The sequence below is a fragment of the Pogona vitticeps genome, chromosome 5, assembly GCF_051106095.1.
Source record: "Pogona vitticeps strain Pit_001003342236 chromosome 5, PviZW2.1, whole genome shotgun sequence".
NCBI lineage: Eukaryota > Metazoa > Chordata > Lepidosauria > Squamata > Agamidae > Pogona > Pogona vitticeps.
Genome location: NC_135787.1, coordinates 3,397,998 through 3,498,964, shown reverse-complemented (window position 1 = coordinate 3,498,964; position 100,967 = coordinate 3,397,998). Strand labels below are relative to the sequence as shown.

Genomic DNA, 100,967 nt, shown 5'->3' with positions numbered 1-100,967 from the left:
GTTGGTTCAACCAAGCAGCTGCACAGTTTCACAGAAAATAAGGGGCAGCCTGGTTAAGAGTTCTCTACCCCCTAGGAAGGCTGGGTAAAAAAAAAAGATTTTAAATAAATAATAAAATACTGGGATGGAATCACACTGCCTTTGAGTTATCGCAGTTCTCTCTCCATGTCTATGTCATTTCTAAACGGCAGGGTGCTGGTTCTTTTGGGCAAAAAGATAAATGTGTAAATACATTGAAAATGTCCAAGAGTTTTGAATTTTATGTGGGGGGGTATTTAAAAACGTAGCTCTGATTGGGGGGGAGGGGGAAAGCCCTGCAGGTCACAGTGGAAGTTGTACAGTTAATAATTTGATTTTCCCTGAAAGATTCAAAGCAACAGGCATGAGAAGGTGGAATCCGGCCGCAGACGGACAGCACTGGCACCTTTGCATCCGAAAAGTTGCCGGCAGGCATGGCAAACCTCTGATCCCCCAAACTGAGGGCCAGATTAAAATTGCTGGATGGAAAATCGGGTCTCCTGCTTCTTTCGGGCAGCAGTTCCTACTCTTTGGTACTTCCTCGGTACCCACCCTTCGGAGAGGAGTATGTTTCGTGAAAATCAGCAGTGAAAGACAGGTTGAGAGGCAGAGGAAGGGCAGGGGGAAGAGATGATGGTTGATTGAATCAAGAAATATTGCTGATGCATTTCCAGAACAGAGTGAGTCAACGGCTCGTCACCAGGAAGGGCAGAGGCTTGTTACTCCAGAGAAAGAGTTCCAAAATAGCAGCCGTGGCCGTTTATGACTTCACCATCTCGCCGTCTGGCTTCCCCAGGCCCCATGCCAACATGGACGAAGGGCTGATCACCACAGCAAGCCTCGCGAAGCCATCTGGTTGGGGTGGAAATCTGCTTTTTTACAAAGGGCTCCCACTCTTGGGGGAGATTCAAGTCTATCGGAGCCGGAGAACCTGGTCTTGGCACCACCCAGGGCTCTGCATGACCAGGACCCCCAACCTCTCTCCTTGCCTTGCCTTGCCACCTGCAAATGACAGCAGGCTGTAATACCACCTGTGCCTTCGCCACCCCAGCTCCTGTTCAGCCCCATCAGTCAGCAATAATGTGCACATCCCAGGCTTCAAGGGGGCCCCCAAGGGAGAGGCCAGCGCTCTCCAAAAATGACACCCACGGGATTCCAGGGAAGCGAGAATAACCCTAAGAGACGGTGGGAAGCCACATCACAGAACACATTTATGTCTCCTTTCCTTTTGCAAAGTAGGGTGCAAATAGCACGCTCCTGCAGTTGCAGTTGGAGCTGCTTTACCTAGCACGCGCTGTATAATTGGAGCCATTTTGCTGGTTCTCTTTAAAATGTACAGGGTGATCAAAGTGCATTGAAGCAACACGTTGGCCCTCCTGCCAGGATCCAGCCCTGGGCGGCCGCTGCCTTTCCTTTCACACAGCTGGCATTTAACAGCAGCATTTTCAGCCAAGGGAGGTGTCTTGTCACTAAGGCAAACCAAGGTCATTTTAGCTGTGGAGACAGTTCAGGGGCAACCACCACTTTGTGGTTTCCCCATTCCCACCACGGGGCAGCTGTCTTCCACCTCCCCACCTCCCTTTCTGCGTGGCAATTCCAACCGCTGCTGCTCGTTTCTCTTCCTCTGCCCTCTCTTAGGAGAACACATCAGAGATGGGCGTGAACCGGTTCATAAAGGTGGCAGCAGAGATGGGCGTGAACCAGTTCATCCTGGTTTGTAAAGGCAGCAACACAAGTACTGCTGCTTCCTTTCCCCTGCCTCCTCTGGGCTGTCAGCCCCTCTCCAAGCCCAGCTTGCCAGCTTCCTGCCCCTCCTCAACAGATCTGCTGGTCCCGGCAAGAGCTCAGGCTTCTCTGGCCCCGCCCCTCTTGGCTGATCTCCCAATCAGAGGAAAGGGCGGGGCACAGAAGGCTGTGCTCTTGCTCCTGACCGGGAGATTGGCTTCCCTCTACGAAGGAACAGTAGCTTATCCAAACAGTAGCTTCTTGTCCACAGTACAGATTACGCTTCAAGACAATGAAGTGCCGAGGCCCAACCATTTCTTTCAGAGAAATGCAGTTCCTCATGATCTGCACCATCACCCCCAGACTCAAGCACATCTGTTCAGAAAGGGAGCCACGGCCCTGTCTTCCCCTTGACTGCCAATCAATTCAACCTCAATGTTCTCTCCGGAGCGTCCCGCGGCCTTCTGCTCTCCCCACTTCCTGGAAATCCAAGCAACAAACCACGCGGGTACTTTTCTTCTCCATCCACCCCCACCTTCCTCTTTTACACCTGCTCCCCTTAAGGTTCAACAGGGGCTCTGGCCAGCATGTAACCAGGTTATACACACCTTAGCTGCAGCAGCTGGTCACGGACATTTCCTCATGAGGACTTTGGGCCTCATTCCGTAGCCTTCCAAGATTGATCAATCGATTGATCGATCTATCTGATTTCTGGGTCAGTCACATCTATGAACCTATCAATGCTGGAAGGTCCTGCATGGGGAACCTCAGGGTTAGAAAAATCCAGTGAAGCAGACTCTAATCAAACAACCAGGCCACTTCTGATCCATCACAAAAATTTAATGCTCCTCAGCCTGGTTTTTCTCATGTCTGTTTTTGGGAGGAAAACACCCAAGGGCAGTGGATGGGAGAGGAGAGAGGAAAAACATTTAGACCACCAGCTGGTTTTCTAGACTAGGACTCGAAATACTCCATCACACCACCGCCTTCCAGATTACTGTAAAAAGCAAACACCAAAGATTGGGCTTCTGACCCATCTGAAAACTCTTTTGAGCTGCTTGTTTTCTGCATCACTACATTTGAACATAGGTACAAATGGTTAGGGATTTCAGTCTGGAAGCTCAACTGCTCTCTAAAGGATAACTTTATAACTCCAACAGTTTGGATCATAAGTATCAGGCGGACTAGAGATCACAGATATACATTCTAATTTAACTGTCAAGCTGTCAGTCAGGTTTCCTGTTTATACAATTCATGCTGTATTCTCCAACATTCTCGTTTGTTCTCTCTTCCTCCCTCTCCAGATTTAAGATCAACAGAAATGGCTCCCCCCCCCCGCCTGTTTTTTAACCACCTTGCTTTTCTCATGTGAGGGTGTGTTTTTGCATGCATAACCTATCAGCAATCTCCTAAAGGGAAGGAGTCATTACAAGTCCCATTATATCATTTACTCTATGCAGGCTAAACAGAAATGTATTAGGAAATGGAAGATTCCAATCAAACAGCATGTTCTCAACGCATGTAATTGAGTATACAGGATACCCAGTGTGGTGTCGTGGAGAGAGTGATGAACTAAGGGCCAAGAGGCTTGGGTTCAAATCCCTGCCCTGCCATGAAAACTCATCGGGGGTGTGGGACCACTCCCTAAATATCTCACTTTATCTTGAAAGCCTTATCAGGATCACTGCACATTGTTTCGAACTTGGCAGCATGTAACAACAATAAAGTATCTCTATTCAATCAGTACTTGTACAAATATAATTCTGGCATGGAAGATAGCACCTCATTAAACATGCATTACATTTTCTATGATCCATCTGATGCCTATTAGTTCATGCATCCTGGGGCAGCCCTTCTTTCTTTGCCATGGAAATGTCGAAGCCCTTCTTCAAACTAACGGGCACACATGCCCCATCCATCCAGCCCTCGCTGGAACAGAGAAATATCTTTTTGTTGACACTCTACCAGCTGGGCTATTTTTGATGCCCTCTGAAGCTGAACTCCACTTAACTATGTTTAGCTCTCTTCTCCTGCGCACTTAGGCATCTGTGCATAAGTGAAAGGGAGTGCTGTGGTCTATCGCCTCGGTTCACAGCTATGAAAAGAAGACTCACTCGATCTTATTGTTCTGTCTGAGAGCTTTCTAGGCAGCACGGCCAATGATAAGGGAAAGCTGGGGTTCAGAAACCGATTGAAGGCCCACCCTGACTGTTGTGCGCCTTTTCAGTAGGACTTCCATCACGAAAAAGAACACCTTTAATGAAGCATGCATCTTAGAGCAGAGACGGGTATGTCCCTCCCTCTCACATTCAATATCACCAAAAGAAAATTATTAGTAATGGCATTCAGAAAAAAAAGAGGCATAAGGTATTTAATTTTTCAGCACTAGAAAAACAAAAATGCAGGGTAACAAATTTTGACTATTTAGAAGTACAAAAACCTTAGAATTTAAGTATAAAAATAAATAAACAAGCTACTCACACACAAAAATCCATTGATTTAATTGTTCTTATAAATTAATTCTAAACTACTTTGATCTGGAGAAGTACCAGCACATTATTTTCTTTTCTTTTTTTTTCAAATCTTCATGAGATCACTAATTTTCAAATATATAAAAAGTTACATTAGCTGGAAAGGTTGCGCATTAAAAATGATTAAAATTCATGAAGTTGCTTGGTTTGTATAACTGGAGAAGTGTCTTTAGTGGTCCATTGAGACAAACGTCAGCCTACATAGGGAAGGTGCTGGAAATGCTATGGCACACAAACCATTTTATTGAAATGGAAGGTTGCTTTTTTCCTTTCATCGGTTTCATCCTCACTCCCAAGGCACTTTTCTTCCCAAAATGTGGTTGGTGATTTTCTGCAGGGAAAGAAAATGAGAAATCTATTAGCTCTACTGTGATGGTGTACCCTGATCCCCCTTCGCCTAGGGAGGACTCAAAAAATGAGCTGTAAAAAGGAAGTAACTGTTCTCTGTTCACTGTCCTCATGGGGGAAAGCCGCCTAAGTAGAATGCAAGGTTAAGTGAAGAGTCACAAATTGTGGGTAGCAAAGTCTAGAGCAGTCCTCGGAAGATGGGAGAAAAAGTGACATTAAGTCTAGGGGGAAATAATTCTGGGCTGAATCTGTTCATTTTAACATTTGCATGGCACTTTCAGTAAAAAGAAATGATCATGGGAGTTAGAAGTAAAGTAAAAGCACCGGCCAAGAACTGTATTGTTCAAATAGTCCTTGAAAAGGACAATAATATTCTGAAACGTGTAACATGGTAGGAAAAGAAGATGACCGAAATAGACTGAAATGGACTGGGGTTGTAAAGGTATCTAGAGCCCTGAGTTTGCTGGACTTAAGCAAGGAGGGCTGTTAATCAGAGGACATTTTAGGAGGTTATTAATTTTTAGGATCAGCAGCACAGGCCAGAAGCAACTTTGCCAGCACACAATAAGAGCAGAGGGATTTGCTTCCCACCTGCCCCTTTACGTAACTGCCACTCTGCTTTTCAAATCTCTTCTAATCTGGAAGCTGTTTTCTACATCATAGTAGTAATAGTAGAAGAGGAACAAGAAGAAGAAGAACATCTGAAGAAAAAAAATCCACTGTTAGGCTTACGGAACTAGTTTCCTCGATTTTGGATCATGGCCCTAATTAGTCACACAAGGCACGTGAACACACTCGAACCACCAACAGCAGCAACATCCAAAGGAGCTTCTCTGGAAAGTGTCCTCCAGAGCTATGGTGCCCAACAAGGAGAAGGCCTTGTTGCATCACCAACCAGACGCCGTCTTCTGCTTCCTTTCCTACCTTTATCTTAAGCAGAGCTCCCAAAGGGCACAGAATCCTGCAATGGCCTTGTTTTGAAGGAGGCAAACAGAAAAGAGCACAGGAGCTCCTGAAGCAGTGGCCATTTTCAGGATGCCAAGAGGGTCAAAGGATAAGAGTCCTTCTTGGTGAAAGACCTGCAAATTCCATGTTTTCACAATAGGTTGTGGTTGTTTTGACTTCTACTCTGCCCCACAGCGCAAGAGCACTCTATGGGCATAATATTGCCAATAACACTTTGTCCCCCTGCAAGCCAGATACTCATTTTATGCACCTCAGAAGGATGTGCATGCAGGATCAGGGCAGAAAACGAGGGCCATCCTGGGATCAAGAGAGACTGAGCATGAAGAATAAAGCAAGAAGAAAAGAAAGAGACAGGGGCAAAACCGCTCCAGGAGAATCTGAAAATCCTCCTTTCCCGGGGACCACTCTGACCTTAAACTTCTCTCCCAGCAGCTGGTGGACAATTTCCTCTTCCTCATTTGTGGTTTTACTGCAGAACTGAGCAAAGATTTGACCTATCAGTCCTCGTCTTTAGCAATACGCAGGAGGAGAATACATATCGTCTCTGTATATGTGAGTTCAAGATAGTTCAACTCTGTATAGGTGAGTCCATCGGCAGTCAACGCTGTTAGATAAGCAGCTCTGCAAAGCTGCATCAGGAACAGACACCGGGAGGCTGAGACCACCACCTTGGGGGGGGAGGCGGGCGGGCTTTGCAAAAGCAGCCGCCACTTCATTCTCTTCACTGCAGGGCCACCTCGTGGACAAAGTCTAGTTCACCACCCCATTTCCCCGTGGCTTCCTTTTACCAGGCAGAAGCAATAGAAGAGAGACACCCTCTCCATCCTGTCTCCCCTTCTACTCCCTCCAGCCCCCATCTTCTGCACTAGAGAGACAGACTGTTTTGTTTCCTGTTTCCAGGAAGGCAGACTTACTGTGGGAAAAGTCTCTAAATGCAGAAAAGCTGCAGTTGTGTCACATACACACACACACAGACACACACACACTCAAACCTGAAGGCAAGCAGATGCTGCGTTGACGGCTACTCTCTTGCTCCCAGAACACAGCCTGGTCATCTTGGTGAGAAACTATTATAGGAGCCTTATTTGTTCAGCATCCTGCAGCCATCATCCTTCACTATACCCAACAGCTGGAAATGCTTTCTCCTCTGAATTTCTATTACGCAGGGCTCAGGGAAGGAGAGAAAAAGAAAAAAAAATCCAGGGTGCTGCACTGACACACATTACTAATGCCACACCTACACACAAGACAGAATTCAAATGAACCACAATACGCGTTAAAACTGATGCACCTTTGTTTTTCTGACCCAACAACCTGAGAAGCCAAGGTACACAGGCTCTGCTTCTGGGACAAAGCTGGCTGATTTTGGTGCACTGCAAGGCCCTGCAACTACTCGTTTTCCCGAAAATAAGACCTAACCTGAAAATAAGCCTTAGTAGGATTTGTCATAGAAGCCCTACCCCAAAAATAAGACCCGGTTAAGTGAAACCCCGCTCGCCACCCTTGTGCAGCAACCAGAAGAAGAGGACTTGACTGTATTTGAATAAATGCAGATTGTTGTACATGAAAATAAAATAAAACACCCTCTGAAAATAAGTCCTAATGCGTTTTTGGAGCAAAAATGAATATAAGACCCTGTCTTATTTTCCGGTAAACACAGTAGATGTCCAGATTTTGAGGTTAATGCAGGGAGCACCTTTTACCTGCTCTCCGCATGCAACATCAAGACTTCAATCTTTTTCAAAGAAAAAAAAAATCTTCTTGAGCCAAGTGAAAGGAAGACTGACGCTGTCGCGTAAAAACAAGCGTGTGACTGAATGTGCCCTGTCTCCAATACAGTGCAACCATACAATACAAGAATGGTGTCTGAATCTCATACGGAGATTTTGGGTCGGGTCTAACTGGGAGAAGAGCCACTCACAAGCAGCAAGAGAGACCAGCTGGAATGCATGACTGGGAAGCCAATAATAAGCTATGAACACATTAATTTTTTTAATTTACCTCTCGAGACATGAAACACAGACTGAATGTTTGCTTTCCTAGGAGAATAAGCCATAGAGCCATTAACTATGAAATGTTTCAATCTAAAAAAACAAAAAAGATTGATCCCATAATATTCTGCCGCTATCAGCAGTGTATTAACACTCTCCTGGCACATCATGTACTGTGCAACTAGTCAACACGAAGAAGAATCCAAAAGAGAAGTGATAATTAACAGCAAACAGACAGGGTGGGGAGGGGAGAGAATCATCCTTATATTTACCACACGCTACTTAATCCAACTTCCAGAGGCAGTTGCGTTTCTGGCCTGATTCACACCATCTCAGAAACTTGATTTGGCTACAGCTAATTCTTGCACCTTTAATGATAGGTCGCTGGAGGGGCAAACTGCTCCTGGTGTCTGCAGCAGGCACCAAAATGTCCCACCGGTAGCAGCAAGCGCCCCCAGCAGCCCATTTACACACAAGCCTCTAGTGTTGGGCTCCTCCTGTAATGATCACCCCTACGTGACTCAGTCCTGCAATTTTCTGCATGCCAAGGTTGCACACACAGAACACCCATTAGGAATGGAAAGCTGTCCCAAGAAGAAGAGGAAGTGAGCTGCAGCAGCAACAGGACAGGAACAGGAAGAAGAAAAGGAAGAGGAGTTGTTTTCAAGCAACAGCCTGAGATGCTCCACACACACAGTTTTGCTGTTCCCAGCTAAAAGTCAAACGGGAAGGCTTCGAAAGTAGCATTTCCAAGCTGTTATTTATGCCAGAGTGGGTAACAGGTTGCCATGGTAAACCTGTTCACCTTCTTCCTGGTTCTGATGCAACGGACCAACCTGGTTTGCTCTGTGCAAACAGTTCCTGATTGGCGCCTTTTGCTAGACACCAGAGTGAATCTTGCCCAAGCCGCAGGTTAGGAGGGGATGTTCAGCTGGGATATCTGGGGCCCCATCAAGAAAAGAGATTTGCAGCATCGCTAAGAGAGAACGGGAGACAGAAACAGGGGCAGGGTGCACAATCAAAAGGGATTGCCTTTCATTACGGTAGCTTGTATAAGAACACTTCCCTGTAGATTTGGTGCTCCCAGTTAATTCGCAGACGGGAGACTATCTGTTAAGGGCGTTTCTGTCTCCAGTACCCAGGCGGCTTGGCCGAGCCCTGCTGGAACCTGAACTGCACGTGCCGATGTGATTTTTCTGCATTTGAAAAAAGTGCCCTCCAGCAAGCAAGCGCCCTGCCTAACCTGCCTCTTCTTGTAAGATCAGTGCCAGTGGGTTCTTCCACTGGCCATTTCCAGCATCCAACAGACAGGGAACAAAGAACATTCAGTTTTAATTGGCATTTTAAAAGGTTGCTCATTACACCTTCCTCAAACACAATACACCCTCTTCCCTGCCCCAAGGAAAACGGATTCAGCTCCATGCCTCGGCCGCAGCAAGGGGGGTGAAGAGATCAACAATGCCTTTTTATGTTGTTTAGCCAATCGCCAGGCAAAAGATGCATTTATGGGGGCCTATAACTGTATGTTCATAAAGCAAGCAGGGTGATGGTCAACTCCCGAGCTGTGGATCAAGGGAATTTATGGGCCCTTTGCGGGATGTGATGGTGATGTTATGCACAAACTCAAGGCACAATTATGACAGTGCCAGCTGGCTGTGTGATGCACAATTAAATCCCAGGTCATGGGGAAAGCTTCCTCTGGAAAGATCGTTCCTCTGAGACAAGAGATGGCAAGCTTGTTATCTTTCAAGCCACTTTTGGAATATTAACGGCAACAGACGGGAACACTTAACCTCTTTGTGTAAAGCTTCCCTTTAAAGAACAAAAAGGCTGGTGGCTTTAAAGCAGGCCCTGGCCTGCTTTAGGGTCTCCCTTTCAAACCACCATGCCTCAAGTTAAAGGAACCTCAGGCGGTAACAGTGGCGGGGGAGTGGAAATGACTGGGTGGAAAAGCTGCTGAAAGCAGGCCATGGCCGACTAAACTGTCCAGTTGTCTTGTTGAGAATGCTGCAGTTCCAGACAATTGATGGGGAAAAGTGCAGATAAACTGTGAAGTGCATCCTTTGCACTGAGGAAGAATGCGGCACCACGCTCCATCCCAGCAGCTCTTCTCTAGGCACAATTCAAAGGGCTGGTTCTAACCTGTAACGCCCTAAATGGCTTAGGGTCCGAGCTATCTCAGGGACCACCTCTCCCTTGACGAGCCTGCCTGGGTTTTCAGAACATGAAGGGAGCCCTTCCTCTTAGTCCCAGCACCTTCACAGGTGCATCTGGTGGGAAAGGGCCTTCTCTGTGGCTGCTCCTTTAGGCTCTGGAACTCCCTGCCACCAGAGGCCTGACTGGCCCCCATCTTGGCTGTTCTTCTGAAAGCAGCCGAAGACCTTTCTCTTCAGGCCGGCTTTCCCTCAGTGACCAGCTGTCTGGATGTATGTGTCTTAGAACAGGACTGTCAGGTTTCTATTTTTTAAAAATGTATTTTTAGTACTGTTGTTTATCTACTAAATTTTATATTTGTTTAATTGTTTTTAAATGTTGTGATTTTTAAATTGTTCTTAGCTTTTAATGTTGCTTAATTTTTTTAAGGCTCCAAGTTACCTTGGATCCTTTTTAGGGGGAAAAAAAGCAAGGTACAAATATTTTAAATAAATAAAATACATAATTTAAGGCAAGAGAGCCAGGAAACCCCTTGGCTTGGGATAAGAAAACACTGTGGCCGCTCAGAGTAGGCAGAACGGAATTAAACAGACTGCAGGGATACCCATCAGAGAGAAGCTTCATATTCCAGTTGAGGAGCCAGACATTCCTTCTGCCCCACAGGAAGCAAACGGTAACCCTCGGGGCCAGCCTCCTCCGCTCTATTCTTCCTGGACACTTAGTTTAATGTGTTCCTATGGCTCTTAAACTCACTGTTCTGCGAAGTTTCTCCATAGCGCCGCCATTTTCGCGCCCTCCGTAAGCGAGGGCAGGGCGCGAAAATGGTGCGGGATGCCATTTTCTGCACCCGGCGGCCATTTTGGAACCGCCGATCAGCTGTTCCCAAAATGGACGCGGGGTGCAGAAATGATCGCAATGCGATGTTTAGCTTATCTAAACATCGCAATGCGATCGCATTAGCGACCCCAAAAATGGGTTGCTATGTGGATTCGTCGTTAAACGGTGCGCTCGTTAAGCGAGGCACCACTGTGCTCATAACAAAAACATGCTGATCAACATAATCACCTAATCTCCTGAAAAGGACAAAAGTTGTTCCCACAGCTATAAATACTCAACTATCCAACAAACTGCAACACAGCACAGAGTTCTGATTCCTATCCTCTGAAGATGCCGACCACACTGGTGGAACGTTAGGAAGCAAAACTTAAGAACACGGCCAAACAGCCTGGAAAACCCACAACAACCATCAAAATAGTTGGTATTTACATCTGACCCTGTTTCCAACAACTCTGTTCTGGCAAACTTGGGCAGTTCAACCAAGGTTATTGTTGAGGGATAAGGATGGGAGGAGATGGGGGAACAGATAGGGTCAGATGGTACCGGTGGCCAATGTGGGCAGCCCTTCATGTTCTTTATGTTGGAAATGACAGGACACAGATAAAAAAGGGAAGATGGATTGGCTGGTTGTGGGAGCAACAGAGAAGAAGCACCTACCGTTTTATAAAGCTGGGCCTTCAAGCGATTTGTAGAGTAGTCCGATTTTCTCTTCTCTTCCTCTCTTCTCTTACGAACCTCAGGCAGCTGCTCATAGATGCTAATAAAACAGGCATAAAAATGGAAAGGTAATCTTGAACACACTGCTCACCACGGTATTCCTTGCCATTAGGCCTAGCATTACCAAGCTTGGAGGTGAGGATGATAACGGGTGGAGATGCCCAAGCAAAAGAGGCAGAAATGCAATTTCTTTGACGCAGAGGGCCCAAAAGTGGACCTGATCAGGAGGCTCCAATAAGGGGGAAGAGTACTGAGATACGGTTCAGCAAGCAGCCTACGGACAATCCCCAAACCAGCTACTACTCTTTCAGCTTCTCCATTTGGCCATGGCCGGAACGCTCTCCATTCCAAGAAGAAAACTCTGTTGTGGTCTAATCTAGATTGCAGCTTCATGAAACAAAACCTCCAGAGTGGCCGTAAACAGAGCAGCAGGGTCATGCCACCTCCGGAGAGCCGTTTCAGACCATCTACACATCCTACGTGTGGACTGCTTTAAAGAAGTTGCGAGGATCAGGGCTGAAGCTGGGCTCCAGCTAGGACGGATAAACACGCTGATCTAAGGCTGGACCTCATCTGCTGCTCCCTCTGGTGTATAGACCATGGATTCTATCTTCTCCAGGCAGGTGGCGTTCCTTATTTTATATGTATATGTATATGTATATGTATATGTATATGTATATGTATATGTGTGTGTGTGTGTGTGTGTGTGTGTGTGTGTGTTAACTTATATACTGCCCACACTACCCAAAGGTCTCTGGCCAGCTTACAACAATTAAAATACAATAAAAAAGAACCCACAGTTGCTATTATTTCAATGAAAAGCCTTCTGGAACAGGAAGGTTTTGACCTAGCGCCGAAATGTCATCAGCGTTGGCACCAGACGAATCTCAGTCAGGAGGGCATTCCATAGTCTGGGGGCAGCTGCAGAAAAGGCCCTTTTGTCTACAAGCCATCCCTCTTACCTCCTTGCGGGAGGGCTCTTTCAAAAGGGCCCCCTGGCTAGATCTTAACTGCCAGGTAGGTTCATATGGAAGGAGATGGTCCTTCATGTATCTGGGGCCCAAGCCATTTAGGGTTGTGAGCCAGTTGTGAACAGCCAAGAGCCACCCACAGACCATCTCAAGGATGCCAGCCAACTAACCACACCTTGCTGATGGAGGCAAGCATTAGGGAACTGCAGGTGGGAGGAGTGAAGTTTTAGGGTTTTATCAATGGGGGATGAGGGAACCAAAGAAGGACACTGAAACAGGAGGGAAGAGCCAGGGAAGACCACAATGGGCCACTGAAATCTCCATGCCAAATAGGAAACATTTGTGGCAGGTGCTGGAGAGGAGAGCCCATGGCCTACTTGGATGGACCATGTTGATCCAGGAATGGCTACTATTGTTGTCGAGTGAGGGGGAAGCCACACACAGCAGCTGCGTAGACAGCCATGCCTCTTCACTCTGGCACTCCCAATATTCTCCTCTCTGCCCCCAGGGAGGAGGGAAAGAATAATTTGAGGCACATTGGGAGAAAAGAAATGACTTCTGAACGGCTGCAGGAGTAGAATGGAAAGCAATCGTTCTTACGCAGAAGACTAGCTGTGAATCACTCCCTGGTCCTTCCTTAAAATACACCCCAGATCCAGAACAGAAATAACTACCAAATCTGCTTTATAACTCTAGCAAAATGATGACACTGATTCTTGTGTTTAGAAAATGACGATGTGCTTGTACGTTTCCACAGAGGATCTCAAAAGTACAGCATAAAAAACCCCAAACAAACAGCTTATTTACAACAGAGACAAGGCGCATCTCTCAGCCCCTGCATTACCACCACACCATCTGCTACTGCTCATCATTCTACAAGACCCTGATTACGCATCAGTTTTCTTTCTTTCCTTCCTTCCTTCCCTCCTTCCCTCCATCTATCTATCCACCTAATCTATCCATCTATGACGGCAGGACAAGGAGTATAAAACTGAAATCAAATAAGGGTTGATGTGGAAAAGCCTCCCTGAAAAGCAACATTTTAAGTTGTCCTTCTAAACGCTAGCAAGGACGGGGCCAGGAGCAGCTCTGCCAGGAGCTGGCTCCACAACATTGGAGCCACCATGAAAAAGGCTCAATATCTCATAGAGGACTTCTGGGTCTCCCTCGGGGGGGGGCAGGGGGGCATCCAGAGGAGATTGGCCTGGGAAGCTCTGGTGGGTTGGGCAGATGAGCCTGGGGGGAGACATTTCAACAACTCCCATGGCATTTCTTCTCCATTAAAGGGCTTATTTTGGAAAAGTGCTAGGAACAAGGTCAAAGTCCATCAACTGCTGAACAACCAACAGGTCTTGATAATGCCCTGTACATAAAGCTTTATTCTTACAGTATTTAAAACCCTAAAACCCGTGTGTGCGTCGTACTCGAAGCTTAAAGAATAGCATGCTTACTCCAACAGCGGAGGTGCCCAGACTGAATTTACAGGAGTGGCATGTTCTCAGAACGGGGGAGCAGGGAGGGGGAGAGAAGGTCTGATTGATCTGCTTTCATCCCACAGGCTAGTTGCTCCTTATACGGAGCAGTCATGCTGTGAAAGAAAACAAGATGACTGAGCCCAGACAATCCTGGAGGCTGCCAGAAGGCAGCAGAGCTTCAATGGCAATCCAGGAGCGCAAGCCAGTAGAAATCCTAATTTCCAATTTCAAGAAATCTCGCACAGAGTAAATAGCCTCTCGCTGGATTGTGCCCCCATTTTAATTAGATGTCTTTGCATTTTGTGGGCATCAGAATTTCTGGGGTCTGATTTCCTCCCTGACTCACACCGGTTAATGAGAGCCTGGAGGAAATATGTCTTTCTTTAATTTCTTTATTGCACTTTAATCAACTTCAGCATAATTTCTGAGGTGTGCTCCCTATGTTGCCCTGTGCAAATATTCCACAGAGTCATGCTCAGAGAAAGCCGGTCTTACCGTTTGGATCTCTGAACCATTTCGCTCTTGGAAATTGCTGTTTTCCGCCGTATAGTCCGGTAGCCTAAGCGAGGGAGAGAGAGAGAGAGAGAGGAAACAATGAGTACCTCGACAGCTAAAGCCCTAAATCCTCCCAACAATAACCAAGGGACCCGTCCCATATATCACAGTTACTCCTCAGATCTGCTGGTGCTGGGAGGGAGGGCTTGATAAAACTGCACCACTGGCACCTTGGGCTACCTGTTCTTCCTCGAAAAGGAGGGGTGATCATCATCATCTGGGAACTGCCCAGCTGGAAGGGACCCTCTGGATCATTGTGTCCAGCCGCTGCCAGGGGAGGCATAGCAGGGCATCAAACTCCCAACCTCCAGCTCTGCAGCCAGAGACCTAAACCCCTGAGCTATGTGGCAGTTCCACTCAAGAGAGTGAAGCAGGATGAGCTCCCCTCTCCTCTGGACCCTTTTTTGGGCAGTAGGACCCAAAGAAACCCACACCCTGTTCAGCAGGCCAGAACAGAAAAAGCAAGGGAAGGAATAAAGCCAAAAAAAAAAAAAAAAAAAAAAAAAAAAAAAAAGCTTTTTGAAAGCAGAAGCCACACTTTCACTACACAGCACCAGCTGGCAAGGCAAAGATAACCAGAGACAGCTGCTTGGTTCCACAAGATTCTTTGAATGAAAGGGGGATTTAAAGGTTTAGGAGACCTTGCTAATCCTAACTGCCACCTTGTGGCCTGTATTATTATTGCCAGAGCGCTTAAACGACGAGACAGCACCTCGTTCAAGGGTGCTTGAACAGCCCAGGTTAAGAGCTAAACAGAGGGCATCTTCACTCACTCCCTGAGCCCTTACAAGAGGTCATGCTATGGCTCCCAGCTAGGCTCGCTCCTGGTCCCACTTTGCATACGGACATCATGATGGAGACAGCACAAACCCAGTACAGTATGTTCTAGTCGGGGGTGTTGGTGGTGGTGGTGAAAGAGACACAGAAACTGTGGACATTAATGGGCTTTGAGTTTGGGCACACTTTGCCTTCTAACTCCTTCTTTTCTGCCTTTGCTTCTACACAGCCGTCAGTCCCTCTTTAAGCGATGGCCGGAGGACAAGGCATTCTACAACAGAGCTGAGGGTGGGTCTCGGGGAGCCCAGCCAAACCCTCCCCTTGAGCAGGGAGAGGTACAAAAAGCATCCGAGAGGAGCCCAATAAAAATATAATTTTAAAAAAGAGGTAAGTTGGGGAGGCAGCAGTCCACTGCCAAAGGCACTTCCTTGACTGAATTTTCCCATGGATGCAGTATAAAAACAGTGTAGGCTTTAGCTCTGGTGCTTTTCCAGGCATCCAAATTACTGATGGCGTGTGTTACTATTTAATGTATTTTTCCCCATAAATAAAAAGGGTGTCAACCTCTGGTGTGCAGGGTAACAGCAACTACTCTCGGTGGGAGACAGGTCAGGCTCTCACTTCTCTACACCTTAGCCAAGGAAATCCGGTTACTGTCACACGCCAGAGGATTCTGGGCTACATCTTGCCAAACATCCTTCATTCACACGCAGCATGTTCAGCTACCATGTTGGGGGCAAGCTGTTGGTAATCCACTGGTCTTATCGCCAGTGAGCTCCCTCAAAACGGGTTTAAATAAATAAATAAAGCTACTCTAATGCAAGACTGGGGGCCCATAACACATTGCCTCCAGTCAGGTAAAATTAAAATGTTTTGAGCAGGTGGTCCAAGAACCCCCTGCGTTTTTTTTGTTCTGATCTTTTCCTGGGCAACTAGCATTCCCGCCAGCATATGGCCTTGGGCAAGCTGCAGAGCCCCAGGATGCCCCCCCCAGAAAGAGAGGATGATAAACCGCTTCTCTCTACCAAGAAAACAGGGTCTCCATAGGTCAGAACTGACTTGACATCACATTATTGTTTTTATACTACTACGATCGCCTTGTTTAAGAAGAACCTATCCACAGGAGAAATGTCCGTGATCAGCTCCAGTGCAGAAGACTGGTCGTGGAAGGGCTCAGTCACGAGCGGAGGCTACTGTAAGGCTGCTAGCTTGCTCTGAAATAAGACAGCTCCCCTTGTCTACGACACACCTGCATTGTTTTGAATGCAAACTGGACCCCACACCATGTCCTACAGACAGGAGGTCCAACAGGTATCTGTTAGACAGTAATAAGGAACTACATCATGGCCATGTTCCAAACAAGTGGAATATAAATGCGCTGCCAGGCTCCTGGCACGAGGTTCCTTCTAAGGCAGTTTCCACTTCTTTGGAGCCTGGCCCATGTTTTACAACAACAACAAGGAATGAGGCACCTCTGCTTGGAGAAAGATCGCTCCCCTTCCTGTCCTTTCTCCTCCCTTCCAGAGGGTTAAATAATTCTTCTCTTTCGCCCTGGAGCAAGCGCTGTAGTTTCCTCTCTTCTATGATGAGCTTGAGGCGTTTCACACGTTCCCCAGAGCTGGAAATGAAATCCGGGCGGTGTAATGCAAGAGCTTCCTACGTTGGGCAGGAGAAAGAAGAAAGGGGGAAAACCGCAGAGGGAAAAAACAATTTGCTTCAGAACTCTGCTTGAACAGCTTGGGGGGGGGGTTGGGTGGGATGACAAAAATAGCTAACCCCATTAACAAAAACACCAAAAAACATGCCTCAGAAGAATAGAATTAATCTTGCTGTGAACTGAGTGTTGCATCTTGAAAGCTGAAGAGATCTCTCTATGGGTCTTGTTAACAAATGCTTTGATGCTGGACAACCAGACGGAAATTATACCAGTCTGGGAATAAGCATAGCTCTGTGTTTGTAAAAGAGATAAGTACTTCAGCTTAAACAAGCAGGGTGGAGAGCAAGCTTCACACACTTGGAGAGGGGGGAACCCGCCTCCGAACAAGGGAGGAAGCTTTTTTTAAAAAAAACTGCAAATGAAACGGGCACACCGGGAAATCAACAGGGTTCAAAACCGGATGAGAAGGAAGCTCTCTGGAGCCTGTCGTTGGCAAGATCTATCAGGTCGTGGGGAGTCGGGGTGGGGGTGCAAGAATGAAGATGCTTCCCCAAACTTACTCCTCCCCCCCTTGCCTGATTTCAGCACACTCCCCCCCCCTCCCGAGCTCTCAACCAATTCTCCATGATGGGATGGGATCGGGAACAGAAGCAGCAGTGATGTCCCTCTCTTATATCAAGCAGCAAGACCATGATCCACAGTATGGGAAAATGTCAGACCCACCAGAATCCTTCACATGGTCGGTGGGGAGGGGGTTGGCTCTGGCCTCTAATGCACTGCTCTGCTGCTTTGCACACCCAGTGCCTCGTACAAACACACATGGTACCGCCAGCGAGAGAGGGAATGCCCCATTCCTGCAGGGACACCGTACACTTAGGCTTGGCACAAAGATTCTGGGGTCTCCTCCTCAATGCTGAGTGTTAACGGAGGAGACCTGATAGTGTTGGGACACTGTCAGCCCACCCACCCATTTTCTTTCTGGTCCACTCTACGGTTGTGCTAGCTATTAATGAAGCATTAAAAAGGGCCCTTGTGGCCATCTGAAGTATTTACTCTGGAGTAAATACAAAAATGCAAGCCCAAGGAGATTCTCCTGTACTCACCCTGTTCCAACCTGGTGGCCTTCAGACGTGTACGACTACAATATTCATAAGCTGCTGGCTAGCCAGAAGAGATAACACACATAGGCACACAGACACAGAAACGATTTTTGTTCCATTAACCTAAAATGGCATTTGACATCCAGAAGCAGGAGAGCGAAAGCCAGGGGAGGAGCTCAAACGCAGGCCCTGGCATTTACCTGCAGCGTCATTTTCACGAAAGGCCGAGGTGGTTTGTTCTCTCCCTCTCTCCTTGGAGTCGCTAGACGCACCTGGAGGCCCTCGCAGCGATCCTCCTGCCAGTTCTTCTCTCGGAGGGGCTCCCGCCATGGTTTTGTGCTCAGCAGAGGTTCAAACCACGAGGACCCGGGTTCGGGAGGAGGGCTGGGTCCATCTCCTCCCCTAGGCTCAGCTTTTAAATCCTCTGTGGGGACAAACCAGGAAACTCCTGGGAGAACAGGGAGTGAAGGCAGAAAAATGTTTCTAAAACGAAGACAGCCTGGAACAACCAATACTCTGCTTATTTGCAGACACTGCCCGTGTAAGGGTAGAGAGACAGCTTTCTTTCCTCAGAATTCTCCTCTGCAACAGCAAAAGAACTGTGTCCACGCTGAGAAGAGATGCAAGCATGAACGGCAATTGCAAACACACATTTGTTTGCCTGCATAGAGGAGGATGCTTCCCAAATTCAGGGATTCAGGTGATCTAGCAACATGCAGATGGCACAGAGGAAAGGAAGTGTGGGAAGACTACAGAAAGGCAGCCAATGTTTTAAAACCACTCAGTTAAGTCGCAAATGCCTCTTGGCTTTGCAAAGATTGAGCGATTACTCCTAATAAGAGATCTAGCATGTCAGATAAGTGTTTGTTTATGATGCATTTCCCAAAATCCTGATGCAAAACACAGTACCTAAAAAAGGTGAAGCGTACAAGGTGGTTTGCCTTTTTCTGCTCATCTGTCACATATTCAGGTGCATCTCCTCGGTATGTCCCAAAGCATGGCACAAACCAGGTACTCAGTTTCTAATTTGTTCTACACAATTGCAATAGGATTGTGATACATATTGCAATGTGTGCTGATTTTGTTTTGCTTCCAATTTCAGTGGGTAGTTTCTTTTTTCAAAGAAAAAGGCCAAACCTTGAATCATGTGCATGAGAGATGTTTGAATTAAAATACGGTGGGCTCCCCTTCTTAATGCTGAGACACTTCCTCCCCTTTTTTGCACTTACGACGAGACTTTGCTGTGATAAGTAATAATATTTTCAGACAAATAGATGAAGTTTTGTGCTCTAAGTCTTTGAAATTTAGGACAGTTGTTAAAGGGAATTTATTTCCTCTGTGGTTTTACACACAAGGTGCATGCAAGCTCCTTGAAAAATTTCAAAAGGGGAAGAAAAGGGGAAGGGAAAATATTAAGGTGTTCTTATAAATAAAAAAACTGTTCCAAGTTTTTGTGTTTTCTACACGGTTTATCACAGAACAGGCAAAACTGATTAGGACCATGGTGGATATACGCCTGTGGGAGATGCAGGATTCATAACTGTACAGATCTGGAAAGACCAATGAGAAAAAATTTCAGGAGCTTATCTGTTTTTTTTTTTAAAAAAAAACAGCAAGAGAAAGTTCTAAAAAAATTTAGAGAGCAGAGTTTTAGGAAAGGATTTTATGAAAGTTGATGTGTCTACATTAGAAAGGCCACATAAGTAGAACACACAACCATTGATTCCACAAACTCTTCCAGCATTGTATTCTCGAAGGCTTTCACGGCCGGGATCTTATTTATTTATTTATTTATTTATTTGATATATATCCCGCCCATCTGGTATATTCTACCATGACGTTTCGCCAGTCTCTGTGGCCGGCACAGTCCAGTCCTCTGAAGATGCTGGCCATAAAGACTGGCAAAACGTCAGGAAGAACAACCTTCAGAACACAGCCAAAGAGCGCAAAAAACCCACGACAACCATCTTCCAGCACTGCAACCCTAAGAAAGTATACACGGAAGAGCTTCTGATGCTGCTGAATGAATCCACCCTCAAAAGCAACGTGGTTCCCTAAAAAATTAGAGCCATCAGCCAAAAATCTACACTTACTCCCAGCAATCGTCTTTCTGGCCTTTTAAGTGAAGACGTTGACAGAGATTTAAAAACATCAAAACAGGGCTGACAAACTGAACTGAATAAAAGTTCTTCCCGAAGTGAGGACAAAGCTGTAGGACGAGCCTCTGCTCCAACAGTTGGGAGGCAGCCCAGATCTTTCCAAGGGAGACACCGGTCCCTTTGCCCCATAGCATTGGGAAGAAAGCTGGAAACAGGTTTGTTTGCTGAGCTTTTTTCTCTCTGGCCTTCTTTATTTTTGCACTTAAATTGTCTTAATTTATTATCTGCTATGCCACTGCCCAATTAATTGATTTATTCTTCATTCAACATTTTAACATTTACTTTGATGAGCGCCCTCTCTCCAGGTGATGATATAAACAAGTTTAAATAAACAGAATACATTATGCAACCTGTGTCATTTTGAACTCTTCTTCCTGTTTCTCAGTAGTTTATACAGTAGGATAAGCAGTAGATAAGTTTAAAATAATGGTACTGGCAGGGGCAATATTCACATAGCCAGCAAGCCGAATACTGAAGATGAGGGTGAGGGGGGCCACGGTAAAACGAGAGACCGATCAAAGTTAGGTAAGCTTTGTTGGTACCTATCTTTATGCCTTACGCCGCAACCCTAAGCAAGAAGAGTCTGCTCCGTTTTCAGTGGAATCAAAGACAAACTCACCAGATAGTCAAGAACAGGCTTACCAACAGCGACCAGGCAAGATAACATCTTACATGTGAAGTTACAACACACATGCAACACACCGATGGACAGTTCTTTAGCCACATTTGCATTGCCCTGGGGGAGAGAAGCGTGCTTCTGAGGATTTTTCTACAAGGGGCCTACTTTTCCCGCACTGTTCCTCACCATCAGCACAAACACAAAACACTGAGCCATGTGCTATGCAAGCCCCCCCCCCAAGTACACAATGTGCAGCCCTTTTCAGAGACCTTGCAGCTCCGGCGGCTTGTTCCTTCTTGGCCGTTTTTCTGCAAGAAAACCGTTTGGCTGCCACGTCTGTTTGCCTTCTGAAACGGGTCCATCCAACCATCCGTAAACCTCATCTTCTGTTCCACTCTTGCGGCTTCCCTGTAGCCTTGCTTGGCTGGATGCCGGAGTAGGAAACGTCAGACCAACGTCTCGTGTGTGCCTCTTTGTCCCACTGTTCACGATCTCAAAATCTCCTGGTTGTAAAGAAAAGAAAAGAATTATATAAATAGAAGTTTGATGTAGCAAAAAAAGAGACTTGACTAAGATTCCTCTGAAAGGCCTTTCCAGGATATGGGAGAAGAGGTAGCTTCAAACCCTGGGGAACACTTATCCAAAGAAAAGATTTAGGGAGCTGGAGATGACCAACTTGGATTGGGCAGTTGCATCACAGAAGCAGCTTCCAGGTCACTCCAGGGAGTTGCTTACCGCTGTAATACCAGAGTTCCATGCTAAGCCCACCACCTTCAAGAGTCTTGGATGATCAAGAAGAAGTAAGGCCACCTATATGACAGGGTAACAGAGAGCTGACTTGACACACTGATTAATGTGGATGCAGAGGAATAATGAATTGGGAGAAAGCCCACAAAAGTATATGAGTTACCAGGACCTCCTCAAAGCAGTGAATGTGCTCTGGAGCAGAGGAAAATGACAAGCTTCTTTTGCAGTCTTTTGCTATCTCTCTGCATCTATATTCAGCCTCTGTTATAGGTAAACTCTTACTTCTTCCCACAAAGTGCTCTTACCTCTTCTGCATCACCCAAGAAATCCAGAAGCATGGGGCTCCAAGAAGATCAACCTTCCAATTTTACAACATTCCCAAAGGAAAGTCTTTCCTGAGCTTCTAAATCTGCACGCCTGAGTAACTTCCATAAGTTCTTGCAATAAAGCCATTTTGCTTTATTTTCCTTTTGCCCACACAGATTTCTAAAAATGGAGGAAATTATTATATGGGATGGGAAATGGGGAAACCAAGAGAGTGCACATCAAGATCTGAGCCCCGTACATATTCTCTCCTGTTCTGAGGGGAAAAGCCTGCAGCTAGTCTAAATTGGCAGGAGGTGGAGAATACTTTTGAACAGCAAAAGGAAGACCTTCAGGAGAACAGACCTGTTAATTTGAAGTAGTATGTCCACAGCTGGTGGACATACTGCATTTAACTCCGTGGCACTTTAAAAAATTCTGGAATAGTCAGGTTCATATGTCATCACTCCCCACCGACCCCTGCCCAAATGTATTAAAACTGCCTCAGAAACAAGAGGGGAAAAGAAAAGAGGTTGGCTTCTTTTTCAAATTCTCCTTTTGATTTCTAAGTTTTCAAAAACAGAGGCTGACAAACTCTGACTAGCACGTGTAAACATCAACAATCTATTTTGTTATTGAAAGGGCAACGTTCAAAACTTGCTGAAAATAATGTAGTACAGTAAAGACAAGATTGCTAATTTTGTAGAATAGGTAGCCATGTGAGTCTGTGTAGTATTATAGGTAAAAGCATCACAGAAAGAAGTTAAAAACGACAATGTGGTGGTACCTTAAAGACTAACTTTTATATTTTTTAATGTGTAAGGTTAGCTCACATTAAAAAAATTTAAAAGTTAGTCTTTAAGGTGCTATCACGTATTTCTTTTCCTACTTTTTACGGTATTTCTATGTTGCTCTTACCTATGACATTTGCTAATTTTGTGTGCTTCAAACTGCTGAATATGAAGACCTTCAGCATTCTGACATCCTGGCCTTGACTATTTAACACCTTGATAAAACTCCACTATCGGCTCTTAAGATTTCCATAGAAATTCACAGCTATAAGGTAGATATTTACTTAAAACAACAACTGATACTCCAAGGATGCTAGATTCCATCTGAAATGTCAAATTCCATGCCTGCAGCATGCAGTCAAAAACATGAAAATTTGTAGCACTCTGCCTTAAGCATGTATTTGTCCGTCTACCTGTCCGTCTTATTCATAGGCCACCTTTCTCCTGAGAAGGAGACTCAAAGCAGCTCACAATATTTAAAATAAAAATACTGTGTTTTTAACAGAACTGAAAACACAATAAATTATACATTAAAAAACAATTAAACAATTTGTTGTTGTTTAGCCGTTTAGTCGTGTCCGACTCTTTGTGACGCCATGGACCAGAGCACGCCAGGCCCTCCTGTCTTCCACGGCCTCCCAGAGTTGGGTCAAAGTCATGTTGGTCGCTTTGATGACACTGTCCAATAGACTGAATAATTAAAAACATGTAAAATGTGAAAAACTATCTTAATTATTTAAAAAACAGCATTCAGGGACTCACGTCATGATTGTTAAATGCCTACCTGAAAAGGTGGGTCTTCAGTTGTCAGCAGAAGGATAAAAGGGAGGGAGCCAACCTGATCTCCCAAGGGAGAGAATTCCATAGCCTGGAAGCTACCACAGAGAAGACCCTGTCTCATGTCCTCATCAACCATGCCTATGCTGGCAATGGGATCAAGAAGAGGGCCTTTTCTGGTGATCTTAAACATTGAGAAGGTTCATACAGGGAGAAACGGTCCTTCAGGTAGCCTGGATTCAAGCCATATATGGCTTTATAGGTAATAATCACTTTGAATGAGGCCCAGAGACTGGTATCCATTGGAGTTGTTATAGCAGGGGCATTATATGCTCCCTATAAGTAGTTAGTGGTCTCCTAGATTCCTTCACCTCTACCTCTGTTCCTCCTCCTACAATAGGGTCTCGTTCTGTAACAGACTGGCAATTGCGCCAGGCCACAGTTGGCAAGGCCATTAGGGAACCACATAACTTCCCTCTGGATATGTTTGGACTGGCTCCAGGATGTGCATCACAGGAAAAACAAGAGAGAGAGAGAGAAAAAAAATCACTTCAAATATAAAGCAAGACTCCAAGGAGAATCAGCTTCAAACCAGCACTCCCCTGAAGCCATGCCAAAGTTTTTGGCTGCCCTTGCCAGTGAGAAATGTTATTTCCATGGAGCAAATCCTTTATCTCACCAAAATTTATTAGGAGACACCGTCTGAGAAACTCATAGTAAGAACAAAAGAACTGCCTGCTGATGTCGAAGAAGGAGCCGCTCCCTTTGAGTTCACCTTGCACGCCCTTTTGTGAATACATCTCAGCTGTGGAGATGTACAGACCAGAAAGCCATGTGTGCCAACCTGGCCGACTAGCAGCAAACTCTGGGCTCAGGAGATTTCAACAAGACGGTAAGTGCGACAGCCACCTACGTGGCAGTAGATCCCGTTCTCAGCTCCTCACCTGCCTGGATGGCCTTGTTTAACATCCGGGGGTTACGCTTGTGACTGAGAGCAGAGCTGGGTCCACGGGAAACACTGGCGGTGGAAACGGAATCCGATGAAATGACAGAGTCGGTTGTCTAAAGAAAAGGAAGCAGAGAGATGCATACAAGCCTCAGAGGTCTGCACACTAATTTGTCACTCTTGCAGAACTCAGGCAAGCCAGCCTTCCTTCTCTCCAACACAGGATGCATCTATCTATATCTCTATCTATCTATATCTCTATCTAACGATGGTCCCTATGGGCGATTTTCGCTTAGCGATGGTTGGGACCATGCTTCACACAGCGATTAAATTTTGAGTCCCCTGTTTCGCTTAACAATGGTTTAAACAGCCTCATGTTTACTGTTTTTTAAATGTTTTTTCTGATATTTATAAAGTTAGAGTTTACTGTTTAAAATGTTTGAAATCATAAAGTGCACTTAATAAACCCTTTGTTAACCAAATTTGACTTTGTTCTGACTCTTTTTAAATTTATTGTTGTATATAGGTTTCAATGCATTTCAATTGGGGAATCGCGTTTTGCTTAGCGATGTTTCCTATGGCAATTTTTGCTTAAGGATGGCAATTCGTTCCTATTGGAACGGATTATCCGGTTTTCAATGCATTACAATGGGAAACCGTGTTTCACTTAGCGATGAAATCGCTTAGCAGCGATTTTTTTTGGCCCCGTTGTGGTGGTGGTGGAGGGAGCGTCGCAAGGGTCCGAGTGAGCCTTCCAGGACCCTTGTGACGCTCCCCCCCACCTGGAAGCTGGCAATTTCACTCGCGCTGGCCCCGTGGGGGGTGGGGGGAGTGTCGCAAGGGTCCTGGAAGGCTCACTCAGACCCTTGCGACGCTCCCCCCCCAGGGCCAGCGGGGGCGAAATCGCCGCCTTCGCTCCATAAGACGCACAGACTTCCACACACACACATTTTTTGGGGGGGAAGTGGGTCTTATGGAGCAAAAAATACGGTATTTTGAGGGGTTCTGTGCTGTTGTTGATTGTCTGCAGCTGTTTCTTATTATACAAAAGAACCTGTGTAAAGGTAAAGGTTCCCTTTGACCAGTCGTGTCCGATTCTACGGCACAGTGCTCATCCCTGTTTCTAAGCCGTAGAGCCAGCGTTTGTCCAAAAACAGTTTCCATGATCACGTGGACAGCACAACTAGACATGGAACGCTGTGACCTTCCCACCATATTGGTACCTATTTATCTACTTGCATTTGCATGGTTTCAAACTGCTAGGTTAGCAGGAGCTGGAACAAGCGACGGGAGCTCACTCCGTCACATGGATTCGATCTTACGACTGCTGGTCTTCTGACTTTTCAGCATAGAAGCCTCTGTGGTTTAACCCGCAGTGTCACCACGTCCCTAAAAGACCTTACAGGTAAGCAATTTGTGGCCTGAAATGGTTTCTCCCCCAAAAAGAGCATGTTGAGAGAGAATATGGTTGCCCAGGAAAAAAAGAAAAAAGAATACTGTTATGCAGCCCTTAGCAGTTATGTAAATAGGGGTGACACTTGTTTAAATACCATGGCAATTAATGAGAACATTTCTTTTTTCATAATGTAGCAAGCAACTATTACAACGAAGTCTGCCACATTAATTTTTTTAATTAGGAAAATGTGGTGGATTTTTACTCCTAGTGCAGTAATTAGCATTCTATTAATAATTTCTAAAGCTAAACCTGAGTTGTGCGACAGAGGGGAAAAACACTGATGAACACTTATTAGTCTCAGCAAATCAACTGAACGCTGACATTTCCATCTCCACATTTCTAGCGCTTTAATTCAATCTGGAGGCAAAGAGGCACACAGCTTGAGGTAGGGCGAAAAGGATCAATTATTGCTCTCACAGGTTCTACAAGATATTAAAGGTATGATACAATACAGTATACCTTCACAGAGACAGAGAGATGCAATTTCGGTCTACAATCCAGCAAAAGAGTGAACATATTCAATGAGAGTGAGAAAACACAAACGGTGACCAGAAGAACTGGACTCAGCTTGTGTGACGTGAGAACATACTGGTTTGGATATGGCAGATTTGCAGGACTAGTGGAGCAGTGGTTAAACTGCAATACTGCAGTCAAGACTCCGCTCATTACCCAGGTTTAATCTCAGGTAGTCGGCTCAAGTTTGACTCAGCCTTTTATTCTTCTGACATCAGGAAATTGAGTACGGGAGATTGGGGGGGGGGGGGAATGCAGCCTGCATAATTAAATTGTTAACAGCCAGAGAGTGCTTTAAGTGCTATGGGGCAGTATATAACCACCATGTTTTGCTTTTTTTTTTGCTCCAGAAAAATCAATAACACCCAATGAGCTTTTAAACTGTTGAGGAACCTTCACTTCTCTTATACCTCCTCCAGCTTGCTACTTAGTGTTCTGGCCTTGTAATGACTACCTACAGGTGGAGTAATAATCACTTAATTGCCATCCAGTCTGTGGGGGTTGGTTACAGCTCTGATATTTTCCCTTAATAGGGTTCATTTCAGTGTGAGGTGGGATACCCGTATCAATGTTCATCTGGGTATCAAGGTACAAGTAGTCTCATTGCTTCAATGTTCCATCTCTTAATAAAAGATGAGAATAAGCCATTGTTTCACCCACACTGAAGTACGTTTTCTCTAGACATCCGCATCCACAACATCAGCTTGCTCAATTCCACAAGTTTTATTCACCTAATTGCTTCTGCATTTCACAAGACACAACGATTCGCTTTTCTCCAGGGACGCTCAAACTCCCAACTCCTGGCTCCACAGCCAGACAATCCAACTCACTGAGCTATCCAGCCAGTTACAGTGGAGTACGGGTAGCCTAGTGTGTAAGCCAAAGAGTCGGTCCAAATCTCACCTGAGCCAACATTTGTTCTACCACATTCTCAGGAAAGTGCCTAACCACTGAAGCCCACTGTCCCAACTCACCCACCTTGTTTACTGGTCCTACCGGGCTGAGGTAGGGGAAATTATCAGAAACTAACAATCTAAGGAAAGTGGATGTGCATTTCAAAAAAGTAAACAGATCTCTCCAAACCCACCTGTCGAAACAAAGGGTGTAAAGAACAGAAAACAGGAGAGGAAATCAGCTGGTAAAGATTGCATACTCTCCCAAGGCTAGTTTTCCCTCTTTGCTTTCCCTTTCTCTCTGCATAGGACATATGAGTGCCAAGAGCACTACATGGTGAGTGGCCCGCCAGAGTTAGCCAATTACGTACCAGAGAATCCTGCCTTTTTTGCTCTGAATGGGCCATTTTTTGGTAGTCTGTTCCTCTGGCTCTCCTGCTTCTCTTCCCGTGCTTCTCCGAGCATGTCTTCTGAAGGTTGATGACGCTGTACAGCTGGGAGAGTTTTGTAGATACCTTCACTCGGTCACGCCCAAAAGCTCGAATCAATCTCGCTGTGTCAATGGTGGAAACAGAACCACTTGCCTCTGTCCGAGACACGCTTTCTGTCTCCAATCGGGTTGCCTCCGATTCACTGGTGATGTCAGTTAACACGCTGGAGTCTTTCGCCGGCCTCACCTCTGAAGAGGTGTCACTCAGAGCCTCGGAGTTCTGGAGCTGCTCTGAGCTTCCATCCATGTGGTCAACAGCTGTGGCTGCGTTCTGATGCCTGGGTTTTGAAAGCCCTACACCAGTGGTGGCATCTTGGCTTTCTTCTATTTTGCTACAGGTGGCCAGCTTACTTATAGATGCCATTTTCCCTTGGAAGCTGATTTGCTTTGGCTCCTTTCCCTTCGACTGCTCCTCCTTGGCAGGCAGTGAGTGCCTAACAGGGTTTTGCAGGAGTCTGGCTAACCGATCGAGTCGCTCTACCAGAGACAACTCTTTCCTGTTGCTACTGGGATTTCGTTGAGGATGATCCTTTTGGCGTTCTAAGTATTTTGTCCAGAGTTCATCTAAACTCCCAGTCAAGGGAATACCTTGCTTCAACGGGTGATCAGCCCTCTGCTTCTCTTCCAAGCTAGTTTTTGGGCTGCTTGGAACAAGCCGTTCTTTAGCCACCTCGTGGCCAGGTTTCCTCACATCAGGAAGGGACCTTTCCTGTTTTGGAGATTCTCTCCCTGAAGTCCTGTTGAAAGTAAATTCCTCAACAAAGCTGTAGTCTAACTCAGGAGTCAGTGGGGAAAAATGATCATCTCTTCTTGCTTGATATGGGGAGACAGGGGCCTGGCTTCTCTCCAAAATGCCCTTGTTGTGGAGGAAGTCTTTTGCTGCAACAGCCAGGTGCCCTTGCTGTATATTCTGCCGCAAGGCGTCCTTCCCATGAAGGTGGTCAGTTTCATGCCGCAGAGACACTGGGTGGTGCAGGTAAAATTGAGCAGGCCTGAAGATGGAATTGGTGGTTTTAACAGGTTCCAAGCCATTTCTACTTTTGGAACTTTCTAAGCAGCAGAGAAGAAAAGGAAAGAAAGCAAGATATTTAAGTCACCATGTTCAGCCAGTAAGCAAAGACTACTTATGCTACCTGACCATTTCTTTGCAAATTCACCATGCTTGTGCTTCACTAACTTGAGGCATATGTTATAAAAGCATACTTCAACCACCATCCCAACGATGCATTACAACTCCATTTACAAAACGCTCGGTGATTTTAGCAGCAGCTAAAAATAGCCCTGTGCAATCTGGGATGGTTACTGATGGCTCTTCTGCTGATAACCTAAGAGCGAGCAGTGCTTTTTTCTTTTAAGGGAACACAATATAACCTCTGACTAAAATGCCCTGAAGGATGGAACATCTTTGGTACAATGGAAGATGCATACAAAGTTGAGACTTTCAGTGAAATGTAAGAACACTAAGGTAGGGCAAGATAAAGTTTATAAAATTGTAGCACAAAGAGCAAAGACGTTTGTCACACACAGGAAGAATTTGAAAATAACTAAAGACATGATTAGTGGTGGGCTCAGGGCACACCACAAGGAAGAATTTTGCACTGTACATGAAATTATGTTGTCCATGGTGTACTGATGTTCTGCAACACAGACAGCTTATAAAATGAAAATGGGTTCAGAATAGATTTAATTATGGCTATTACTCATGACAGTTAAAATGGAGTTTCCAAGATTCATTCCTTGATCTCTGCAAGCTTTCTACAACAGAGGGATCTAGATGGCGTTTTGGTCTCTCCCAAAAAAGCCCTTAAAGAGCCAATCACCTCCCTGCAAGAAAAAAAGCCACAGAAGTCAACTGAGAGTCGCGTAATCATCTGCCTGCTCTTCTGGTGAAGGAGGTTTTATTGAAGGAGGGCCCTTAAAATGGCTCCTTGTTTAGTTGGGCGAAGCCTTTGGAAAAGCCTCTGGAATCTTCTCTTCCCCTTGAAAAGAAGATCTTGCAAAGAGAAAATCCATATGATTTGACTTGGGATGTCAAATCAGAATTATCTATTTATAAGCTAGAGGATTGTTTTCTTTGCAGAACAGACAGCTCTCCCTCATCACAACAGAAACTCACTTCTTACTATCCATGTTTTTTTGCATGCTTCCTTCTAATACTAACATTTGGGTTACTGTGTAAGTCATTCTACAAGAGCTGATCAAAGCCACAGACAGGAGAACTATCTCATATTTTGTGCATGCTACTGTTAACAAAGATATTGTGGTTATGATTCCATAATCTTGTGTGAAATGCTTATATCTGTCCAGGCTCCCCCTGTATCTCCAAAATGTCTTTCAGTTCTGCTCTAATTCTTTTGCCGTTTGGAGATTCTATTTAGCTCCTTTCCTTGCTTCAGCAGCAAGAAGAGACTATCTGGATGGCTCATTCTGCTTTGCCAGAGGACAGAGAGAGAAAAAAATATCATGGAGATCGAACAAGACACAAGTTTCCTGTGTTGGTGCAAAGAAAAGGAAAGGAAAAAGGAAAAGGAAAACCTGTTCTTGGGCTCCCTCTTCCTCAGGGAGGGAGGGAGGAGTTGATGACAGAAGAAAGGAAGGAGAGATGAGCCAGAGATGAGAGCATTATCCATCCATCCATCCATTCACCCACCTATCTCTTTACCCTACATTTCTCCTTAAATGACCCAAGATGGCTTACATAATTAAAAGACAATGTTTAAATCTAAAAACAGTAAGTATACAAATACTAAAAAGGAACAAACAAATACTACACTGTATTCGCGAAGGCTTTCACGGCCGGGATCTAATGGTTGTTGTGGGTTTTTCGGGCTTCTTGGCCATGTTCTGAAAGTGGTTCTTCCTAACGTTTCGCCAGTCTCTGTGGCCGGCATCTTCAGAGGACAGCAAACAGTTTCAGAACACGGCCAAGAAGCCCGAAAAACCCACAACAACCATTAAATACTACACTAAAAGATGGTATACAGAAGAAATACCAAAAACACATACAAAGCAGTAAGGTTCCACCCTGCATTTAAAACCCCATTCAAAGCACCCAGTCAATTAAGGGAAAGCCTGCCTGAAGAGAAAGGTCTTCACCTGCTTGTGGAAGGACAGCAAAGATGGGGCCAGCCTGGTCTCCAGTGGGAGGGAGTTCCAATGTCTGGGAGTAGCCACAGAGAGGGCCCTCTCCCTTGTCCACATCAAATACACCTGTGAAAATGGCAGGACCAAGAGAAAGGCCTCACCCGATATTTTAACAGCCAGGCAGCTTCATAAATGGAGATAGCTTGGACTCAAGCTGAAGTTTCCTGACACTTTTTAGAGGCAGCCCCATGTAGAGCATGTTACAGTAATCCAGCCACTAGAAGGTCTTCTCCCAGCCAATGAAATCCAAGGGACTGTTTGCTGCTATCTAGGTTTGGTGCTCAGATTGCCTAAAATCCTACTATTCTAGATTCTGCTCGCTAGAGGTGGGGGGCTATATGTAGCCTGTATAATTAAAATGTAAACCACCCAGAAAGTGCTTTAAGCACTATGGGGTAGTATATAAGCAGAACACTTTGCTTCCCTGCCCCCAACAGGAAAAGCTTAAAAGGCATGGGGAATACAGTGGTGCCTTGCTTAACGATTTTAATTGGTTCCAAAAAAAACATTGCTATGTGAAAACATTGTTAAGCGAAACACCGTTTCCCATAGAGATGCATTGAAAACCGGATAATCTATTCCAAATGGAACGGATTACCATCCTTAAGCGAAAATCCCCATAGGAAAAAACATTAAGCGAAACCCATTGAAATGCATTGAAGCCTATTTCAATGGGGGAAAAAATTCACAAAAAATTCAAAAAGACTCAGAACAAAGCCAAATTAAGTTAACGAAGGTTTTATTAGGTGCACTAACGATTCCAAGCATTTTAAACATTTTTTAAACATTTTAGAATATTTTAAAAATAGCAAAAACGGGGCTGTAAAAAAAACGTTAAGCGAAACAAGGGGACCTAAAACTCATCGTTAAGTGAAGCATGGTCCCGAAATCGTTAAGCGAAAATCGCCCATAGGGAAAATCGTTAAGTGAAGCACAAGATCACTCCAAAAAAGCCATCGTTAAGTGAATTTTTCGTTGTAAGAAGCAATCGTTAAGCAAGGCACCACTGTAGTTGCAAACTTGTAGCCTCCATCATTTATTATTTGCCATAATTATATTACTGTGCATATTCAGAATACTGCCTAGTACAATTATTTTTTCTCTCTGCTGGGAAGCGGATCTGCCTGCAGCTAAGAAAACAGGCTCTTGGCATTTCTTCTTCAACAAAATGAATGCATGTACTGTATTCACTCAAGAGAAATATTCCACCTTAGGTGTTGTAAAGTTATCATCATCCCCGTTTTTAAGCAGCCTGAATGCTAATTTTATATTATCTAGTATCAGTCAATTACAAAGATAATGGACAAGTGAGGGCTTGCCTGATTTTAATCCTGATTTCACTAGGAGTTAATTTCTGAGAAATCAAATGAGAAATTTGCTTTACTATTACCGACCTAGAACCAGAAACAAAGTCTGGTAAAATTCCCAGAATCCCCAGCCAGCATGGAAACTGGTCACACTGGTTTGGGGTTTCTGGGAGCTGCTCTCTGAACAAATTTTTGAATCTTTGGGAAAGAACATTTACTCCTGGCAGGCAGTTCTTGGGGCCACGAGACCAAGAGCCTCTGGTCTGAATGAAAGAACTGGGCATGAATGAAAGAACTTTAGCCTTGAGAAAAGAAGACTGGGGGGGAGATAAGACAGCACTCTTCAAATACTTAAAAGGCTGTCCTCCAGAGGAGGGGCAGGATCTGTTCTCAATCATTCCATAGTGCAAGACACACAACAATGGGCTCAAGCTAAAGGAAGCCAGATTTAGGCTGAACATCAGAAAAAAAAACTTTTTAACTGTTAGAGCAGTGTGAAAATAGAAGCAAGGACCTCAGGAGATTGGTGAGAGCTCCAGTTCTCAAGGCATTCAACAGAAAATTGGGCAACCATGTGTCAGATATGCTTTGACTCGGATTCCTGCATTAAGCAGGCGGTCTGACTCGCTGGCCTTATAGGCCCCTTCCAACCCATTCATTCTACGGTTCTATGATTTTACCACCATTCTTTCCTTAAAAAGTACCCCTAACTAGTAGAGCAGGGGTCTCCAAAGTACGGTCCATGGGCCACATCTGGCCTGCCTGGCCTTTTCATCTGGCCCGTGCATACATGTGTGAGGGCAGGAGGGTGGAGTGTGTGGCACGTTCCTTCAGCCCCTTGAAAATATGGGAAATATATTATGTGGCCCTCACTGTGGAAAGTTTGGAGACCCATGTACTAGAAGGAAATGTTACATGCCCATCCTTTCGTTAATATTTTGAATACAGTTTAAAATTACATAAAAGAGCACAGCCTAAGTAAAAAATCCATCAAGAGGGTGCCCAGTTCGCTCTTATTACACATCTAGATGGATGCACATAGAAAGCCAAGTGGTGTGACAGAAACTTGTACATTGCCTTCCGTCTCATCATCATTTAAAAAAATTGTTGTAAGTATGTCTTTGAACAAGCCATCAGCAGCAGCCCCAGGGCCCTGAGCTTCAACACCCTTTCCTTCCGAAAGAGGTCACATTATACCCTTCTTTTCAGACATTTTCTTCTTGCAGTAGTCTTAGGGTATGTGAAAACCAACTAGCCTCCTTTTCATGTCAACTGTCTTATTATCACTCTCCCCCATAAAGGCACCCCCACCTTGGACTGTTCTGGAAATATCCAAAGCAAAAGAAATGTCCACATTTTGCTAACTCAAGACTTAGAAAAGAAAAAGTGTCCATTCATCTGAAGTAAAGAAAAGCCATTACCTTCCATACCATGCTGTGCTGACATTTTTTCTTCTGCCCAAGCATTCCTGGGTGTGGGCCTTTTACTATAGATGCCCTCTCTGTGTCGAATCGCTACAGAGCTGGGAGGATTCTCATTCCAGGAGCCAAGCATTTGTGGTGGGAATTCTGGAGGCACAGCATCATTGGAACCTACCAATAAAGGCACGGAACAAATTATAGAAGAGAGGCAGGGGGGAGGATAAAAGCACAAGATGGGTCAGGCAGAGAAACAAAACTTACATACCAAAACGAATGGTTGAAAAGCATCTTACACTAAGCGTATGTTCTCCCTCATCTAAATGACTGCAATCTTCTCCTCTGTGATCTCCCACATTCTCACTTTGTTTCTACCCAGTATTTTTCTACCAAAATCATTCAAATCTACCAGCTTGTTTTTAAGATTCCATTTGCCATCAAAGGTGAGGTCCAGAACCCAGGAGTGGAAAAAGTCAATTACTTGGCTCTCTCTCCCCTGTTCTAGCCAGAGACCTGAGCTGTAGACTGTTTTGGAATTAGACCAAGGGCCACAGGTTGTCCACTCCCAACCCAACTTAGGCAAAACACAGCCCTAAGTCACCTTGTGGTTCCTGAAGAATGCTGAGCAGGAGGACACTAGCATAGAGGGAGGTGTAATATTTGATTATTTATGAAACAAGGCAACAGCAAAAGAAGACTGAGGGAAGCAGCATTTGCAAATGCTTGAAAGACTGTCATTCAGAGGGACAGGATCCGTTCTCAATCATCCCAGAGTGAAGGACACATATTGAGGAGAGGGGTTGGGCTCAACAGCTTTATAAGCCCCTTCCAACTCTATGATTATACCACCAAAATAATAATTTAAAAAATCATCCCAGCAAAAGATGAAGGGAGCAGCCTTGAGACCAGCCCATGTGGTATTGGAGATTAGAAGGTTTGTTTGTTTGCTTGCTTATTGATTTGATTTGTATACCACCCAGCTTAGAGAAACTCACTATTCTGGATGATATACAAGGAAAATCAACCCATAATAACATTACGCCCCTGAACAATACAAGACAACAAAATAATATATAAAGGACATAAAGGAAGTGACAAGCTGCAACAGAAAAAGCAGAGTCAAATGGTGACATACAGAAAGCTCAGGAAAAAAAACAACATCCTATTTTAGAGGAAAGATGTTCTGAAAAGCCTCGTTATAGGGTTCTGCTCTACCGAGTGTTTTGAAGATAAGGAAGGGTGAAGCCCTGGCCTACGTCCAGTGACAAGGGAATTCCAAAGTGACGGGGCGACCACCAAGAAGGCCCAACTCCTGGTCGACAGTCTTCTGGCCTCTCTCAGTGTGGTCACTCTAAGGAGCCAGATCTACACAGGTAATAGTTCTTTGGAAGAGACAGTCCAACAGTTCCCAAAGTCCCAAATTGTTTAGGAGTGTAGGTAAGCACTAACACTTTGAATCTGGCATGGAAGCTGAGAGAGAGAGACAGCCAGTGCAGATGGCACAAAGTTTGGACTAGGAACCTAGGGACCTAAAGATTCCAAGCCCTGCTCAGCTATGGAAGGATCACAGAATAATGCTGGTCCAGCTAAGATCTCCTCCCAGCTAATCAGCTGAAAATACCAGCAACATCAAACACTTCTGGTCTTTTTCTAAAGTGAATGTGCATTTCCGATGACAGTCTTTCCTCACAGGCACCCTGCAGAAGGGTCAGGCAGCAAGCAGCTCCTACCCTCTCCCTGCCGGCAGTGCAAGAGAGGGTGATGAAAGAAAATGCCTGTGGGTTTGGCTCAACTCAGCAACTCACTTTTGGCAAATGTTCTCTGCATTAAAACTCGTGGTATGGAGCAGTGTGGACACGTTTTTTTTTTAAAAAGTCAGAATAACCTGAAATACCTGAATGGGAGCTCTCCACGGTTGTTTCCGACTTGACACGAAACAGCCTGAGTGTTTCTTTTCGACAAGGAACATAGTACATTTCTGAGCTCCCCGGTGGTTTATATGGGAGCAACACTGGCATACCTGCAGCAGGGAAAGCAAAGTAAGCAACTTAATAATCATCACGAGCCGTCAAGTCAAGTCAATTCTGACTGATGGAGATCCCTTTTCAGGGTCTTCCAGGTAAAGAATATCCAGGAGAGGCTCCCCAATCCCTTCTTCTGGGGGTGCCCTCAGACAGTGGAGCTCACCCAATGCCATACAGGCTGGCTTTACTCACAGGAGGCCTTTGACATTAGCTGTGCTGGCTAGGATTTCTGGGAGTCATAGCCCAAGAACTTCTGAGGACTCAAGATTAAGAACCACTGGTCTAGAGCAGAGGTCCCCAACACCCGGTGTGTGGCCCAGTGCCGGTCTGTGGCCTGAGCCAGACCGGGCTGCGGAGACAGACCTCCTGCCCCACTCCCTGCATACACTCACCCCTGCACAGCTGATTTGCACATGTGCGCGTGCTCCAACATGCTCGTGCGAGCATTGCGCTGCCGTTTGTCCATATGCATATGCTCGTTCGCACAGGCGCACAAGCGTGGGGGATGCCCCATCTTCCCCAGCCGGTCCGCAGGGTGAAAAGGGTTAGGGACCCCTGATCTAGAGGGTTCAAGGTTCATCTTGAAGAGATGTCAGGTGTGTCTCAAGGAATTAACAAGAGACTGGAACAATTTGGTGCCTTCGGCAGAGTATGCAAGAGCCAAAAAGAAACCTTAAAGGTGGCTGCACAAATATTAGCTTTGATACACAGAGGGCGGTGAGGTCCTTTGAACAAGCCTCCCAAGATTTGTGGAGAGGAAAGCCAGAAATGTTAACAATTTCCTTCACTGCAGAAGCAGACTTTCAACAGAGAGAGGCTTCTAGAGTGAAAGGGAATGGGTGTGAGCCAATCTCAACGTTCTCTAAATGCTCAGCTCTTGGAGTTCACTCCCTTTCATAAAACACTTTGCAAGACTCTATCTCATTAACTGCTACGTTTAAAAAAAGGATGTAGGCATAACTCCCTGGCGCTGGCTGACTTTTGTGTACCTAAGCCCAAGGCAAAATAGAGACAGAATCTCTGGGGATAGAAAGAATGGGTTTTATTCTTTTATGCAGCCCAATGCATTTCATCAGGCATTCTGTAGAGTAGAACTCTTGTTTTAAGCAGTTGTATTTCTGAGCCAGCTTTCCCCCATAATGGCAATATCCTGGAGAGAAAGGAGATAAATTGGATGTTCAAGGTTGGGACTCTGGTTCCCTATAGTGCTCAGTGAGCAGCTTGAGTTCATTCAGCTGCTTTAAAGACTATTTCTAGGCAGTCTCTATTTTTCTTTCTGCTGTGAAGATGCTGTGATTAAGCTGGCCTTGAAACTGTCTTCCACCCTCCAAAAAAAAAATAATAATAATGAAAGAGACCACTTTGCCTCCTCCACAGCATTCAACCACTTGCCGTTGGTGAAATCTGGAAACACACTTTATTGAAATCCCCACAGGCAGCCAGACGTCTGTATTGTTCTGTAAACGTACAATGACTTATTTCTTATGTACACATAATAAAAACAAAAACATAAGACTTCTGGCATCTTAAAAGACCTAAAAGACTTGTTTCCTTTTAATCATTCAAAGATTAAGACACCTCCTTGTACGCTTGTATTTTTCGACAGAAGGGGCCGTTGTCAGTCTGTGCAAGCAGATCAGACCGAAAAACAAGGGACAAAAATGCTGTTTGCTATATTTTAATGTGAGCTTTTGTGAATCAAGTCTGCTTCTTCAGACATGTCCACAAAAGCTCACATTAAAACAGTCAGTCTTTAAGGTGTCACAATGTTTTTGTCTCTTGCTTTGTTTATTTGTTTGTTCTTGTTGTCTTCTCTGATTTCCTTGGGCACGTGAGCTGTTAAGAGTTAGTCCGCAGGTTTATATTTATTTTATTTATTTATTATTAGATTTTTATCCCGTCCTTCTAGACAGGAGTCTACTCAGGGCGGCTCACAATATATTGTGCACAATATGGATTTAAAAACAATTAATATCTATAATAATAATATAATCAAGATGGGAAGATAAACAAAAAAACCAAGAAAAGTAAAAATCAAGTAATGATTATAGATCAGTTTCATATATTCAACACACTTCCTGAAGACCATGCATAGGATATCTAAGTCACCATTACTGTGCCTGTTCATTATCAGCTTTAGCTGGGGATGAATGGTCATTTTCAACACTCAATACAAATGTTGTCCTTGTTATCCTTTTTCCTCTTACAAAAGCCATTGGCTTAAAAAAAAAAATAGCAAAGTGTGCTGCTTATATTGCCTGATAGCACTCAAAGTCCACACTGAAATAAATCTGTTAGCCATTAAGATGCCAACAAAACTGTTTTTTTAATTGTTATATATGTAGAAACAGACTAATATGGGAATAACTTTATCTTGTATGTATGTAATATTAACCGCTTACTGCATTGCCCTCTGCAGATTTTAATGTTAAGTGCAAGATATATTTACATACAAATATTCTATTCATTTTAATTTTACGTTCAGCTTATGGATATTCACGTCCACACATTGCCCTTTTAAATTAATTCCTAGAGAAGGATATACAAATACCTCCTGGCCAAAACAAGCTTAGATATTTAGAATAAAACTTAAAAAAAAAAAAACAAATCCAAGACTCTGCCTTGCTCCTAGATTGGGTTCTGTTAAGATGTTCTCCATTTTCTTCCCAATTCCCACATATAAACTAACATTATCAACAACAACAACAACAAAAAGGCATGGATGAAAACTGACACAACTGAGAATCGGACTAAAATGTGAACACCCAAGAGAGACTCTCAAGGGGGTATGTGGATAACAAATAATATGTTACTGAATGTCCCAGCAGCCAAAGGGCTGAATTTCACTTTTGGAAAGATGGTGACAGTGTTAACCTCCTGTTTTCAAAAGGAACCGTGATCCAGATAGCTGTTGGGACACCCCCCCCCCGATGCACCAGGGTTTCAATCACAGCATGGCTTTCAATGGTTTCTCAAGAGGCTCTCTTTCAGTTGTCCACCCTCCACAAAGACATATTACTGGTGGGAAAAATGTTCCTCACAGGCTGTGCACAGACCAGTAAATGAAGAACCAGTAACTAAGCTTTTATGTCTGATGAAACAGACGTATCTACAAAAGCTCACATTAAAAATCTATATATAAAAATTAGTCTTTAAGGCGCCACCATGTTGTTGTGTCTTTTTGAAAACTTTTTTGTGTGTTTTCACCTGTAAGTCAAAGAAGCTATTCACACCTGCCTGTTGTCGAAAACTACAACAACAGCCTCCTAGCTACATTAATTTATTTATTTGATTTGTATACCACCCATCTGGCTACCAAGGCCATTCATTCTCAAATAATGAATGGCCAAGCTTAGTTCCTCCTTGACTCAAAAAAAGCCAATTTCTGTTCACAAGCCTAGGTAGGCAGGTATCATCATTTACAACTTTATTTCAGGGGACCCTGGGTTTTGCAGGCTGTTGTAATCACTACCCTGCCTTAGGAGGGCTCTTTAGATCAAACAACAACAAATTAAGTTTCTCACCTGTCTGTCCCTCTAAAAGGGAGAGCTGGTTCACAGCAGGCGTTGCGTTGCTTGGAAACTGGTCTCTCTTCGGAGGAAGAAGGTTCAAAGCCGACGCCTCTTTACTGTCAGTGCTAACAAATATCTCTGCGGAATAGGTTGTCTTTTCAGGGCTTTCCGTTGTTATCTGAGTGATGGCATCCGATGACATCCTTTGTGTCTGAGAAGCAACTGCGGTCTCTGCATTTTCTTCTAGTCCACCTGAACTTAAGACTCTAGCATTTCCTTGCTCTGTGCCTGGAAAACTTTGCCTGTCTTCCTCAACTCCATGTGAGACACGTTTTGTTATACACGAAACTGGTGAATGCCTTAAGTGAGAATCTGGTGGTGATAATGGTCTTGGAAAGTGTGATGAATCTTGAGTCTTTGGGGGTTTTAACCTAGACGGAGCTTCACGCGGTGGATCCTTTAAAGTTGCTGGCTTAGAGCTCATCTTACACCCACTTGCTCGTTTCATATCAGGGCCGGCGTCCAAAGGTAGAGAGCAATCCAAATCAAGACGCTTTGGGGAGAGAGTAATGTGGACTGCAGACAGGGCTTTCTTAGTTGGCGAGGAAGGAGATACAGGTACGACAGATGAAAAGCAATCTAGGGAAGCAGGTGGCAATGGGCTGACACCTCCTATGCCCATGTCTCCAGTGTTGCATGAATTCAAATCAAAAGTAAGTTTATTCTCTGTTGTTGTACTCTCTTTCCCTTTAAGAAAAAATGGCTCATGGGCAAAGCCTCCTGTGCCATTCAGTGACCGATTCTGGAGGCAAGCTTGATCCGTCTTCTGCTGAGATGAGTTTACAGAGAACAAATCGGTTCTCATTCTTTCTTCCTCAGACTGGTTATCAGAAGCAACACATAAAGGCTTCTTGTGTCTTCTCAGATCAGACAGGGCTTGAGAAGACTGAATTTCTTCATGGGCCTCCATAATAAAGTGGACCTTCTGCTCAACACAACTGGTTTGAGGTTTCCCCTGTGATGTGATGCCATCTTCTGCGTGCAATTCCTCCTTGTGGTCATTCTGACGGTAGTATTTATCTGATGAAAATCCCACATTCATATCTGACACATGTTTGGCTGTTGGGTTTCCTGAAGGATGGGATTTGAACGCTTCTGGATGCTGCCTACTAGATTTTGGCTGTTCACTGGTAACAGACTGGGCTTTGGAAGTTACCAGATTACAAGGAGTGGCCTCGGTAAGACCAGGGCAGGGTGCACAGGAAGCAGAAGGAGAATATGACCTTTTCCGAGATGCAAAAGTGATAGAAGTAATTTGTTTGGCAGGTTCTGTAGAAGAGCTGGTGACAGTCAATTTTGCCTGGGCCAACACATTCCTCTCCTCTCCTACCATCTCCCTGGGAGCACCTGTCTGCCCCACCAGATGCACATCTGTAATATTGCATACAGGAGGTTGGAAATGTTGTCTGGAAGACAAAACGTTATCTGAGGGGGTCTGGAGCTGCTTGTAGGCACGGCTTTCGACACCGGTCAAGGACATCATCTCTGGATCAATTGGAAAGGTACTGCCAGCTCCACCCACTGGTCGGGCCTGAACTTCAAGTAACTCTGGAAATGCAACTACTTGGGAATTTTGAGTGTAAATGGCCTTTTGCGGATCATTTTGACCGAGAAGATTTGAAAGTCCTGCGTTGGGCTCTGGGATAGGGCTGTGGCTCAAAATTCTCTGAGATCCATCTTCCCAAAGCTTATTCTGTTGAGAATCCAAGAAAAACAGAAGTTTTACAACATATGAATTTTAATACCTAATGAGGTTCTATGCATTAAATTGAGTAATTTTGATCTGTTTATCTCCCACAATGAATGGTAGAGAAAATGAATACTAAGACTCAAGAAGTCTGTCTCCCCAGACTAGTAAGATAAGAGGCAATTGCGCTATGGAAGGTTTCTCAATAAATCTGAAGTATCTAGCTATGAGCAACAGAAGAGAAGCAAACAGAGAAATACTTCCTCAAAATCTGTCTGTCTGTATCATGGATAGAGACAGGGAAGGAAAAGCCAGATGCCTTGAGTTACAATGTAGAACCAGAACCAATTCATGTCAAGAGAGTGATTGGTGCAAAGTACAGTACTTGCAAAGACACCAGTATTCGCTTATCATTCCTCAAACCACTTGGAATGAGTAAGACTGGGTATTTATCTTTATCTTAATGATAGAGTAAAAGTGATTAACATAACATAAAAAGAACCTTTCAAAGACTGTTTGTAAAATTCAAAAGTAGCAACAAAACATTAAAATCAAACAGAAATAAAGAGGTTAACACACATTAGCACGTTAATCTAAAGAGGCAGCGGAAAAACTAGTAGGACACCTATTGGGTAGAGCTGTTTTCAGAGACTATCTTAAAAAGAGAAAAGAGACAAGAACTTGGTGTTTTCCAACGTGCTTTCCAGCATCAAATTAGGTACAGTTTTCTTATAGTTCTTTGCATATTCCAGCAGAATGGCATTCTTGAAGAGGTGGATCTATTTCATTAAAGTTTGTTTTTGTGTGTTTTACTTTTCTACTCTCTTTGTAGTTATTGTTTTCATTAAATATTGATTTAAGGCAAGACTTAATATTGCATTCCTATAAGGAAAGTGAAGAGGAAGTAAAGAACCTGAGGGTGAAAGAGGAGAGTGCAAAAAATGGTCTGAAGCTCAACATCATAAAAAATTTAAATCGTGGCCACTGGTCCCATCACCTCCTGGCAAATAGAAGGGGAAGATATGGAGGCAGTGACAGACTGCACTTTCTTGGGCTCTATGATCACTGCAGATGATGACAGAAGCCACACAATTAAAAGCTGCCTGCTTCTTGAGAGGAAAGCAATGACAAATCTAGACAGTATCTTAAAAAGCAGAGACACCGCCTTGCCGACAAAGGTCTGGATAGTCAAAGCTATGGTTTTTCCAGTAGCGATGTATGGAAGTGAGAGCTGCACCATAAAGAAGGCTGACCACCGAAGAATTGATGCTTTTGAATTGTGGTGCTGGAGGAGACTCTTGACAGTCCCTGGACTGCAAAGAGAACAAATCTATCCATTTTGAAGGAAATCAACCCTGAGTGCTCACTGGCAGGACAGATCCTGAAGCTGAGGCTGCAATACTTTGGCCATCTCATGAGAAGAGAAGATTCCCTGGAAAAGACCCTGGTTCTGTGAAAGTGTGAAGGCAAGAGGAGAAGGGGACGACCAAGGACGAGATGGTTGGAAAGTGTCATCGAAGCGACCAACATGAATTTGACCCAACTCGGGGAGGCAGTGGAAGACGGGTGTGCTCTGGTCCATGGGGTCATGAAGAGTCAGACACGACTTAACGACTAAACAACAACATGAGAAAAGATTGAAAGAACTGGGCATGTTTAACTTTGAGAAATGAAGACTGAGGGGAGATAGGATAGCACTTTTCAAATACAGTACTTAAAAGGTAGCCTTACAGAGGAGGAGCAGGATCTGTTCTCGATCATCCCAGAGTGCAGGACACGTCATAATGGGCTCAAGCTACAGGAATCCAGATTTAGGCTGAATATCAGGAAACACTTAACGGTTCAAGTAGTACTACAACGGAACCAATGACCTCAGAAGGTGGTGAATGCTCCAACATTGGAGGCACTCAGGATAAAACTGGAAGGCCATCTGTTGGATCTGCTTCGATTTGGATTCCTGCCTTGAGCAGAGGATTGGACCTGATGGACTTAGAGGCCTCTTCCAACTCCATTATTCTATGATTTCCTCAGTAATAGTCAAATCTACTTGCATGCACTCCGATGCCTTTGGCTCCCCCATAAAGACATCTTTTAAATGGTGTTCCTTTAGTCTTAACAGGGAGTGGGGTAACAGCACTTGCCAGTACAGAATGGCACAGTGGTTACCTACCATGAAGAATTCTTGGTTGGAATACCTAGCAGTTTTCAGGAGGACACAAATCACATGTCAAGTACCTTTCATGACAAAGCCAGAGGCAGGCTGGTAAAACAGAGAAGATCCGACAAGGTAGCAGAAACCCATAAGTAAAGGCAAGCTTACCATTTCCCTGCTCTCCTGGTTAGGGCATAAGGCAGAAAAGGGGTTGGGGTTGGGGGAAAAGGGATTGCAGAAGTGAAGGTAAACAGAAAAGCTGTTAACAACAAGCTCTTTAAGAGGGAAACAAATAACAGAAAGAGTGAAGCGTATAACATAAATACGTTGTGGGCCGAAGGCAGGGAAAAGGATGGATGAGCAGTCTCAGGCTATACTGGAAAATGATCAACATGGGGCTGTTATCTCCCTGGGCAGTTCTAGGGCTTAACCAGCGCATGGGGGGGGGGGCCTCCTCCATGCCAAACAGAGAATTCTCTCTACAAAGTGCAAAAATACTGGAGGTAACTTTCCGTGTGTATTTTTGCCTCCAAAACAGTGCTTATTAAAAGCATTTTTCACAGAGCTACATGAAGAAAGGAGTGTTTCCCAAAAGTTTTTTAAAGACATGTCCATAAGCAGAAGCTGGCCAAAAATCTAACATCTTGTTTATGCATAACATGGGATGACTGACAGCACAGAGTGCTGACAACAGATATAACCAACATCCCTACTGAGCTGTTATGTGCTGGCTGGCTCTCTGCTGTGGGAAAGAAGAAAACCTCTTCAATATAACCTGTTCTAAACTCTTACAAGTACCCAAAAGAGTGAAATGGTAAAGAACCAAAAAAAATTAAATCAAATTAAAAATAATAATGAAAAATAAAAACAGCAAATGGATGTGAGGTTTCTCTGCAAAAGTGTCTAGGATAGCTTCAAAGAATCAGGTAAATTTCAATCAAGTTCCGAGAGGCATTTCAAACTGTTAATAAAAATCTTGCATGCTTTCTTGCGCTGGGTGTCAGTCGGAGGAGGGCTTTTAGGACCTAAAGGGATTCTCTTTTCCTACTAACCTATTGATAAAGTTCTTTTTTCCTCACTTCTAGTTTGCTCCTCCCCTTTTGTTAGTCTTTCTCTCTCCTTTCCTGCCCTCTAAACATGCAGGTAGCATAGAGGGGTCTCCTCCATTTGTGGAGGCTTCATTTCCCTATTCTTCTACTGACTGTAACTACAGACAGCAACTGTAAGTAGAGATAATTCTTTTTTTTTCATTTAAAATGCTTCCAGAGAGATTTTTAGCATATACAGTGCTAGTCACTGTGAAAAGAGATGGGCTACTAAGACTTAAGCCACAACTGCACACTTTATACAGTTGTTGTTTGTAGCTGATATTCTGCTAATTATAAAAGGGACTTACCAAATATATCCAATATCACCGTGTTTTAAGTGAAAAGACCATCTACATAGTGAAGAGACTACTATGTTTTTAAATCCACTCAGCTTTCTGTCAATAAATGCAAACTATTAAATTCATAACTAAACTGAAGAAAAGATACTTCAGTTTAGAATGAGGAAAATCAATTTAAAAAGCAAATCTTCATCTTTCTGTTGTTAGCATCGACTACACATGAGCTAAGGGGGACCAACACAAAAAGTTGTCAATTTTACTTTAGAGGAAACAAGACTGTAAGTAAAGAAAAAAGTATAAAAGAATTATACTTTTGTTTATTTGACAAAGGAAATGCAGTTTGTATGATACAAAGAAAAAAGCTGTCGGTTTCACAATGAAAGGCTAACATAAAACACATCTCCACAGAACAAAGATCACCCAGCAAACAGATAGTCAAATAAACAAGGAGTCTCTCCTTCAAATACGTGCAGGAAATTCAGCACCAGCAGCTTCAGCCTCCCACAGTAGGAACTGCTGGCTACCAATTAAGAGGAAAAGAAACAGTACACAGGTGCATAATTCAAAGTTTCAAGACTCCATGCTAGAAATTCACACTCCAGTTTTCTCACCCCTATGTAAGTACGAGGCAGAGGCATTATTACCATGTGATGGAAAGGAGAAAAAAAGACACATGGGGGAAAAGAATCAACAGGTGTTTGTATCCATCTGTTATTCAGGAACAGTGACACCATTGGAACTAAGGAGTGGTTCAACATACAAAGGCTTCTCCACTTTCACTCAAAAAGCAAGAGTAGCACCCCATGTTATATTTGTATGCAATCAAGGCTGAATTCCCCCCCCACCTCAGGCTGTGAGTACAGGAAGGTCCACAAGAATCATTCCAACCCCTTTCACTAGTTCCCGGAAGCTGGATTTAATCTACCCATAAGATATGGATCCTTTATGCCCTTGGACTGTTTATTACTCCAACCTTCAACGGATTACCTGTTTGAATTCAGAGGCCCCGGAAATCCTTGTCTCTATAAGGCATCTCCTTTATTTTCTTCCCCTTTCCCAGAATTAAATACTGGATTTCTCAGCTGAACCGTAACATGCATGCACACAAAAACACAGGGAGCTGACCTTGCAGCCTGAAGTAGATGTACACAGACCCTCCTTGACCTCACAACTCACTGCACATTTACCCCACCCAGAACACAAGCACCAGTCCAGGCTAAAAAAAAATGGTGCCTTGTTAAAAAGAAGGCAAATACATTTGGTGCAAGACTGCAGGGTGATTATAAGCAACCGTGATATGTAAACAATGCCAGTGAAGACTGTGGCCTCCCATCTGACTTGCTGATACCCTCTTCCTAAATCCACAGATTGTTTTGTCTTTATGCACAAATGCATTTCGTCACTTATATTTGCGTACAAAAGGCAAGGACAGGTTTTCATTTCCATGGCAATTTCTGAGTTTGAGATGTGACAATGCAATAATACTCCAGAACTGACTGCCTGAACTGCCTGCTAAGTCACAATGGCACTATTCGGATTGCACAGGAAAAAAAAACCCAAACCCATCATTGGTTGTGAGGTTGGCTTACATACATAAAACGACTGACACTTTGTCCAAGAAAAGCAGCAGTTACTCACAGATGGAAATATGGCCAAGCTGCAAGAAAGGGAAGGAAAGGGAGGAGTTGAAGAGTTGCACGTGTCCTCATATTCCCAGCAAAATATGGTTTATAGTGAATTCTGCATGCAGTATTAAAACGTGGCAGTTTCCATCAAGAACTGAAAAGTGTGAATGTGAGAGGCTCCTGGTGTAACAGTCATCAAGAATCCGCCTTCCCTAACACCGCACGGCAATATCAAAAATGGGAGCTGGAAAAACAAATTAAAACTGGAAGTCATGTAAAGTAGAAACCCTGAAGCAGAACTGCTCCGAGTGTATAATAAAAACAGCTGTGTGATGCGAGTCCTTGTAACATCCGGGACTTTGCTTTCCAAATCTGCATTGTGACAAAAGGCATTTAGGAAGGTAGATTTTCACAGATCCTCAGAATGGCCAACTCCTAGCAAAACTAGACTTATTCTTCCACAGCCCCAGGCAACTACAATCAATGCCCACCTTCCTCAGTAGGCTGCGTAGGCAGAAAGAGCCGAGCTGTGGCGTTCGAAATGCAAACTGTAGCAGCCCTCATACAGGGAACAATTTGCCTTCAAGCTATTTCAGATATAGCCCATTCTCTAACCCATTCCCCACTATACACATTCTAAGCAATATGGACATTTTATTAAAACACCATTAGTGTCTTTCTGTTGTGTCTGTTCACTGGAAGGACAGTGGAGGCTCCAATCCTTTGGCCATCTCATGAGAAGAAAAGACTCCCTGGAAGACACTGATGTTGGGAAAGTGTGAGGGCAAGAGGAGAAGGGGACGACCGAGGACCAGACGGTTGGACAGGGTCACCGAAGGGACCAACATGACTTTGACCCAACTCCGGGAGGCAGTGGAAGACAGGAGGGCCTGGCGTGCTCTGGTCCATGGGGTCACGAAGAGTCGGACACGATTTAATGACTAAACAACAAAGTGTCTTTCTATGAAATCTTCCTCTGCTGCATCACCATGGCATATTAGGTGACGGCAAGCGCTGGAAACAATGGCATCCAAAAGTAACCTCCAGGAGGAGGTTCTCTCTGGCTGGCATGGTTACAGGTGTGCCTCTGGCTGCTCTGCCATCTGAAAACTGGCCCATCTACATACAAGAGAGGCTTATGACCAGATGGCTGGCCACTAGAGGACGACCTGGCCACAGCAATGTGGTTGTAAGAAGGTTGCCTACAGAGTTTCCTTTCATTTCCTTTTTCTGTTTCTTTATTCTCAGCAATATAACAACAAAAAAATACTGTAAATAAAACATCAAAAAGAAAATGCAACGAACACATCAACTTAAAAAGAAAAAAAGAAACACAAGTATTTACATACATTTTTAAATCCATGCTCCCAACTACCCTCAGACCTAATTTACGTACTATTAGTTTTACTTTATGTCTGCAGCTGCACCATTTCTCTCCAGAAATATAACGATTCTTGTCTGGGGTGTAACCTTTTCCTTTCTCAAACACATGTACTAAAAATAAATTCCATATTTCTTTGAAATCATTTGTATTCAGAATTCTTTTTCTAATCTCTGTTTCACAGGTTAGTTGATCATTAATGGCGGTATTTCACATTTCTTTACACCACTCCTCCGTACTGAATTGATTATTATTCTTCCGATTCCTTACCAATATCAATCTTGCCGGTTTCCATAAGAACAATTACGTAATTCCGATTTAGTTGATTATTATTAACCATATTCAACAAAGCTATCATCAGAAACATTTGTACATCACTATCCATAATTTCCATAATCTCTTTAAAAGTCATTGATCATTCCTTCTTCCTTATTTCACAAGTCCACCACATATGTAAATATGTCCCGTCCTCTTTTTTTACATATCTAACGTAAAGATTCTACAGTTGTGTTCAATAAACCTAGAGTGTTTCCTCAGTCTGCATGCCAGTTCCATCTTACCTTAAGAGCCTCAGCTTTCCCGGCACTAAGACGCTGCTGTCTCTTGATTTCTTCTATCATCTGCCGATCTTCTTTATTCAGGTCAGGCACAGAGCCTAGAGGACGAGTGGCCAGCTTCATTTTCACCCAGGCTATTAGGAAGTAGAGACAGACAATTCTATCAGTTTCTCTCATTTCTGCCAACAATTAATTCCTTCCTTCCTGTTTCTGTATCTGTTAAAAACTTTCTAAAACAGTCTGCACAAAGTTCCGCAGGACACATTGTGTATAATTTTCCTCATATAGGTATATTTTTCTATGTTTTTACCTAACATTCTGGCAAGTCGTTTTTATTTATATAGCATGGTTTTTTGCAGTTTTCACAAATGTATGCATTTTGCTGGCTTGAACAGCTACACCACACAATTCTGGCATACGCTGGCAGATAACAATTGCCTGCACACTGATTATGGAAGCATTGTTTCAGTAATTTTTTATTAAAAAGCTGGTGAATGATTCCCATCACCACCCCAATCCCTGTAAGTGAGAGACCTGGATACTGAAAACATGTTATTGGGGGAAGAATTCAAGAACCAGACAACACAACCAAAATTAAATGTGGTGTGCATCAGAGGAGTGATACTGCTATATTTCATGTTCAGCTGGAATTACTTCAGTCCAGATTGGTCAGGTCAGATTGCTTGTTTTTATAATATGAAAATTATTTTATTTCCTGAGTAGATTCAAATACAGAATAACTTTAAATGTCACTTAGCTTTCCCGGTGTATTAAAGTTCCATTAACTTTCCCATATAGCAACTATACCTGTATTTTAATAAATTTTTCATAAATAATTTCTTTCCTTTTTTCCCCGTCCTTCCTCCAGAACCTGAGAACTTGGGAACATTTTCTATATGCACAATTAATTGGAGAGCTTCATAGAATAACTGAGTTGAAAGGGGCCTGTAGGTTCATCCAGTCCAACCCCCTGCTCAAGGCAAGAATACAAATCAAAGCATATCTGACAGATGACTGCCCAATTTTCTCTTGAATACTTCCAGATTCAACTAGACTGCCTGTCATTTGACAGACCAAGCCCATGACAAAATCTAGCCAATGGAAATTTGGCACAGACTGCCAGCTACATGGCCATGTGCGGTTTGGCTGATGCAACAACTAGGATAGTAGCCTGAATTATCTAACAATAGTCAGAATAATTTGCTGTTGACTCAGATGGGTTCTTACTTCACGTAAGTCATGACTAGAGGGACATTCGGAGGTACAGCCAGTATAATGTGCACTTGGAAGTCACTGGATAAGCCCTTTTTTTACAAGGTTTTCCCATAACTATAACTCTTCAATGCCAACGCTTAAGGACCTCATTCTGTAAGTGCATATTATTTCTTTTTACATGCTTTCTAGAGATCACTCCTGTAGCATTTTCTCAGACTTCCTCCACTTGCCTGGCTCCTGTTGCCCAGGTCTCACCTAACTCTTTCTTTCCCATATCTACCAGTGCCAGCAGCATGAATGGAGGGTCTCATTCTAAGTCTCAACTCGGGACTGCCTTTTGAGGACAACCAGCAAATGTAATCTGTCGGGAGCCTGAGGGTGCAATTACACAGTGAGGGAAATGCAAATTCATTTGCTATGATGTTGCACCAGGAGGTTTGGGGTCCCCCCCCCCGAGTCTGCTCAAATTAACTGGTCACAGAGGGAGGGAGAAGGGAGGCCCTGTTTGCAGCTTGTCAACATAGCTCTCTTGTGGCCCACTAGGAGGCGCAGCTACAGAAGAGCTACTTAATAAGCTGTAAACAAAGGCAAAGTGCCAATTCCTCTTCTCCCTTTCCCTTGTTTCACCTTGTTTTGTTTGCTGCTGTCTAGGTACCTTGGGGAATAATGCTGGCACAGACAAACAGACAGACAGACAGACAGACAGACAGACAGACAGACAGAGAGAGAGAGAGAGAGAGAGAGAGAGAGAGAGAGAGAGAGAGAGAGAGAGAGATTTCTTACCAAGATTTCTTACCATGGTGATTGCAGCCTGAATCCACAATCTGGATGCAGGTCCCTTAAACTCTCGTAAACTCAGCCAAGCCTGAGACACAGCATTCCCAGTTCAAACGAGGAAGCTGTGTCCCAGGCTTGGCTTTTTCCATTTACTTCAGTCTGAAGGAAGATTCTTTGCTCTTAAACTAAAAACCCAGCAATTACGTTTCATGGAGTTGCCTACCATGTGCCCTTTTTTCTTCTTCCTCTGCTCTTTGTAGTATCTGAGCCGCATGCATCACAGGACGCTCATCCTCCAGAAGGGTTTTGACACGGACAGCCAAAGAATCTAAACTGCTGCTGTGATCACTCTGGTGGACACCAACATCCCCTCTGCTGAAAGCCGAGCTACCTCCAGAGGAACTTGGCTTCTGACCACTCATAGGACCACAGTGCTCCTGCTCACCCACCCAAAGCACTGACTGTGTCATGGGACGTTCAGATTGCAGAAGAGTTCTCACTTTGATTCCTAGCGAGTCCACACTGCTGCTATTTCCACTTTCATGACTACTGCCCATCTCTTTCTTGCCAGCTTCCTTGGTTTTCTCCAAAACATGCTGAACGCTTCCCACAGGATGAGAGACGTTATTCAAAGGCTTTATGCTAGAAGTAGCCTGGAATTCTTTGAGATCTTCAGAAGTGCATAAACTGTTGTCTGCTCCACTATTTACAAGAACAGGCAGGTTTTTATTGACTGTGGCACTGTTACACCCTTCTGGTTCCGATCGCCTTACAGGGTCCACTACCTCGTGCCATTCACCCGCAGCCACAGGAAGCAGTTCTCCCCATTTTAAATTGCCAGATAAGCTAAGGGTTTTGCTGAGCCCCTTGTCTCCTTGAAAATCTTGCTTGGCCAGGGATTCATCCCATGACCGTATTCTCTGAATCCCTGGGGTGTTCCCTTTGAGGAAGTGAGAATCTTGACAGCCACCCAGTTTTTCCCTTTGTTTTGAGGAGCTGTCCAGGTCCATGGAGGAGGAGATACAAGAGGTAGATTTAAAGTTCTTGGCTGGAGTTCTACTTTCTGCCTCTCCTAGAAGTTTCCCGATCTCCTTCAGTGTTTTTGATCCTATGAAGGAATCATCTTTTTCTCTTTCAGTAATCGTACTCAAAGAACTAGCTTTTCCACTCAGATCCTTTCCATGTTTTTCTTCGGGTGGAGAGCTAAAAGACCGTTTCTCTTGACTTGATCCAACTTCATCGGAATGCACTGGGTCGATCTGCGTCTGCCCCCATTTCGTTGACTTCTCATCAGAACGGAGGTCAGGAGGAACTGCTGTTAATACCTGACTGTGTTCTCGGGATGCGGGAGCAGCCAGAGTCTCGGAAGTGCCCTCTGCAGGATGTGGCACAGGAGCAGGCAGCTGCAACTGACGGCGAATGGGGCTGAACTCACTGACTCTGGAAGTGTGTGGGGAGGGCTCTGCTGGCAGAGGAATGCTGGGAACAGGATCCGAGCCCCCAGGAACAGTAGAAGAGTTTGAGCTTGACTGCAAAGCATCTACTAGAGAGTGAGAGTCTCCTGGAAGAATAAGAAAAATGGCTAGCATTTACATCATTATTTACTAATGGAAATAACTGTAGTCCACTATCACGAATTCAAAATCGCTTTATGCAGATATATGCAATTAAGACATGGTAGCTTTCTATTCATATTCCAGGGGATACGAATACGAAGCTCGACCCCCAGAATCAGCCCAACCCACTCACTGGGCTCCTTATAGCGTGCACGTCCATTGGCTTCAACATCGCGCCAATCACAGAAGCCATCTTGCTACATCTCCCCCCACAGCTGACCACTCCAGTGAAGAGGCAGAAAGACGAGTGTCCCCACTCAGCTGCTGAGTGGTCAGCTGAGGGAAGAGACAGGGCAGTGTCAGCGGGACTACTCCCGTGATGTCACTGACGACCAACATGCATGCTGTGAGGAGCCTGATGAGCGGACCAGGTTGGCGTGAATAGGTTCCCATCACACCTGTGGTGCCGAGCTTCATATTTGCATCTTGGGGATATGAATACGAAGCTCCCATGTTTATATGCAATTATACTGGAAATCCAACAGTTACAATACTTTCAGGTAACTTCCACGGATACATGTCTTCAATACACCCTGTCGGCAAGACTCCTAGTGGCATACTGCCCTGATTCAGTGTAAGTAAGTGCTGATCAAAATCAGTTAGTCAGACAGACAGTTGTATTTCTCCCAATAAGGGGATTCAAGGAGACTCACAGTGTTAAAAAGACGAAGAATTTAAAACACAACAAATTACACATTCAAAACACTAAAACTATCATAGCAATTAAAATACACTGAACGATTTAAAACATTTAAAACTTTTAAAAGCCCGATTGAAAAAACAGCATGGAGGGACTCAATTATGATTGTTAAACGCTTCCTTGAAAAGGTGGGTCTGCCCACTGGAACAACAACACCAGTTTGAAGATGAGTTTAAAAAAAAACCTACTGAAAATTTTGATGGGTGGAGGCAGCACGAGTAACAGAGAAAGGCTGCCAGACCTGGGAAACCCAAAAAACAGAGCCCTTCTGCTCTACCACCTTTGGTGACAAAAAGGTGACTTCCTAGCAATGAAAGTGAATGAATGGAAGGGAGAGAGACACACCCCAGTCTTCTATGAATCTACAAGTGTTCCCCACAGCGTGAGAAAGTCATAGCCCTGAACAGGCTTGTTAAACCACACCAGGGCAGAGGTGATACGGCCCTGTGCACTTTTTTTCTAGGAGGCCCTCTCCACGAAGCAGGGTGCAAGGGAAGCCCATCATGCTTCACCCCAACCACTGGTATTCAGAGCCATAATGCCTCCAACACCAGAACGCTGCATTTAGCTGCCAAGGCTCACAGCTCTTGACAGACCACCTCTTACTCCAGAAATGAAAGCCCACACGCTCCCCACCGTACCTTCTGATAACTGCGAGCGCTGTGTAAACAGATCAGTCGATGCCTTCAGTGTTCTGAGCTCTGTTGGGGACAATTCTATTTCTCTGACTGGCCCTCGAGGCACAAACGGAGTCAGTATAGATGAAGGTGACTGATCAATGCCAAGGTTACGGAGGTACACCTGAGGCGAGAGAAATCAAGAAAATTAATCTGGACTAGCCATCAAGGCAGGCTGGCCCCACCGCAATGTGTGCTCAGAAATTTCACCAGCCGTTATTATCCCACACGGGTGGCACAGAAAAACTGATGGGAGCAGAAGTAATTCTCCTGGTGAATCTCTGCAGAAAAGAGCACTGAAATTAATTAATTTGGGCAATTCCCAACATTCTGCATTTCCTGTTTCTAACAGATTTTACTAACCTCAAACATGTCTGGGGAGTTATTTGATTGGAATATGCATATCCTGCCCCATATCACAAGATCTCTGGGAAGTGTATAGGGTTGTTTCCCTCCGTACCATGTGGATGTTTCCAGGGTAAACCCCCTTGCATTGGGTGGCTTGTTCTTCCTGAGGGTTCTCTGTTCCACCTGGTGTTTGTCTGCTTGCTTGTTTTTTTTTTCTTCATTCCACTTACTTTGTACTGCCACTCCCCATAGACTGAATTGTGTATGGCTGCCACACAGAAGAGTGATGGTTGTGTATTCTGGCCTCACAGGGAATATTTGACTAGAAATGGCTTGGTCCCCTTTAATAGTTGCCACCAGTTATAGAGTGTATTGTTTTATTAGGACTTTTCATCATTATGTGTATGTATTAGTAAAGGGATGGCCTGCCTATAGACATGATGGGGGGGGGGGGATGGACCTCAAACAACAGTAGGGGAAATAGTGGCTCCTACATAATAGCAGGAGATGGGGAAATTTTTTTTAAAAAAACACAATTTCTCTTAACTCTGAAGAAGGTAGGGCTGTGTCTATGTGAAAAAGCTACAAACAAGACTTTATGGAGGGAAATAGTGTTTTTTTAAAAAAATAATAACTTCTTTTAACTTCATGAAGAAGACTGTGGCATGTCAATGTGAAAAACTGACAAACCCAGCTTTTCATTGAGTCTACAACGGAGCTGATTTTTCTGGCAAGGAGTATCGCAGAACGCCTGCCTAGAAGTGAAGTGACTGGAAGGTCACATGGAACTCTTTAGCGCACTAGTCACATAACATTAAGTCCCTCATCGCTCAGTTGCTGCATCTCTTGTCAACCTTGTCTCCTCACACTTGCCGTCTCTCTGTTGATTCACTTCTTCTATCATGCCAACAACCATTCTCCTTCCCATTAAGGCTGACTTTTCTGCACATTCCCGGTACTGAACTGTACTCAGCACATGGCTGTGTGGCCTCAGTTTTACATGCAGAAGAATTTACCTATGGTGTCAGAGAAGGAAGTTTTTACCTGGAACAATTAGTAATGTGAAGAATGTGACACATGACTGATCTAGGAAGGAGGCAATAGGGACGAATAGGAGGAGGCGTCTCCTCCTGAGGCTGATAAGAAAAAAAATTGGAATACAACTTAATGAAACTATTTTCTTTCAACAAAAATCAGTTAAAATCAGTTAGGAGTGCTCATTTTAGAGAGTCTTTTTTATCCTACAAGCATGTAGTCTCTTCTGTAGTTGCATGACAATGCTGAGAGTTTGGATAACAGTTCACCTTCTCTCTCTAAATAACCACCGCTGTTAAGGTTTCTACATCTCACAAGGCACAGAATATGTATTTTAGACACCTTGGCATAGAGCAGCATGCAGCACCATCTGTAATCAATGACGTACAAGGTTACCTCCACCAGGCTAATCTACTTGTCAAAAGTGCAGCTTACTTTATGAGTGAAGAAGACAACTTCTCAAGCCCTCATCTGCCATGGTACTGTTTGGCAACAGATGCATCAAGCACGACTACCAAATTGTGCTTCTGGTCTGATCCTGAGGAACAGATTATCATTTTAACTTGACACTTGGCTGTTCGATAAAGAAGCCATGATACTTTATTGGAATACAGATGGTACCAGGTTCAATACACAGTACCTACAGCTAAAAGTATCTGAAGTTGAGTCATGGCAACAGGACTTATTTCTTGTTAGGTTGAAACGTTTCTCTATCATTCCAAGTAGCTTCTTCAGACTGAAGGAGCTACTTGGACGAGTAGCAAAACATTTCAACCTAGTAAGAAAGAAGTCTAGTTCCCATGACTCAACTTCCAGATAACCTCGCCTGGATGACTGAGAATCTTCACAGATATCTACAGCTAAAGGGTTTCTGGGGCAGCAACTATCAGAAAGACCTCTGGCATGAGATCCTTGATGGCTGAGTTAGTCAGACATACACACAATAACACAGTAGGTCCAACTCAGTATAACACAACTTTGTATGATCAAGAAAGTAAATATTATACAACTTCTTAAATGTTCTTTTGCAACTGGCACTTGGCATCCTGTCAACCAACCACAGCAAAACCAACCACTGCTCCTTGCTTGCATGACTCTGATGGTTCATGTCTAACAGGTAGACTACCAATAGCAAAAATAGCCAGTTTTAAAAAGACAAAGAACATTGCAATAGAAATATAAACTTACTGGTATTCTCTCTTCTATGTTGATATGTCCATCATCTGGGGTTTGTGGTACAACCTCCAAACTGCTATGCAGTTTTCCAGAAAGAGGTGAAGATCTCCTTGATGATTGTCTTGAAAGAAGTCTCAAGTCTGTACAGCTACCTGTCCCAGAGCCAGTGACTTGATTCAAGCTATCTGGCGAAACATCTCTAAAACAGTCCATTTTAATCAAACCTGGCAATTCTCTGCCATTCTTTTGAGAACCATCAGACATTTCCTGGCTACTGCTAAGAGAATTAGCCTCTTCTCTGAGAAGTTCAGCAACCCTGTCACTGGTAATGAAATTATCTGGATTCGAACCTCTTCCTCTTCCGGCACTTTCCATGGTTTCCTCGTCACTGGACACAGCTGAAACTAGGACAGCTGTATGATGTTGGATAAGGGAATCTTCCGTGTTAGCATTATCTTGCTTAATTCCTGAAGCTCCCAAAACACAGTCTTTACCTGGTGCTGGTTGATGATCATAATCTGGATTGGTCCGGTTACCTACCTCCGTTTTCAAAACCTCTTTGCTGACTGTGATCACAGAGTTTTCAGAATGAGACCTGGTAAGTGGTAAAGTTTGTGATGGCTCTTTATGGTAAGAGTGCTGACTGGTCATAGAAACTGGTTGACAAAAGGATGCCACCAGCCCTGTTTTAAGATCAGCGTGGCTCTTCTGTCTTAAGTGGATGCTGTTTAAGGAGTCTGCAGTAGCACTGTAGGCTTTCTGCCTGGAAGACATGCCACTTGAAGCATGTAAAGCCAAAGCATCAGACATCCTCTCAGCTGACTGGCTCATGCTCCATGCCCCGACTTTCTCCATGAAATTGAGACAAGGCAGAGACTGGATCCTACCTTTAAGAGGATGTAGAACTCCAGGACTGCCACTGCCTCCACTGTCTGCATCTTGGCTCCTTTGGAGCACAAGAGGCTCTTCAGCAGAAGGGACACAAGTGTCATCCCCAGAAGGCACACGAGGCTCTTCCACAGAAGGAACACATGTACTAGCCAACGAAGTCTTGAAAATCTCTTCGTGTACACAAGAGAGAGGGGACTGAAGAATGGATTTGGCTGGGACGGCCACACCAGGAGCTTCTTCTTTCACACTTCTGGCTGCAAAAAATCCTGGTGTAGAGTGATGAATCGGATGGGCCAGGTGTCCAAAGAATGACCCTTCATGAAAGGAAGGAGAAACTCCAGTGTCCTTATGCTCTCTCTCTATACTGTAGTCAGAGAGTGTCAATTCTTTTTTTGTCACTCCTGCCTTGGCTTCTTCCACCAGAGTGTTTACCTGCTTGCTGCATGTATTGCCCGCCTCAGGAGTCACAGTGGCTGGCTGGAGAGGTACAACAGCATCAAGTCTACAGTCAACCAGGGCTTTAACAAGGTTCATTTTTTGTTCCTCAAACTGAGCATCAGAAACCTGCTGTCTGCTGCTGACGGCTTTCCCAGATGTCCCGGCAATACTGCAAGAGTCACCCAAATCCATCCTATACCCCCTGGAGGACATCCGTGCCTGCAAAGCATTTACAGACAATTGCTCCATGTCCTTGCTATTTCTAAATGGATTTCCCTCTGTATCAGAAAGTAGTCTGAACGAAGCAGGGTCAGGAATGGTGTTTTCTTGTTGATGTGGCTCCACAAAGGTCTCTGGCTCCCTCTCTACCAAAACTATACTCTCCATTGGCTGACTTGTCTCATTTCCTTCTGGGGCCTTTCCCGAAACGCTTTTAGAAGAAGAGCTCGCAGAAGATGAGAAGCCACCATCCTTGGCGAGCCCCATCTCCTTCTCAAGCATTTCAAGCAGGAGAGGTGTCGGCACCTTGCTGTCCAAAAGGAAGAAGTCCTGGCCTGGGACCGTTCCCCAAGAACCCTTTGGAGGACAAGCCGCAGGCAAGTGGTTCTGGCCTGGAAGCATCTGGAAACCTAAGACTCCAGAATTCCCATCCTTAGCCCTTTGCTCTTCGCCGTGTTGCCTCTGTTCCACAGCGATGTGCCCAGAAAAAGAAAGGGGATGCTGGGAAAGACAACTACTAAGGCTAGCGTTGCTAGGTGCCATCGTGCTGAAAGCCAGGGGGTGCTGAGAGAGAAAATTGCAGTCTCCAGACGAATCTGAACTGACTTCTGTGGCCGCCAGCCGTACCGCTTCACTCATATGCAAATGCCTTGGAGTATTTTCAGAAGCATCAAGGGTTCCTCTGAAACAAAAGAGAAGATAAAATTGAAGCCCTTCATTCGAGCCTCGCTGAGGCCAGAGAAAAGAGGGAATTAATTTTCCTTTCATTTGCCCACTTTCGTAGAGATAGTGACTGTACAGAGGCATGGATTCTATCAGGGTGAGCTTTCAGCCTTTTGAGGTGGTCTCAAGGAGGCTTTTTGTAATTTAGACAAAATGAGAGATCGAAGTTTCATGGGAGCAGCTGTGTAAGTCTGTTGCTGCAAAAAGAACAACACGCCTAAAGACACTTTAAAGGCTGGCAAATGTAATTTCACACGAGTTTATGTAGACTGTAGCCCAAAAGAACTTACACTAAACCACGTGCATTAGTATTTAAGATGTGAATAGACTCTTAGCTGATTTTACTAGACACTGAAGATACTTCATGAATTTCACGCAGTAAAGTTGTTGTTTTTAAGGTGAGGAAATAAGTCAAGAATGGTGCCTCCATGAGCTGGAATATGCCTATATAAAACCCCAACTCCCTCTGTTCAAAAGTGACCTGTCATTTCCATTTCAGGCTAAAACAGTAGGTGCCAACGGCACCAGGCACCTTGGAGGAAATGAAAAACATTCCCTCAAACCTGCTTATCTACCACAGTACACAGCATAAACTGAGGACCTGATGCTACTCCCCAGACCTCACTGGACAACAGTTTTAGCGCCACTAGCATACTACATAACACAAAGGGCACTCAAGGGCAGAGAACTGTGTTTCTTCCTATCCTGTGCGAGTCCAGTGATCCTCAAGTTTTATCTTTTAATATATGAAAATGCCAGTTACTTCCAGCACTTCCTGCTTATCTCAACCAAAGCAACCTCTCAAGCAAGGATGCCAATCCTTAAAAAGCAGAGTGTGCTGCTTATATACCATGCCTTAGTAGTTAAAGCCCTCTCTGGGCAGTTTACAATTCAATTATGCAGGCTACACATTGCCCCCACCACCACCAAGCGAGCTGGGTAGTCAATTGACCGACTTCGGAAGGATAGAAGGCTTAGTCAAACATGAGCCGCCTGTCAGGCTTAAACTCAGGTTGTGAGCAAAGTGTTGGCCGCAGTACTGCAGTTCAACCACTGCACCAAGAGACTCCTCCCATATGAAATAAGACAAGCTCGATCCCAGGAATACTTCTCATTAGAGTGAGGGGCTTATACACACAATTTCTGTTCCATTGTTGTAACCTGGATTATGAACATGTCCTGAATCCCAACAGAACTGAGAAATGCTCTCTAGATTTTTTTAGGGCACAACATCCATTTTTGTATCTGGAGTGACAGAACCTGTTTAGTCTTTGTGTCAAAGTGATTCATTTGTAAACTGCTTTTTTTTTTTTTTAAAGAACTGGCAATTTGAGGCATCACAGTCCAGCATCACAAAGAACCAAGTTTCCTTTTATGTTGCTTTTCTTATCTCTCTTTTTCACCCCTTTTTTGTGTTTTATTGACTTGCAGCTTTCATTATCTGGTGACAATTATCTTAATCCTAGCCTACGCTATCTACCCTTAAATCCTCTTTCAGTCTCATTGAGTTTCCTTGCCAATGCCTTGTGTCTCAGGATAAATGCTCTTTGAACTGTGTTTTCCCCATGAAACATTATCATTTCCTTAAAAACATCTTTTGTAGTAATTCCTACTCCCCTTCCCCCCCCCCCAAAGTCTTATCCTGACATGGAAAGCAATGAGAAGCCTTCTATGGCAAATCCTCAGAGGAAAAACAACTTGCCCCATGGCTAAAGTAACATGCAAACCAGTCCTTCAAATTAATTAAGGCAGGGAGGTAACAGTGAAGAGACGGTGGGAGACAAGACCACACATTCAGATAAAAGGTTAGCTTTTTGTTCTGCAGCAACATATAAGGGGTTCATAAATTCACCTAACCTTTCACTAGCACTCAGTGCGTATCCCATGCCTGGTAAGCCATAATTAGCTCCTGCAAAATCCCTGCTCCTAGAATACAACTACAGTCATGCCCCCCTTAACGATTGCCTCGCTTAATGAGGAAATCACTTTACGATGAGTTTTTTGCGATAGCAATTGCGTTCGCAAAACGATGGTCTAAATGGGGGAATTTCGCTTAGCGATGATCGGTTCCCTGCTTCGGGAACCGATTTTTGTTTTACGACGATCAAAAACAGCTGATAATCGGGTTTCAAAATTGCCGCTGGCTGAAGAAAATGGCCCCCCGCTGTGCTTAGGGACTGATTCCTCACTGCACAGGCATGGAAAATGGCCGCCCCTATAGAGGATCTTCGCTGGACGGTGAGTTTTCAGCCCATTGGAACGTATTAACCTGGTTTTAATGAGTTTCAATGGGCTTTTTTATTTCGTTTGACGATGTTTTCGCTCTACAGCGATTTCGCAGGAACAAATTAACATTGTCAAGCGAGGCACCACTGTAGTCCTGTTCCAGAGAAAAAATCAGGAAAGGAAAAGAGTAAAAAACCATTTATTCCCCCTTTCTTGATTTACAGTACTCAGCCTCAGCACTGCGATGCCTTCTCAGGAGGCGGACGGGAGGGGGAGAAGCCATCTTTCTTTAAATGATAATATGCTGTCCTGAATTTTTGCAGACAGTACCCTGTTTCCCCGAAAATAAGACCTAACCTGAAAATAAGCCCTAGGAGGATTTTTCAGGATGCTCATAAGCTCTACCCCAAAAATAAGCCCTAGTTAAGTGAAACCCCTCCCTCCAACCTTGTGCAGTAACCAGAAGAAGATAACATGACTGCATTTGAATAAATGTAGATGGTTGTACATGACAAAAATAAAAAATCCCCCGAAAATAAGCCCTACTGCTTTTTTTCAAGCAAAATTTAATATAAGACCCTCACTTATTTTGCGGGAAACAGGATAGAAGCAGCAGAGAGGTGTACCATCCCCATGTTGTTGTTTTTTAAAAGCAGCACAGTGGCATTTCCACTAGGGGAAAGCAGTGCCGGAAAAATAACTGGAGAGGAAGAAAGAAATCACTCTCTCCTACCCAGAAAAAATCAACGGCAAGAGAAAAACAGGAGCAGTGCTGTCTGCAGTCATCCTCTCCAGCAAAAGCACAAAGAAGAAAGGCATTCTCCATCTTCAAAAGATGTGGCTCTTATAGAAGGAACAGGTTAACAAGGCACTTCTCATGTCTTCTGCCAACAGTCAACATCAGTACGGGCAGTACTCTGCACTTACTGCAGTATCAGAGGATGGAAAGAACCAGTAGCCACCACAAGTCATGACCAGGTCAGTAGGCCAGCCCAAAATCTGTCAGCGCCAGACAGAGGCTACATGAAACCAAACAGGGGATTCAATGCTTTGAACCAAGCAGCCGACAAGAAAGAAAGGAAGTACTGTCGTAGGTTGATCTCACCTCAGGGGAGCAAAATCCACTTCCGTCTGTGGAAAGACCGTCTCACTGAAGAACGTTTGACCTTGCGCTGAGTACGTCGTCATCAGTGGGAGGTTGGGAGAGAGGCAACTGTCCTGAATTTCTGTCAAGATTACAAATAGCATGGTGATGAGGCAGGATGGAAAAGTCATAGTTTGCTAATCAAAGCCTTACTAAGGCAACTGCCCTGCCAACTGGCATAGACTTTCAAAAGCTGTGGAACACAACAGCTGAAAGATGCTAAAAGTGAATCAAACTGAAATACACAGATTGTAAAAATCATACACAGGCATCCCACTAAAGACCACGCAATCATTAACATCAATTTAAAAAAAGAATTTCCTACTACAGGCTTTGGGGAAATGAGCTAGGTTTCTTCTGTTAGAAAACAGCATCAAGCGTTTGTGGGCAACATTTACACGCAAACAGCTGAATGCTGCTCCATACACCTTTCCTCTAACTAAAATAAATAAATGAACTAACTAAATAACTAACTTCTATGAAGACTATGGACCATTCTGAAAATTTCCTTTTACTCTTCCGAGGAAGGCAACAAAGCACTTAATTTTGTGCTGCTACAAACTAGAACCAAAGAACAATAATTTAAATAATAAGAAACAATGTCCTAACTCCCAATGCCAAATAATTAGCCTTTCCAAGTGACAAGATTTAATGCATAATGGCAGGTCCAATACGATGCAAATTGAAAATCGAAGGACTTCTTCTTCACATGAAATCTCTAATGAATGCATTTCTTAACTGCATTTTAAAAACATAAAGTTTGACTTTCTAAAAAGGTGGTGCAAAAACCAGCTCTGAAACATTTAGCCACAACTGGCCCACATTAGCTCACAGAATAACTCTTTGAGGTTGCCAACCACTGTCTCTAACGCCACAACAAAAGCCAGCATTTATAACTGCCTCAAACTAACCATGGAATCAAATCTGCAAACAATTCAAGGATTAAAAAAAAAGGCCTGTATACCTGCTCTACATTTTTATATTAGGAGACAGCCAAAAGGCAGAAAGAACTCGGTTTTCAGTTTCTAATCCTGGGAGAGAGAAAATATGAGACCAGGAGCAGCTTCTTTCACAGCTATTGACACACATTTGGCTTGCTTTCTTCTTTTGCCTCTCATAATGCTCAGCAGGAGAAGTAAAGCCGGAAAGAATTAGTAATGCTCATGGCATCTGATGGAAGGATCTCCCAGTTACCCTCTGGTGAGGCAGGTGAGAGAGACATTTCTATTCCAAACTAAAAAAAGAAGGAAAAACCTAACTCCTACACCTAGAAGGTTTATTTATACTGACGGTTTAAGAATTATCCATCATCAAGAAAGTAAATTCTTTCTTGATGATGGATAATTACAACAAGTGTAAAGAAGAACTCAGAAAGCTTTCATGCTTCTGAACAAACCACCATTTCCAAGCATGCTTCCCGCTGGGAAAGAAGCAAGCCCAGAGCAGCGACTCACACAGAGATTCAAGAAGCAGTCTCATGGGAGGACTGTTGTATTTCTGAATTAGGAGCAAATCAATAATCCAATTGCACCTAGGGTGAATCAAGCAGAGTTAACTGTCTAGGCAGCAAAGGCAATTAAGAGGAAGCAAGAATTAATTTTGGGGCATGCCCTTTAAGATCAAGATCACCATCATCTGTCCAATGAATTCTGGCTTAGAAGCAGTTTACCATTCTTTTCTCCTGGGAGTGCCCTGGGACCGTGCAGCTTGTCCAAGGCCACACAGGCTGGCGCTACTCGCAGGAGACATAGTGGAGAATCGAACCCCCAATCTCTAGCTCCACAGCCAGAGATCTAAACCAGTGAGGTGCTTTTAACTGATTCATTAAAACACAACAGCATGTGCTATCCGCTCTTCAGGAACTGCTGTCCTGTATAACTGGCCAGAGGCCAAATATACTGTATATCTCTTCTAAACTGACCACTGACAGTAAGCCAAACACCATTTCACTGTCTGTATGTTTAAAATATACACATTTTGTAATTCCTCAAGATACCTAGCAAAGTTTCAATGGTTACACTGCCTCACTCAAGACAAATTAGAAGAATTCAGTATTATTTCACTATCAGTGCTTTGACAGAGACAGAAAAGTGACTCCTTTGCTATGATCAGTTTCTATAATAAAACTTGCACCATCTAACAAATTTGGAGTCAATCACAAAGAAGATAAGCTCACTGGCAAAATGAAACAAAGAGAGCCAACACTCATTTGAGATCTCTGACTTACAGTTTGGATATAGCAGTTTGTACATTTTACAAATGCATTTCTCCATATGTCAAGGATACTGTACTTTGCTATAAATCTGGTAGAACTGTGAAAGACGAGATGAAATTGCTGGGTATTTTGCCTTTAAAGGACAGAATTCAATTTTCTCAGATTTTCAGCTTTCATCTTAAATAAGAGTTTGTCTGTAAGCAAGGAAAACCTGGAAGCGCAAATGCTTGGAAGCCACATGGAACAATCCAGTAGCTTCAGAAGTCCATATGAGATGGAAGAGTAGAAGACTTTCTGGGTAGGGTAGTCATGTTCCACCTCACATCTTTAGCCAAAGCTTCCAACAAGTGTAAAGAAAAACTTGGAAAGCTATAACCACAGAAACATAATTATGCAGACTTGATTAATTTTTATAATACTGTATGCTCTTTATAAATGTGGGATTCTATGACTTTTTGTTGTTGTTATTTTCAATCCAAAGTAGATGGACTGCGACTGAATAACCAGAAATAGCAATAACATTAAGTATGCTTCTGTTTCCAAGGCTTGGAGCAGGAAAATATAACCATCCATTGTGTTGGTAGTTTCCCAGCAACCAGGTTGTAAGTAACCGAAAGCATCAGAAACAAAAGGTCCTTTTTCTGCCTTTCCTGTTCTTCTTTCTCTCTTGTGTTCCACATCACTTAAGAGAACAAAATGTACCCTTTGCTACTCACCATACAGAGTTTTCTGAAAGACAAAAATCCCGATATCTCATATCCCCAGAAAATGTCCAGTGTTGTCTGTGATATCTAAATTATATCTTTAAAAGTAAGAGGTAAAGAGGCTATTACCCTCATGTATGTTTTACTCTGTTGTTTAATATTTAAAAATCTCTATGACAGCTTAAAACTTCATAGTTTGTGACAGAGTCTTTTCAGGAAATGAGTGGCCAGGCAAAAGAACTTGATACTAGGTGGGATAGCTCAGTGAGGAATGCAACACAGTATGCTGTGAAAAGGACAAATTCTGTGCTATGAATGATTAAGATAGGGCTAAAAATAAAAATACAGGATTGTACTGCCCTTATGTGATGCACCCATATTTGGAATATTGTGCACATCGAGATCAAGCTACTACAACATCTGAAGAGATCCCAGAACACAGTAAGATGCAGCAAAGGGCAACCAAATCATTAGGCAAACAGAGAAAACCTTTCTCATAAGGAATATTATAGTCTTTGATGGTTTTCATTTTTTTAAAAGGTGACATATGAAAGATGTACAAAATTATGCATAGTGTGCTAAAATACATTTGGTTTTTTTCACTCCCTGAAAAACAGCAAAACCCAGAGTCAGCCAATGAATTTTTTAGCAAGAGATTCAGAAGAGAGGTCTTCAAGCCAATAATTACAGATGACACAGAATCATAATTACAGGATTAAATAATAATTAAATCACCTTGCTGCTCCCACTACAATCTAGATCATTTCCTATGCAAAAATACGTCTGCCTAGTGTTATGAATGCATGTGTGAAAGAGGGAGAAATAAAGAGATATGAAAGGGCTCACTGGTGACCATCAGGCACAAGATCATATAGATATCAGAATATACAATTTTCCTCAATTCAAGTTCACAGAAAATTTTGTCCTTCTGCCAACAAATACTTTTATATTCAGACAGGCTTTTGCTGTGGACACTTGTCTACTGTTACAGGAGTAGAACCCATAGAATGCCAGCTATCTCTTTAATGTTGTGTTTTAAAAAGACAACATGTAATAAATAAAAATCCAGGTTATGTTTTTAATTTTGTGTTGTTTTTATCACAGATGATCACAAGCAAACCCTTCTTAGAGAACTGCAGATAAAATTCTTCTTCCAGGCAAGAATGCTTACTATCAAGGTAAAATTTCATAATACTCATCCAGGAAAAGAAAAAACGTAAAAGGCACCCTCAGGCCAATACTGCCCTTTAGGAATAGTTTCTAAAGAGTTACATTAGGTCCTCCAGCAGCAGACAGTGGAAGACCCAGCACCACCAAATGAATGAATGAATGAATGAATGAATGAATCAGTCAGTCAGTCAATCAATCAATCAATCAATCAATCAATCGTTGTCAAGTTTGGCCACAACCTACACTTTCCCATATTTCAGACTTTGTAGACCTAAAAAAAAAGAGAGGTCATTTTCCCTGTCAGCTTTTCAGATATTAAGGCAAGGCCTTAAACACTGTAACTGGGCAGATGTATTACTTCTAATGTCTAACCAAGTGAAGCTATGCAAGAAACGTTTACAAAAACACCATGCAGTAAATCAATTAACAACTATAAAAGCATTGCTCAATTATTCATTATATCTACGTAATTTATAGAGATTAACACCAACACAGTCTTGCTTTCTTCTGGGAAAGAACATTATCATCCCAAATCTTGCTGCTTATACAGTGGTGCCTCGCTTAGCGATTGCTCTGTTGAGTGATGAAATCGCTTAGCGATGGGGTTTTGGCCATCGCCAGAGCAATCGCTTAGCGATGGCCCCTATGGGGAAAAATTGCTTTGCGATGATCACGGGGAAGCGATCATAGCAAAGTGACCCTTTTTGCACAGCTGATCGGCGGTTCCAAAATGGCCGCCGGAAAAACAAAATGGCCGCCCGCTGTTTTGCCTCACTTTAGAGGCACCGAAAATGGCCGCTCCTATGGAGGATCTTCGCATAAGGTCAGCTTTTAAGCCCATAGGAACGCATTAAACACGTTTTAATGCGTTTCTATGTGCTTTTTAAAATCGCTTAGCGATTAAATCGCTTAGCAACGTTTTTCCTGGAACGGATTAACGTTGCTAAGCGAGGCACCACTGTAGTTATTTAGGGACACACAATATCTGCATTATTCCTGGGCAGATATTTTATCCCCTGGTACTCAGAACAAGACATCATACCAACCACAGCATATCTGCATGTCTGGCACACAAAAAGAGGGCGATTTCTCCCCTTGTTGCTGAAGGTCACCTTCTTCCCTCCATCCCTTGAAAATGTACCGAGTAAGCAACCCGATCTTGCAACATCTTACAGTTTGTTGCTGACAAATCTGAAAGCCTGAATGGGGCTGCTCCGCGGGCACTGAACATTTTAAAAAGGGAGCAAAATAGAGAAACTGCTTCCGCCCATTCCATTGGCTGGCATGTTACCTTCTTGAAATCGATTTTCAAAAAGATCACAGGAGCAGAAGTGTTCACACAATGAAGACATTTAGGAATGAAAAAGGAGCAAAAGTGTGTCCCTAAACATTTCAGTATTCAATAAACATTTTAACATGGGCAATTTTAACTCGGATTCCACCAGACCTCTTGACAGCAACTTTGCTGAAAACACACACTATAAGTATTATCTAATGAACCTTTAACAGAAAATATTATCTGGGGAGTAAGTAGTTTGCTAAGTACAGGATTGTCCATACTCACAAGACTGGCGAGTAATGGAACAATCCACAAACAGTTCCAATCACTCACCAGCAAAGGGTCTCCTTTTGGTTTGCTGTATGTATGTCCAAAATTATCATTATCTCAAGCAGACCAGACCTGGAATCTGCCCACTTCTTTTGGGCAAGCAACACTGTTCTTGAGCTCTTCCAACACTCCTTCCATGTGTCCAGAAGGCAATGGTTGTTCTCCAGCTGCTCCCCTCTGCTCACTTACAGAGACCTTCTTTCTGCCCCTGCAGTATCCACTGCAGCTTAACTACAACGTACAATACTGTGCCCGTATACTTTTTTTAAAAATAATTACTCAAAGCCATCATTTTAGAGGTTTGGAGAAGAAAATAAACTGTGTGCGAGAGAAGCAATCTTGATAAGACTCACACCAATTATGATTTTAAGATCTAAGAACAATTTCACCATCGATCAGCTTCACAGGTGGCAGTGGATCAAGCTGCCATTACATTTCAGGGGGAAAAAAACATGGTCTAGAGGGGCGGGGTATAACTAACTAACTAACTAACTAACTAACTAACTAACTAACTAAATAAATAAATAAATAAATAAATAAATAAAAAATAAATAAATAAATAAATAAATAAATAAATAAATAAAAACATTAAGAGGAATGCTGTAGAAATGTGAAAGCTAATGTTTCACTCATGTAAATAGCCTTCCTTACAGGACAGTCATACTAGTTATGAGACACCCTATGGCAAGCATGCTCAAATCAATATGGGAGAAAATATAGCCACCTTTTTATATTAAAGGACTCAAGATGGCAGACAACACAAAAAAGCACAAGCTCCAACTTAGGATTCATATCCCGCTCGCCCGAGCACATCTCTGTGTGACTCCCATGTGCACCCTTTCCCTTCACACCAATTTAGACTACCCAAACTAAAATGGAATGACTCCATATACATTGCCTGAAGTTACCAGGATGGAGGGCGAGCTATTAACATACTAAACTATTCATGCTCATGCAAGCAGTCGCTTTCCTGCACATATTTGTTTGCCATCATTGGTAAACTGCTAAAGCAGATAGATCAGGTTTGCTTCTTGAGTGCACAACTAACAATGACAGCTTCACAAGCACAGCTGTCAAATCAATGGAAGGCTTAACCACCCATTATCAAATTCCAATGCTGTGAGCAATATTCATTGAACCACCCAGGACCTCCACAGTCACAATTAGAAATTTAAACCTGCCAATAATGAAATGCTGAGGCTAAGCTCAGAGCAAAAAGCCACCACCAGAAGCTAGAACATGAAGCAGCAAGGAGAGATCAGCATGTAGGTGGTAGATCATTTTCAATGTCTTTTATTTCTAAAATGTGAAATAATTGAAATATGAAAAATGTACTGTACAATCCAAATATAACTTCCCTTAGTCACATTATAATCATTTCTCCATGTTACTTTCTTAACATTTTCTGTTCTAGGCAGGTGCTGCAGCTATTTTAATACTGTCATTAGCCACTCCGATCTTTGCAAGGGTATGTACAATTAGAAAAAAACATCGTTTCAGATCCAAAGCAGCATGCATAGTCATACAGACATGCACACCCAACCTACAGAGAGAAAGAGAGATGCCTTTTCAGAACCTCTTCCTGGTAACCATCTGCATATTTAGCAATTCCCCAGAACGCCAGGGACTCTCCAGACCAGAATATTCTGAAGCATAAGGAGTCGCTGTTGGGGGGAAGAAAAACTTCATGGCTTCCTAACATAAGCATCATCTAAATCAAAGGCAGGATAGATTTTGCACTAAGCCTACGTGCCAGCTGGGCCCCAACAAAACTATCCCTGGAATCACATCAGAACCAACAGCCTGAGCTCCTTCACTGGTTCATCTTTCAATCTGATCAATGATACCACCTGTCAATAGTCTTCTTTTGTATTCTACACAGAACATGCAGGCCAGCCTCAGTTCTAAATAATAAATGGAGAGAAAGCTGCCATCAGAAAAGAGAACACCCATATACCAGTCAGGGAAACATTTCAACAGCACTGGATACTACTGTAGGTCTGGAAGTTACCATTTTCCAACATCTCCAGTTGATCCAATTTGCTCTACCAAAAGGTAAATATCTACTGAATCAATTGTTGAATGAGGAATTAATACTAGTGCAAATCCCAGTGGGTCTAATCTAGATGACACTAGCAACTGAATTAGGGCCAGAATTGTAGGGGGATAATGGAGTGTCAGAGAGATAAATGCTAAGGTTTGATTCCACTTCTTTGAATCTAACTGGAATCATGCTAAAATAATGTTATAACTAATTTATTACTTTAATGATTTTACACTCTTAAATGAACTGTCTTAGGGTATGATCATATAGCAAAAAAGATCACATTTTGGAGCACCTTTGGAGTGTCTGGTGCAATCTATTTCCTAGTGATCACATGATATATGGGGAACTGTGCTCCACCCTAATCCCAATCTGTGCCTAAACTAGACCCTTGCTGGTACAATCACACACACACACACACACCCCTACATCTGTCTGATCACATATTTAGATTGCTTTTTCATTTTTAGTGCCCATTTTTCTTATACATCCACACAGAGAATTGCAGTAAATTAACTTTTTTCAGTAAACTGGAATTCAGCTAAGTAGCTTTCTCTTGAAATATATTTTCATTTTTTCATCTCTCCTCTGTTTGAGCATTCACAGACTGAATCATCAGAACCAGTCCAAAGGTCTGTTTGGCCAAATCTAATATATCAAAATAGGCTGGTATTTAAGCTGCCCTACTACTACCATAATCCTACATTATCATTATTTGCTAATGATGTTGTTATGTGCCATCAAGCAGCCCATGACCAATGGCAACTCCGTGAATGAGCAATCTTCAGACTATTCTGTCCTCAGGAGTCCTGCTTAGCTCTTGAAAACACAAGCCCCTAGGGATTCAATCCATCTTGTATTTAAGCTTCCTGTTTTCCTGCCACCTTCAACCTTTCCCAGCATTATTGTCTTTTGCAGAGAATCCTGTCTTCTTACGATGTAACTCAAAGTAGGACAACCTCAATTTCAATATTTTTGCCTCCAGGTTTCATCTGCTGTAGGATCCACTTGTTTGTCTTTCTGAAAGTCCAGGGTATCCACAAAGCTTTCCTCCAGCACCACTTTTCAAACAATGCTAACAATAGATAATTGAAAGATCTGTTGCTTGGTAGAAATTAGGCATTTAGGATTTTAGATTTGGTGGACTAGGATAGGGCAGGAATGCTGCAGAAAGAGTATAGCTTCTTCATATATCGCTGTCTGGTATAAGAAGATTGCCATTTAACTATACTCTGATGACATTTATGACAATATTTCTAGGCTGTAATACAAGAAACAAAAACAGTTTGACCTCAAACCATAAGCTGCCCAGCCAAAAAGGAAAAATAAAAATAAGATGATTGTTGTGGGTTTTTCGGGCTCTTTGGCCATGTTCTGAAGGTTGTTCTTCCTAACGTTTCACCAGTCTCTGTGGCCAGCATCTTCAGAGGTCACAGAGACTGGCGAAACGTTAGGAAGAACAAAGCAAAGCAAAGTGTGCTGCTTATATACCGCCCCACAGTGCTTTAAGCACTCTCTGGGCGGTTTACAAGTTAATTATGCAGGCTACACATTGCCCCCCCACCAGCGAGCTGGGTACTCATTTTAACAACCTCAGAAGGATAGAAGGCTGAGTCAACCTTGAGTCGGCTACCTGGGATTGAACCCCAGGTCGTGAGCACAGTTTTGGCTGCAGTACAGCAGTTTAATCACTGCGCCACGAGGCTCATTTCTAGCCCGCTCAGAACACGGCCAAAGAGCCCGAAAAACCCACAACACCAGACACCAGGAAGCAGAAACAAACTATGGTCACTAAAACCCCACCGGCCTGAGTAAAAAGCCAGTTGAAAAGTCTTGATATTAAAATATTTAAAAGTCAATGTATTTTTTTAACGAGTATAGAGAACATACCAAGCATGGGAGTATGAGTCATATTAGGTGCCTGCTGCCTTCTAGAGTTCTCTGTGGGTGTAACCAATCCTTCCTCCATCACTGGAAATTCAGTCATATCGCAAGCTTCAGTCTGGCTGAGCCTCCCTCCTTTGGCTCCAGTCAGATTGCTGTCATCCACTTCTGTACAAGGTCGGTACCATGCTTCCACCCCCTGAAAAACAAATACAAAAGATTGGCCACAGAAAGCTATGTACAACAGTGGCTCAGGAGATGTTTTACTGAATCTGCTATTCTTTTGCACAATTTCACTTTTCTACAAAAGAGGGCATATACGGTACATTTCACATCCCTGAAACAGAGATGCCAACTACCTTTCTTCCTTGGCCAAACTGCCTTTCCCAATTAGCTGTTGTGGGAAGGGAGTTTTTTTATGAATTTCCTTTTTCATCATTGTTCTGGGTTGACTTAAAGAACCAGGTATGGTACAGTGGTTAAGAATTACCTTGGCTCAAATCCCCATTCTTCTAGCATAAAGGTCACTGTGCTGTCTCTTTGGTTAGGCATTATTTCTAAACTTTCGTTACAGGGTATCTGCAAGCAGGATCTAAAGACCTTAGGAATGGACCTCAACAGATGGGAAACCTTGACAACTGAGTGTTCAGCCTGGAGGCAGGCAGTGCATCATGGCCTCTCCCATTTTGAAGAAACCCTTGTCCAGCAGGCCAAGGCAATGAGGCAGCCCCAAAACTAGCAAAATCAGGGAGCTGGACAGGGGACAGATTGTATTTGTCTTCAGTGTGGAAGGGATTGTCACTCTCGAATTGGCCTTCTCAGCCACACTAGACGCTGTTCCAAGTCATCTATTTGGAGCATGTTACCATAGTTTCTCGAGACTGAAGGATGCCTAAATCTTTATAGGTAGTTGTGAGAATCCAACATATTCTTGATAATACCTGAAGGACTGCCTAGATACTTAACATCAAAAATACACAAACCTTTTCTCTAAAGGAATCAAAAACCAAGTGCCCCTATGCATTCATTCACACAGCATGCAAAACGACCTAGAGCAGTGCTTGCACTAATGGGGAGCATACAAATTATATTAGGTAAAAAATAAAATAAAATAATTGTGTCTTCCTTGAAAATGACGGCAGAAATTATGTAATGTTGTCATAGAGTCTGCAGCCAGTTACATCTAGAATATGCTGCTTATTGGCATTTCAGTTGGACATCACAAATATTACTGACAGAATTGCCAAGTTACCTGATTAATAACAGATCTACGTCTGATCAGTTCTCCCAAGGAGACACCACTGGCATTTGAAATCTGTGTTCCACTACTGCTTTGGCTTAATAGTTCTTCCTTCACCTCATGATATGGTGGTGTTGTTTCAATAGGCTGAAAGAAGAAAGGCTTTTTTTACTGCCTAGTAAATATATATGACTTATTTAAGATAGCAAAATGAGAATTGAATGTTTTCCCAAAACAAAAGAATCACACTAGACAATCACCACAATTTAAATTTAAAAAGCCAATTATTTACATTGTCAATAATCATAATTTAAATTAATTTAATTTAAATCAATCCCACCCTGCTGAATAGTCACAGGGGGCAATTAAAATATTCAGAATTATCCAACACTCAAGCAAGTAACACTGAATTATAATAACATGAAGTCAGAAACTGAAGGATAGCAAATATTTAAGAAAAAAGGAGAAAACTGTACTGATAGGCATTCTAAGAAAACAATGAGCAAGGTATCCCACATGCACTAACTTTTCTTCTTAAATACTGTATAAATAAAGCTTCCAAACACATGGTCCATGTCAGAAACTTTTGCTTAAATTACCAATAATATTAGTTGTGAAGCTTTAGATGCCATTCTAATGGATATGTAATGAGAATGTCCAATGGTACATGAATTTTGGAAGAAAGAATTAGATACTATTTAACAGGCAACTGGATATAAGGTGAGGTCTGATCCATTTGCAATTCTATTATGCCACTTAAATGCATTTTAGTAAAACATTTATTGAACACTTATTGCAAGCAGCAAGAATCAAAACTGCTAAAAGCTGGCAATCTAACTAGCCCCTTGTATTGCAGGAATAGATGGAGGACTTTCAAGACCATGAAAAATTGATCAGCTTGACAATTTAGGAGAGGCAAAATTATCTGCTAATTTAAATGCACATACACTTTGGTTGTGCTCTAGAAGAGGTCCAATTCCTCTTTAGACAAAGAAATCTTCTCCATCTCATAACGTCATAATCAATGTTTATCCACTGATGTGATTAAAGCCTCAATAAATTGGTTTTCAAAATTTGTTAGCATCCTACATACCAACTGCAAATTCATCCTCTAGGAATAGATTTATTTATTTAAAATATTTTTACCCCACCTTTCTCCTTGAAAAGCATCCAAGGAGGCATACAACAATGAAGTTGAAAACAATGAGTATACAACAGTGGTTAACATCATTAAAAGACAATATTTAAAACTACAAACAATGAATCTCTCTGTATCCAAAAATAGCAATGCCCATGTAGAAGAGAAGCTTGAAGAAACAACAATGTACACAGAACTATGAAAACAAATTTAGGAGAAGACCTTGACCACAACAGCAAAATAGCCTAATAACCAAGAATAGTGCTTGCACTCATGGGGCCGTATATAAATCAGATCAATAAATAACACAGTAACTGTATGTTTAGTGGATGGGGCAGAAAACTCAGAAGAGGAAAATGGAATGGAATATTTTGGAAAGGGGCACGGCTGGCCTCTGAATGGCAACATTTTATTCCAGGTCTGACTTGTTGCCTCCATACAGGGAATCCGAACTGAAGCAAAACCAGACCTGTTTCTACATACCAGTTATGCAGCAATACTGTATACACATTTCTATTAGAAATAAGAGGTTCTAAATGGAACAAGACCAATTCTTCGAAATGTTTGGTCTTTGTGAAACAAGCAGAAAGATCACTGACATAATGAGGAATAAAAGTGCCATTCCTTGTGACAGAAAGGATGCTGCTACAGCAGTTCTACCAAAGAATGCTGCCTTGGGACAAATAAACGCATGCCCTGAGGCATCCCGTTTCAAACGGAAATTATTTAGAGAAAGCAGAGCTCTTAACATTTTAAATGTCCATGAGCTGCTAGGAGGTGAAGGCCAAAGAGGGAGCTGTGCTGGTGTTGCTCACAAGAACAGCTTCTTCCATGGCTACAGACAGCATTTTCTACCTCTTTGCACCTAGGCAGCCACGTTCCATCGTTTCCCAAAACAGAAGCAAGCAAAGAGGACTGCGAAAAGCCCAACAACCACACTCTGGCAGGAAGAAATCAAAACAAGAGTTCTTCTAATGTTTGTTCAACACCAGCACCACCAAAAAGGAAAAGAACCCAAATGACCGACAGAAAGAGAAGAGACACAAAGTATGGAGGAGAGCATAAGAAACAGAAAAGATGGGGCGCCACAAGTGGGAAGCTGTATCTTCTTATAGTAACTACTGTAATTACATCATTTAATAATTCCTTCCAAAGTGATTGCTACAAACTGGCAATCATGTAGCGAGTAGGCTCTAGTGGATCCTATCAGATAGAGATGGGCACAAAGTTCAGTTCAGAGGTCTGTGCCAGTTCATCGGTGCAGCACTAACCCCCACCCCACCCTGGCCGGCTCCCCCACTCACTGGTGTCAGCACGCGCTGCTTTTCTCTGGCTGTCTGATGACCTTACAAGCCTCTTCCAACTTCATTATTCTATGATTCTCTGACTTCAAAGCAAAGCATGCTGCTTATCTATTGCCCCATATTGCTTAAAGCTCTCTATGCAGTTTACAATTTGATTATGCAAGTTACACACTACCACCCCCACCTCTATGAGCTGGGTATTCAATTTACTGACCTTGGAAAGGTGGAACACTGAGTGAACCCTGAGCTGTCTACCTGAGCCTGGAATTGAACTCAGGTCATGAGCAGAGTCTCCACTGCAGTACTGCAGTTTAACTACTGCACCACAAGCCTTTGTGGGTACTCCATTGAGTACCCACAGATGAATTTACTGAATTGACTCTGTTGACAGAATCAATGGGGCCAGGGAAGGAGAATTTTTTTAAAATTTAATTTAATTTATATGCCGCCCACTCTACCCAGAGGTCTCTGGGTGGCTTACAACAATTATAATTCAATACAATAAAAGATAAAATGATTAAAATACAATTAAAATACAATTAAAATTGCCATCATCAGGACCCACAGTTGATGTTATTTCAATTAAAAGCCTTCTGGAACAGGAAGGTTTTGACCTGGCGCCGAAATGTCATCAACGTCGGCGCCAGACGAGTTTCAGTCGGGAGGGCGTTCCATAGTCTGGGGGCAGCTGCCGAGAAGGCCCTTTCTCTACAAGCCATCCCTCTTACCTCCTTGAGAGATGGCTCTTTCAAAAGGGCCTCCTGGCTAGATCTTAACTGCCGGGTAGGCTCATATGGAAGGAGGCGGTCCTTCATAAGCATAATTTCCGAATTAAGCAACAGAAAGAGACAGAAGACAGCAGTCTCAGAACTTGTCTCAGCTATAACTCTCCCTGGAAAGGATAAATGGGGCTGGATCATATAAACAACAGAGAGAGAATCCAAATATCCATAAGCCCATGGATGGACAGCAGCATGCACCAAGATAGGAGACTGCTCTCTCCACCCCTCACCCCAGACCCAATGACTGGTAAGAGACTCACATCCTGTCCGAACCTCAACTACCATAAAGCTGTCATAAAGACTGAGCCACCTACAATATTCCATTTGCCTCATCCTGACACCTTTCACAAATCATCACATCATTTCATATGATGATACAACCTGATAGAAAGTCTCCATGCTGAACCAAAAATGCACACAACGCATTGCTAGGACATACTGCAAAGTGTTCGCCCATTCAAGGAATTATCTTCCTCTTGTTTGGGAAGGAAGGGAAACACAATATAAGAAAGATCTTCCCCCTATCAGTGGGTCAGACATGCCTTCAAGATACAGTATTAGATTCATTCTTCATACTGCTAGACCTCACATTAACATTTAACTGCCAGTTTTCCATATATGGATATGCATTAAGTACAAACAATTTTGTTTTGGAGAAAACTGAAGAAATAGATGACAGTAAGAAAAACTAAACAGAACAGCTCATATATCAAAAGATAGCTAATTAACGAGAAATTCAGAGTCTGCATGTTAGCAACTGGAGGAAGCTGACAGCAACAACATATTAATATGACTAGTTGCCAAAAAGCAAAGTTGTGCTGGTGGGGATATGGAAATGAATGAGCAACACAGAAGGAATACAAATGTCCAGGAAGTTATGCCATGTTGTGCAGATACTGAGTAGAAAAATATTTATCTCAGCAGCTTTCAGCAACTATTACTAATAGACTAGAACCTCAAATTAATGAACTTTCTCCAGGGACATGTGCGTAACTAATTTAAAAGGAATCAAATTTTATCAGATTTTGAAATACTAGGAGAAGGAAGGCAATTAGTTTTCCTCATTAAAATATTCGTTAGGCATCCTTCAGTCTCGAAAGACTATGGTAGCGTGCTCTGTATGGAGGACTTGGAACAGCGTCTAGTGTGGCTGAGGAGGCCAATTCGAGAGTGACAATCCCTTCCACACTGAAGACAAATCCAATCTGTCCCCTGTCCAGCTCCCTGGTTTTGCTGCTTTTGTGATTTCCTCTTTGCCTCGGCCTGCTGGGCAAGGGTCGCTTCAAATTGGGAGAGGCCACGATGCAGTGCCTGCCTCCAGGCTGAACGCTCAGATGTCAGGGTTTCCCATCTGTTGAGGTCTATTCCTAAGGCCTTCAGATCTCGCTTGCAGACGTCCTTGTATCGCAGCTGTGGTCTCCCTCTGGGGCGATTTCCCTGCACTAATTCTCCATACAGGAGGTCCTTTGGAATCCGACCATCAGCCATTCTCACGACGTGCCCAAGCCAACGTAGACGTCGCTGTTTCAGCAATGTATTCATGCTGAAAATTCCAGCTCGTTCTAGGACTACTCTGTTTGGGACTTTGTCCTGCCAGGTGATGCCAAAAATCCGTCGGAGGCAACGCATATGGAACGTGTTCAGCTTCCTCTCCTGCCGGGCACAAAGGGTCCAGGACTCGCTGCAGTACAGGAGTGTGCTTAGGACACAGGCTCTATAGACTTGGATCTTTGTATGTGTCGTCAGCTTCTTATTGAGCCATACTCTCTTTGTGAGTCTAGAGAACATGGTGGCTGCTTTGCCAATGCGTTTATCCAGCTCGACATCCAGAGAGAGGGTGTCAGAGATGGTTGAGCCAAGGTACACAAAGTCATGAACAACCTCCAATTCTTGTGTAGAGATGGTAATGGAAGGAGGTGAGTCCACGCCCTGGCCCATGACTTGTGTTTTCTTCAGGCTGATTGTTAGTCCAAAGTCTTGGCAGGCCTTGCTGAAACGATTCATGAGTTGTTGGAGGTCTTCAGCAGAGTGGGCAACGATGGCTGCATCATCTGCGAAGAGGAAGTCCCGCATGCATTTCAGTTGGACTTTGGTCTTCGCTCTCAATCTGGAGAGATTAAAGAGCTTTCCGTCTGATCTAGTCCGGAGATAGACACCCTCGGTTGCAGTTCCAAAGGCATGCTTCAGCATGACAGCAAAAAAAGATCCCAAAAAGTGTTGGTGCGAGGACACAGCCCTGTTTCACTCCGCTTCGGATGTCAAAGGGGTCTGATGTTGAGCCGTCAAAAACTACAGTGCCTTTCATTCCCTCATGGAAAGATCTGATGATGTTAAGGAGACGAGGTGGACATCCAATCTTGGGAAGTATTTTAAAAAGGCCATCCCTGCTAACCAGATCAAATGCTTTTGTAAGGTCTATGAAGGCCACTAAGAGCGGCTGTTGTTGTTCCCTGCATTTCTCCTGCAGCTGTCGGAGGGAGAATACCATGTCAGTGGTGGATCTATTAGCTCGAAATCCGCACTGTGATTCTGGATAGACTCTGTCTGCAAGCACCTGGAGCCTCTTCAGAACAACACGGGCAAGCAGCTTCCCTACAACGCTAAGAAGAGAGATGCCACGGTAGTTATTGCAGTCACCCCTGTCTCCTTTGTTCTTGTACAATGTGACAATGTTTGCATCCTTCATGTCCTGTGGTACTCCACCTTCCCTCCAGCAGAGACAAAAGATTTCGTACAGTTCAGTGGTGATGATCTCCTTACAGCATTTCAGCACTTCAGCAGGGATGTTATCCTTTCCAGGTGCCTTGCCGGAGGCGAGGGAGTCCAAGGCCGCTTTTATTTCTGCTAGGGTTGGTTCGCTGTCCAGCTCTTCCAAGACAGGTAGGCACTCAATGTTATTTAATGCTTCTTCGGTTACTACATTCTCTCTGGAATATAGCTCAGAGTAGTGCTGTACCCAGCGTTCCATCTGCTGTGCTCGGTCCTGGATGGGCACACCTGTAGCAGACTTCAAGGGAGCAGATTTCTTCTGTATTGGACCTAAGGCCTGCTTGATACCGTCATACATTCCTTTGATGTTACCTGTGTCCGCTGCTAACTGTATATGAGAGCTGAGCTGGAGCCAATAGTCGTTGGAGCATCTCCTGGCAGCCTGTTGGACTTGGCTGCGAGCAGCTCGAAGGGCTTGCAAGTTGTACTCGCTAGGACAGGCTTTGTATGCTGCTAGTGCTCTTCTCTTAACCTCGATGGCTGGCATTAACTCCTCTGAATGGGCTTCGAACCAGTCAGCCACCTTTTGGGTCTTCTTGCCAAAGGTGGACAAGGCGGTGTTATAGACAGTGTTCTTGAAGTGTTCCCATCGTTCAGGTGCATTTGCAGTAGCCGGACCTGGAAGGGCTTCCTCAAGTGCTTGGGCAAATTCTTTCACTTTTCTTTGATCGCGAGTCTTGCTGATGTCAATACGTGGTCTTCCTTCCTTTTTCGTGTGATATACTCTCTTTGTTCGCAGTTTGACTCTACTACACACCAGGGAGTGATCAGTATCACAATCAGCACTCTGGTAACTGCGTGTGATCGTAATACTAGGAAGGCTGGAACGTCTAGTGAGGATTAGATCGAGCTGATGCCAATGCTTGGATCTTGGATGTCTCCAGGAAACTCTGTGTTGCAGCTTCGTGTTAAAGAATGTGTTGCTGACGCAAAGACCATAATGGCAGCAAAGCTCCAGCAAGCGCTGGCCATTTTCATTCATCTTTCCAATGCCAAAACGGCCTAGACAAGTGGGCCAAGAATTATGATCAGCACCAACTCTAGCGTTAAAGTCTCCAAGAATGAACAGTGCCTCTCTTTCAGGGACTTTTTTGATAGCAGCTGCCAGATCGTCATAGAATTTGTCTTTCACTTCTGGAGTGGATGACAGTATTGGTGCATATGCACTAATGAGGGTTACTGGTCCTGCTGATGAGTGGAGCTGCAGAGACAGGATTCTTTCACTCCCCACAGTAGGTGGAACAATGCATCTCAGGAGAGTATTTCTGACTGCAAAGCCAACACCATATTCCCTGGTCTCACTAACCACAGCTCATGCTAGTAATGATCTACAGTATATAAAAGGCAGAAAAACCTGATTGAATTCTCAAGTACTGCTCTTTCTATTTGTCAGGTTATTTTAAAAAGCAGCACTGAAGCTGGACAAATCACACAAGAATGCAGATCAAGGTTCACTGAAAACAGCAAAGTGAATACTTTCTAAGCTGCCAAGACAAAAATGAAAGGAATACTGTACTAAGCTCCCTTTATATCCCAGTCCCCCAAGAAAAGAAGACACAAAGCACAGTAAATATGTGAGAAATCATTAGTCCCCTCCCTGCCCCAAAAGTCTAAAGGGAATACATTCTCAGCTTGCTGCTGTTGTTGTTTAGTCGTTTAGTCATGTCTGACTCTTCGTGACCCCGTGGACCAGAGCACACCAGACCCTCCTGTCTTCCACGGCCTCTCGGAGTTGGGCCAAATTCATGTTGGTCGCTTCGGTGACACTGCCCAACCATCTCGTCCTCTGTTGTCGTCTTCTCTTTCCTTCACACTTTCCTAACATCAGGGTCTTTTCCAGAGTCTGCTCTTCTCATGAGATGTGCATCTCAAAATATTACATACATTTTAAAGCCTCATTTTTTTAGAATAGTCCATGGCAGGAAAAAATGTAACATAACCCTGTAATAGAGAAACAGGCCCATCGGGGAAAATATATGTTCTTTTGTCTAATTCTTTCTTTCTCTTTTTCTTTTAAAAACCCCTCTGCCTATGTGTGCCCCGTGATAGTGAATGGAAGGACCAAAACTAATCGTAAGGGAGGAACTAAGCAAATGCTTTGGGAAAGTCCACTGATAGCTACATTCTATCATGGTCTTACAACAGTTATTCCCAACCTGGGGTACACATACTCCTAAGGGTATGAACCAGGATATTTCCGGGAACATGAAAAAGAAGCAGAACGGTGGGAAAAGGCACATATGTCAATAGTTTAAGACAAGATACAAATCAAAAGCTGTGCAATCAATTGAACATTATGACGGAGTGGGTTTTCTGGTGAATGGTGGAGAGTCTCTTTCTTGATCATGTATTGTGAACATGCCACTACAACATACATGCTTAGAGGTGCACCCCTCACAGGCCCAGCTTTCACTTCCCTCCACTTCGCAAATATTCAAAGGCTGTTGCGTCGGTACCAGCATATATACTGTATAAGTGGGCACCTCAGTCAGCCCTGGGAGCAGTGTTCAATGAGCAAGTTCTTTAGGGTCTTCAGTACGTCACTTCTTTTTATCATCATGTTAAGTTTTAAATTAATTTTTCGTTTTGTGTATTATCAGATATGGATCAGTGATTGAAAGCCAGTACAGCAAAAAAGTCAAAACATAATGTGGATCATGACCAATCACCAATATTCCATTGCTATTTAATCGTATTATTCAGCTGTTGATTTACACTTAAAACGCACAAAAAAAACAGCAACCATATTAATTACAAACATTTTGCGAATATGAAGGTTCACAAATGAAAAAAGGTTGGGAACCACTGTCTTACAGCAAAGCATGTGGAAACACGGTGTTGTCCGTGGTCTCTAGGTAACAGTTTCAGTACACACAACAAGTGCAACACGCATTTTCACCGGAATAAAACTTTTCACTCCTTGGCAGAAGGACTCCTTTCTCCATAAGAGGCTCCAGGTGAGGGTCATTTAAAATCTAGCAACTAGGCAGTAATTACATATTCCAGTTGTTGTTTTTTAATGCTTAGAGATGCTGATATGCAGTCAATGTTGAAAAATATAAAAACCATTGTGTTTATTTGACTGGACAGAATAAAATAGTTAGCTACATAGAAAACAAGATTACAAGAAGGGGTGTTATAATTGCACAATCTATGCTGTTCCACAGCATCCAGTTGCCAGGTATTCATTGGGTTTGCCAAGATTCATCAACATGCCCTGCCAAAGAACTGAGTCAACACAGCAAAACAATAAAATCAAGCATGTTCTTAGGTGGGAATGAGCTGCCTTCTTTCCAATAAAATATACTATTAACCAACACCTACCGGTGTAATAAACAGATATGCTTATTCAACAGGACCAACATAGCAACAATTTTTGATTGGTCAAATCTATCGGAGTGAGTGCACAGAGAAATGTTCTCAAAGGGCAGTAATTCACATCCCTGGTGTCTAATTAGATCACAGAAGGCAAAATCCCACAAGCCTGCTTCCTATAGGGAAGAAGTCCTAAGAGACCCCTGGAAAACTACAGAGATCATTAATGATCATCCACATTTTTTGAAAGTTCTACATGCCATGTTATTTAACAGTTAATTAAGGACAACTTAGTGTTAAATCCAAACCTAAACTGCAGTTAACATTAACTGCCCTTTGTAGAAACAAGGTAACCACACAAACCAGTCTGACACTCCTTCGTTTCTGTAAATGACAATTAAGCATGGGCACAGTTTGCCTGCCTTCAGATATAATTATGTTTAGTAAAGAATGTACTGTAAAAGCTTCTAATCTGCTTCAGTCCACACTGGGGAAGAAAGGAAACTGCCAAAGATTACATTTACTCATCTAAATGATATACCATGGATTACCATTAACTCTAAGAGTTTGTAATTACATCCAAGTGAAGTAATCGGCATCATTCAGATCTACCTTCACTAGAAATGTACATTTTGAGGCTACGGGGTGGTTGTGTTCTGGACTGGCAAAGGGACAGAAATTTTGAAATAAACGTGAAATATTTATTTTAGGCATCTTTTTTTAGATTTAAACTCATTTTGTTACTTGGGGAACATAAAATGTATCATAGACGACTTACAAAATTACCCAAATTTGAATATATTAAATTTATCATTTATTCAGACAAGCATCACAAATGCCAAGACCACTGGACCCACTGCTAGAATCAGGGATCCCTTCCCAACTCCAAATCTAACACGGGAAAGTTCAAATTCACTCCATTTCAAACTATATTCTTGACAGGTTAGTATGGTCCATACTCTTTGTGGAAGATAAGCTGGTATGAAGAGCATGAGTATCATGACAGAGAACAATGCTACTGTCTGAGAGATTGTGAATGGATAGCAGTTTTCTCAGAAGGTCAGCGGTATTCTGAGTAACTCAAGAGCACTGGCACTGTGGTCTGAGAACAGATTACAGACAGATTATCACCACAGAGACAGTGCACTTGAATAAGATTGGTGTCATAAAAACACAATGTTCATTTCTACAAAGAAGTCATGGATGCCTCCATGCACAACCACCAAGAATGTCAAACTACTTGTGCTACCAAGTCACTTGCACTTGTGATCTGAAATCAGCATAAGGGCTGCCAGTGAAAAGCAGGGGTTTATCAGGAACCCTGGCTAATCACGGCATGCAAATTTGGCCATTTTGGCACACGCATGTTCTAATGTCCATTTATTCCAACAAACACACTGGGCTAAAGTTACTGGCATGTAGTCATAAGATGACCACTTGCCATTCAATATAGTTCTATGCAAGAACTACCCTTCCTTCCATTCCTAGCAAATCTGCCTCTTCCACCCTACTGTAGGACAAGCAAAATACATGACAGCTTCTACAGAATTCTACAATGAAAAACACTAATTTACATTTAAACATAAACATTTCTAAATGAAAACCCAAAGTGTCTGTTTTTTTTTCAAATATGCTTAACCCAAAGTAACAACACAAGCAGCAAACAGGATCTGAAAAATAAAATAATATCCTGACTTGTACCAATTATTTTTCAGCATCAGATACATGAGCTACTTGATTTACTTGATAAATCTGTAAGATCTTTCAACAGTTCCCCCTAAACAAAGAAATGAGGATAGCAAAAAGTTTACAGTACAAACCCTTACTCCATAACTTTTGCCTATAGAAGGCCAATGACAGGAGATGGTTTTTGCTAATTTAAAACTTCCCACTTCTGTTATAAGGACTTCTTCCAACTCTTGAGTAATCCCTTTCATCACAAGAAAGCTATGGGATGGCAGGAGATCTCTAATTTCTGAAAATCACTGCTGCTGGATGACATCACCAGCAGGAAGTTGATTTTTCAATAATTAAAGACTTCTTTTCATCTTGACACTCACTCCCATAGCTTCCATATGATGCAAAGGAATACTTGGGAGTTGGAAAATCTGTGTGACAAAAGTAAGAAGTCTCAAATTTCAGAAAACAGCCTCCTGCCTTTGGCACCACAGGCATAAGTTAAGAAAAATATTTCAGTCAACTGCTCTTAAGCAGAAGATGACGGACTTGTGAACTCTTCATACAGTAGCATTTTACCCCTGTAAAGAAGAATCTGTTCACTCATATTCTAAATGCCTCAGAAGATACTTCTACCCTACTGATTTTCTCTCTTCACATTACAGCATCACAAACATACAGAGAAGGGATAAACCAATATCACAATTGTCACCATCATTCATTGACACCACCCTGGAGAATATTTGCGGTCTGAATGGCCTATTCAGAACAGGGACACAGTTCCTTTCATCGCCAGGCTTCCACACCGAAGCCTGCCTCCTAACTGAGAAAAAACATCCCAAAATGAAAAATTATGCCTCCAAAAGCATTTGGTGGATGCAATTCTTCAAATGGGAAGGGAATCCTCATCTTTTTAAGGCTAGAATGGTATTTGTTTCTGAAAGCAGAAAGAACTTTCTGATCATTTTCACATTTTTAAAAAAAGAAGGATAGAAACAGGACTGAGAAAAAGAGGTACCTGGGGGCTGAAAATTAGGAAGGATATTCCCTAGAAAGCTACAACTCTGCATGCCAATTAAGAAGTTGCCTACTGGTACAGAACAACATAATGACTCCAAGGCACAGCAACAAATCTGTAGCCGGCAAACTAGTCGTGTACATGGATCACCGTTATTACTGTAGCTGTTTGTTTAACACAAAATAAAACAAAATAAAACTAACCATTATAGTACTTTTAGAAAACACATGTGACTGTTTGCATGTCTGAAAGCTCACAAAAACATGTGGGATTATTTGCATGTCTCAAAACTCCCAAATTGCTCTGTTGATTTATGTGGTAACATAACTGCTTAACAAGAACTGGAAAAGACGCATATAACTTTCCTCTTTCAATCTTGATATCAAACCATGTCTAATAAGTAGTAAAATAAATATATTTTAAAATGAACACCCTCCAAAACATTTCTGCACAATATTTCACAATTTATCTGCAGTCCTATGTCCCCTCACCTGTCTGGTGAAATCTGCAAGAATCTTCCCCTCCTTAATCCTGATACGCTATTGTGGGAGGATCACACAAGGATTGTTAAATGCAGACACCAGCAATAAAATAAACTTAAATTGCTGATAAGGCCATTTTAAATGTGACTGAAGATTACACAAATAATGAAAGTAACAGCAAATGTTGATACCGTCTCAGACATCAAATGTTGATACTGTCTGAGACATGAATTATTGTTTTAAAGCATGAATTATTGTTTTAAAAATAATTCCCATATTGAACCCCACATAATGTCAAGCGCTCTAGTACATTGCAAACAGGGGATACAGAAACAACAGCTAGTCTACCATACGACTAACCTGTTCACACAAAACGGCATTAAGATGAGATACCATGCAAACGAAGACGAGGCTTAGATATTTCTCAGGGAAAGAGGCAAATTTTCAAAGCTGCTGAAATGTGAACTGTGGAAACATAGCAGTCACAGCTCTCAAGCTCTCCAAGGCACGCCAGGGTGCAAAACCAAGGACAAACTTATCAAAGTCTCTCCGCTCAACATCAACAGGTTAAAAAGTGCACAAAAGGCAAAGTTAAAAAAAAGTGAGAATAAGAAATAATAAATATTATTTGTTTGTTTCATTTTTTTAAAAAAAATCGGACAACCTAGAGGCTATGGAAGTTCAACACAGACCTCATTGTTGAGATACAGCAATACAATACGAGGGCCAGCCTTTCCCCCCCACCCAACCACCACCACCAAAATGCTCCCAGGGATGATGATGATGATGATGATGATGGCCACAGAATAAGGTACCCAAAGTCCACACACCCTATTCCTTATCCAAAAAGAGAAGAAGCATAGCATCATCCCACAACGCCTTTCTTTTTTGGGGGGGAGATGTTCTATCTAGGGCAACCCCCCAACTGGGGAAAGGGGGCTGTTTTAGGGAAGCCATCAGCCCCCCAAAAGGGGTCTTTCAAGATTTGGGGAGGGGGGGAACATCTGGTGACAGGAACCAACAGGGAAGAGGGTCTTCTCTACAGGAGGGGGGAATAGCTTCTTAGAACCAGAAAAGGAACTTTTTATCCTAACAAGGCAAGACGGGGGGGGGGGGGGAAGGGAGATTTTCTATTTAAAGCTTGCAAACGTGGGGAGGGGGCGTTGGACTACAACTCCCAGAATCACCCACCCATCACGGTTCTTGCAGTCCAAAAAGTAAGTTGTATATATAAAAAGAGAAATAAATGCTAAGTAGGAATGTGAGGAAGGGGGAGGCGCCCCTCAGGGACCCCAAAACGTAACCCTCATAGGAAAAGACCCCCGCCCCCCCCCTCCATGAGCCTCTCTTTCCCCCCCCTCCCGGTCGGTTCTGCGCCTCTTTTCTGTGTCTTCCATACTCACAAAGCTCTGACGGCTCTCTTTCGGAGCCTCTTCCATGGTGGTCCGACAATACTGAGGCGGGGAGTCGCGCAGCCCCTCCTCACGCGCCGCCCGCCTCCTCAGGTAGCCACAGAGCGGGCGAGGCGGGTCGCGCATGCGCCGAACCGACCCCTTTGCTCCCTGCGTTGTTAGGGTCTCGCTGTGAGAATGAGAAAGGGAGGCGAGGGGAAATGGGCGGGGCGGCTTCGGCGCGTGCGCGGTCCAGCCCTCCCGCTCCTTTTCCCCCTCCTCCATCCCGGCGGGCGCGAGCGAAAGAACCGTTGGAGAGAATTCAAGTCTCCCCCGCGACGGAGTTGGACGGAAGGGGCGGAGGCGGGGCCAAGGGACCGAGGGGCGGGGTTAGGCGCCGACCAATGAAGTCGAAGAGCTTCGGTTCGGTTCTGCGTCTCATTCGGTGGGCGCCCTGAGGGGGCGGTGCGAGCGGCTACGCGCCGTTTTGAGCGGGCGAGAGACCCGGATGATGAGCGGCGTTAAAAGCCGGCGTGACTGGCAGGCCTTCTCTTTCTCTGAGAATATTTTCTGAGAGGGTTGTTTTGAAATGTCGAATAAAATAAATTCAGTAATAAATAATACTGCGTCAATCAGTTGTACGGAACAGCATCCCACAAGCTGCTTCTCTGTTGTAACTACAATGCCCATATTCCAGGCCTATGCTAGGTGGGGGATGATGGAAATTAAAACTCGATGCTTTTGGAGGGTGCTGATGGATGCCACAGGAATTTTGCATTTCCCCCCCATTGTGGGTTATGCTTATTTAAAATATTTTTTTACCCAGCCTTTCTCCTTAAAAGGACCTCAGGCGGATTCTTCCATTATTAAAAGGTGATATTAAAACTAACAAATGACTATCCAAATACTAAAAAAGATCAAATATCAAACAAAAAACATAAGCATTGCCAAAACACATTCAAAGGAAAAAGGCACCGCCATCCATTTACAAACCCCACTCAGGTGGCTAGTCACTGAGGGAAAGCTTGCCTGAAGAGAAAGGTCTTGGCCTGCTTGCAGAAGGACAGCAAACATGGGGGCAGTTTGGCCTCCAGTGGCAAGGAGTTCCAGAGTAAAGGCACAGCCACCAAGAAGGTCATCTCCTGTGTCCCCAGCCAACACATCTGTGAGGATGATGGGACTGAGAGGAAGGCCTCTCCTGAGGACATTAGAGGACAAGTTGGTTGGACAGGATCATGAAAGCGACCAACATGAATTTGATCCAACTCCGGGAGGCAGTGGAAGACAGGAGGGCCTGGCGTGCTCTGGTTCATGGGGTCACCAAGAGTCGGACACGACTAAACAACAAAAGCCATTGCTTTGTTCTCCCCCGGTTATTATTGCTGAAGAACTGCCAAGTTCTCTTTATGTGCGTCTGATTCATGGCGGCCCTATGGAAGAACGAATAAATGAATGAGCAACTTGCTAAGGGAAAAGGGAGGGAGACCCAATAAATTGTAAAACATGTAAAATGCAGAAAGCTACAATACTTCAGTCATTACAATAAATTGTAAAACATGTAAAACGCAAAAGCTACAATACTTCGGTCGCCCTTATTTGTTTTCAAGATAAAATAAATGGGGAAAGAAGCACAGGCAGAATGTGTCAGCTCAAAAAGTATTTATTTGTTAAACTTGTATGCCACACCAATTAGTAGTAAACATTACTCTGGGCAGAATTGAGTAAACATCAAACAAATCATAAGTAGAGTGAAAAACAGACACAGCACATAATCGTTAAAACAGCCATCGAATAAATCAGTGAAAAGCAGACTAATGGTGAACAGGCAGTCTAAAATTAAGTAATCAGCTATATTATGTTAAGAGAGGATGATCTGAAAGGCTTTAGTCAATAGCCTAGTCTTGAGCACTTGGTGGCACTTCCTAAAGGAAGTAAGGGAGGGGTCCAGACGTAGCTTTCCCCAGGGAAATACATTCCAAAGGGATGAGCCCACCAGATCCTGACCTCCCACCGTGTAGTGACTCGGAGGAGCATGGACGGCAAGGAACAAGTGGATGGCGTGGATGTCTTTAGAGAAAGGCGCTCTGATCAGTGTTGAGGTCCAAAAACATGAAGGGCATTATAAGTAAGAACCAGCACCTTGAATCTGGCCCGGTACAATGCAGGCAACCAGTGCTGACTGACCAGAAACGGGAAATGTGCTCTTACTTCTTCACATTCGACATTGGTCTGTCTGCTGCATTCTCTACCTGTCGGAGTTTATGGGTCAGTTTCAAAAGAATCTCTATGTAGGGAACAAATATTAAGAATACAGTATAATAAGAACATCAGAAGGGCCCTGCTGGGTCAGGCCAAGGGCCCCTCTAGTCCAGCTTTCTGTATCTCACTGTGGCCCCCACCAGATGCCTGTGGGAACCCCCAAGACAACTAGATCTCTGTCTCCTGATCCCCCTCCTCTGCCTCTGGCATTTGGAGGCCCCTTCCTTTGAAGGCTGGAGATGATACATCCCTGTCATGGCTTGTCACCTGCGATGGACTTTTCATCCAGGAATCTGTCCAATCCCCTTTTAAAAGCATCTAGGCCAGATGTCATCACCACATCCTGTGCCAAGGAGTTCCACAGACTAACCACATGCTGGGTCAAGAAATCTTTTCTTTGGTCTGTTCTTACTCTCCCAGCATCTGGCCTTGTGTGAGAGGGAAAAGAGCTTCCCTCTATCCACTTGGTCCATCCCCTGCATCATTTTAGGTGTCTCCATCATGTCCTGCATCGGGTGCCTTGTCTCTAGACTCAAGAGCCCCAAGGGCTGTGGCGTTTCCTCATCAGGGAAGTGCCCCAGCGCAGTCATCATTTGAGTTGCTTTCTTCTGCCCCTTTTCCAATTCCACAATGTATTTTTTGAAGTCTGGTGACCAGAACATTGCAGTAGTCAATCCTTGAGATTGTGCAGAATCATCAGAACAATGTTTCCTGATTTTTCCAAGCAGGAAGACATTCCAGTGCTACTGGGTCTGGTGTCTTTCGAACAAAGCAGCACTCGACACGTCTAGCATCTTCGTGGCACTTTTTTTTTTCTGTGAACACTTACAAGCCGTGGAGTTTAAGATGGGGAAAACAGCAGGTACTCCTGTGAAGTAATGGATCCCTAACTATCTGTGAGCTTTCCAGTAAGAGACACCTTGTATTCCTGATGTGTTCTTGCCAGCCTATTCCAAAATGTCACACTGCTCCATCAGTTGACCATTTGGGCAATTAACCAGCAATTTGCTGAACAAAGGAAGTATTGGCCAGTGTCATTAGGAAAGCATTTGGAAGCTGGCACAGACCAAAATACCTATAATTTACGAAACAGAAAAGCAAAGCATGCTGCTTATATACTGCTCTACAGTGTTTAAAGCACTCTCTGAGCAGTTTACAATTTAATTGTGCAGGCTGCACATTGCACCCTGCCCCAGTGAGCTGGTTACTCAATTTATCTAATTCAAAAGGATGGGAGGGTGAGTCAACCTGAAGCTGGTTATCTGGGATTGAACCCAGGCCATGAGCAAAGTTTTGGTTGCAGTACTGCAGTTTACCCTCCTTTCTGTATCTGTCTTGCAAAAACTTGAGCAACACAACTGCATAAAATACAAACCAGCAGAAAACAGATTTTGGTCTATGGAAGAAATTAATAGGCTGGAATCCTGTTGGGTTGTGTGACTACAGAATAAAGATTACACAAGCAAAATACAGTATATGCTTTTCTAGGCTGTCCAAGACAAGGTTAAATTCAAATGGTACTTTCAAATCTAGTGTTTTAATTAACTTTGAAGGTAGCTTCTTGAGAATAACTTCCCATGGTTCATCCTTGGGCAACCACAGTTTAGAACCAAAGTTACTTTGCATTGTCCGTCTCTTCATATCCACTTCCCACCATAGCTTCCGGTTGGCTCTCCCTTGCACTAGAGTTGCCTTTAAGGAAATGACAAGAGGAGGAGGAGGAATTAGAGGAGAAACAGGAACTGCAGTCAAATGAGAAGGAAAAATGTGTGGTATTTGGAAAAAAAAAAACACTCAGCCCTTACAAGCAAAGCCATGTTCCTGCAGGAGATGGAACAATAATCTTCTCTCCTCCGCTACCGTCTCTTTGCATGATGATATTGGATTTCTACTTTTACCTGTGCTTTTGGATTCTCTGTGGGTGGAGAGTCAGAGGATTCAGCTATTCATCTGTGCAGAAAAATGTTCTGCATATGCTCAGTGGTACTGAAAATATTTCTAATTAAGAATTCTGTATCCTTAATTAGATGGTCTTTGCTCTACACTTTAGGATTGCACTGAGTTGGTGTTCTATAGGTAGCTGCAGAACCAGAGATTTGGATTCCACCTGGAACAGAACCAGCCTGTGTGGTTTTACTGTCTCAGGTTGCCAGCTCCCCAGAAGAAGGGGAGGGGAAACCATTTTTGAGTACTCTCTACCTAGAAAAACACTGGAAAATGTCACCATAAATTGGGATCCCGCATTTAATTATTATTATCAGTGTCCTCTAACTGAAATAAGGACATTGTTTTTAATTCACCTTTTACAATCCAGACAAACAGTCCCTGGTATTTGAAGAAAAGTGAACAATTAAGTGTTGCTAGAAGGAAAAGAGGGAAGAGAAATGCAGATCAGTGAGAAAGCTTAATAGTATAGGTTCATAAAGGTAAAGGTTCCCCTTGACATTTATTCCAGTCGTGATTGACTCTAGGGCATGGTGCTCATCCCCGTTTCCAAGCCTTAGAGCCAGCGTTTGTCCGAAGACAGTTTCCGTGGTCACGTGGCCAGCGCGACTAGACACGGAACACTGTGACCTTCCCACCAAGGTGGTACTTATTTATCGACTCACATTTTTACATGCTTTCAAACTGCTAGGTTGGCAGGAGCTGGGACAAGTGATGGGAGCTCAATCCATTGTGTGGATTCGATCTTACGGCTACTGGTTTTCTGACCTTGCAGCACAGAGGCTTCTGTGGTTTAACCTGCAGCACCACTATGTCCCATAGGTTCATAGATCCATACTTTAAGGCAGTGATTCTCAGCCTTGGTTAACCCAGATGTTCTTGGACTGCAATTCCCAGGAGCCTTCACCACCAGCTATGCTGCCTCAATAAGCTCCAGTCCAAGAACATCTGGGTCACCTAAGGCTGGGAAGCCCCTGCTTTTGGGAACTGTTCCCCCGCCTGGCACTTTCCAGATGCATTACAGTACAAATCCCACCACCCCTAGCCATCCTGGGATTTGTAATTCAAGACAACTACGAAGTGCCCCTGTTGGTAAGCCAGCCTCAACTGCAGAAAGAAGCAATCTGAAGGAGCAAACACCAGAACGCCACTGGGGGAACAGTGTTGGCACCAGCATCAGATGTCTTTTTTCTCCTACAGGTTCCTTTAAAACTCACAGTGTAATGCTTAGTTTAATGCGGTTAGAAGTTTTATCCATTGACGTTTATCTAAATTTGTTCCTGGGGTCTTGTAATGGTAATGTTCCCGGATTATGTATGTATGTATGTATGTATGTATGTATGTATGTATGTATGTATGTATGTATGTATGTATGTATGTATGTATGTATGTATGTATGTATGTATGTATGTATGTATGTATGTATGTATGTATGCATGCATGCATGCATGCATTTATTTATTTATTTATTTATTTATTTATTTATTTATTTATTTATTTATTTATTTATTTATTTATTTATTTATTTATTTATTTATTTATTTATTTATTTTATTCGATTTATATCCCGCCCATCTGGTATATTCTACCACTCTGGGCGGCTTACAGAATATCAAAACAATTAAAAAACATAAAAACATTATCATACAATAATAACAAATAGTGCAGGAATAAATAAATAATAAATAGCAAAGCAAAAGAAATCAGTAGTTGACAGGAGGGAAGGCCTGGATGTACATCCATATTTTCAGCTGGCATTTGAAAGTACCCAGCGTAGGGGCCTCGCGAATCTCCGGAGGAAGGTTGTTCCAAAGGCGAGGAGCCACCGCTGAGAAGGCCCGGTTTCGTGTCCTTTCCTTCCAGGCCTCCCTCGGCGTCAGGCTCCTCAGCCTCACCTCCTGGCTCGTGCGGGTGATCCGAGTAGATCTTGGTGGAAGCAGATGCTCCGCCAAGTATTGAGGTCCTAAACCGTTTAGGGCCTTATAGGTAAGCATTAGAACTTTGAATTCAATGTGGAAACGGATGGGCAGCCAGTGCAGCTTGGCCAGAACAGGAGAAATATGTTGGTGTTTTCTCACTCCAGTAAGGAGTCTGGCCGCTGCATTCTGCACCACTTGAAGTTTCCGCATCAGCCTCAAAGGCAGCCCCACGTAGAGCGTGTTCCAGTGGTCTAATCTTGAGATTACAAGCGCATATACCAAGGTAGTGAGCGCCCCCATGTCAAGGTAGGGTCGCAGCCGGGCAATCCGCCAAAGGTGGAAAAAGGCGGTGCAAACTACCGACGCCACCTGGGTTTCCATGGTGAGCGTCGGGTCCAGGTGTATCCCCAGGCTGCGAACCCCACTCTTAGCAGCCAGGGTCATGCCCCCAAATGTGAGAGAGCCACCCAGGCCACCAACCTCAAGGGCGCCCACCCTCAGAACTTCCGTCATGTCTGGGTTCAGCCTCAGCCCGTTCTCCTGCATCCATTCCAGTACGGTCTCCAGGCAGCGCTGAAGGGACAGGGCGGCATCTCCTGCGGTAGGTGAGAAGGAGATGTAGAGCTGCGTGTCATCCGCATACTGATGACACAAGGCTCCCACACCCCCTGATGACCCCACCCAGCGGCCTCATATAGATGTTAAACAGCATTGGGGAGATAATTGACCCCTGTGGGACCCCACAATTGAGATTCCACGGGGCCGAGACATTCTCTCCAAGCTGTACTCTCTGGGGTCAGTCCTCCAGGAAGGAACGGAGCCATGTTAACGCCAAGCCACCAATTCCCAACTCGGAGAGCCTCCCCAGGAGGATACTGTGGTTGCCGGTATCAAAGGCCGCTGAGATATCGAGGAGAACCAACAGAGACACTTTGCCCCTGTCAGCCTCCCTCAACAGGTCATCATACAGGGCGACCAATGCTGTCTCTGTACCGTGGCGCGGCCTGAAGCCCGACTGAAATGGATCCAGGGCATCTGTCTCATCCAAGTGGGCCTGAAGCTGGTCGGCCACCATCCTCTCGACCACTTTGCTCATGAAAGAAACATTGGCGACGGGCCTATAATTGCCAATCTCATCCGCCGCCATATTAAGTTTCTTTCGAATGGGCCTAATGAGTGTCTCCTTATGCAAACATGCCCAGCTCTGTGCTAACCAAGAGAATGCCACCCAGTGTCCGCTGGGACACTTTGCAAAGAATGCTACAATGGGTCCGTAAAACATTTTCTTATGCTCTTAAACCAGTGTTTCCCAACTTGGGGGTACCGACACCCAAGGGGGTCACAACCCACAGGGTCGTGGGTTGTCTTATACGTGCTGTATATATGCCCTTGTTAGATCATTTCTTCCTTGACCTTTTGGAGCCAGAAATTAAAGTTAGCATGTGCGTATGTGTATCAATGAGAAATGCAGAGAGAAAGAAGCCTCTGCTTTCTGAGAAGGGATGACTTTACCTCATTAAAAATGCCTTTTTCTGCAAGCAGGATGGCAGGAGAGTCACAGGTTACTTGGCTATTATAAAAGGGGGTTCCAACTTGAAAAAAGTTGGGAACCATGGTCTTAAGCCAAAGTGCAGACTCAAAATCCATTAATGCACATTTAGGCTGGCCTACATCCACCCTTTTTAAGACAGCATCTTAAAAAGCAGAGGCATCACCGCATAGTCAAAGCTATGGTTTTTCCAGTAACGATGCATGGAAGTGAGAGCTGGACCCTAAAGAAGGCTGACCGCCGAAGAATGGATGCTTTTGAATTGTGGTGCTGAAGAAGACTCTTGAGAGTCCCCTGGACTGCAAGGAGAACAAACCTATCCATTCTGAAGGAAATCAACCCCGAGTGCTCACGGGAAGGACAGATCCTGAAGCTGAGGCTCCAATACTTTGGCCATCTCATGAGAAGAGAAGAGTCCCTGGAAAAGCCCCTGATGTTGGGAAAGTGTGAAGGCAAGAAGAGAAGGGGATGACAGAGGATGAGATGGTTGGGCAGTGTCACCGAAGCGACCAACATGAATTTGACCCAACTCCGGGAGGCCGTGGAAGACAGGAGGGCCTGGTGTGCTTTGGTCCAATGGGTCACCAGGAGTCGGACAAGACTTAAAAACTAAACAACAAAAACATCCACCCTTACATACATTGAAACTGCTGTTACATCAACACCAGCCTTCCCACCAGTGCTTTCCAGATGTGACTGAACTATGGCTCAGCAGCAACTGCATGGGGATAATCTCGTCATTCCCCAGGGAGTTGCTGCTGAGCCATCAACCAGTCACATCTGGAAGGGCACTGGCAGGGGGGGCCAGGTCAGGGAAGCCGAGTTTAGAACATGCTGGCAGCCTGTGAGTGATTCTCCTGAGGAGGGGAGGGAGAAGGTCACGATGCCAGCTCCTATGTGGTGCAATTTTCACACCATGCTCTGCCAGCCAGGCAAGGCAAGGCCGATATAATACCTCCAGTTGCATATTATGCAAGCTTTGGCTGCTCCCGGCAGGATATTGGCAACAGCCTATTTTAAATCTTCCCACATGACGACGGCTCTAATTCTCCAGAAAAGGAAAATTGAAAAACAACATTCAGCTCTCTGAGTGATGCACTCAGAAAGATTTGATTAAAATCTTTTGATTCTGGATTCTATTCAAATTGGCCTGATGGAGTTTCTTTAAGAGAGACACATAGTACGTGCAGCCACTTAAGGATTTTCCTGCTGAGAAACCATTGAAGGCCCCCATTCCTCTGCTATTTCTCAATTCATTTTTTAAAGCTACTCTTTAAAAAAAAAAAAAAAAAGCAAATGTCTCAGTCTCACTCTCTCTGGTGGCTGTTATTATACAATCTGCTGTTTTAATAGCCTGCCACTCAGGTTGGAACAGGTTGTCCTAGGTTTAAAAAAAGAGAGACATGTGTTGAATGGACGGAAGAGGGTTGGACTGACATGGGACGAAAGCAACGAGAAACTGGAGCCACAAGAGAGCAGGCTGGAACCACGCAGGAAACAGGGAAGGTCTGGAGAAGCCAAAGAAGGAAGGAAGCTGTCTCTGCACCACGGTAGGCTGTTAACTGGCCATGCGACTTGTCCATTCACCTGCAGATTTAATTCCTCTTTTAACAAGATGCAGCACTGAAGGGTGTTTAACTGTAGACTGTCATCAGAAGCGACCTTCCTCTGCTTCTCTGCGTAGCACCCCTCTTCATCAAAACCGGAATTCTGGTGGATATTTTAACCCTGGGATCATCCCCAAGGCGCTGCAGCAGGTCAAACAGTCTGGAGTAGTCTCCTTCATTGCAGGGGGAGGGGGTAGGAAGAACCACTGGCCTTCCAGATGTTACGGGCTTCAGTTCCCAGAGCATCAGCCCTCAGGAGGAAGAGAGGATGGGAACTCTTGTTCAGAACTTAGTGCTGCCTCGCCGTCAGCATCGTTCCCAAACTGCATGGCAAAGATTCACGGGATAGATCTTGGATCTGTCCAAACCCAATTATGCTACACCCCCCATCCTCCTCTCTCCAATTTCTTACAGCCAGGAATTCTGGGGGTCCCTCAAAACATGGCAAGAACCACCAGCCCCACTCCCTTGAGAGGGGACTCTTTTTTTCAAAGTAATTTTAAGTTTGAGGAGGGTGTTGGGAGCCACATTGGTGTGCCCTGGGGGGCAACATGCAGTGGTTTAGGCATTTGGCTGCAGAGCCAGAGGTTGGAATCCTGTGTCCAATTCTGGGTACCCAAGTGTAAGAAAACAGTCGAGATGTTGGAATGCTTGGAGAGGAGGGCAGCTGGGACGAGAAAGGACTTGGAAATCCCGGCCTGTTAGGAAAAGTTGAGGGAGTGAGGCATGTTTAGTCTTGTGAAGAGGAGGCCGAGAGGCGAGGTTATATCAGCTATTTGAAGAGCTGCCCCATGGAGGATGGAGAGCCCAGGTTGTCTGCAGCTACAGAGAGGAGGAGCTGAATCAATGGGTTCAAATTACAGGACAGGAGATTCTGACTCAACATTAGGAAGAACGACTTGGAAATGGGAGCGGCTGGACCATGGAAGACACTGTCAGAGAGTGGTGAAGTCTCTTTCATTGGCTGATCTTCATCAGAGGCTGGACAGCCACCTGTAAGAGATAGGTAGGGATTTCAGACCAAAGATGAGAGCGATTGACTCCATAAAGGAAACCACATTTTTTTGAATTTGCAAACCCAGAGCAGAGCAATCCATGAGTTTTTGGAGGTTCCTTAAGTGTTGTTGCTGTTTAGTCTTTCAGTCGTGTCCGACTCTTCGTGACCCCACGGACCAGAGCACACCAGGCCCTCCTGTCTTCCACTGCCTTCCAGAGTTGGGTCAAACTCATGTTGGTCGCTTCGATGACTGTCCAGCTATCTCGTCCTCTGTCGTCCCCTTCTCCTCTTGCCTTCACACTTTCCCAACATCAGGGTCTTTTCCAGGGAATCTTCTCTTCTCATGAGATGGCCAAAGTACTGGAGCCTCAGCTTCAGGATCTGTCCTTCCAATAAGCACTCAGGATTGATTTCTTTCAAAAGGGATACGTTTGTTCTCCTTGCAGTCCAGGGGATTCTCAAGAGCCTCCTCCAGCACCACAATTCAAAAGCATCCATTCTTCGGCAGTCAGCCTTCTTTATGGTCCAGCTCGCACTTCCGTACATCATTAAGTGAGTCCTTGGTAAATAACACCACCATAATTCTAAGTGTGCCATTGTTGGTTTGTTGGAAAGATTTTGGATTACCTTTCAACCACAGCTTTTAAAGTCGTTTATCACCCCTGCCCCCTGCCCCCCCCCCAAAAGCTATCCAAATGGTATAGGAAGTCAAAGACCTATTCTTAGCCATCAAAACTGCTCATCCAAAGTCATGAGTTATATTTATTACATGATCAATTCTCATTGCTTAGTTCACTGAACGACATATTTGTTTTCTTGGTTATTACTACATTAGTCATGCAATTAATTTCTGCCTCTCTCATGTTCTGTTTTGTTCCTGTTATGAAAGAGGATTTTTTTAAAAAATAATTAAAAAAAACTTTTTCAAAATCTGCCAGGAGAACAAACCTATCAATTCTGAAGGAAATCAACCCTGAATGCTCCCTAGAAGGACAGATCCTGAAGCTGAGGCTCCAATCCTTTGGCCATCTCATGAGAAGAGAAGACTCCCTGGAAAAGACCCTGATGTTGGGAAAGTGTGAGGGCAAGAGGAGAAGGGGACGACAGAGGATGAGATGGCTGGACAGTGTCATCGAAGCAACCAAGATGAATCTGACCCAACTCTGGGAAGCAGTGGAAGACAGGAGGGCATGCTCTGGTCCATGGGCTCACGAAGAGTTGGACATGACTTAACGACTAAACAATGAACAACAACAGCAGAAGTATAGTCTCCAAACAGTATAGTACTAGTCCTCTCTCTCTTCAGCGCTGGTTATGTCATCTTCAGTCTTGTGTCCATGTCTGGACACCACACTTCAGGAAGGATGCCGACCAATTGGAGTAAGTTCAGAGGAGGGCAGGGGGTTGGAAACCAAGCCCTATGAGGAAAGGCTGAAAGAATTGGCCATGTTTAGCCTTGAGAAAAGAAGACTGAGGGGAGAGAGGATAGCACTTTTCAAAGACTTGAAAGGCTGTCCTCCAGAGGAGGGGCAAGATCTGTTCTCGATCATCCCAGAATGCAGGACAGGCAGCCATGGGCTCAAGTGACAGGAAGCCGGATTTAAACTAAATAGCAGGAAAAATGTTCTAATGGTTAGAGCAGTACAAAGATAGAAGCAATGGCCTCGGGAGGGGATGGGCGCACCAACGCTGGAGTCTGTTGGGAGACAGTTTAGACAACCCTCTGTCAGCTCGTCTTTGATTTTGATTCCTGCCTGGAGCAGGGAGTTGGCCTCGATGGGACCCCCTTTCAACTCCATTATTCTAGGATTTGACGAAATCTGGATCTGTCATTTCCTGTTCTCTGGCTCCTATGCTTCGGATTTCCTGAGATCCCACTAACTTTTCAAATCACTGCATCACAGAAGTGGCTCGCCTGCAGCTCATGATTCACGGACGACGCTTAGAACCTTTTCACAGGTGTATTTGCTACAAAAACAAGGTTGTCCTCCCCCTCCCACCTTTGTGGCTTTGACTTCTTTTTGTGCTTCTGCACAAAACTCGGGACTTCTCTGTGTTGAGTTTTTGTTGGTTTTCTCTGGCAGGGAGTTGTCTTCAAAACGCTCCCTCCCCTCGGTGACCCTGTGGTGCTGTGACAGTACTCAGAAGGGACAGTTTTAATACATCGACTTGTTTTTCAAACAACCTTTTCTGAGCGTGTAACAGGTTTCTGCTGTTTTTGTTTTTCATTTTTTCCCCACAACAACAACAACAACAACAACAGTCACATTAATCACCGGCTGGTACCAATGTAGCGGAAGTGATGGGAAGGAATTAGCCAGAAAGATGAATGAATGAGAGGGTGGTGGCGAAGAACACCTGCTGATGCAGTCTGCATTCAGATCATCACCTGGAAGAGTCGTAGTCACATTCCCCCCCCCCAACACCACTGCTGGTCCTTTGTCAATTTCCCTCCCCCCTCCTTTTATCACCTTTGTCTCTTGCATTGCCACATTCACGTTACCAGGGAAATACTTTTCTCTGCACTTAAAGTGATGCTGGAGCCCTTTTAAAAAAATTACAACTCTGCTATTCAACGAGAAAAGACCTCATGAGGATGTCAGGAAACAGGAGGGCTGGCTGTTTTTCCCAGTCAGTTCTGGGGGCTTCTTGAAAACCCCTCCTGTGGTAAATGCGGGAGGGAGCAAACACAAACTCCCATGAAGCGTTGGGCCAGCCAGTGGGAGAGTTGTTCTGTCTCAGCCCAGCGCCCGAAGGCTTAGGGGATTGCTCGGTTTCCTCGGGAGTCTCCGGTTAGGGAGATATCTCACAGGATAATGATGATGAAGGACCAGGAGGAAGATAGATTTTATCGGTTGTTGTAGGTTTTCCGAGCTGGTTTGGCCATGTTCTGGAGGTTTTTCTTCCTAACATTTCGCCAGTCTCTGTGGCCGGCCGCTTCAGAGGACAGGAGTCGGAACAGACCGAGTTCTAAGCTGTGAAAGCCTTTGAGAATACATAGATTTTATTGTCTGTGAGACCTCTAATGCTGGGAAACCTAGCTTTGTCCAGCTTCCATCTTGGGCCAGGTGTGATTGCTGCAGATCAAGGCTTGCTCATATGTGGGGATGCAAAGATAATGTTTGTCCAAGATGCACTGCAGAATATTCATATTGTTTGCCTCTTCCCTCCCCCCCCCAATATGCACACAGACGCACACACAAACAAGCATGCAGTCACTGTTCTGTAACTGGTACACAGGTCCTCCTGTGTAACAGGACCCCACACGTACAATCAAGGTGTGATTATAAGGTCACACCTTGACCTTACAATCAACCTGACCTTGACTGGAAGGTCAAGGTGTGGGACCTTACAATCATAGTGTTGGGATGCTCCCCAGCTACCTCGGCACTGGCTACCCAGCCATGATGTTATTACCTGGGTGGGAATTGCATTCAAGCAGGATGGATGTTGCAAGCAGACCCGTTCTTGTTTGCAGATCACTTGCGGTATGAAAACTTTGCTTTGAGAAACTGGAAAGGTGTCGTTCTTGCCCAAGTCTTCTGAATACACTGGACATGAGCTCGGAACACATTTCTGAGCAGAGAAAGGGATATAGAGGCTCATTCAAGCAAAGCCCTGGGTTATCCAAACCAAACTAAAGGTTCCATAATATTTTCATGCTTCAGTCATGAGCCACTGGCGGCAATATTTTCCCCAGTTTCTTCCTACAACTTCTTTCCTTGGGTTTCACTAAGACCTGTTCTTCACCCAAACAGTCTCCTACCCTACTATAACATATCACCCACAGCTCTGCTCTGATCTCAGCATCTCTCCGGCTGCTTCCAGATGAGGCTTTAATTGCTCGGCACCCATGTTTTGTCCACATAATTTTATACCGGTGCTCAGAGTCCCCGTTATCAATGTCTTCCAGCTCTCTCATGTTTCCCCACAATTTCTTCCTTGCACCCACGATGGATGGATCAAGCAACACAACATGGAGCATCTCCCTATTCCGTTCCTCATGCTAGGGGCCATCCACCTGCAAGCATCTAGAGTAACCAGAGGTCCTGTTAGCGTGGTGCTTCTTCTTCTTCTTCTTCAACAGTCCTGTCTCCCTTGGGAAATCACAGCTTTGCCTGCCTCAAACCCAGAACCCTCCAGAAAACTTTCAACACACTTCCAAGGTTCCCTGTTTGGCTTGTTCTCTCTTGGATGGTAGAGATCACGATAGTAGGTTATGGAAAGCCCCTTCCAGACCAGAACTGGAAAGAAATTACTGTGGGAGGCGCGGATCCCACTGTCCTCAAACGAGGAGGGTTAGTGGCTAGGCTGGCTGGCTCATTCTGGGAGCCAGGGCCCCATAAAGGCAACGTCTGATCTGAACACGAGGCCTCGGTGGTATAGCTGTCAAGCGTGTCTTTGTTTATTTCGGCTTCCCCCTTTGTTTCCTCCTCAAAATGACGATTATGCCCGGGATGTGGTGAAGCTGTGAATGGAGTAGGGCCAGAATGTGCAGAGCTGGCCACGTGCCTGGTTGCTATAGGAACTTGTGAGATGCACATTCTAGAAGTTCTTCAAACCCCCCCCCCCGAAAGATGAGGACGAGTCGGTTGGGCAGTTGCAGGAAAGGAGAATCCATCATCTCCGTGGATCACCACCAGGGCCCGTCGATTTCCTGGTGAGTGGCAGAATGGCAAAAGCCATCAATCCTCTGACAACGTCCTCCTGGGGATCGGTTGCTAGGGTCTTCGGTCCTACATGGCAGGAAACCAGGAAGGAAGATTTCAGTTTCATTTCTGGTTCAGAGGCTGAACTCTTGAGGATGGGGTTTCCTTTGGAAATCAACCGTTGCTGCCCAAGAGGCATGTGGTCATCAACACACATATTGTTATTTATTTCATTTTTTATTTCATCTATCGTTTCCCCTGCCTTCCTCCTTGAAAAGGACCCAAAGCAGCTCAACAGCGTTAAAAGGGAATATTTGGAACTGAAAAACGGTAATACTGCACTAAA

The 100,967-nt window shown here is 43.8% G+C and overlaps 1 protein-coding gene across 6 annotated transcripts; it reads right to left on the bottom strand.

Annotated features, from left to right (window-relative positions):
* Positions 1 to 4,087: 4,087 nt before the first annotated feature.
* On the bottom strand, positions 4,088 to 85,997 carry ALMS1 (ALMS1 centrosome and basal body associated protein). Of its 6 annotated transcripts, none has more exons than XM_020807626.3 (19): positions 85,710 to 85,997; positions 71,834 to 71,968; positions 70,588 to 70,780; positions 60,917 to 61,037; positions 55,327 to 57,544; positions 52,720 to 52,879; positions 49,986 to 51,323; positions 47,774 to 47,904; positions 38,934 to 40,674; positions 35,280 to 35,405; positions 33,389 to 33,559; positions 27,398 to 28,566; positions 24,163 to 24,280; positions 20,870 to 21,103; positions 18,023 to 18,270; positions 16,538 to 16,721; positions 14,229 to 14,292; positions 11,228 to 11,327; positions 4,088 to 4,605 (listed from the first exon to the last, which is right to left on the bottom strand). In XM_020807626.3, exons 1-19 carry the CDS (start codon positions 85,980 to 85,982, stop codon positions 4,561 to 4,563), a joined length of 8,769 nt encoding a protein of 2,922 aa, XP_020663285.3. In that variant the 5' UTR covers positions 85,983 to 85,997; the 3' UTR covers positions 4,088 to 4,560. The 6 variants fall into 6 exon arrangements, 5 of the variants coding, with proteins under 5 accessions (XP_020663285.3, XP_078250566.1, XP_072858246.2 ...); XM_078394440.1 differs by having other exon boundaries at positions 18,095 to 18,270; XM_073002145.2 differs by having other exon boundaries at positions 33,398 to 33,559.
* Positions 85,998 to 100,967: the final 14,970 nt, after the last annotated feature.

Coding starts and splice junctions, on each gene's coding strand:
- ALMS1 (XM_020807626.3), bottom strand. CDS start 85,982: ATGGAGGAGGGGGAAAAGGAGCGGGAGGGCTGGACCGCGCACGCGCCG. Junction 33,560..35,279: donor CGTGGAGAGCTCCCATTCAG/GTATTTCAGGTT, acceptor CTTTATTGGTAG/GTTCCAATGATGCTGTGCCT. Junction 28,567..33,388: donor AGCACAGCATGGTATGGAAG/GTAATGGCTTTT, acceptor TCTGCTGCTTAG/AAAGTTCCAAAAGTAGAAAT.